This window comes from Thamnophis sirtalis, unplaced genomic scaffold (assembly GCF_051295495.1).
Source record: "Thamnophis sirtalis isolate CommonGarterSnake01/CBP01778 unplaced genomic scaffold, rThaSir2_p1.2 scaffold_1, whole genome shotgun sequence".
Lineage (NCBI taxonomy): Eukaryota > Metazoa > Chordata > Lepidosauria > Squamata > Natricidae > Thamnophis > Thamnophis sirtalis.
This window is the reverse complement of record NW_028261381.1, coordinates 121,066,709-121,210,887: the sequence shown is the minus strand read 5'-3', so window position 1 is coordinate 121,210,887 and position 144,179 is coordinate 121,066,709. Positions and strand designations below refer to the sequence as shown.

At 39.8% G+C, this 144,179-nt stretch overlaps 1 protein-coding gene and 2 long non-coding RNA genes across 6 annotated transcripts; 1 reads left to right on the top strand and 2 right to left on the bottom strand.

Moving 5' to 3' along the window:
- Nucleotides 1-58,174: 58,174 nt before the first annotated feature.
- On the bottom strand, nucleotides 58,175-128,358 carry LOC148049714 (uncharacterized). Of its 4 annotated transcripts, none has more exons than XR_015698049.1 (5): nucleotides 128,311-128,358; nucleotides 125,246-125,391; nucleotides 98,132-98,342; nucleotides 84,673-84,725; nucleotides 58,175-62,093 (listed from the first exon to the last, which is right to left on the bottom strand). It is a non-coding gene; the product is annotated as an uncharacterized LOC148049714 (long non-coding RNA). The 4 variants fall into 4 exon arrangements; XR_015698060.1 differs by lacking the exon at nucleotides 58,175-62,093 and adding an exon at nucleotides 86,391-86,516 and having other exon boundaries at nucleotides 84,533-84,725; XR_015698068.1 differs by lacking the exon at nucleotides 84,673-84,725.
- FOXG1 (forkhead box G1) lies at nucleotides 103,057-105,731 on the bottom strand. Its single transcript, XM_014059583.2, has one exon. The coding sequence runs from the start codon at nucleotides 105,601-105,603 to the stop codon at nucleotides 104,173-104,175; it is 1,431 nt and encodes a 476-aa protein (XP_013915058.1). The 5' UTR covers nucleotides 105,604-105,731; the 3' UTR covers nucleotides 103,057-104,172.
- Nucleotides 106,265-108,249, top strand: LOC106543540 (uncharacterized). The gene is made up of 2 exons (XR_001313157.2): nucleotides 106,265-106,318; nucleotides 106,993-108,249. It is a non-coding gene; the product is annotated as an uncharacterized LOC106543540 (long non-coding RNA).
- Nucleotides 128,359-144,179: the final 15,821 nt, after the last annotated feature.

Sequence of the window (144,179 nt, the reverse complement as noted above, 5' to 3'; positions counted from 1 at the left end):
ATGACAATTGAAACTCATAATTTCAGTAATTTTAATTGCTCCTGAGAATATGAGTTTACTGCTTTTAGGTGAATATATATATTGTTCTTCTTGAAGGGACTGGCCAAGCAATGAGAACTGAACATAAATGCATAATATTTTTCCAAGTCACGCAAGTAGTCTATACATTAATACATAAAATTAAAAATATACCAGCTGCTAGGTTTGTCATGGCAAAAGTGACTCCACACACCTCCACTCCATTATTTGGCTTGATTGCTCATGGAAAGCCTTCCAGACAAAGTTTTCAAAGTGTCCTGATATGAATTTCTCAATGTTTTGAATATGGCTCTTTCATTTTCAACTGCAGTTTCCAAGTAGTTTTTTTTTCAAGAAACCATTATGAATAATGGAGCCAAGGTGGCGCAGTGGTTAAATGCAGCACTGCAGGCTACTGCTAGATCAGCAGGTCAGCGGTTCAAATCTCACCGGCTCAGGGTTGACTCAGCCTTCCATCCTTCCGAGGTGGGTAAAATGAGGACCCAGATTGTTGGGGGCAATATGCTGACTCTCTGTAAAACCGCTTAGAGAGGCCTGGAAGGCCTATGAAGCGGTATATAAGTCTACTGCTATTGCTATTGCTATATAACAATTACATTGGCATCATCCACCACCATCTTTCCCTGTTGTGACCTGATATTGCCTTGACTGCTTCGGACAGGCAGAGGTCCCCAACTGCTCTTTGGACCAGCAGCAGTGTCATTGGGGGAATGTTTACATGTATGCAACTTAATAGCAATAGCACCTAGACTTATTTACCACTTCACAGTGTTTTACAGCCCTTAAGTGGTTTACAGAATCAGCATATTGTCCCCAACAGACTGGGTCCTCACTTTACCAACCTTGGAAACGTGGAAGGCAGAGTCAACCTTAAGTCTGCTGAGATTCAAACTGCCAAATTGCAGGCAGGCAGCAGGCAGCAAAAGTAGCCTGCAGTACTGCACTCTAATCACTGTGGCATGGAGTTTCATGTGCTCACTTGCACAGACCAGTTCACAATGGAGCATGGACCACTACCAGTCCACAGACCACAGGTTAGGAACCCATGGTTTAGGATTGTTTGATTGAAAGTGGAATAAAAAAGTTCATTGCATAAGTAAAGATGGGTACACAAATATTTCAGAATATTCAAGATGTTACATTTTATTTCACTCACTGTTTATTTTTTGAAGGCAGGCTGAATAAGAAAGATTCAACAACTGTTGAATCTCTGTCCAATGTAACTATAGGTTTAGAGCTAGAGCTTAAGGAAGAAATCATATCCCTAAAATTAGACAGAAAGGAAAGGCCAACCTCAGGAAAACCCACCTGTGTTTATTATTCCTGTGCCACCCGCTGAACTTTCTTTAAACAAAACAAAGCAAACCAAAACAACAGCGGACACTAATGTCTGTGCAATTTGAGGCTGGGTGATTTTATTTATTTATTAATTTTGGTGTTGTAGATTGTGCCAGCATGCCATAATTTCATAAATGATGTACTTTTCACAAATCCCAGTTATTGCTCTCAAAATCCTAAAGGGAAATGCCCTGCTTATTTTCTCTTTTCAATGACACGGGGAACCTATATTTGGGTAGTGTAAACTTTCCCTGTTTTCTCCAGTGTCAGCAGTAACAATCTAGGCTACATTACTGTACTTGTCGTTATTGTTACAACATCTACGTTGGCTTGCCTCAGGGATGTCTTTTTTCCTGTCAGTGTGGGACCTTTATGTTCTCGTTCGGCTGATTTCATTATCAGGTTCATTGCAGCTCAAAACACAATAACCTGCAATATACAACCTGTTGTAATGCCCTTTCCCACCCTTTGCCCTTTTTCTAGTTTGGAGGCCTATAATAAACCACCTGAAAATTGCTTTATAATAGTCTTTCACCTGCTGCTGCTACTGCACTCTGTCTCAGACTTTCTACCTTGGCTAGGATATAGTACACCAACTTCTCCAGCCTAAGACGCATTATCCATCCGAAACAGCTGTTCAGTTCTGCTTCCCTGAGCTTTAAGAGAATAATACCTGTAAGTTTCAGGAAAACCCCAGAAGTCATAAATTAAAGTGTTGCTGGGTAATTTAGGCAGTAAATATTGATTCACTGAGAACTTGTTTACTGTACTTAGCGCTCTTTGACCGTCAATTACATGTTTCACTTAAAAATTTAGGAGAAAGGCAACCAATGGGGAAAGGTAAATTTGAAGGGAGAACTACAAAGCAAATGGCAACAAGGAAAAGTCAGCAGCAGAAGCAAAGAGTGAGCAGGGCCGAACAGACGAGAATAAAGGACAAAAAGGGAGGAAGGTAATTTTGTAAACTGTGAGCCATACATTGGTTGCGCGTGTATGAGCAAAACCTAGACCTAGGGCGGGGGTGTCAAACTCAGTTTCATTGAAGGCTGCATCAGGGTTGTGTTTGACCTCGGGGGATAGGGTGGGCATGGCCAGCTTGACATCACTCATGTCATGGTCACCTGTGGTGGCCTGAGTGCTCTGCCAGTGAACATGGGCTACCGAGTTCGGTTTTCAGCTGGGATGGCCTCCTGCAACCCTCTACCAGCAAAAATGGAGCTTGCAACCCTCCCGAGCTCCATTTTTACTGACGGATGGTTGCAGGAGGCCATCCCAGCCGAAAACAGAACTCAGCAACCCGTTTTCTCTGGCAGAGACACAATCCACTCTTTCAAGGATGGTCCCGTGGGCTGGATCTAAGCACCCTGTGGGCCAGATCTGGCCCCTGGGCCTTGAGTTTGACACCCCTGTCCTAGGGTATAAATTCATCCTTTATGTATTTACTTACTGGAAATTTTGGATGTTGACCAGACATTTATTTATAAGCAAGTGTGTCTTGAGGTTACAGCCTCAGCAACAGAACCTTTGCTTTACACACACAGCTCTTATTCACATATTTCAGCCTCTGTGATATTTCTTTTGGATGTGAAGGACATATGTCCATTTTCTCCAGCTGCTTTGGAAGTAGAACCCAGGCTGTGCATCTAGACAAGAGGTTTACATACATATAACCCTGCATTAGATTGGAGCATTGATTTTTGAGTAAGTGGTTTGCATGTGGGAACGTTCCTTTTGGACCAGATGCGGCTTCATTCATACATTGGTTTTGCTTATTATGGGGGCATAACAGTGCTAAAGCACACCTTAACAAGAACATGGGTCCAGTTGTTAGCATCTTCCCTTTGAAGGATCTCTGATAACATAGCCAGTCAAAAAAATTATTTGAAAGACGATTTGCTTTTTAAATTTATTTCAACATAGAAGAAAATTAGAGAATTTCTAATATGATGAGGCCAACCTATGGGAATGTCTCAGTACTCTCAGTGGGATGAAAGTAAAATTGCCTTTACAGTGCTTTTCTGAGAAGAGTATGTTGGTGACATTTCTCTGGCTGGATTGTGATGTTTTTGCTCTGGACTGGACACACTTACACAGATACTGGTCTTTACTTTGCAATCCTTTCTTCAATGCTCCTCTAGTTTCCTACCCTTTCATTACCACCACCACCCCCTCACACACACATACTTCCAAAGTATCCATCAATTGCACCTTGTCAGATTAGGTGGTGTATGCATGCAGGACACCCCCAATGTTGTCCAAACAAAGACTGCCACCCCAAATACACAATCAGTTGAAAAAGATCTCAAAAAATGAGAGCTAAATTATCAGGCACATAAAAAAAACAGAAATACCTCCAATTGTGCCATCATGGCTGTCATTGAAATACACACTCTGTGGATCACGCTGGTAAAAGACAAAAAAAAACCAACCCACTCTTTTCACAGACAAAGATAGTATTTTAGAAAATGCAAAGCATGTTTAATCTCATTAACTGAGATTTGAAAAACTACTAGCAGTTGGCTGATGTTATTTGGGTAGGTGGAGTGATTATCGAGTCAATATAAGGCAGTTAACATTGCTGTTTGGCTTACCATCCTATGTCAACCTTAGTATGGTGAAATTTAATTGTTTAAAGTTTATGTTCTTTTCTCGGTATTCTTGGACACTGATAAAGCACAATTACAAAAAGATATTTGGGGAGGGTGGGGACTATTAAAGGCACGCAGCATTTTGGATGTGATTGTGGAAAGGTAGTTTGAAGTGGGTGGAGTGTGAATATAGCACCTCTCTAAAACACCTGAAACCAAACATAATTTTATCATAAGGTTGTTAGTCAGACACACAATCCTAAGGAAAGCCACGGATGATTTAAGGCAGAGGTGTCAAATTCACGGCCTGCTGGCCAGATGCATCACATGCTGGCCAAGCCCACGGCCAGTTTAGCAAAGGGGGGGAAAGTCACGATACATCACATGACAACACTATGATGATGAGAGTTTGACACCCCTGATTTAAGGAATTACAGCAATCTGTTCACTGCTGATATCATGTCCTACCATAGGACTTAAGTTTAGGACAGGAAATAAGAAAGGTGGACACTATATGGATTCTTAGAATATATAATATTTATTTTATGGGTCCAATATTGGTGCCAAATAACAATAAAAATCCTGTCTTCTATTTTTCAAATAAAAGTTTGCTGAGGCATGATTATAGTGATTTCATCTTTTTCCCCCCAATTATTTTGGTAGTATTTGGAGAGCTTCTCTGTTGCCCTAAGGTATGTGTCCCTTTTTTTCTTCACCACGTCTCTCCTTTCTTAATTCAAAAAGGCAATCCTACAGTAGTTAATTGAAGAATGGGAAGCCAAGAACATTGTAGGTTAAGAGGGGGAAGATAAGAGCCGAAGTGGCACAGTGGTTAGGGTGCAGTACTGCAGGCCACTTTAGCTGACTGTGATCTGCAGTTCAGTGGTTCAAATCTCACCGGCTCAAGGTCAACTCAGCCTTCCATCCTTCCGAGGTGGGTGAAATGAGGACCCGGACTGTGGGGGCAAGTTGCTGACTCAATTTGCTAAAAAAAAAAATGTAAACTGCTTAGAGAGGGCTGAAAGCCCTATGAAGCGGTATATAAGTCTAATAAATAAATAAATAAATAAATAAATAAATAAATAAATAAATAAATAAATAAATAAATAAATAAATAAATAAATAAATAAATAAATAAATAAAATTTACTGAAAGAAATTGTTTAGCCACCTATAATCTGAGAAAAATCTATATGTTACCAAGCTATTCTTTCAGGATTGAGGTGGAGGACTCCTTTTAAAAAAAGGAAGAAAAGATCACTACTATTCTTCCATCAGATTGAATGAGAATGTGTGAAATGAAATGCAGAAAATATTTTTGGCACAACACCAACTCAGCTGTTAGTATAAATTAACTGTCTTTGTAAAATGATTATGTTGCACATTGGGTTTTATGCATGCTTTCTATTTGTTACAGCATTTGGGATTGCACTCCTTAGTCAGTGAAATAGGCTGTACTAGCATAACAAAACTGCAATAATGAGATGAAAGTCAGAATAATTCTACCTAAACATGCCAATTCAGAAATAAGCTATTGCAGACCATGGCATGTAGCCATGATGGTGAACCTATGGCATGCGTGCCTCAGGTGGCACACGGAGCCATATTTGGTGCGCACCAGCCACCTGATTTTTGGCCTTCAGGAAAGCCTCTGGAGGCTGGGAAGGTGAAAAACAGGCCAACCAGAAGTTCGGAAATGATTCATTTCTGGCTTTTAGAGGACCTCCGGAAGCCCAGAGGAAGCCATTTTTGCCCTCCCCAGGCTTCAGGAAAGCCTCTGAAGTCTGGGGAGGAGTTGTGTGTGCATGCACAGGAGGGGTTGTCTGCACATGTGCAGGTGGGTGGGGAGGATTGAATGGGTGTGGGCATGCAGGTGTGCAAGCACACACAATAGCATGTGTGCACACAATTTTGGCACACCATAAGAAAAAGGTTCACTATCACTGGCATATAGGATTGCAGTTTAATAACACAGTATAAGGCAGACTTAGAATTTACTTAGAAGTAAATTCTGTAAATTCAAAGAATAACAGAGTAACAGCATTGGAAGGGACCTTGGAGCTCTTCTAGTCCAACCCCCTAGTCAAACAGGAACCCTATACAGTACCATTCCACTGGTTGTCCAGCCTGTTCATAAAAGCCTCCATTGATGGAGCACCTACAGCTTCTGAAGGTAAACCATTTTACTTGCTTTGTTGTTCCTCAAGGAGTTCAAGACACTACAGTAGTCATAGTCCTTTACTTACAACCGCAATTGAGCCCAAAATGTATGTGGCTGAGATATTTGTTAATTGAGTTTTGTCTCATTTTACAACCTTCCTTTGCCACAGTTGTTAAGTGAATCACTGCAGTTGATAAGTTAGTAAACTGGTTGTTAAGTGAATCTGGCTTTGCTTCTCCATTGTCGGAAGGTTGCAAAAGGAGATCACATGATCTTGCAACATAGCATCTATCATAAATCTGAACTACTTGCCAAGCATCTGAATTTTGAATCACATGCCACAAAGGTGAAACATGGCCATAAATCACTTTTTTCAGTGCTGTTGTAACTTTGAACAGTCACTAAATGAACTGTTATAAGTAGAGTACTACCTGTATACATAAGATTCATCACTCCAATTTGAGCCTAGCCTAGCATCTCTACCATACCTGCATTTTGTTACATTAGTAGTCAAAACGTCTCAAACAATGCACCAGGGGTGGGTTGTTGCTGGCATTACCGCCAGTTCAGTGTGCACAAAAATTTTGTGTGCACATGCTCACTTCGCTCGGGTTAATGCCTGACACCTACTCCACCTGTGTGCAGATTTGCACAAAAATAGGCCTGTGCATGCACAAAATATAAAAAAGAAGAAAAAGTACATTTGTGCAAAGGAAATTGTTCTGTGCATGTGCAGAACTGAAAATCAAGATGGCAGCGCTGTATAAGAACCCATTTGGGGGGCGTGGCAGGCCTGGGTCACTGCCAGTTCCAGTGACCCAGGCTGCCAAATCACTACCAATTCAGCCGAACCAGTCCGAACCGGTAGGAACCCACCTCTGACACAGACACACACACACACTCTGATATAATCAATGATATTGTGTGATCTCCATAAATAAAATTACAGACCTTCCTCTCTGCCAGTGACCTAGCTAGGCATATAGAGGCCAGTATACCCCAAGCTGGATCCTTATCGGAACCTCCTCCTGAGACTACTGTTGTCTTTCAATGGCTACTAATAATTGGTCTTACATTAATATTTCTGAATGTGGTGCATCTATTTGCCAGCCCTCCAAGATAAGCCAGGTCAAGAAATAGACATTGCAGGGAATGCTAATTGTTGTAGGGCAAAATAACATAATCTTGAAGACCTGTCAAAGTTCTCAAAGTTCTCATACTAAAGCAAGTAATCCTGACTTTCTTTCCCATGCTTCTTTTAGTCTCTGGGCTGCATAATCTCTTCTCCAAGTCGTCCTCCTTGTCCTTTCATATTTCCCCAAGGTCATCTTTAGGAACATATATGCAGGCTCAGGGTCAGGACCCAGCATAATATACCATCATCACGAAAAGAAGCACAGAAGAAGCCCCCTAGGAAGAGTAGGAAGGTAAGACTAGGTGAAAGTACCTTGATCCTGGCCAGCTTCTCTTGAATAAAAATCAGGAGTAAAATCAGCCTGTTGTACCAGTTGTTGCTGAAGGTACAAAGACTGATGAAGGAGAACAGGCTCCCTATCTTGATCTGGTGCCAACTTCTAGCGAAAGTGTCCAGGCAGAGAAGAACAAATTTGATCTCCTTTCCCTTCAAATATACCTGACTGATTTATTATTTTTTGTGTGTTCAATTTCACTTGATTTTCAAATTTCATTTCATTTCAAAAAAATACCTCACTTTACTACCCCACCACCCATACAAAAGAGTTCTACTATCTATACACCTGCACAAAAAGAAATATTTGTATGTAGTTTGTTATATGTTTCTCTTTTTATATGCTTTTTATCATATTTTCCCAATTTTGTAAGCATTGAAGATGCATTCTGCAATAGATTTTTCTCCAATACATGCCCACTAATGTTCCTTATTTTTCTAATGCTTGCACTTCCATACCTAGGAACATTATTGTAAAACTGAAATGTGCAGGTTTCATCAGATTATGTGCATTCTGATTATTATTTTTTTATTTTTGAAATATCAAAAATAAAATCAGCATGTTAGTCTACACATTCAAAAATACTGAATCACTTATGCATCCCTAGCTCAGGGCTATTAAGAACAATTTTTAAATATCAGTTCAATCAAAAATATACAGTTGAGTGAATTTGCATCCCTCTGAAATAAATAAGTTAGTCATGACTTCCTTCAAATCTTACTGGTTTGGGGAATGATTGTACGGGAAAGTAACTTGCTTTAAAGGCAACCCCAATGTAGAAATGTGTGTTTAATGCATTATATACAGCAACATATGAGTATCATTGATTTCCAATAAAACACTTCATATGTTCACTAGAATAACACTGTCTTCTATATTAACCTCGTAAAAAAGTAAATAGAAGAGGTCCAATTAAATGTCTCTAACAACAGACTAGACTGCAACTACTAAGTATGTCCTGATCCAGCAATTAATTTCAGTTGTTGGAAGTCAGAGCAGGAACCCATATGATAACCTAAGTGTGCAAAACAGACTATTCCAGCTCAAGTCATTTAAATCTTACTCACATTTCAGAAACATTTGGTGGGTTGGGGGGATCATCAGCTTCCCAGCATAAATACTGTCATGAATAAGCAATTGGCAGGTCATGGTTGGAAGCTATCTCAAATAATATACTTACATTTTCCTGGTGTAATATATTATTATTGCTCTTTTGGGGACAAGAATAGCTATGTCAATTGTTTATTTTTGGTCACTTTCATCACTAGCAAGGTTCTAAGAATCTTTGGAGCCTCTTCCAAAATTCAAAGATACAAATGTGTCTGAAAAAAGTTGCTATCGTGTTTTTATGGCCGGTTGAATTAGGGGTAGAATGTGATGGCCAAACAATCCAGTTGTTTATGGATTTTAATGAACTTCCTGCTATTGCCATGTTGCATTTTCACAAGGTAAACCCTAAGACATTCCAATATTTAATTGTAACAAAGTCAAAAAATCCAAATCATCATCATCATCATCATCATCATCATCATCATCATCATCATCCTCTTAATATGCTTCATGTTATATGATTTGGTTATAATTTACTGAGGACAACTTGTATTTAAATGATTCATTCTTCCTTCCTTGCACTTCTAGAACATTGTGATTATATATGTCATGATCAATTAATGCTTATGACCTTGTTGATCTGGACACACAAACACACACACTTGAATTATCACATTTTGCTTCATACAAAAAAGACCAGAAATCTGTTTGCCATAACAGCTAGGCAGATAAATCTGAGAAGGCATAAAATAAAGAATATGCTGCCAAATTTTGAAATATACCAGTGATTGTGTACCAGCCATTCTACTGTATAAGAATTTGATATTCTGAATTATCCTGTATAGTCATTAAAGTCAGTATGATTTAAACCCTAACACATTTGACTGATAACTTCTCTACTGAGAGCTGTTTCTAACATGACAATTTTTTTTTAATTAAGAGAAAAGAAACATAACTGTTAAGTGCTGTGATATCAGATTTGGGAAAAAAACATTTCCCAGGAAGGCTTATATGGATGTGTGCTTCTCAAACTTGAAGCATTTTGTTGAATGTACATCTTTGTTCGTGTTTCAGAAACTCATGTGACACAGGTATTTCCATTTTCTCTGTAAACTAGAGAAATTATTATATAATACTTACCTTAGATTCTAAATGATTCTCCTTAACTTATTTTAAGGGTAGACAATACTTGTATTTATGTCTTGTTTTAAACAAAGTATAAATGGAGAAACAAGATGGTTTTATCCAATTATTTTACTGTTTACAGATAGTCCTTGACTTACAACCACAATTGAGCTCAACATTTCTTTTGCTAAGTGAAACATTTGTTATGTGAGTTTTGTCCCAATGTACAACCTTTCTTGCAAAACTTGTTAAGTGAATCACTGCAATTGTTAAGTTAGTTAATGGTTGTTAAGTGAATTTGGCTTCCCTATTGACCTTCATCACATGACCTTGGGACACAGGAACCATAATAAATATGAGTCCTTTTCCAAATGTCTGAATTTTGATCACGTGACCATAGAGGGGCATGCTGAAACAGTTGTAAGTCACTTTTTTCGGTCCCATTGTAACTTTGAACAGTCACTAAATGAACTCTTGAAAGTTGAGAACTACTTTGCTAAAGGTAAAGATTCTCCTCAAACATATGTGCTAGTTGTTCCCAACTCTAGGGGGTAGTGCTCATCCCCATTTCTAAGCCAAGGAGCCAGTGCTGTCCAAAGACTTCTCTGTGGTCCTGTGGCCCGCATGACTAAATGCCAAAGGTGCACAGAACGCTGTTACCTTTTCACCAAAGATGGTTCCTATTTTTTATTTGCATTTTTACATGCTTTCAAATGGCTAGGTTGGCAGAAGCTGAGACAAGTAATGGGAGCTCACTCCTTTATGCAGCGCTAGGGATTCAAACTGCCGAACTGCTGACCTTTCTGATCGAAAAGCTCAGCATCTTAGGCACTGAGCCACCACATCCCTATGAGAACTACTTGTACTCATTTAAAAGGTTTGTATGGCAACCTATCTTACAACTCTGTGCAGCTGACAGAACAACAATCATTGTGGTGATAAAAGTCAGATTGCTAAAAAAAATTATTATTTCTCTCTTCATCTTCTATATGGATACATTAAGACAAATCTATCTAGTAGATTGTAGCAACAATTGAAATAAATTCAGAGAGTAGACAGAGGATTAGGGGAGAAGAGTGAAGGGAATTCCTGGCAAACATAATATACAACGTACTAGAGATATTTTGGACTCCCTTTCAAAATTCCCAGGAAGCCCAGGAAAGAGTAATAAAGAGAAGCGTATCATGAAGAAATCTAAGCTAGATATTTTTTTATGATGCCCCAACGTTTAGGGAAATCTTTCCTCTGGGTAAGTCCTATAGATTCCATGGACCTAAGAAATGTGTATTGCTACAAAGGACTGCATGTTTTCTCATTTGTTTTTAACCAGTCAAACTAATGCTGTAAATGTCAGCCCTGCATTTATATTCCTTTCAGAATTTTGGCCTGCCACACTTTCTCTTATTTCATTATGCTGTTTCTTTAAGTATAGTCAATGGGAGGGGGGATTAGAAGGAGTAGGATTTTGGAATGTATTATTTTTCATTCTTTGCTAGAAGCCAAGGTCATCCTTTGTCTCCACACCAGTACACCTGACCGGAAGAAGCTGGGCATGGACGCCAGCATGGAAGAAGGAGATTGGACCATGTGATGGATTGTGGGTATGGGGACAAGATCATGAACTTTTAACTGGGTGGGATTCTGATGTAACTTCCAAAGTTGGAATCCCCACAGCTATGTGCCAACATTCCTGCTTTATTAAATTGGAACTTTAAGCATAGTTTTGCCTTCGATTCTGATTTGATTCTACATGGTATTTGTAACGCTGACATCAAAATGGAAACCAACTTAGAAGCTGAAACAAGAAAAAAAGGCCCATATTTACTACTTCCAATAATCAATTTTTTTAAGCAAAAATGTATGACCACTATACCAACTTTACTGAAATTGAGTCTAATGATTTCCTTAAAATTGAAAAGTGTGAGAGAAAGAAAAAATAAAATTAATATTTTCATTTACTGAAGTTAGGGGAACTTTTTTTTTGTTCTGCTTCACTTTTTAATCCTAAAGGCATTACTTCAGTGTGTATACATTTATGCTAATGATATACTACAGCCACGGGTTCCTCTATCAATATGAAATGTTTTGTACTTGCTGTTTTTGTGCATCTTGTATTGTTATATGCAATATACAAAATAATGTGTCTAACTATGCCATTTATGCTTTTGAAAGAAAAAGCAAATTACTTACTGAAGAGAATGGCATTTACATGCATGTGTGTCAGCTTTCAAGCCATTTCCTTCTACAAAATATTGCTTTCCACACTTAGAAAATGCATCCATCCATCAGTTACAAACCATTTCAAAGCACTTTATGAATCTACCGAGCAAAATGTACTTATCTTACATTGGCAGTGTCCCAGCTGCTACAAAATTGCTATTGTCCTAATACTTACAAGGCAATTTTAGCATCAGTTAATAATTTTACAGGATAGATAACTTCTGAAGCATTATAAAATGACAGACATTAAACAATAGCAACTTAGCATTTTTTGAAACAGTTCATGACAGCTTAAAAAGTAAAGTGATTTTAATGTATAGTCTGTGCAGTTTAAGCTTCTCATTGACAATTCCTTGGAAGATAAAAATGTGAAAATCCTTTTAAATAGTGGTATGAAAGAATAAAACAAATTTATCTTTAAAAGATATTCAGTTAAAAAACGATTCAATTATGAATAATGTTTCAAATTTTCAAGTACTGGTAGTAGGTGACAAGAATATGAATTTATTTGGATAAAAAAATGTTTCTATCATTTAATGGTAGGATATCAACAAATCTATTCATTAAATCAAATGTAAAAAAGAAAAATATATCGAACAACCCTACATGACCTAGTATGTGTTATTTCATCAAAAACTCTTCTCATCACCAATCTAGCATTACTTAAAAAGTTACACCCCTGACAAATTGAGGTGAAGCCACTTCTCTTATCAATCTCAATCAAATAGTTTCCCCCTGAAACAAAATTTTGATGGTGTTCTTCGTATTTCTAATGCATACTCAATTTACAGTATATGGTATTTGGAGAAAATAATCTGGTGATGTGTAAAGCATAAAGCATGCCAAACAAATTAAATTAATTGATATTTTAGGCTTTACTTTTGTAATACCATAAGAGAACCTTTCCAGTGCAACTAATGTACACCACAGTGGCCTCTTTCATGAATGTACTTATTAAGTTAAACCAGTCGTACCACTTGCTGTCATATAGCACAGGTAATTGACCACCTCATCAAACTGTTCCAAAAAGAATCCCTCAGTGCCTAATTATTGCATTCTTCTGTACCACTGAACACATTAAAGTAATGTTAATGTATTGTGCTATATACATCATTAACTACACACATTAGAAGGTTTTTGCACGGCAGAAAAGTGTCCTGGTTACCACACTGCAGTTTCAAATGCTCTGTCAATCTATTTCTCCAAACACATCAAGATAAAAAAAATTGAGGCACTCAAAATGCCAAAATGCCCCCACCTATTTTCCCTTCATCCTTTGCAGCAATTGAGAACACTGTCAGATAATTTGGCAACATCCTTAGTTCCCATATCTCTAGTACATCTATTAACATGGCAGAAGCTGTAGCACCAGGATCTTACCTAAAATCGTATTTTTACACCACCCATTGCTAACTGGTGCCCTCTGCCCTCTGCCTATAGAGAATCACTTATTCCATAAATTCCCAGGAACAGGACCACTGACAGCTTGATGTTATGGCAGTCAGTATAGATGGCTATACGTGGTGTGAGAGAGGAAGAAACATAGATGAAAGCATGTATTCATGGTTGCTCACCTTTTTATTTTGGTGTGTAGTTTCTAGAAACATTCAGTACCACATTAGGTTTTATAGATATCCAATCTAATTGATTTCCATCTAAAGTCCATGGCTAATCTTGGCCACCATCTGGATCGAAGATTATCAAGAAGACTTGGGAATCACATACTGAACCAAGTGGAAGAGCATCGGAGATCAAATTATCTCTTCATTTGTTTCATAGAAAAGTTTGGATATGTTGAGTATGAAATTTACTCATATTTGCATAATCTCATCTAACTGTTGGATGATTCTTGATGCATATTCACTGTTGAAAGTTGTCAACATATTAAGGAGACAGAAGAGGAAGATATTCATAGGGAAAATCATATTAACAAGATTTAATAAATTAAAGATTTAATGCTAAAGTTTATGGATTGATGGATGAATAGATGGATGGATGTACAGAAAAATAGACAGGTGCATAGGCAGAATAGTTGGCCCACTGAGGCAATATTCCAAAATAACATTGAAATTGAGTCTACATAATATTGTTTCATAGACAAGAATATTTGTTTTCTATTTTTAAAAAACTTGTTTTCACCTTTTTCCTACTGTGTAGGATCTTTAAAATGCAACTGTTTTGTACAAGACGTGTGGCCCAATTAACTGACAATGTTTCTTGCCAAGATTAAATGTTGCTATATTAGACAAGACAAAGGTTAAATATTCTGAAATAGAGATTTGTAAATTGCCTGGTTATCTGTAAATAATTCATCATTTACTGACACCTGAAAATTTATGATTCATACATTATTGCTATAAAATATATATTTCTGATGTGTTAAGAAGTCAATCCGAGGGAAGAACCGGACTTCATTTGCATTTCAGTAAATGAAGTCTGGTTCTTCCTTTGGATTGACTTCTTAACAAGAAATATATATTCCATGTCTTCTGGATAGAACATGGTTCCATATCTGAATCTTTTGTACTCATAACAGAATTTTGGTAATATGATTCCTTCAATGCATTTCATGGAACTATAAAAAAGCCCCAGCATCTTCAAAGAACCCAACAGAACTAAGCCCTATCATAGTTACTTGGTTATTAATTAATGAATTTTATGAACTTAGGTACTGTACTTTCCCAGTTATACCAATGTGCTGCTTAGTTACACTACTCTTATTTTGCTGCATGCATTGGTTGGGCTGGCTTGATTCTATCTTAAGGTTAATATTTTTGGGGGTTAACGGATTTCATACTGCTTATTTTAGTCATTTAAATGATGGACTTCAATTGTAGTTTTGATTTATTGTAGCATTTAGAATAGAATAGCAGAGCTGGAGGGAGGTCTTCTAATTCAACCCCCTGCCTAGGCAGGAAACTCCACACCACTTCAGACAAATGGTTATCCAACATCTTCTTAAAAACTTCTAGTGTTGGAGCATTCACAACTTCTGGAGGCAAGTTGTTCCACTGATTAATTATTTTAACTGTCAGGAAATTTCTCCTCAGTTCTAAGTTGCTTCTCTCCTTGATTAGTTTCCATCCATTGCTTCTTGTTCTACCCTCAGGTGCTTTGAGAATAGTTTGACTCCCTCTTCTTTGTGGCAACCCCTGAGATATTGGAACACTGCTATCATGTCTCCCGTAGTCCTTCTTTTCAATTTAATTGAGATCATTGTTTCAGATACACTTTTTCATCCTTTATTGCCTTGTTCCAAGGCCTGTCATAAGAGGATGGGAAAATCTATAGGTAAGAATATTAGTTTCTCTGATAAGGCACAGGAACTTTAGCTCTATTTAAAAGAGTGTCATTCATACTCCAAGAGAAGGATTAGCAAAGAGAGGCCTTTAAGGATGACCTACAAGATCTATAGCTACCTCATTTCCATTACAGGGTATTCAATTTGGCACGTGGCCTGGATAGTTAAAAATGACTTTGTATGATTAATGTGGAAAAAATGAAAGTGTTTGGATTTCATTTAAAACTGTCATATGTTAAATCATTTTAATGACTGTGGGTGAATCAACTGTTTGTCACTTAATTATGTATTTATTCCAACAGACCCACTTTATGCAAAATTATTAACATTATGAAATTGTTAAATACCAACAGGATAAGATTATGAGTCACCTATCATCTGTATGCAGTTATTGGGTTGCATTGAAATAAAATTGAGAGTTTTCTTGGCAGCTTCTCCTAAGCAGTATTGCAATGATGAAGCATCATCAACTTCATATAGATGAAGAATATATAATTATTTATTTACATTATTTATATTACTCCCCCTTAACAATATCCTTGAGAGCTTAATAGAATGAAAAATAAAAGCCATAAGAACAATCACAAAAGTCTGAACAGCATTAATAGTTACTACATAGGACTAAATAAAGAAAATAAAGCAGCTGAGCTGAATACTAAAGGCCTGGATTAATTTAAAATGCATTCAAAAATATGTTTTTATGAGTTCTATGTGAAAAAGGTGGCAAAATTCCAGACAATGTTAGAGAAAATATCATATGACCTTGGGGAAATTTGCTCATTTAAAAAAAATGAGTGATTGTTAAAACTACTTGATGTAGCTAGATTTTAGGATGTGAATAGGTAAGAATGGGAGAATCTCTCTGAGAAGTTGTTCCATAATTATTTTAGATATTGAAAGTAAAATCCTGTCTTTTGAATGGGGTTTGGACACAGATTTCCACAGTATAGAAAGTATTAACACAATGGATCTAGACTGTCTACTTCCATTTAAAAAGGTATTGCTGTAAAACATATGTTTTACTATTCTACTACAGAAGGGTGAATTTCCTTGTGTTGGTAACCATAATACTCTCTTTTCATCAGGCAACACTTGGTAATGAGATTGGAAACATGAATGGGGCTAAATGATGAGAAATGGTGCAAGAGGCCTTTGAAAACCACTTTAAAATTCTCCTCCCAAACGTTCAAAAATAAGAGAAAGCCACATTATCAAATTTCTGTCATTCTGAATGTTAGCAATATTTTTTTGATTGTAAGATTTTCCCCCCAAGATGTTCCCTAGGAATGTTAATAGTTGGTATGAGAGAGGTTCCATTTCAATACTTATTTGGGTGGGGTGGGGGAATTTGCAAAAATTGTGCCACCAAAATTTCATCATGAATTTTATACATCCTTCTATCTGATCACTAGAATGATGAATAGTTATAGAAAAGCAATCTCTTTCCTGATAGAATCTCAATTGATATATCAACTCAAGCAGGGAAAGACGACAGCCAATGTCATCCTCAAATAATGGATCAGAATGGTGTAAAGGTGTGGAGCATTCTCTCCATCTCATATGCGTTTTGGACTACAATTAATCTTAGGTTGAAGGTAACATGCAAAAAGAGAATAGCCACCATCATATATCCTTTCCTATATTTGGGCTTATTTCCTTAGGGTTAGGCACAGCATGAACAACCTTTTGTAGATATCAGAATTTTCTGACTACAATTGTAGAAATTTTGCGGGGGGGGGATTATAAATTGTATGATACAACCTTTGCATCAGATCAAAGTCCTTTATTGAAGCCATCAGTGTATCCATAAATGTTTTGTAGAACTATGTACCAAAGAGTTCCCCAACTCTGTTTATCTGATGGATATCTAGCATCACATTTGTTGGTACTAAGAATCTTGATATTCTTTTCTTTAGTTGCTGTCAATCATCTCTGTTAATAGCCAGCTCTTATCTACAGTGTTTTATGTGCATATAATGAACATACAAAATGCAAATATACAGATACATAGAAGAAGGGGACAAGAAGCATTTACCTCCATGTACACATCAGTGGTGGAATTCAAATTTTTTTACTACCAGTTCTGTGGGCATGGATTGGTAAGTGTGGCAGGGGAAGGATACAGTAAAATGTCCATTCCCACCACAATCCAGGAGAAGGTTACTGCAAAATCCCCATTTCCTCCCCATCAGCTGGGACTTGGGAGGCCGAGAATAGATGGGGGCAGGGCCAGTTAGAGGTGGTATTTACTGTTCTCCAAACTATCTAACTTTGACTTGAAATATTCTACAAATTTCTAATTGCAGGATTAAAATTTTGGAAAAAATCAGTTTCCCCTGTTTTTAATATGAAAGTTGAACATTTTAACATTTGAAATTTAGTTGTTTGAGACAAGACTGTTTCTTACGCTTTCACTAGTCATCTCATGAAATAAATGTGAGCTGTCAAATATTAAACATATTAAGCACAATTCACTAATTCACAGATAAATAACACTTTGCCTAATAATTAAATGTCACTGAAATATTTTATTAGATATTTTGGGATGTGAAATATTGAGTTCAAATATTTACAAAATATTCAGTAAGTCTTTACATGTTGTTAAATGTCTGAAAATTATAAATATCTAAATTTTCAAAGGAAAATGGTGAAGAAAATTTTGTGGACCTTATTTGCTCTATATTAATTGGTTAAATACTCTTATATTTTATGTAATAGTTTGGACATTTTGGATATTTTGCACACTATCCAAGATTCTCTTATGCTTATCAGCAATGCCCAATTCCATGTCACCAGAGGGCAGTATTAATAGACTTAATCCAGCAATATGCCAGATCTACTTTGCCACTTTTGCATCTCTAGAACTGGACATATCAACCCTCTTCTCCTACTTCGCTTAACCACCAAACTAAAAACATGCCTTTGCTGATCTCCTAGTTTCTCAGAGATGAACAAAATAAAACTTCTTTGGATATTTTCTGGTTTATAGATTAGGTTCTGAACCATCAATTTTATTGCTAATATTGAATAAATTTAGGAAGGAAAAAGGGAGTGCTTCTCCTCCAACACCTTTGTAAAAATATTCTCTCTCTTTCTTTCTCTCTCTCTCTCTCTCTGTCTCCCTCCCTCCCTCCCTCCCCCCCCCGTGTGTGTGTGTGTGTATATATGGTATTAATGGCAGCAAAGCAAATTCAATTTCTGAACCTTTGAAAACACATCTCACAGCCAGTCATCACTCCATAACTCAAAAGGCAACCTATTTAAATATAGGGGAAGAAAGTCATAGTACTCCTCTGGTACCTCATCATTTAAGACATGGTGGTGTCTTTTGTCTCTTTTTTCCTTTCTTTTCTTTTAACCATACTCACCAGGATGTACCAACTCCAAATTGTCAGAACCTCTCCTTTCCACAGAGAAAACATACTCGTGTCCTCTATAGACAGGGTAGAAAAAAAGAGCTGGTCAGTGCTGCACAATATACAACAGGCAATTATGATTCAAGTGTCCAAATTATAATCAGTTTGACAAACGTCCACAAGCATCTTCATTCTATTTTATATTTTCAGTAAGACAAGGCAATCATACAAGCAGACAATTCCATCAGGGAAGCTTGTTAGCTGCTTAGTCTGTTAAACCCTGGTTGCCATAGCATCTAGAGTTGAAAAAGCGGCAGATTGGCATGAAAAAGCTTGTCGACAATTGCCCTGTCACAGCATGCAAGCCAGGTCTGCTCAGAGGCAGTACACTACAAGTTTTCTTTCCCAGTTTGTACTACCCCATGCTGTTTAATAATATCCATTTACTGGTATTGGGATTGATCTAGTGCAGTGTAAAATCGTCATCGAGTGACATTGCTTTTCACTCGGTGTGACATTTTTTTTTATTATTATTTTAACAAACTAGGACCTGGCAATTAATTCGTAAATGCAATTTAGTATATTTACCAGGAGAAGCTCACGTAAATAGGTTATGTCCACTGGGTGGATGAGGAGGGGGGAGAGAGAGTCTACTCTCTGCACATTTACTGAGATAATCAGGTTTTACTAAATAGGAAAGAAATCTTTTCAATGGCTTTTCAAACAAGTTCAGCCTAGTTAGCCCTTAAACACCACAAAGGAGTGCTTTGCATTGTGAATGCGGTATTATTTAAAACACATAGGTAGAGTATACCATCTTTTTTTGTCACATAATATAATGAAACCAATTACCAAGCAATACCAATTACCAGTTTGCCTGGTGATAATTCCCATTTGACAAGTGTGTGTGGGAAACTGAATGGATGGCAAAATATTTTTCATGGAAATCCTATTGCATGCCTGAGATTTGTTTAGATGATAAGGTATTCCCAAGAATGGCTCATCCTTCCATTAAAATTAATATCTTCACCTTGGCCAATGCCTTTCCATAAGCTACAGTTGCCATGAATATTACTTAATTATAATTTAAGCCTTGTTGTCATAGTCAAAAAGAAACCAAAGAAGTCTAGTTATAAAAATGCACTTTGTTTCATTATCTCCTCTTTATCTGTTCTGTCACTTTGCATTTTATTTCCTTCTTCAGTGCAGCAATTCTAGTAAATCTTGAAAACTATATAGTCAGGAACACAAACTGATAAACCCAGGAGAATCCACAGACGTGGATTCTTTCTCATTATAACCATTACACAGGTCTGCAAAAAAAAATTTCGAGAGCTGTTTTGGTTATTCCATGTAATCTTTATGTTTTTTGGTGCGCTGAATCCGAAAATGACCTCCATTTTGTCATAGGACATCACGTTTCCTGACAATTTAGGTAACTATGTTAAATAAGGCAATACCTCAAAATAAATGGAAATAGACTTATAAAATTAAAGTTTTATTACAATATTTTCATGAAAATCCTTTTTTGAACTGAAATGAGCTCACCTACACACACCAAACTTGATTCTTCTTCCTTGTGATGCTCCTCTTGGTGCATTTACGCTTGTGAGTAGCATCTGGAATGTCTCCCTGAAGCATCCAACAGTAGTCTGCCATCATTGTAATGCTCCATTTTCCCTGGTATCTCCTTTCCATCTCTTTAATGTCTTGGTGGAATTGTTCACCTTGTTCCTCACTCACAGCTCCCAAATTTTCAGGAAAGTAGTCAAGGTGGGACTGGAGGAAATTCACTTTCAAACTCATCAGGCAACCTAAAGCTTGAAATGCTTTCAGCATTCTTCCGATGATCTTTTTGTAGTGAGGATCTTTGTTATTGCCTAAAAATTTCTGTATGACTTCTTTAAATGCAATCCACCCTTCTTTTTGAGGATCCGTCATGGTATTGACAAACTCTTGATCAACTATAAGCCTTCTAAGGTCTGGTCCAACGAACACACCTTCCTTCAATTTTGCCTCTGACAGGCATGGAAACTTGGTGATCACATATTTGAAGCATTCTCCATCTCTTGGAAGTGATTTTACGAATTGCTTCATCAATCCCAATTTTATGTGGAGAGGTGGTAGAAGAACTTTATGGGAAGGTACCAAAGTTTCTCAGAGGACATTTTTTTCACTGACTGTTAGCACCCTTGGCTGCCAGCTCTTCTTGGTCCAGTGATTTTGTCGGCCTCAATTGTCCCATAGACACAGAAAACAAGGGTATTTGATATACCCAGCTTGTTGCCCGAGCAGCATGCACAAGACCTTCAAGGCCCACACACTGGCCAACCATGGTCTTCATATTTAAGTTTACAAAGAACCAATTCCAAATTCTCATAGGTTTCCTTCAAGTGTACGAAATGACCTACAGGTATGGAAGTGTAAAAACTGTTGTGGAGTAAAACTGCTTTGAGACTTCTTTTTGAAGAATCTATATAAAGACCCCATTGCTCTGAATCATATTGGATTTTAAATTGACCCCTCAGACCTTCAACACTGATGCAATAAACCAACTTGTCTTCCTCGGCAAAGTAAGGAATGAACCCCTTTTCACGATGTCTGAATCATGAAGATGACACTCCTGGCAACAATAAATTCCTGCTTTTCAACCTTGATCGGAGACATCTTTGGGAAGATTCAAGTCTCTTACCAAATCATTCATCTCCTCCTGAGAAAACAATTTTGGTCTTGTATCATCTTTAATCAGAACTTGATTCATCATCTGGTTCAGGTATGACTTCACCTTCATCGGAGCTAGGTATCTCTTCCAAGGTAGCAGGGGACTTGGGTACTGGTATATCTGTGCCATGGGGGATGGAGCGAATTGCTGAGTGAAGATTGGAGTATGAAATTGAATGCTTCCATTTGGAATTAAACCCTTTCACATCACATGAACAAAAGTATCAGTCATCAATATGGTTCTTTTGCTCTCGCCATACGATAGGAATCCCATAATGGAAAGATTTTTTCTTACCCTTGAACCAGTTTTGGAGGTCCTCAACAGACTGTTTGCACACTTTATGAGGCACCCAAACGTTATCTTGATCTCCAATTTTTAGTCCAAAGTATGCAAAGTATACTTTTTTCACAAAGTCTGTAATATTCTGCTGTTGCTTCAACACTGTATATTCACCACAGATGAAACAGAAACTGTCTGGTGAATTAATACATTTTCACAGAGCCATAACATAACTGTTGAAGAATGACAAGCTAACATGAATTGCGATGAAAAAGTGTGAACAGCCTAGAACCAAGAGCCTGATGATGATTTGTGCACAAGTGTGGCATGCAGGAGAGAGCAGCTCTGTCTCTGTACATGAGACATCACAGTGCTGGCCACGCCCCTTGCACTGACTGGAGATGCTGATATCTGCCCTATGTCTCCCTCCCACTGGATTCTTCAGGAAAGATTAACCCCTTCTACCATTAGAAGCACAAACTTAAAACTTGCTTAGCTTATGTATATATTGCTGACCATCAGATTTACAGTGCTATTTTTTTTTTACATAACTCGGACAAACCCTTTAAGGGTTTTTTTTTTTTTGGCATTGTATATCTTAAATGCACTTATGTGAATTAATTAATAGTAATTTGGACTTTAAATTTGGTTAAAAACCCATAATATAAAAAAATACATTTTTTAAAAAAAACACATTCAAATTAATTTGAAGACAATTTTGCATGTTGTGGCAAATCATGATGTCTAGGAGTTTTTTCAATATTTTATTTGTTTTCAGCACATCAAAATACATGGAAATTAGATGAAAATAATCAAACAGCTTTTTAGTCACAGACCTGTGAAAAAAACATGTGAATTTTTACATCAAAATTGCTTCAGTCTTTCTTGTATGTGTTACATGAAGATTGTGGCTTTTTCAAGCTAAAACTAATTTGTGTTTTACCAAATCCATCAATGCCCCCAATAGACATCGTAATTAAGAGAAAAAAGCAAGGAGCAGCAAGGCTCATGTAAATTGCATTAGAATTGTATTCAGAGTCTTTAAAAAGGGAATCTTTTAAATATGTTGTCTCTCTTTTGATGTTTTTTTTCAATCCACAGAGATTGCTTGAGAGGATTTTCATTTTTATTTTACTTCATTCATCTGACTTGCCATGCAGATTACAAAAAGTTCAGTCTTCTGGAGGTTAACAGTGTATATTTACTTTAAAAGGTTTTTTGTTATGTTCCATGTTTCAAACCTCTATAATTAAGGGTCTGTTAACATTTCCATTATACTTCCCCCACCCTGGTCTCCAGGAGTTTATAACTTACAGCAGTGATAAATATTAACCTGAAGCTGAAATTTGTCATATATACTCTTAGTCTGGAAATAGCTGATTTCCCCCTCCCTGAAATCTACATTTCCAATTTTATTTATTTCAGTTTGGAAAATGGATCATTCTTGCATCTAAAGGATGGATAGCCAAGAATGGAGAGATCAAGGGGTTTAGTGATGACCAAAGCAACACTTAGACACAAGTATTGAATACCTTATAATCATCCTTTATAACTCCAGACAAATAACAAGATATTCACCTGCAGTAACTTAACATACTTATAAATGCTGTTTAAAAATCTTAACAGTTCTGCAGTTCATGCACTAGCAAACTGTAAAGTTGACATGCTTAGGATATCTGATATGCCAATTGCTTATGGAATCTATAATTGCATAGCAAAGTGATTAAATCACAATTCCAAATGCTTTGGCTCACCAATCTAAAAGTGAATATTATGCATAGGTCAAAACATTTATTTTCTTGCTCTAAATGCAGAATTACAAAGTGCAAACATTACAAAAGTACCTTTAATTTTTTTCAAGAAGAACAACAACAACAACACGTGCACTCTTTCATAATACTGACTGTAGCTGGCAGGGACAAGGAAAGGCATATTTGTATGCTGTCAGGACAGGAATGAATTTTTCTACAGTTTAGGAAAGGAAGGAGAGAACTTAGCCCAAGGATAGAATGCCTAGAATACAAGAATTCTTGTATTTAAGTTACTGTTAAGTTATCCTTTGGTACAGCACAGTAGAACAACACTGCACTAGTTGGGCTCCTAAAGTGGCCACACATTTTCTAATTCATTCTCATTAAACCAATGAAGTCCAAGGTGCCTCTGTATCAATTTTATATTGTCTGTGGACTTTGAAGTATTGGTATGAGTGTCCCAAACAAGTCCCTTTCATGTGAATGGAAGCAGGGAAGGGAAGGGAATGGAAGCTGTATAGAAGCAGGTATTGGTTGTATCTTTCCATCGGATTCAAATAGAGACAAATCATGCAATAATTTTAATCTTATTGGCCTACTGCTAGAAATGGACCAAAGCCCAATTTCCAACTTCTGCTTAACTGATGGTGAATTATAATAGAACTCTCTGGACATGTACAACTCTATTCCTTCACCACTTGTTTTGACGCAATTAAGCATATCCTGGGCAATTAAAAAGGTAGTGTTTGTGTATGTCTTTAAAGGTTAAATAATGGTAAAATGCTGCAAATTTGTAATGCTATTATTTTTAAAAATGATATTTTATTTCCATTGCACAGCACAACAGTACATTCTTATCACCTGTTTAAATGCTGTGGGATTTGACCTAAATATTTTTAGTTCCGAGTGTGATATCTAGGAAACGTGTGTCAGTCGCTATTTGTCTTTAAATTAATGCTGGCAGCTTAGAGAAAACTGCCATACACCTGAGATTTACTAAGAAAAAAAATGTGTGTTTAAATATTTGTAAATAGGAGGCAGTAGTGAGGGAGACAGAATTACGTGTCAGAGTAAATAATAATTCAGTAACTCATAAAAGAAGCATCACATAACAATAATCCTTACCTGACTAAAAATAAACACTTTATTTCAATAGTTATAAATGGCAAGCATGATGTCAAATAGCAAAGTGAAGGTGAAATGTTTTATACGTGTCAGGGAGAGATGCCTTAGAATAGCTTGTTCCTTCCTGTTGTATTTCCTTCTTCTCAAATGTTCTACAACTGTCTGAAAGCACATTAGCTGCCAGGTGTCACACTGATGTCTTCATGCTGCAGCTTACGGACGTGAATTTACTACGATCTATTTAATCATCAGGGTATCGATTTTCCTCTGCTTTCCTCCATTTTAGCCCCATAGCAGGCTCCTGTAATTTCCTTTGGACAAGTGTAACCAAACTGTGCTAAGTGATGTTGATTTGCAGGCATAAGCAGAGGGGTAAATATAAATTAACAAGCGATAAACATTTTACAAGTAGCAAGTCAATAAAAACAGTTCTCCACACTTCTTGGTGGAATGATTTTGAAGCAGGCTCTGAACAAAGGTGTCCAAAAAAACTGATGAGAGTCTAAGAGCATTCTCTCTCTCTCTCCCTCCCTCCCTCCCTCCCTCCCTCCCTCTCTCTCTCTCCCCCCCCTTTTCCTGTGTGTGTATGTGTGTGTGTGTTGTGATTACGAATTGATCAGCTTAAAAGCCTCAGATGCAACTGAATCAGCCGTAAGCTGCTGATTGAAAGGGCTCAGTGGGAGCTGCTATTTGTTTGTTAAACTCCCATGATTCCAAGTAGATAATTGGTCTGTGAAGTTCAGGTCAGAATCCGAATTTGTTTTCTTACTTCTCAGCTGGCTGTGCACTGATGATTTCAAAACTTTGGTGTATATATTTAGCCAGCAGCAAACCTAACATCTTTAAACTAAAAAAAGATGCCCGCGGTGGTTTTTTTTTTTTCCCCTTCAGGTGCTGAATGGAAAGCACCCCACTCCAGAAGCTCATTAGTAGAGCCAAGTTATGAAACTGATTTATTTCTGTCACCTCGTTTCTGGAAAACAGTGATGAGGATTAATACATATTGTTGGTGATGAAAAAAACCTGACAACGCAACCCTTGTGAATTTGATTGTCTGTTTTATTGCCCATGTAAGAGTCAGTATCTTATTATACCCTCAGGTTGCAGCTGTAAATGGATAAGGGTTTAACATCAAGAGAATGTGAGCAAATTGTAGGATCAAACAAGGTTGTTGATTCCTTGCAACCTATTTGCTATGTCTGTATTTGTCAGTGTTTTTCTTTTAGCAATGACCAGCTCCCTTTATGTGCTTAGAAGAGAGATGGTCTCAAGGGCTATATGCCAAAGGAGCTGTTTATGAAAGCAGAATGGAGCAGTGTTTATATTCTCCCTCTAGTTTCTTCTATCAAAGTCTCCATAGTAAATGAATTGGCTGCTTCTTGTATCTGGACTGCAGCTTGTCTCATCAGCTGGAGAAACTACCATTATTGTGAAGATTATTTTACACATATTCTGAGAAGTAACACAAATGGATGTAGAAGAAAGAATTCTAGAAGAGAATTAAGTGAAAGTAGTTAGTTCTTTAAATAAAAAAGAATTGTGAATATACCGAATAGCAAAGGTGATGTAGATTATAATATTTTATTCTGAACCAGGAGAGGGAAACAATCTGAGGGCTGCATTATATTTTGTGTGACATCCAAAATACCACACTCAAAAACTGGCTCTGGACATGGTGACTAGAAAGGAAAAGCTATAAAAGGAAAAAGAAAGAAGATTGGGAAAACATGCAGAGCATGGTTTCTGGAATTCATTCAAACCCCTGGGCGGAAAAAAAACCTTATTCCAGGTGACTTAGAGGAAAGAGAAAAGGGAGTTTAAAATGAAATCATCAATGAAATTCTAAACTATTATCCCTTTCTATACTGTAAGAATATATTGGGTTTTTTTTTTTCCTGGATCTTTTTCCTCCACAGCCTCTGGTTGGATTTAGCCTATCTCCATCTTTTTTTGTTTGTTTTAAGTTTCTCCTGCCATAACAAATTTATTCCCACTCTATTCTTTCCAACATTCCACATTCCATTTAGTTGGAAAGAATAAATAACCCTAATCCTGGCAGAGGTGAGAAGCTGTTTTGGACAACCTTGCCAAAGCAACAAACTGTGGTCCTATTTCAGAATGACAGATTTAATCAAGATTCCACTAGTGACTCAAGCCATCTTCTAGAGCAGGGATGTCAAACTCTAGGCCCGCAGGCCAGATCTGACGTGCAGGGTGCTTAGATTTGGCCCATGGAACTGCCCTGGAAACAGTGAAGGACCAGCCTGTGGTGCCTCTGCCAGCAAAAATGGAGCTTGGCAGGGCCGTGTGCTTCATTTTTGGATGCTACAGCTTCATGCAGCTCTCTGCCAGTGAAAATGAAGCCCAGGGATGCCATCGTGATCAAAAATGGACCCTCAATGAGTGATGTCAAGTTGCCACCCCTACCCTGGCCATGTCCCCTGGCCCCCTGAGGTCAAACATAACTCTGATGTGGCCATCAATAAAATCGAGTTTGATACCCTTGTTCTAGAGTCATCCCAGAGTTGTTAGTATGTACAAGTTTATACTGCCTCATCGATGTCTGGGTGACATTGGAAGATTTTATAATTCTCTATTGGGGAAATGGCTTTGGAGACACTTAGAAGAATCTGGAAGCTATCAGACTTTCTGAGATGACACATGTCATACAAGTTGCCCAAAAGGTTGGTGCTATTTTTGTTATTAATAGATCCATTATTTTAAATGGGGGTTACCTGGTTCTAGACAGTGCTGGAATGTGAATGTACTAACTACATAATTACAGCAAGAACTATGAAGTGAATAAGAGTTTTGGGATGCTATTATGAAGGAATGAAGGAATGGAGATGTTACCAAATGCATTCCAAATCTATATTGGGATAGTGCTAGAGAGAATTTTAATTACTGTATATGAGAACCAATATTATAAATTGCCTGGAAAAGTTGTTTGCTTGCCAGAATCAAATAAAACTCAGGTACTGTTCAGCAGCATAAGGCCCTTTCTATATAAAGTAGCTAGACAGATAGTAATGTATAATAATGAATATTCAACAAAGTACTTTGAATCTGTCTTGCTGTTACTTTCATCTTGTTGTGGCTCTTGAAAAGCTATTTTGAAATGTTTGCAGAATCCCTTCCAAGGCTTTTCATAATTCTGTCAGTAAACCTGCATCTACAGATTGCCTAAAAAGTCATATCCATGAATATAGAGGCTGACAAAGTAATTGCTTTCTTGGCCTCAATTCAGAAGAACAGGCTATTTAGGAAAGTGCTGAAACAACTTGAAATGAATGGTCTTCAAAAATGTATCTTTAATTAAAGTGTACGGTATTTTGAACCGCATTTCCATAGCTTCCCAGTCTTCTTGAAAATATATTTTGTTCTGTTAGGACAAGGAATTAGACAATGGAATAAGTGTCTGTACTGAGCTATGAAATAAATCTGCAGAGACGGCAGTGTGCAAAATTCAAAGGAAGACTTCAGGCAGACTTTCACTGAACCACACTTTTAATGTCCAGATAACCATGGGGTTATATTTCATTCCTAAATTAAATAAGAAACTAATCATTGTCATCAGTTGCTGCAAATTACCATCATAACTGTAAGAAAGGGGACACAACCTCATGGTTGATGGGAACAGAAGTTATTGTCTGACATGTCAAGATCCGCACTTGAAAAATGGGCAGACACAGTTCCCCCTTTGGGAGATTTCAAGTTTTAAAGAACTAAATATGTGTCTTAAATGAGTGTCTTATCTGGGAGACTTGAGGCATCCATTTTGCCTCTTGCGCTGAAAATAAGAATGTTTATTGTGGAAAATAATTATGTGTTTGCTATGGAATCTACATGGGACAGATATATAGCCATAGCATTTAGACATATACCACTTTACAGTGCTTTACAGCCCTCTCTAAGCAGTTTACAGGATCAGCATATTGCCCCCAACAATTTGAGTCCTCATTTTACCCACCTCGGAAGAATGAAAGGCTGAGTCAACCGTGAGCCTGGTGGGATTTGAACTGCCAAATTGCAGGCAACCGGCAGTCAGCAGAATTAGCCTGCAGTACTGCACTCTAACCACTGCGCCACCGAGGCAAATAGATAGCAACACATGTTTAGAGACTCTAAGATGATGACGAACCTATGTCACATTTTCAAAGGTGACACGTCATGATGTTTTTGATGAAACACCAGTGTTTACCAACACTATTCTCAAAAATATACCCCCCCCTCACCATTGACTCATGATTTGTAGAGGCTGCAGGAGAATGGGTGGAGTGCCCATGCAGCCTCTAGACCACATGTACCAAACTCACAACGTCACATTGTCATCACATGATGTATCGTGACTTTTTTCCCCTTCTCTAAACTGGGGTTGGGAATGTCCATGTATCCAGTCCACAGGCCACGAGTTTGACACCTAGACTCTCTGGAAGTTGTGCAAAAGATCATGGTCTTGACATACCAAGCCAAATGTTCATCATCACTGCTCAGGGAAACATATGACAAATAATGCATTATAACAATGAGTCACTTGATTCACAATGTGCAAGATGATGGTTTTTATTTTTCCCCCTAGTTTTGCTCCACTTCAGCATTCAAGAACTACAGATACGGATATTTGGAAATCTGCAATAAGGCCATTCAAAATGAAGTTACCCAATATTATGGAAATATTGCTATAGCCCTTGAGGCAGTATTCTGTATTCAGTACATTTACTCAATATTCAATAAGTACATTTGTTCAACCCTATCTCTTTTTGTTTTACTACTCATGCAGTTTTTTCCTATGCAGTCAAATTCATTTTATGTTTTCCCTGACATATCTAATTCTCCCATCTATATAACATATTATATAGTATAACCAACCATTTTCATTTATGTTCAAGAGTCTTTTGGATTGGTGCAACTGTAAGTAGTAGTAGTAGTAGTAGTAGTAGTAGTAGTAGTAGTAGTAGTAGTGAAGAAGAAGAAGAAGAAGAAGAAGAAGAAGAAGAAGAAGAGGAGGAGGAGGAGGAGGAGGAGGAGGAGGAGGAGGAAGCAGCAATCCTTTCTCACAAAAACAATATTCTGTTCATTACCTATTTTAAAATTTCTGTATTGTCCCATCTTTAATAAACATTCTTCTGAAGTACACAAAATCATCTACTTCTTTTTATGCATAACTTACAATAAATTATTAATTTTAAATTGTCAATTTTAATTTAATCCTAAATTTAATCCTATTTAATCTTTTTTAACTTTTGTCATATGTGTTTTTATGTTGTACACCACCCTGAGTCCTTTGGGAGAAGGGTGGCATATAGGTTCAATAAAACCTATATGCCACCCAACCACACCAAACAATCATTCACTCCATTTTTTTTTGTCAAACACAAAACTGATTTTAATACATTGAGTTCCAAAACCATATTTCTCAATCCATTATTCAATCTGCTTAGTGTTCACTGCAAATCCTTTGAATTCTTATATGACAACATTGCATGATCTCCATGCAAAAATGTACATACTGTATGATCATATCAACAATCAACATGTCATCACAAGCGTTCATTATATATTGTCCAGAAGCTCATTAAACAAACAAGGGAAAGTGACATCTTCTTTTTTCCTTCCTGTCTAATTTTGAATTATGTGTTAAGTATTCTTGTTATTTTGAGGTATGCATTACTTTTATCACCATCTACTCTTATCTCATTTAGCAGTAAATGTTCAAGACCATATTCATATAAAATATTTCACAACTCGGGTCTATTCAGGCCTCAATTGTTCACTTTTTCTAAACCAACAACACTAAAATAAACTTTCTTCAACATTTTTCTCTCTCTCAGTAAGTTACTGAGGAGCAGATCTCTGATACAAATACTGCCATAGTTCCACCTTGTATCCACCAAATATTGCAGATTGTCACCACTTTTGTCCTCTCAGTTAAAAGCCCAAACACTTTCCCAGGCAAAATTAACCAGTCAAGTTCACTGTAGTTTTTGCAAGTAGTTTTTCTTCACTTTTATTTTTGTGAATGTATAAGGGATCAAATATAGCATACTCCCAATCCTCAACCATAGAAACAGAAATACATTAAACAGTTTGCTGAGGCATTCTAAAATCAAACCACATCCATATATAACTATTTCTTATCTACACCTGCAGTGTTACTATTTTTCAAAATTCTGATGGTATTTATGCAGGGGTGGGTTTCAGGCAGTTCGCGGCGGTCCCCGCGAACCGGTTGGTCGGCGAACCCAGAAGTAAGTAACTTCCGGGAACGCCGAAGGATCCACCCGCCCGCCCGCATTTCTTACCCGGTTTTGACGAGTTCTGCGCTTCCATGCATGCGCAAAACGCATACAGCGCCTGCGCGATCCTCCAGGAGCAGCTGGAGCATCGCAAAGGCGCTAGTATGCATGCGTGCACTGCGCGCGTGCACGAGGACGCCGCCAGCCCCGTTCCAACCGAACCGGTTGGAACGGGGCGAGAAACCCACCCCTGTATTTATGACTTCCTTTTCATCATGCTTTCTGGACGCTACTACTGTTAACATTTGTTTCGATTCCACTTATGGTATGCAGATTCATAAAGGCTGCATTCTTTCACCAATTTCATCCAAAATAATTTCATCTATTTTCTTTCCCATTTTATTTACTCTGTTGGAATCTCTCCACTGAATTCTTTTTTTTAATTTGTTTTTTCAAAACCTAACTGTCCTTGGATTTCTGGGTCTGCATTTTTTTGTTCTTTTCTCTTTTATTATTTAGTATCTTTCTCTCTCCTTGTTTCTTCATCAGTCAGTCTCCTATTCATTTTTCCCTCATCCTTAGACTCTTTCACTTCATCTTTCCAACAAGCAGTTCCATAGTTCCCACATATTACTATTACACTGAAACCTAATTCTTTCAATCTGTCCAAAGCAGCTTCCACATCCTATTTCCTCATATTAGCTTTATATTTACTCTGTTGGAACCAAAGCTGAACTTTTTGTCCTGCATTTTTACTTCTTTCATGTCAATTTTTCATCCTTATTGACTACTGATCTTCCAATCTATGTCCATTTTTTCATGATTTATTCTTTGTACTATCAAGAAATGTTTTGTCCCACATTCAGAGCCTATCATCACCCTTATATCATTATTTTTTATATATAATTGATCATAAGCAAGTAAATCAAACATGTTTTAAAAGGTATATTCATATTTATATTCACTCCTTTTTTTATAGGCATATGACTTACATTTAAGTCATACATTCAAAAAATAAATAATAAATGCATTCAAAACTCTGGCTTGTTACAGTCAGTTAAAGAAAGGTGATGTAAAACAACATAAAATGCTTAGAGAACACAAAAACATACAATTGGCTCATGCCAAATAGGGCAAGCAGAAATGTATTTACATATTTATTTAGTAAAATAATCCATGTGGTTACACATCTCAGCATGGTGACTTTGAGCAGCTAGCAAATAAATAGTAATACAATATTAACTGTATTAACAATGCAGACCAACCTAGCTTTCAGTAGCAGCAGCCAGAGACCATGGTCAAATAAATGGGAAAGGACTCATCCCTACTCCATGAGCAGCCCTGCTCTACATACCTGCCAATCTCTCTCTCTTCCATCACGGTCTTCCTCATTTTCCTCCACAACACCCACTCTCCTATCCCATGAAACCCCTCCGACAGGGACCCATCCAAACCTCCTTAACAAACAACCGATTTCTATGGATCGCTTCTGACCTGCATTACAGATGTTTTGATTCCAGTAAGCCAACTGCCATCACTCACTCATCCCATTATACTCACAGCCCACTACGTTCTCTTGTTGAGGACAAGGGACCAGAACAATGTCATATCTTTCACCATCAGGCAGTGTAACCCAGAAAGTCTCTACTTTTATGCCTCTCACACAGAAAAAGGTTAGATGATCAACTCCTGTATAACTCCTGTATATATAATCCAACAGTATTCATTCCCTGTTTTGATTAAAAGTCTTTTGCCATCCAATTCTAAGTACTTTTGGTACAGTACAGAAAAATCTTCAGGCACATATTGCTAAAAAATGGCATGAATGGAACAAGTTCTTCTCTCACATACTTTGCCATGAGGTAAAGGCAAATGGACCTTTTTCCCCCTGGATAACATTCACTTAGAATACTGTATTTTTTTTTCCTAGAACTCATGGGATTCATCTATTTTCTACTACATTTCTCCTTATCTTCAGTTTACAAACACAGAACATATCATTATTTTTATTTATTTCATATCTTCTGCTCATTCATTCTCTTCACTATTTATTTCTTGTACAGATACAGGTAGTCCTCAACTTACAACAGTTCATTTAGTGATCTTTCAAAGTTACACCAGCACTGAAAAAAAGTGACTTATGTCCATTTTTCACACTAGTAGCATCCTAATGCTCACACGATTTACAATCAGACACTTGACAGCTGGTTTCTATTTATGGCGGTTGCAGTGTCCTGGGGTCATATGATCCCCTTTTGTGACCTTCTGACAAGCCAAGTCAATGGGGAAGCCAGATTCACTTAACAACTGTTACTAATTTAACAACTGCAGTGATTCACTTAACAAATGCGGCAAGAAAAGTTGCAAAATGGGACAAAACTCACTTAACAAATGTCTCACTTAGCAAATAAATTCTGGGCTCAATTGTGGTTGTAAGCTGAGGACTACCTGAAATAATCTCTGCCAACCATCATGGTTTTTGTCAGTGGACGCTTTCCGATGATGCTTCTTAGTAAGATAAAGAAGTTCATAAGGTTCCTAGCAGATCCTGATTAAACAATATGCAGCATTTTGCCAGTCATTATGGTGTATTTTGACCAGTATGTCATAGACTCAACCAATTTCCTGTTTAACTCTATGCTGTTCATGTTATTCTATGCAAGCTAGAGTATGCAGACATACTTTTACCACAAAACACCAACTATAAAATTCACTGACACACAGAATACAAAATGCCAAATGTGCCAGCAAAATCAAACCTTATTATAAATATTCTCTTATACACACACACACACACACACACACACACACCAATTCTTCCTATGCTGCTTCATCAAAGCCAGAGAAATGTTACTAGGAAGGATGAGCAAAGGACACCATATCTCCATCAGGGTTTTCAATGCATGTATGTAAGTGGCCTTTAATCCAAGCAAGGTGAATTCACAATTTTGAAAACAATGAGACTTTGAAACCAAAATACTGTTTTCGAGAACGGTGCCTTCAGAATATTGCAAAAATAACAGTATCATGCTTGACATGGAGTTGTACATCTGCCATGTTCAGGGAAACGATATGCAAATTATGATAATTAAAAGCAACTTAAATGCACATATTAGCTGTGGCATTCTGACAGGGTAGCTTTCTGGTGCATGCCTTGCTTGGTGCTGAACGAATTGTGCAGTCCTGATCTATAGAATGTTGTCTGCAGCTGGGAATATGTTGCTTTTCCATTGCATTTCTCCCTCCCCTCACAAAATGCAGCCAAAGAGAAAGCTGCCAGTCAAAACATACTTGCTCCTTTACTCACACTGTTGCTTTCTATTGATGCACTCCATTTTACTTCTAACAACAAATTTCACTTTGGAATGGGAAAGGTTAAAGACAAAAAAAGGTGCTGCCAAAAATGGCAGATATACTGTTGGAAAGATCTGTTGCTGTTAATCGTGGCATGACAACAGCAATAATAAAAAGTAGAGCAATTAAAAATACCCATTACACTCACAACATAAAAATGGAACCTGAAACAGGAAAATAGCAATAGAAAATGACAATGCAATCCAATCAAAATATTTATTAGATTTATTAGATTTTATCCTGCAAAAAAGAGGCAGGATATGTCATCATTAAACATCAGTTCAGCATTCTATTAAATGTTGGAACTTAAGTATTAAGTAACAGCAATAGCAGTATTGTAAATAGAATATTGGAAGTAGAAGTTAACTCAAAGTGACTTGTTCTATCTCTTGTATGTGTGCAGAAAACAGACTTGGAAAAACCTTTCTCTGCTGCTGAAACAATATTCTGAGGGCCATAAAATGAACTATATCATAAAAACCCTCAAGATGTGCAATTATTTTGACTTTCTAAGTTTGATGAAGCATGTGGACATCTTATATTCCCAAGAAACATAATAAATTAAGTCATAATTGTTAAATCCACTAACTGGGGATGCTTATAAATAATAATAGAATAGCAAAAACTTATTAAATGAATGTAGGAGGGATAAACAATAACTGTGCAATTCAGCATGGAAAGGAAATCTGGATATGAGCCATCAAGTATACTTACCTTCCCATTTTAAGATAAGTAATATAATGCAGAGAGCAAAAAAGGAATAGGAAATAGAAGGCAAAGAAAGTAAATGAATGACATATTCTAACACCAACACCGAAAACAAAAAACAAAACAACTGAACTGTTGCCATTCATCCAACCTCTCCATTCTTGCAAACCATCATTAGTTTCAATCAATAAAATAAAGCTGGAAGGGACCTTGGAGGTCATCTAGTTCAACCCCCTGCTCAAGCAAAAGACCACAAAATATTTCAGACAGGCAGATGTCCAGTCTTTTCTTAAAAACCTCCAGTTGTGACGCACACACAACTTCTGAAGGCAAGTTGTTCCACTGGTTAATTGTTCTCCTAACAGTTAGGAAGTTTCTCCTTAATTCCAGGTTGCTTCTCTCCTTGATTAGTTTCCATCCATTGTTTCTTGTCTTGCCTTTTGGTACTTTGGAAAATAAATGACCCCTTTGTGGCAGCCTCTTAAATAGTGGAATACTACTATTGTGTCACGCCTAGTCCTTCTTTTCTCTAGACTGGCCATACCCAATTCCTGCAACCATTCTTCATACGTTTTTGTCTCCTGGCCCTTAATCATCTTATTTGATCTTCTTTGCACTTTTTTTTCAAAGTTTCAACATCTGTCATCATGTTCATTTACCAGCTAATGCTTTGCCTTCTCTTCATTAAATTTGTTATCAACTCTATCTAACCAGGGAGGCAGTTTTGGTCTTCTTTGTCAATCTAATTGCATTCACTGTTCCTTCATGTTTTTGTGTGTTTCAATCTTTATTTCTTAACTCTGTATTGTGAAACCATTTCAATGTATTTCTTTCATACTGAACCATTCACATTTGCTTCCAGACTGCATTCATTCATTCATTCTTGACCTCTATTTCTTCTGGTCTTACTAGTGATTGTAGATGTACAATCTACTTATCAAAACATTCCTATTATATTGAGTATAATATGATTATCTAGATTAAATCTAATATTCAACAATCTGGCAATTCTCAGATTTATTCAAACTGCAGCTCCCAGAATATATAATCAATATCAACATTGCTGAGAGCTGAATATGTATTTAAACAAAGGAATACAGAAACTGGGTGATAGAACTTCTTTCTGAGTTCCACAGTTGTTTTCCACATGGATAGTTTCTTCAAAAAGAATTACTTGGGAGGATTAGTTAGCCACATTAAGATTTTAAGATTAAGATTAAGATTTAAGATTTTAAGATTTTTCCCTAAAAACTATGGGAAAACAGAACTGTATTTTCTTGTATAAAACTTTAAAGATGGGCAAGTACTGGAAAAGGGGGTATACATTCTATTCAAAGCAGCTGTTGGCTATACAGCACTATCAGAAAACTAATATATCCCAATCAGATGGGATTTATTTATAGGCAACGCTCCTTTTGCAAAGTTGGATGCCTCATTAACTTTATTCAGCTTGCACACAGCAAAAATATCCCTTCCATGTTCAGATTTTTGATAGAGGGAATTATATATTTTTTGTTTTATTTTTTAAAATCCCTTAGTAGGGAGAACATGTTACTGAAATATGTTAACTATGTATCATCCTTGAATGGCTAAAGTGTCCTCAGGTCTTAACTTTCCTTGAACAGAGATATCAAAGAGCATTACATTTTTGTCTGATCCTGTAAATCATTGCTAACCAATCTTTATTCTTAGATAAAAGCACTGAGAACAAGTTTAGGGGGGAAAAGAATATAGTGTGTTGCTTCAAGATAATGTTTGTGAATGAAACTGAAGTTGAAGCTCACAAAGTGTGATTTCCCCTTTTTTTAAATGCTTCATTGGTTTAAATGTGATAGAAACATGAGATCTCAGAATTCAATCACAATTACATGAGCCCCCAGAATCTATCACAACCTTATTTATTTCTTTTTATCACAACATTTAGAATTGAAAAATATATTGACCTCATTTTTAGTGCCAGGGTAGTGGAAGGGGATATGAATCATAAGCAATAGCAATAGCAGTAGACTTATATACCACTTCATAGGCCTTTCAGGCCTCTCTAAGCGGTTTACAGAGAGTCAGCATATTGCCCCCAACAATCTGGGTCCTCATTTTACCCACCTCGGAAGGATGGAAGGCTGAGTCAACCCTGAGCCGGTGAGATTTGAACCGTTGACCTGCTGATCTAGCAGTAGCCTGCAGTGCTGCATTTAACCACTGCGCCACCTTGGCTCCTGCAAGGAAAATCACAATAAACGCTATTTTTCAGAAATGATGTACATTTCTGCCACATAATTATCAGGCTTAAAAAATACTTTTATCACTCAGACTAGTTGAATTTTCAGCATAGATATCTCATGAACCATTCTACCAGCATCAAGTCATTGCCTGTCATTTATGCGACAAAAGAGAATACATTTTAGAAGACTGACATTTCAGAAATCGGACAAATCAGAAGATATCTCTGACTTTTCATTATATAGCTAATGAAAATAGATAAAAACTGGCCCAAGCACAAGTTGTGCTTAACTTACACAATTAACTATTTATCCAGATTTGCCAATTGAACAAGAGTGATTTTCTCTTAATAGATAGCTTTGATTTTATTCATTGTTGCTCTTGTTTGATCCCATTGTTTGAAATGAAACTGGAGGGGAGACATATCTATTGTATGCTAATTCACATTATTGTTACTAATTGTGTTAAGTAGTTGTGGCACAGTGGTTAGAATGCAGTAGTGTAGACTAACTCTCTGCTCACTTCGAGAATTTGATTCAAGGTTGACTCAGTCTTCTATCTTTCTGAAGTTGGTAAAATGAGGACCCAAATTGTTGAGGGCAATATGTTGACTCCATAAACCACTTAGAAAGGGCTGTAAAGCACAATGAAGCAGTATATATGTCTAAATGCTATTGCTAACAAGTGCTATGCAAAGATATGAAATTATGTACTACATAAGAAGTTTGCCTCTAGAATCTATCTATTCTAGATTGCACACTGCAATAAATAAGATCAGAGAAAGGAAAAACACCACATCACATTCTTTCTACCTGGCACTCATTTATGAATACTCCAAACTGCCTTTTTTTAATTTAGTCTACCCTCATAGAGAAATGTGTACATGTCAGATACCTGTATACACAGGCATACACACATACGCAGACATACACAGAGACACTGAGACTGAATTGGGTTGTCAACAACTTCCTACAATGAATACTTTTTAATCTAATAACATCCAGTATTAATGGATGTTATTAGAAGGTGGTGTTGGTGAGGAATTGATTTAGGCATAAATTAATAGAGCAAGAATGTCTGGAAAAGTCTTATTTAGCCAAAGGACTTATAAGAGATCTAAGGAAACTTGTGAACTGTGCCACCTGACCTTGAAAAGCATTCTTTATACTTGTGTGCCTCCTAAAGCACAAGCTTAGTCTGTCTTGAAATGTCCAAAAAAAGTGCTGTGTCTGAGTTCTAATCAAAAGGAACATTTTTCTGTACAAAATAGTAATTCAGTCTCCATATTTATTCAGTCCTTGGCCTCTTTGTTGAGACAACTTACCAGGATTCCAATTAGAGCCATTTAAAAAAGCATATATTTCTTTGTGATAACTATGCTTGGAATTACAGATGTACAATACAAAATCATAATTAAATGGAAGCGAGACAAAACAGAATCTGTAATAAGATCTGACTACAAGAGAGTGTTGTGCTATGTACATGTCACTTTCTGTTAATGTTTCAGTAAATTCTGTCATCATGATTGGTGGGTGACTCTTCCTTGGCCAAATTAAACGCAATGAATTTCCCCAAACAAATCAAAGAAGAATTAAAAAGGGTTATCATAATATCATACATCAGGCATTAAATACAATTAAGCAAATTCTTGTCTACAATATAAAACTTCTTTTAAAAAAAATATGCACATGGTATTTCTTCAAACTTAATATTAAAAAAGAGAGTCTTTGATATATTTCTAAACAGATTACAATGTGGTTAATATTTTTTCAATATGAACATAAAATGATATGAGTTACTGATAATATATGCTTCAAGTGCAGGGAAACATTCATATGAAAATTATGTGTTAGAGATATAAAAGAAAGCTGAAAACATCTGCAAATATCTGCAAATATGTGATTATAAAAGAAAAATCTTGGAGACCTCTTTGACCAACAACATAAAATAATAATCCTGTTAGTGCCATAAAAGAAATCTGCCATATATTTCAATGCAATTGAATTTTCACAAAAAGAAGCCAGCAGTGCTTATTATTCTCTGATCAAAATATGCATATTTTGGAAGCTTGAGTTTCCTGGTCAGAAAAAAAAGTATGGAAATGTTGTGCAGAACAAACATATATTTATATAAAAAGGGTATATTAGTGAAAATTAATGCAAAGTTCCATATATTGGGAATGTGCATACAAATCTTATACACAAACAAATCCTCATTTTGCAATGGTATTTTTAATTTACCAAAAGGAATACCTACAACATTTGAAACCTGAAAGTAGAAGATATAGATTTTTGTTTTAAATCACAATGTGTGACTGAAGAAACAGAGGAACTCACATTACTCAGAAGACGTAAAATACAGCAAAACATGACAACCAGCAGATTAATCATAGGAAATATTCTCAGTAACCCTACAGGTAAACTTAGCTAGGAATATGACATGAATATCTGAATCGTAGGCTTTCTGTAGACCATGGGGATCTATGTTAGGCCTAGCATAGGCATAAGCATGCAACAAATGCTGCACTCCAAAAGAATATGAGACCAGTATGATTAAAATGAAACCAATTTCATTTCACTTCATTTACAGTTAATTGAAATCCAGTATTGTTCATATTATGACTCTCTTGAAATGTACTTAATATTTTTCACCTCCTATGACTGTCCCACTTTCTAGAGATTTCACGTGATCCTAAAACTTTGGAGGTGACATAAGCTATCACATCTGCTGTGCACCAGCAATCAAAGCTAGACTCTGACAAAATCTTGTTCAGATCTTGCCAGCCACAGAATTTACCTTGGAGTGATTCAGAGGTCCCCGTTTGAATTAAAGCCAGAATTTGATTCCCTGCCGCAAAATCTCAATCTCTATACTTCTTACTAACTATAATTAAACCAATTTCTATCACTGCTTTTCTTTTTAACAGATTGGATGAAAAAGATGCAAAAACAATGGATCCAAATATTGGGAGCATTTCTTACCAGGCCCATTCTTACCACAATAAGTAAGGTAGCACTTAGACTTATAAACTGCTTCACAGTGCTTTACAGCCTTCTCTAAGTAGTTTACAGAGTCAGCATCTTGCCCCCAACAATCTGGGTCGGCATTTTACCCACCTCAGAAGGATGGAAGGTTGAGTCAATTTTGAGCTGGTGAGATTCAAAATGCTGAACTGCTGGCAACTGGCAGTCCGCAAAATTAGTCTGTTTGTGAAAGGGCAACACATTGTTGATTATTTAATTTATTATTGCATTTGTATTTCCATGGAATGAGAGAAGTTCTCCTGGAGTTTCCCCACCTAGGCTATTGGTCTGGGATATTCTGCAGCTTTATCAGAGGTGGGCTGCAATTTGGTATACATCCAGGAGCAAAAGGTCATAGACCAATTCTATTAACATATTTTTTTAAAAAAATGTACATTCAAAAAACAAAATATAGTATTTTATATTATCAAATACAGCAGGTAATACAATCAGCATAAAATTTAGACATGTGGATAATATTTCTAAATATTTTTTTCTGAAGCTTCTTATTTTTTACATTTGATATTTTACCTTTGATATTGTTTTTACCTTTGATATTGTTACCTTTGATATTCTTCATATTGTTGATAACAAGCATCAAGATCAATATTTCCCTTAGGCCTGCATACAATAAAGCTATATTGAGCTTTTTGACTGTCTTATTTATTGTTGTTGGTTCAATTGATATGGGAAGCAACTTCCCAAAGGGCCTCTGTAGTGAAATAGACATACACATTGGCCCCACCAAACCACACTAATTCCCTAAATTCCTTATTGATGGTTCATAAGACTATTCCACTGTCTAATTTCAACAGTAATTCCCAACCAAAGAATTATGTGATTTCTCATTGTTTAGGACAATAAAACAAAGACATGTGTATCTTCTTTTAGATGTCCCACAGTGAAAGTACAATTATTTCAAAAAAATTAAACTCCCAGTCTCAGTCCTGTTTAGTTTGATGAAACCTCCTACAACCAGGCTGATTATTGCAGCCCTTGGCCAACCAAAATTCCCAGTCCCCAGTGGCAACTAATCACTCAATCTACTTAGACATTTGCCCTATCTTTAAATCCAATGTTAAATACACAATAACTTTAAAAGCACTTACAATAATTCCATGAAAAGTGACCAAAAACTTTTATTTTGTCTATTCTAAATTGGGTTAAATGTCAAGCAAGGACAACTGCCTCACATTCTAACTGTTGATCATGGTATTTTTTAATATCTAAATTTATACAGTAAAGGGGAAAAAAACCCCATGAGCTAAATATAAAATGTTACCAGATGCAAAGGAAGGAGGAGGATTGGGTTTACTGGATTTGAAATTGTATTTCATTGCTTGTTTTGTGGTCTGGATAAAAGAATGGATGTTACTGACATACAAGAGACAGTCAAAAGATTATGACCTGAAAGCTTGGGTATCATGGATATTTATGCAAATGACAAAGTTAATGTGGACTTTAAAAATCATTTTATTAGATATGCCATATTGAGAACATGGAACAAATATAACCTTGGGTTACGTCCGAAAACATCTGTATAGGTCTGTATCAATTATGCTCTTTTTTGCGCTCTTTTCTAGATAAGGGGGGGTCTTGACACAGTTTAATTATTACAATGCAGTCTACATGGAGCTAATCCAGACATACTCAGGTACCCCTGCGTCATGAACTGCACTGGTTGCCAGTTTTCTTCTGAATGTAATTGAAGATCAAGTGCCTGTGAAGTCATATATATCATAAGGCCTGGTCCTTTGAGGCCTTATGAGGCCTACCTGATCTAATATTATCCTGATTAATCCAAAGAGACAGAATGGGAGTGTGCTGGATTCAATTAAACAATGTCATCTTCTGGGATCCTAGAATCATGCCTTCTCTATAGCAGTCTCTTGATATTTATGTTGTTTTAATTTGTTTTTTAGGATTTTGTAAATTACTCAGGGATGCTGGGAGTTGGGCAGCATATAATATTTACCATTTGTTTGTTTGTTCTGTTTGAATGTAGATGGAATTGGAGGGAAATCCTATGAGAGAAAAGAATCAATCATTAAATTCTATTGATTGTACACACTGGTCTGATGATAGCTAAAGAAGATATCCTGGAACTAATTTCAAAATTATGCTAAAATCTTTTGAGGACTGGGGGGGAAAAGCTCTTTGGGTAAGTAATTCTTTGAATTCAATATCTCAGTTGTGATGATTCTTAAACTCATAATAAATATATGACAGATTATGGTGCCTCAGAGAAATTTTGCAGTCAGAAAAAGAAATGCAATTTTAAAATACATCTCTTTCAAGTATTTAAATAAGCAATACAATTAGCCAAGCACTTAGGGTTTATTAGCTACAGCAAGTAAAATTAATAAGTAAATTCAGCTAAAAATGATTATGTGTCACAGTATATGGTTTTTATACTGACATTTCACATAATCTGACTTTGCTCAAGGAGAAATCACTCATCTGTTAAAATTACTTCTAAAAGCTGTCAAAATTGGAAAACCGGCTGTCAAAAATATGATGAGAAAAGTTAAAAATGGGGAAGTATGTTGCTTTAGACAAAAAAATAATCTTGGGAATGGAAAACCTTCATATAGCTTCAGTACTCAAAAAATATCTTTTTCTAAACTATATTTGTTTGTGTGTGCATATTTGCTGGCGTCACAGGTGGGGTTTTTTTTAGACACTTAACATATAATGTACTATTACACAATGTAAGATCTTTTTAAAAAAAACTGCACAACTATTCTTTCTTTTTTGGGGATTCAGGAATTATTATAAATATTGGCCAGCATGAAGCATACTGAACTATCCACGTTCCTGTTTCTAATTTGGATGTGCTGGCAACTGCAAAGCAGTAACTCTCCTTGCCACATGACCCAAAATGTTGTCTGTGATTCACATCATCATCATCATTCTCGTATTTTTCCCACAAATGCAGAGTTTACTTTTTAGATCAACAAGTGCCATCTTGTGCAATCAAATGCAGCATCTAGGTCATTTTTCATGTCCACATTTATTACATCTTAGCACCTTTGCTTTGGCCTTCCATGTGGGCATTTTCCATCTCTATTAAAGTGGGAGGTGATGTGGACAACAGTGTGGGGTGCTGCTTGTAGAACATTATTGTAACACTATAGACATTTCTCGTGTGATATCTCTGTTATTGGTGTGGGGAAAAATGCAGGAGAAATGCCTACAGTGGTACGACCATGTTGCTAGTGTTTCACTTGCAAAAACCAAATACCATGTTGTACCTTTTTGGAGAATAGAATGGAATGGAATGGAATGGAATGGAATAGAATAGAATAGAATAGAATAGAATAGAATAGAATAGAATAGAATAGAATAGAATAGAATAGAATAGAATAGAATAGAATAGAATAGAATAGAATAGAATAGAATAGAATAACAGAGTTGGAAGGGAGTTGGAGGTCTTCTAGTCCAACCCCCTGCCTAGGCAGGATATCCTACACCACTTCAGACAAATGGTTATCCAACATCTTCTTAAAAACTTCCAGTGTTGGGGCATTCACAACTTCTGGAGGCAATTTGTTCCATTGAATTATTGTTCTAACTGTCAGGAAATTTATCCTTAGTTCTAAGTTGCTTCTCTCCTTGATTAGTTTCTACCCATTGCTTCTTGTCCTACCCTCGGGTGCTTTGGAGAATAGTTTGACTCCCTCTTCTTTGTGGCAGCCCCTGAGATATTGGAACACTGCTATCATGTCTCCCCTAGTCCTTCTTTTCATTAAACTAGACATACCCAGTTTCTGCAACCGTTCTTCATATGGTTTAACCTCCAGTCCCCTAATCAACTTTGTTGCGCTTCTCAGCACTCTTTCTAGAGTCTCAACATTTTTTTTACATCATGGTGATCAAAACTGAATTCCAAGTGTGGACTTACCAAGGCATTATAAAGTGGTATTAAAAGTTCACACGATCTTGATTCTATCCCTCTGTTTATGCAGCCTAGAACTTTGTTGGCTGTGTTGGATCATGTAACTACACCTATCAAGCTATGGAGGATATAATATTTCTTTGGTCTGGACATATAGTTGAATTGACAGACTTCTGGTTTTTCTGATATGTTTGTTCATAATGTCTATTTGTTTTAATTTTGCTTTGGTTCCCTCCTCTCCCCAACTTCCAGAGGATGGTTCTTCTGGGCATGCTCATACATGTTCATTGAAGATGGATAGCTGCCTGAACTTCTTTTTTGATTGATTTCTATTACTACATGATCTTTTTGTGGCTAATAAGGGCAAAATCCTTACCCTTGTAAGCCACCTGGAGTTGCCATGTACAAATAATCGACAATATAAATTTTCTAAATAAATAGATAGATAAAAATAGGCTAATATTTGTTAAACATAGAATCTTAAGACAGTCACCTCTCATCAATAAAAGGCTGGTTATTTCTTTTGTGCTGATATAAGCTAAGGAATTTTTTTTCTTCATTTATTTACTTCCTCAGTGGTGACTGCAGGGAGATTTGTGAGTAAATCTGACTACCTTTGGATACAGAAAACAGGCTTATATACTATTTTGTTGAAATGTTAATAGCCTATGATGATAAGATAGGAGGAAAAGATGCTGCTGGTAGAAGTCAGACACAATCAATGTGGTCTGCTATTACCTGCATTGAAGTCTGTTTCAGAAGACAATAGTCCTGCAGCATTGATTTGAAAATAAGAATGAAGATGTAATATGACCCATATCTGCATAGCCACTGCAATGGACAAGCAGTAAATTTTCTAAATATTTTAATGGAGAAAAGGGGATTTTCATAAATGGTTTTGAACTAATCAAGAAAAGGGGGTATAGAAGAAACTGCTTCTTATTTATTTAGGAAATGTTGCTTAAATGTTTCTTTAAGAAGGCTGCAATTTTATGCCTACAAACCTACTACCAAATTTGGTGAAATTCACTTCCAACAGAGATACAGTAGAACAGCTTTTTCAACTTATCCACTTCCTTAAGTCTGAGCAAGAAAAAAAATTCTTCTAATGCCCTTGTTATTTTTGCAAGTGGCCTTTCGTTTCCCTTTTTGCTTCTGCCTGCTTATCTTTGGTCTTTTCAAAAGCAGAAGCTGGTCTTCACTGCCAGAATTGGGCCTGTAAAAGATTTTCTTAAATTGAAATAAAGAGATTGCTCTCTGAATGTCTTGTTTGGATCAACCTGTATAAATATTCTTTGAGGTTGAAAGAGAATATATCACACAGTAAGGAAGAGAAGAAGATAAAGAAAAAGTTATTATGCTATACGAGGCACATTGTAATAATCATACTCCTGTTTGTTTGTTTTTCTTTTGGGTATGTGCTCTCTATTCCAAATTTCTATGCACCACTTAGAGACGATATGATGTTTGGAATACATGTGTTAGTACTGAGAAAAGAAGGACCTGGGGTAACATTATAGCAATATTCCAGTATTTGAGGGGCTTCACAAAGAAGAGGGGTCAACCTATTTTTCAAAGCACAGAAGGTAGGACAAGAAACAATTATTCTAATTGAGTTTCTATATATCAGAGGTGATATATAGGACCTCATATGCTTATGTATGGAGATTCTATGGGAATCCTCCCCACACAGTGTACACTACCTCTGTGATAGTAGAAACTTAATTATTTTGAATTCAAATGACTATGTAACAAAAAGGTCAGGCTCAATTCTACTTCAGTAACAATCCAATCCAATTTAGTGTCGATGAATCATGCTTAGTGCTGTTTCATTCATCCCTAATTCACTAGTCTTAGCATGTTTCACTGATTTGAATGATGAGCTTTGCCATGCAATAGAAACTATTCCTGTATAGCACCAAAGTAAAACTGTTTAAAATCAAGTCATATCAAATCATCACTGGATTTAGAGATGATTTAGTTATTTATTAACTGAATTGTTTTCCATCTCAAATGAAATGTGCTATATGCAAATTAAATTAATACCAAGTGTCAGCATTTGTGCAATGCTCATTTCGCTTTCAATTATCCCCCCCCCCTTTCCATTTCTTTCATTTGTTTTAAAAGAATACTGGTCACCCATCTCCCTCAGTCATTAACATGATAGAAAAAACACATATCTTCTCTCCTTCCTGTTGGCAAAAATGGAATAGCTATCAACAAATCAATAATACCTGGTGGTAAAATATTTATATTATACTGTACTGGGAAAGTGAATTTGGTTTTCTGTTTCACTTCAATGCTTTGTGCACATAGTGGCATACTTTTCTTTGAAAAATAAGAGGATAGAATTCTAAACGCTGTAGTAACTTATCTCCCAGTTATCAACGATTGGAAAAGAATTAATAAAAATAGAGGCCCTTTTACTTTTCCAGTGAAAGACATTTTAACCGAAGGCACACAGGGCAGTAATTAGTCGCATCTCACATTCACTGTCATTGGACACTAGTCCAATAGATCAAACACTTTTGAATGTGGCCTACTTATTTGGTTGCCGGGTCATAATTTTGAATAACAGCACCGTTCCTGCAATGTGAGAGAAGGGACTAGTTTTAAGCCACCAAAGCACTCTGAAGTCTAGCGATGTTCAAGTACAACCCTGTGTTTATGTAGTCCCCAAAGTGTATCAAAGCTCAGATCCACAGAAATAAAAGAAAAGTCAAACAAAACAAGCATTAGACTGCGTAAAATAAGGTATGGACAAGGCAAACAGGTGAGGCATTGTTTAGGTGGCTAAGGTAGATCAATATCTGTACTTGCAAGCCAGGAATTTTGCCCGCTTTCCTCTGGCACTATGCAGATCATCTTACGGGCTGCAGACAGAGTGTCGCCTAAGTCCAACTGACAGGCAACCTATTTCACCCCTGCAAAAGGGGGGGAAATCATAGCCATCTTCACTGGAAAAGAAGGCATGTATGCTGCTATTAAATCACTCCAGGGCATACATGTGAAATAATATACCTAAGAACCACTTTCTTCTGATGAAGTTAAATTCATGTTCAAAATAAGCCAGGCTTTCTTTCCTCAAGGCCACACTAGTATATCTATTATGGGACTTATTGCTCTAGTGAAAGATACACATTGTCAGGATGGGAAATTATTTCCATGACACACGCTCACCGGCTCCCCCCACTTACCCTCCATATACCATTCACACATAAATTCCCTTGAATTACCACAAATAGCATTGTGATAAGCAAGCTTCAAAACAGAGTGAACTCATTCATCAGGCAAAATGATCCATTTCATTGAAGTTCACCACAAAGCATTATTGATCTAAGAGATATAGTCTCAGTTTTTAAAATTAGCTATTTTATTTTATAAGCCTTTGATAAAACATTGGACTTAAAATATAGCTAAGATCAGTAATGCTTGTGTACTAAGATACCTTTAAAGAAACCCATTCTAGTATTTTGGCAATTGAGCTACAGTATCTTCAATTTCAGCAAATATGTGCCAGTTTCTGATAACTCAGTCAAGGAATGAGGAAAGCATTAAATTCATGCTTAAATTAATTTAATTTAATTAATCACATTGAAACAGAGGAATGTGTAGAATATAGTCCTACAAAACATAACTTTTGCCTTCCCATAATAGCCTACTTTCTTTCAATGTCTTCACAATAGAATCCCAGTTAGTAAATCTGTTTATGTTCATTTAAAATATAGACATTAGCTAGATGACAGTCCTACAAAAGAAGACATTCTTTTACTAAGAGCTTACTAAGAGTGATAATGTTTACTTACCTATTTAAAGTCAAGTCAAAATTGACCAGTCAATAGCAATGTTAAGAAATCTGTCAAATAGACTTGCTTAGATTACTGCCTGATCTGATGTCAACCTAGCAGTGTTATGTATGAAGTTTCAACAAAGCACAGCATAGTATGTGCTTATGTATCAACAATGGCATGCTGTAAGTTGCTGCATTTCTAAGTTGCTGCATTGCAATTAAATTACAATTCGTTAACACTTTACTATTAGAAGTAAGAATTAAATTCAGAGGATGTGTCTTTATCAATCTCAGTTCCTGCTACATGTACTAATGTGGTTGTCTCCTAAAGAAACTATATTTTTAATTTACCACACATATTTCTTCAGAACCTCTGTCCCACTCCATTCCAATTACTTTTAGATTTTCCCTGGCAAAGCCTACTTTCCTGTCCATATATCACAGTGAGAAGAACCACATACAGCTATTTTCACTTCTTACAACACCCTTACACTTTTGTAGCAGGCCATATATAACCCACTACCTTTCTTCTATCCAGTGGCGGATTAAGGCTCACTGGTGCCCTAAGCACTGAAAAATCTTGGTGCCCCCATCCTTTGTACATATTGTACAAATTTTCATTGTTTTTTTTCTTTCTCAACTTTGTGGTGCCCCTTTGGGCCTGGTGCCCTAAACACATGTTTAGTCTGCTTAATGGTTAACACACCACTGCTTCTATCATTTGCATATTATAATTTCTCCAGTTTTTCCTCATCTTTAATAAGCATTGTACTAAGGCACACAAATTAATTTATGGCTAAATAGTTTTTTCACTATTTATAACTTACAAACATACATTCCATTTCCTCTGTCAAGCACAAGTTCTTTGATGCTGCATACATTCATTTTCAGGTTGATATTGCTGAAGCCATTATAGAATCCATCTAATATTTGGATTCTCAGTCAACCATACCAATATCTATATATATACACCAATGTACCATTAATAATTATTACATACATATTTATCAATAAACACATTGTGAACAATACAATTTGTGTTCAATCCCCTGCCCAATGTTGAACCATTTGCTAAGTTTTTTTATTTATTTTCAAGCATTGCATAGTAACGTTTTTATTAAGTTCAACAACCAACCAAACATTCAACTTCACATTCATGCAAAACTTTCCATACTTTGGGCCCATTCATTTTACAATTCACTTTCTCTAAAGGAACAAAAAATATGTTTTCTAGCATTCCTAAATTTTCAGTGGCTCTTGTAGAGCAAACATCTGGTCTAAACATATACCCTTCCTACCATAAATTGGCATTATACCATCCAAATTCTGCACTTTGTAATATCTTGAATCTAATTGTTGCTTTTAATTGGGATTCATAATTTGTCTTGATTGATATTTCATCATATGTAGGTATTCTTTTAATATTTTATTCTTACACCATTTGAGATGTGTGGGTATGTATATATATTTAAAAGTATGTCTGTTTTAATTGCTTGTAAAAGTGTTACAAGCAACTTAATTAACCACAATTAAGATTGTCTGCCAACATAAATTGATTAAAAATAGATAAATAATTTAACATTTTTGCAATCATATTGTCCACACCTGCCACCATTTTCAACCTTCTATTTTCAAGTTATAATTTTCTTTTCACCTTTTTTCCCTTGAACAGTAACATCTGGAACATTCAAGAAATCATTCCTGTACAAATTTTTAAAATAATCTTTCCAACATTCTCTCAATTCAGTTTTACCCAAATGATTTTATCACTTTTTACTTTCACTGTGAAGCTCCTTGTTTAGCCCTTTTCATTCACTTCCATTGCATTTCATTACTGAAATCACTGTACATTTTATCTTTCATTTTAATCAGTCATCTTAAATAGTAGATCATATACTCAGCTCAAGCAAGAATATCATAGAAAGTGATTATAAACAACAACATAATGCAGTTGTCAAAATGATTCACTGGAACTTCTGTACAGCTTGGTGGGAGCTTAATGTAAAAAAAATAATCAAAAATGAGCAGGTTAGAATATTGCAGGATTTCCAAATACAGATTGATAAGACTCACAACATATCAGATAGGAAGGTGGTTGAAAAGAAGAAAGTGTGAATAGTTTATGCAGCAGTACTAGAGGACAGTAGAAGACACAGAATTGGAGAAGATCAGAAAGTATCAAGATCTGAAAATCAAAACTGAAAGTATATGTTATAAACCAGCCATGGTGGTCCCACTGGTAATTGGCACATTGGGTGCCATACCAAAAAATCTTGGACAACACTTGGAAAATGTGTGCATAGACAAAAATTTCCATCTGCCAATTGAAAAAGGCTTCACTGCTTGGAGCCATAAATATGCTATGCCACCAGTTACAACACCCTAGGTTGTAATACAAATATACTATGCCATTACAACATCCTAGGTTCTTGGGAAGAACTCAGCATCTATATAAAGGCCAACTCTGTCAGCTGTGTCTTCATATCACTGTGAACAGAGACCAATAATAATTCTAAAAATAGGACAAATTTAAAAATAATATTGTAAGAAAATAATTCCAAAATATTTTACCATATTGCTCAGAGACCTCCATGTCTCTATAGGGTAACATACATGAAATGCCCTGAAGGTTCTAGGATTATGCTTTATAATGTTCTGGATGAGATCTCAGATTTAGTTTGGAACATGCACATATTTTGTACAAATCAGAATAATACATTCCCTTTGTAGATTTACTTCAACACATTTAGCAATTTCTTGACATGTATGTGTTTGCTTGCCCTGAACTATTTAATCAGAAAGCAATGTTTGAATGTTGACATTTCAAGATCAAACTCAAGCTTTATTTTAAAGACAGAAAAGCATGTTGCTTTAGTCCCCAGAGAGTAAAGGTCACTTCTCTATGCTAATGCACATCACATCACTGAATGAGAACAAGTGCTTAGTTCCTCAAGGAATCATACAAGTTACTGATTTTGTAATCATTATTTTCTGCTTTCCCTTTCTTTATGGCTGAGGAAATATAATTTACTTGTCAGACTGCAGCGGTTGATATAAATCTTTATCTTTCCTTTCAAACAGGTTTTTCTGAAATATTATATTATAAACAACTGGCATATTTAATTAAACAACTAGCTTATTCTGAGAAGAACAAAAGAGTGTGATTATATTAATTCAGTGTGTGGACCTGTGACCTAATCTGAAAGAAAACATGTTCAGTTCCACAAGGTATGATTAGTTTAATTCCAAAGATAGATATGTGACAGAATTTAAACCAACTATCTCATATCTATTCCATATATTTGTGATTACTCAAAAGAGAAGCCCCCCACATAATGCCAGGTATGCATTGATGGTAAGATTGATAAACTGCAACTTTCTCATTTAATGTTTATTTCTAATCTTTGATTGGTCTACTCTGATACTGAGAAAAGAATCAGTCAAAACATCAAAGTACCTAATCAAAGTCCACCTACTATCTAATCAAAGTCTCACCCGTGTTAGCAAATTATATATATTCTCCTTTGTCTGATAGCACATATGTAATCTGTTGCATTTTATTTTGCATTGAAATAATGGGAAACATGTCTGCATTTGGAAATAAGAGGTTAATTATTCACTAATCTATGAGACAAGCATTTATCTTTCCATCTTTGGTCTGTTCTCTGCCTCTTGCTAAGCAAGGCCACAACAAGAATGAAAATGTTTTTACACCAATCCTATAATGTATGAAATGTAAAAGGCTGAGTTTTAATACTCATTCTGTTTATTTTTGTTTTTTTAACTGAACAGATGAAACATTTTGGATCCAGATGTGACAACGACACTATTGTCATTATCTCAGAAAAGCTACTGGATTGTCGCTGTTGTTGCTTTTATCACAGTCCCCTGAGTATATTCATATTTTCTCTTGAGAAAACACATCAGATGCAAAGCACTGAGTCCTCTCTGCATCTGTAGGATGGAAAATTGTCACAAATGTTTTAGAATGGAAACTTCTTTAACTATCTGGTAATCTTAAAGGATTTACTGTGGTGGAAAAAATTAAAAAGGCTAATTTGCTTAGATAGATGATAGATAGATAGATAGATAGATAGATAGATAGATAGATAGATAGATAGATAGATAGATAGATAGATAGATAGAATTAAAGTGGCACTATGACAATTTCAAAAAAAAAGTAAATATTTAATGACAGAATAAATATTAAATGCATTGATTAGCAGTCTATATAATATGTACTTTTATTTTTCAGTCCTAAATCAATTTACTTGAAAATAATATCTTCTGATTTCTGTTGAGTCAGCTATTTTATACCGGCAGAATTACTTACTGCAAGACAAATTGTGTCAATCAATTTGGGTGTGTTTTTGCTGTCCACAGAAAAAAAACAGGCAGATACTTCTTTTTGTTTTTCATTGCCTTTATGCAAATTAAAATGACTGCTTATCATATCTAAAATGTGCCTCCATTTTCTCTCTCAACTTCTATCGTGCGAGTACATGTGTACACACGTGCAGAGATAAATTCTAATAAATCTCTGAAGAGATATTTTCTCTAAGGAGCTCATGACACATTTCAGAATGTTATCCCCACCACAAATGTCTTAAGCAGAAAAATAGGAACTGACTTATACTTAAGTCACCCAATGACTGAACAATTTCATGGCTGAGAGGAGATTTGAATCCAATTTTCTCTTAGATCTTAGTCCAACATTTGACTGAATGACATTCTATATATGCGTCTAGCTTTTAAACATTCCTTCCTTTAGAAATTAATGGTTGAGCTAGGGGAATTATATACAATAGTCAATATTAAATATGATCTCAGATATTGTGACAATGTGTTTTCTTATACCACAAAAACAGCAATTTCTTGAAAAGCTGCTTATTTCGATTATAAAGATGGTAGCATTTATTCACATTAACCACAAAAAATGCATGTTTCATTAAACCAAAAACTGTGTACTCCAATAATATACTCTAAAAAAAGTAGACAACCAGTTGATTTTAAGAAGTCTTAGAAACAGATTTATAGTTCAGTAGCACCCTCTCATTTATGTTTTCCCCAAAGTGAAATCAAACACATACTGAATCAAATGTGAAGTTAACTAACCACCAGTAGCTTTTCCCGCCACAAATCTCCCTAACTCCCTTTTGAAGCTATTCTAAACTAGTAACCATTATTATATTTCCTAGTGTAAAATTTCATATTTATTCAGGGATCCTATAATAAAAACTCTTCCTTTTATTTTTCTCGAATCTTCCACTTCTCCTTCATTGGATGACACCAGATCCCTGTGTCATATAGTACAGAATCTCTGTACTGTATTTAACTGTATAGGCCTTTATCACTCCTTTCACTCTTCAGGCTTTCCGCAAAGCCCTTAAAACCTGGCTGTTCTGACAGGCCTGGGGCTGACGAGTTCCCCGTCCCCGCTCGAATTGTGTGGTTGTTGATTGTTTTTAAATTGTTGTAGTTGTTTGTCCATTGTTTTCCTCCTGTTTGTATCCCCCCCTTACTTTGGTTTGTGAACCGCCCTGAGTCCCTCTGGGAATAGGGCGGCATAGAAATGCAATAAATCAAATCAAATCAAATCAAATCTCTCCCTTTTTTCCTATAAATCCCAAAGTTCTCAAAGAGGACAAAAGTTGCAAGATGATTTCTCTGAACCATTTACCATTTTGGTTGTTTTCTGAACATTTTCATAAATTTCTCTTTAAAATGTTCAAGCAGATAAGAGGTCTGCCTAACCTAATTTCTATATGGTAATTTCAATTGACGCCTTAATGATTGCCACTATTTTTCATAGCAATCACATACTGATCCAGTTGATTCTCTACAACATCCCAAGAAACCTTTCCTGGTGCATTGCTACCTGCTTGTACCTTATCAATATATGCATGAAGTTTAGACATTGGCAGCTTGTATCCTTTTCTTTTTCAAAATTGTGAGGACACTATATAGTGCCTTAAAAGCACGTGTCACGTGGCTATTCTAAGATGTCCTAATTAACAGAAATATATGAAATAGGTATATTTAGACCTCTGTGAATATTTCATAACAGCGACATGTACTCAAACCTTGCATCTATTTAGAGCAGTAGGGATATTTGAAAGTAAGACAGACTGCACACATAACAAAATGTTCTTCTTTCTACACTTCTTCAGTTGAAATTGGGAAGAGTCCAATGGAAGCTTGGAACAGGTCTATGCAGTAGTGGGATTCAAATAATTTAACAACTGGTTCTCTGCCCTAATGATTTCTTCCAACAACCAGTTCACCAAACTGCTCAGAAAATTAACAACCAGTTCTCCCAAAGTGGTGAGATCTGGCTGAATCCCACCACTGGGTCTATGCTTTCAGAATATCAACTTTATTGTTGTTGTGTTCTGCTGGGTTGCAGCCAATTTCTAGTGAACTCATGCATAAGCAACCACTGTCTCTCATGTTATTATTCAATTCTTGCAGGTACATTCCTGAACTATGTAGCACTCTATTTAGCCACCTTCGTGCTGTTGGCCTGATCTATCAACCTTGACAAGGTGTATCATTTTCCCTATAGATACATCATTTGTATGATATATCCAAACTACAATCATTTTTTTAAATTTCATTATCATTGTTCTCAATAAGCATTCAGCCTTGAACATTTTCAAAAGTGAATGTCTGGTCCTCTTGGCTATGCAAGAAAAGTGAGACAACTTCCTCCAGCACCATAGTTCAGAGAAGTCAATCTTTTTCTTCTTACACTCATGCAGAGTCCATCCCTCAAATCTGTACATCATAACAGAGGAGATCAGTAAGTGGACTTTTTTGACTTTTTTCTTAATTGCAATATCACAAAATTTCATCTAGGCTCCCAATGATTTTTCCCCCTCTATGTACACTGAATCTCCTTTGTGCACCCAACTTCTAGAACCAAACATTCTGAGCTTAGAAAATTGACACTGTGGATCACTTCAATCACTACATAATTTATCTTACACTCCTCTAGTTTTTCAAGACATTCTTTTTGTTTTCTCAGGAAGAAAACTCAGCTTTTCCATTCTTCTGTTTCAATTTTAGAATGATCATTTTCATAAATATTTTTCAGTTTCTGCAAATAAAGTAATATCATTCAGATACTGAGGGTTACTGAAATTCCTTCCATTGATTTTGACACCAATGTCCAGTTCTTCCAGACTAGTGGCTTGTGTAATGTATTCCCTGTACAAATTGAACAGATATGGTGAAAATCTGTTGCTACATTTCAGCAAATTGACTGGTATCTTTTCAGAGGGTATAAATACCTTCCATCTCAATGTTTTGATAATACATTTTTTTTCCTCCTTGATGTTCATAACTAATTTATGATAGTCAAATATTTATCCCTTGGTATATTGACTAAGGATTAATAATCAGTTTGATCAAAAGATTTACATGTTTTAACTCATACTGAACCACAGCCATATATAAAGATTTTGTCTGCTTCCATAAAATATAAAATTGCTTAAATTGAATCTTTGTCAATCTCTCTATTCAGAACTCAAGATCATAGTAACAAAATAAAGTTAAGTTATTTTACCACTTCACAGTCCATAGCTAATATTAATGATCAACTCAGCTGTCTCCTCTTTCTTCTCATTTAATTCTACCCTCAATTCTTTGCATCAGCTTCCTGTGATTCCAATTCTACGGAAAGCACTATGAAGCCATGTTTGGCTTACCATTATCTTACTGACACAGGATACAAAATCTGCAGTTTGAAAACAATTTAGTGCAATGCCATAAATCCAAATACTTCATCATAAAAAAGATATCCAGCACAGGGGTTTGGTCCCTGCCAAATTTTTTTTTTAAAGTAAATGAAGCTCGTCTAAGACATATTATGCACTTAAACATATATCTTCCTTTCAATATATTGTACAAGAAAACAAATAATACATAAAAAACAAAGGACTCAAAGTACAATTCAGTATGTCCCACTATACCAAAGAATTACATGGCAGCCTACTTTTAATTATATTGAAAATAAAGATTTTAAGAGATCAAAATAATGTATTATGAAAAACATACAAAAATCTGTAACATTTGCATTTATTTTCATTGTGTTAGTAGATTAAGTGTGTGTACGAGATGTTATAAATCTGAATACATATCTCTAATGAGAGAGAGACAGAGACAGAGAGCGAGAGAGAGAGATTCCCCAAATAGAAATGTTATCAATAATGAAATAAATATATTACACACCCACAAACATGAACATATGTTTTGGCATTATTTTGAATAATGCAATTATTTATGCTTAATATATTGTATTTATTGAATATAAAAATATGGATTGCCAACAGTCATCAGTTATATTTAAATGTTAGATATTTTCAAAATTCTATAGGGTAAGTCCTCAACGTACTAGACTAGAATTTTCCTGGCCTAAGTGATATAGTCATTAAATGGTTTGTAGCTGATTTTATGGGGTTTCTTTTGTTGTGGTTGTTAATTTAAGCAATCATTAAGGGAATCATGCAATTATTAAATGAATCTAGCTTTCCCGATTGACTTTGCTTATTGGAAGCCCTCTGGGAAGTCACAAATTGTGATCACATGACCTGGGATGCTACAACCGTCGTAAATATATTGTAGTCGATAGGCATATATATACACTCAATTTTTGTGAGTCAAACACTAGCAGTATAATTTTTTTTAAATGTACTCTTTTAAATGTGTCAGGGTTGTTTCATACATTGTGATTTATCATTCTGAGACTGCATGGTGTCCAAATCTTTCATCCCTAAATGGAATCTTCCTATACCTATAACTTCTCCTACATATTCTCCAATCATCCCCAGAATACTGGAAGCTTTGTTTGAAACAGATATTAAATATGTATAAATCCAGGGATCCAGAGCAAATAGAAATCTCCTAGGATAAAGCTGAGTGCAGTCCCATGGGGAAAGTGGAGCAGCTCAGGAATTGAAGTGAATTAAAGGTATAGCATGGGAAGAAATTGGGCTTGAACTTAACTTGCGTTCTGAAGCTGCAGAAGGGAAAATACATTAAGATCATGAAAACTAAGTATACTTATTTTTCATGGTTGGAAGGAAAAAATGAAATTAAATAACTGGATGAATTTAAAACATCTAATGATATTTAATCAGTTACATTATTGTAAAACATAAAAATAATTTTCCCCATGTTTCCTCTAGATCCCATGTTTCTTGTAAACCTGTTCTAGAGTTCCCCAGTTATCTGTAACAAACACAATAAGGAAACAATTACAGTTGAGAGTAAGAGTGACTCCATCAGCCATTGGTGTATCTATTCAGGCATCTCCAAGTGTGGGGGAAAGAGGTCAGAAGCTAAATTGGCAAAATGGTGTATATCTGCACTGCTGATGTATTTGGGGGGAAAAATCTGGAAGGTATGTATACAAAAGCATAATTTTATGGGGCAAGGGAAACAAGGGAAAATAAATGATATCCAATATTTGCTATGAATTATTCATTCAGGAATGGTTAATATATTGAAGATATTTTCTATGAGCAACTCAATGATGTAAGATCCTCAGTATGGGAATGAAAGGGGTCATTTTCTAGCCATTTTTTTACACAAATGCAGAGAGCCAATGGATTAACTATGTTGTTTACTAGATGTCACATGTATTGCCAATCAAACATCTGTGGAACACAATATCTGCTAAATATTAGTCAAGGATCATTTACCTTCAAAGAGCTTATTGATTTAAAATCAAAGCAGCTTATAAAATTAACTTCTTAAGGAAAAGAATACTACACATTTTTGTATTATCGCTTATCCTCATTGTTTAAAATCATAATATCTTGTGCAACGGACACTGGTTACAGAGAATGATCACCATGCTAGCCTCATCTTTTAAAGCTTACAATATTAACTGCGCTGTTTGTAATTCGGGAAGCGAGGATGATGATGTCCAAGACTGGCTTTTAAAACTGTTAATGAGCACTGGCAATGTGAAAAAAGATGGATTAGGTAGATGTAATGAGATATGATTAAAGGGTGTAAGCACTGAAGGGTGTTGGAAAATTCTTTTCAGAAAGAATATAATTAGTGTCTTGTAAAAGTACTTAGTAGATAAGATTTTTTTTAAAAGAAAGGTTAAAATAAACACATACTATATGACAAACCTGCATAATTATTTCTCCCCTCTGGTGCTTTTATGTACTTAATAATCTACAGAATTTTTACAGATAAATAATGTTTATTGAATATTTGCTGAAACTTCAACACACAATTGAAGTGATTTTAATTGCAAAGCACGAAAAGGGCAAGTGCAGATATGTCCTGTTCCATTGCCAATGTAGAGTTCTTTGTTGATTTATGTAATGAAGCTAATAATATGCAATATACCTGAAATTTAAACAAACAATTTTGTCTCTTTAAAGCAAACCTCCTTTAGGTTGCTTAGTAAATTTTAATTCTTTATTAAAATGCAAGGAGCCGTTTTTCCAAGGTAATAATTTCAAAATACGCTCTCATCAACAAATACATAAGAAGTTTTTTTAAAAAAAGCTTTAAATTAAGCAACTTCTAAAAGCTAATATTGAAGTACATACACAATATATGTTTATGCAGACACACACAAAAGACTTAATGTGAATGTTTGAGAAAAAGCTACAAATGGCACTGTTGCAAAACTTCAGAAAAATGTCAATTGTACAATTAATCTTAATGTTAGAGCTTCAACTTTTCAAATAATCGGTTCTGAATGTAAATCTTGACTTTAAATATTGAGGTTAACTTGAAGTAGCTTTGATGAACAACAGTGGATTTATTTTATTACAATCAATTATATGGTTAACACCTGTGTTCCCTATTCCCCAAACTACAACCCCCTGGTGTGGAGCAATCCATGGGGAAGCAGTTAATGTTTGCCCAGAGAGAAATTAGTATGTAAATGACATGGTAACATTGCACATGATAAGTTTCTCCATGCTGGTGTTAGGAGGTTATCTAGGCCAGCATCTGTTTCTCTACCCTCCCCTTAATCTTTCCATTTTTGTTGACACCCACTTCACAAATCTTGAAACAGCTACATTATAGTTTTTGTATCAAACATACATTAAACATTTTCCACAAGATGTCAGATTTCCTTCTTTCCTGTCCTTCACTTTTGCCTATTCCATACTGTAATAACCATATGACATTTAAGCAGGATTTTATTCATGATATGGGTGGGAAGGCTAAAATGTACCTGATAACAATAAGAGCCAGGAGACACTTAAAGGGGAAGGTAGATATTTTATTCATGATGAGGTAGTGTCATGGGACTTGAAGGAAAACAGAAAACTCTTTGAAGCCTATGATATGCTTAATTTAATCGTGCATTTTTCTGGGGTCACAAAACCCTGAACTACAATATAATCCCACCACTTGCTCAATACAAAAAGCTAAAAAGTTGGGTTAAACCATCATCCAAACACACAAAGCTATGTCCAATGGTTGGTGGTACGAATAATACTGTAGCAATAGCAATAGCACTTGGACTTATATACCACTTCACAGCCCTCTCTAAGCAATTTACAGAGTCAGCATATTGCCCCAACAATCTGGATCCTCATTTTACCGACCTTGGAAGGATGGAAGGCTGAGTCTACCTTGAGCCAGTGAGACTTGAACTGTCAAACTGCTGGAAGGTAGCAGTCAGCAGCAGTAGCCTGCAGTATTGCATTCTACCACTGGAGCTCTGTAGATAATAACAGAATATATCAATCAGTTTCAGTATGTAGTTTTGTTTTTGTTTTGTTCTGCCTGTTTGACCAGATCTGAATTTAAGGTATTTTGAGATGCTTCCACATAAATGGGCTCTTATTCTTGTTTTTCATTTTAACATGTAACGTGACTTGCATTGTGACAAATATTATTTTTCATACTATTTAATTATTATGCATACAAATTCACACATATATTTATTTGTGAGTAAACTCATTAAATTTAACAAACTTATTTTTGAATAAAACATTCATAGATTGTAATTCACATGTATGCTCAGTAATTAATTCTGTTACATTAAGTACAACTTATTTCTATATACCGTAATGCCATATACATGGAATTGCAGCCTAAAAGCTTACATAGAGTCATGCGTATTCATGGGTGGAAAGGAGTTCTGATAGAATTTACTGGCAGGATGAAAGTAAAGGTAGAAAATATTTCTCATTTTTTTCATAGGTTTAAGCCATATAAGTGAAAATTTACTCTAAGATTTGGGGAAGTGTGTGATACTACAGTACACATAAGTTTTGAAAAAATCTTTGGGGAAAAATGTTTGTAAAATATTAAGAGGAAAGCCAGTTTGAAGTACTAATTAGGGTGCCAAGCTAAAAACTAGGAGACCATGAATTCTACTCCTGGATTAGGCATGAAATCAGTTGGGTAACTTTGAGCCAGTTACTCTGAATCTTAGAATGAGTTGCAGTGGCACAGTGGTTAGAGTGCAGTACTGCAGGCTACTTCTGCTGATCACCAGAATCAGCAGTTTGGCAGATTAAATCTTGCTAGGCTCACGGTTGACTCAGCCTTCCATCCTTCCAAGGTAAATGAGGACCCAGAGTGTTGGAGGCAATATGCTGACTCTGTAAACTGCTTAGAGAAGGCTGTAAAGGCTAATGAAGTGGTATATAAGTCTAAGTGTTATTACTAATGAAGACAATAGCATTATTCAATTCTGGCTTGATTTCACTGAGCAACCAAAATCAAGTCTTCAGTTTTGTTTTCTTTAATGTTGCAATTGTAAGCCATTGCCAGGTTTTATCTTTATCCATTTTCCCCTTGATCGTTTTCAAAATTGACCATGTACTTGCTTTTTTGACTATATTTGATATAATCTATATAGACTATTTTATTATTATTGTCTTCATGTTATATATAGTCTATATTAGAGTGGAGGCCATAGCCAACCAATCTGGGATATTTTTTTATGTCTTTGCTGAATCAGAAAGGCTAAATCAAGGATGAGGTAGCCAATACTGAACTAGTAAAGCAGTAGTGAAGAATTCAGTAAAGCTGCTAAGAGAATTAACAATGTCCTCTATTTGGGTTGTTTCTGCGGGAGGCAGCTCGGTTTGCTAAGTTTTTATCATTGATACAATAATGGGTATATGCTTCCAAAATTGCCCTAACATGTACTATTAACTGCAACACTCTTTGCATATTAGTTTGTGATGGGCATGTGACTGGTCCCTGTGGCAACAAAATGCCAAACTAGATGGAACTTGGATTTGGTCCAGTGAGTCTCTTATGTTCCCATCATTGTATAACTGCAATTCTAACTGAACAGTGCCAAGAAAAGGAGCCAGAATGTTGGAACTTGAAGTGCGGTGAAGGAGGATTAGTGCACAGTGTTTGCTAAGTATGCTTACTTAGAGGTTAGTCTCACCTTCTATGACAATCTAACATTACTTTTGCAGTCGTGTAGATTGGCACGGTTTATAAGCACTGTTGTTATAAACAAACAAACAAATAAAATATGTTCTTTAAGTTGTGAAACACAGAGAACCTACTGGTTCATTTCTGTGATTCTCACTGAGCTTGATTTTGTAAACCAAATGTGTGAGGGTAGAAAAGAATGCTCATAGCCACCCTCTCCCCTTGTAAGACAAGGATAGACGAGCAGCCCTTTTCATCTCCTTCTTGATTAGTGCTTGTCTGAGAAATGAGCTGGACCAGCACTTTCCATGGGGAGGTAAACTCATGTGGTTACTTAGAAGCTGCCCATAGAACTTTTTTAAAAAATTACACTTTGTGTCACTTTCTTTGTTTCTTTGTTTTATGTGGATATATTTATGCTCCTTTTGTGTTGTTAAACTTAAATAGTAGCCTTCCCATAAGAGAATATTCCAAAAAATCAATCTTTTGGAAATTTTTCTTTTGAAAATTTGATGACCCAAGTTCATTTGATGACCCAAGTTCATGAATTGGAGAGCTTTGCTATCATGGGAACAACAAGGTTTATTATTCTTATTCATTTCGTATATAAATGTGCATATGTACTGTGCATATATATGTATATGAATACTGTATATTCATTCCCGCATAAGTTAACACTCTGGGTTTTTTTTAGCAAAAAAAAAAAAAGGTTCAGGAAAGCAAGACAAAAAACTCTAAATTAACAAATTGTTAGAGAAAACATTCAAATGTTACATTAGATGGGGGGACATTCCAAATTACACTGTTGATCCCTACAATGTAGAGTTGGCTATATTGGCTGGCAGAGTAAGAGATTTACTATGGGAGTTCAGACACTAATATTATTTTTGCTCTGGCTTCTACAATGGTGACATGTGAAGTCCCATCTTCTTCTGCAACAAGCTGATGGAATCACCTGCAGATGGAGATAAGTGAGCAAAAAGAGAAATCAGAAGTTGGTTGGTACTGAAAATCTCCATCATCATCATTGTCCAGCAAAGGATAGTTTTTAGCTTAAAAAACAAAACAAAGCATAAAATGCAGTCGCTCCTTCAACTTTGTACACTCCATTGATATGTTGGAGCAAGAGTGGAGCTGCTCAATGTTTTGGACTCAGTTCTAAAAAGGTATTTGGGCTGGAGAAGGCTACAAAAGAGCACTAGTCTGCAACTCTTTAAAACAAACAATTTTATCCTTTTATCCATTTTTCAGAGCTGCAGAGAACGGTCATGTGAACTTCCCAAGAAAAGTTATAGTTATTTTATAAAATTGAAGGTGCTAGAGTTGCATCCCTATGCAATTTGAAGCATCTTTTGGGAAATGAATCTGAAAGGATACAGAAAAACATAGCTCCTAGCATCTCCAGCCTTTTATCTTCAAAGGAGAGCTGAAGGGCAGTAAATATGAATGTATGTGATTTTGAAATGACATAAAATCGATAACTAATTTTTAAAGAAAATTAATGAATAGGGTTTAAATAAGAGTTTTTTTCAACCAATAATGATACCCAGAAAGAGATCTCGGAAAATAAATGCAACATGTAAAGAGAAAAAGCACTTTTAAAATAGGCCTCCTTTGTGAATTAAAAAAATTTTTTGAGCAGATCCACATTTGCAAAATCATCATAATCTCTAGCGGGCAGAGAAATGCTCTCTAGCAACATTTCTAGCTATCTGCCATTTTTAGAGCTCTGTGCATTCATACTAAAATACTTATATTTTCTTTATTATTTATTCTACGTATTAATCAAATTTGTTTCGCTACCCATCTCACCGAAGGGGTCTCTGGGTAGCACACAGCTACCTCATATAAAAAAGAGATTAGATAGACGATGATAGAGATAGATAGATGGATAAATGGAGGGAGGGAGAGAGGGAGAGAGGGAAAAAGAGAGAGAGATGTCACATTAAAAGTAAATATTACAAAAGCAGTTATTATCTTTTTGCTTAGTAGATTTTTTAAAATATTTTTCCTAGGATCTCTAGTTTCCTTCCCCCCCCCCTTGTATTTCCTCACCATCACCCCCACTCCTGGAAAAATGAGATTATCTGCCATAATACAAGTTTAGGGTTGGAATAAGAAGCAGTTAACTGATCATCTCCTGTTTTCCATTTCTCTCCTCCTCAATACATCCTTATAAATTGTTTGGAAAAGACTTGGAAACTTTCACTTCTCATTTTTCTTTCATGAAACAAACTTTTAAGTAAACACAACACTGTTTTTTTTTTCTTCCAGTATGGTCAAAGAAATTTTGGTGTGACCTCTGCACTTTCCTTCAGCTGTATGGATAGAAGTATATAAATGGAAGGTGGTGCAATGGGAAAATCTTTGGAAAAACAGAACTGTAGACAGAAAACGTAAGAGGAGAAATCTATCACTGTAGAAATGTTTCTGGTTGTTTTGGCTGTAAGCCAGCTCTGAGAAAAATGAAAGCCATGAATTTAAGCTTCATACATGTATAGTAAGTATTCAAAGTTGTAATTGGTGGAAGTTCTACCCGGTACTTTCAGCTAAATTCCTTAAAGATTGGTTAGTGTTTTAATAGGTTGTTTGTTGTTTGAAAAGAGTAGATTTAGACAGCATCTCCTTAAAGTAAACTTATTTTCAGTCAAGTACTGTTTAGTAACACTGATCCCAAATGTGGAATAACTTATCTAAAACCATTGTTTTCCATCTACCTCAATGTACTTAATGTTGCCTAAAATCGGTAGGTAAGTGTGTGTGAAAGATAAATAGATAGATAGATAGATAGATAGATAGATAGATAGATAGATGGATGGATGGATGGATGGATGGATGGATGGATGGATGGATGGATGGATGGATGGATAGATAGATAGATAGATAGATAGATAGATAGATAGATAGATAGATAGATATCATGTTTTCCTGAAAATACAACCTACTCAGAAAATAAGTCCTAGCTAGATTTTTACACAAACACCCAATATAAGTCTTACCCCAAAATAAGGCCAGATAAAAATTAAGCTAGGGTGGGGAAGGGAGGTTGTGTTGCCCTACTACTAACCATCAGCAGCCAGGCCTTGCACATCTTGGCCCATTTCTTCTGCAGCTGACAAGGCTTTCCTGAAGGCCTCTGGAGCCAATAACAGGAAAGCCTTGCCAGCTGCAGAAGAAATGGGCCGAGGTGTGTGAGGCCTGGCTGTCACAATTTAAAGCCGAAGAAGTTCCTGAAGACCTCTGACAATGAAAAGGAGGCTGGGGCAATGCATGCAAGTGAGGTGAGTCAGTGGAGGAACAACCCTCCCAAAATAGGACCTGGTGCCTTTTTTGGTGGCAAAAAATATATATAAGATAGGGTCTTATTTTTAGGGAAACATGGCAAATAGATAGATACATGCACTCTGGCTGTCAATAACTGCAGATAACTAAAGTAATAGCTATCATATATTTCTGAAAACTCTTGCTTGGTTTATCTATGATTATGCAAATTTGGGGCTTGCCAAAATTGATTCTTGCCATCTGTAAGTTTTGTAAGTTCAAGTATTAAAAATAAAAACATTATTTTAAAAAAACTAAATTGGGACACATTTTTAGTCAAAAATATTTTAATTAAATTATGTAACATTTATGCGACAACACTAAATAAGATAGGGAAAGCATGCAGAGTGCGACTTCTGAAATTCTTTCCAATTCCTTTTACCAAGACGGACCATTAGAGGTCTCTATATTTTCTTCTGTGTTGATCAAGCAACACATTGTCTCTGAGTTTGTATGTATGTCTATGCATAGTTCTACTTCAACTTTTGTTTTATCTGCATGCACTGGCCTATATGTGTGCACAGAGTAGGCAGAGTATGATCTTCTCTAATTTATCTGTAGGACCAGGGTAAAAGCTAGAAAGAGATTTAAAAAGAGGTCTCATAAGGAAGCATTCTTTTTTAATGTATATATATTAAATTTGGGCATACCAAATTTATATTTGGGCGTACCAGGGGTTGTGACACCATGTGTGTGTGTGTGTGTGTACATATACCTATACCTATACCTATACCTATACCTATACCTATACCTATAGCTCTATCTATCTATCTACCTACCTACCTACCTACCTACCTACCTACATACATACATACATACATACATACATACATACATATGTATATGGGCCATTTTTTGCTCATCTTTCCCCCCCCCCAGCCCCCAAGAGCACTCTATAAGCCTCCTAAATGCTAAGCATGTATTTGCATTTTGTATTTGTATTTTATTATTTGTATGCCGCCCTTCTCCGGGAGGACTCAGGGCGGCGAACAATTCAAAGGGGATAAGGGGGAACATAAAAGACAAAATACAAATAATAAAAGTCGACAACAATCGCACAACCATACATGTCGAGAGGGGAGGGAACTCATCACCCCCAGGCCTGCTGGCAAAGCCAGGTTTTGACGGCTTTTCGGAAGGCCTGGAGAGAGGTGAGGGTCCGAATCCCTACGGGGAGTTCATTCCAGAGGGCCGGAGCTGCCACAGAGAAGGCCCTCCCCCTGGTAATAGCCAGGTGGCATTGGCTTGTAGATGGCACCCGGAGGAGGCCAACCCTGTGAGATCTAATGGGTCTGTGGGAGGTAATTGGCAGCAGGCGGTCTCTCAATGTCCTTTTTTGAGAAAAAATGGGCCCGTTTTTGCAAAAAACACAAAAGTGTAAAAACTTTTTTTTTCTAATTTGCCTCTTCAAAATCTTGGTGTGTCTTATAATCTGATGCGTCTTATACTCTGAAAAATACAGTAGCTGGTATTTGATTTATGCCAGGTTTCTAGAATTATTTTCTATTTGTTGTGGCCCACCGGTGCCAGTGGAGCAGAATCGGACAGTGAGGAGGTTGGGGAGGAACATGGGCCAGTCCTGGGGGCTGAGGAAAGCTCCAATGAGGGCTCTGCATCAGAGGCAGAGAGGGAGCTAGACAGCCGTGAGACAGAGGAACAGCTGAAGCCTGTTGCCAGTGTGCGCATATGCAGAGCTGCCAGAAGACAAGAACAACTAAGAAAGCAGGGGCAATTTAGGAGGTGATTGGCCCCTCCCATAGGAAACAAAAGATGAGAGAATGGGGAGTGGGCTTTTGCAGGAAACAATTCATTCATTTGATCATTTCAAGGGTGGAAAGTTCTGTTTGTGACTATAAGAGACTTTGTGCCAAGTTTTGCCTTGCCCTGCATTTGGAAACTAGTTATCTGGCAGCTCTCCAAACGAGATAAGGTTCATGTTGAGAAATATCTCTCAGAAAGATTGTTTGCTAAGCTTGTTGACTGTGAATAAAAGGAATTCACAGTCATGTAAATAAAAGGGATTTTTCTGGGACCAAGACTCTACTTTTTGCTTTTTAAGGAAGCCTGGGTCAGAACACTATTGAACTTTTGTAGAATTCAGTATATGTCCATCTTAATGACAAGAGGCCTACTTTAGATTAGACATTGTATTTATATCTTTCTTATTCTTCAGGGCAGTCAAGATGACTTTAAGCCAAACAATATTTCATTTCATTGTTAGGAATGAATGTTTGAAAGAATCTGAAAGAATCTTTCTGTGAAAAATTGGGAGCCCAGATGATTAATTTCTCCAGCAGAGAACTTTCCAAGAACGTTTATTTTCCTCCCAAATTTATGTTGAACTGGGTCTTTTTTTTTCCTCCCTCCACTGGCGGGGATTGCAAGTAGTCCTCGACTTACAACCACAATTGGAACCAGAAGTGTAAATCACTGTGGTCAAGAAACCACATGACAGAGGTGGGTTGCAAATACCAGTTTGCTCATGCTCACGATGCTCCTGCACATGCACAGAAGCATCCAGGTGGGTGGGCAGAGCCTTGCACCACTGCCACTACCAGTTCGCATGATCTGGGCCGAACCAGGAGCAAGCCACCTCTGCCACATGACGAATATTGTTCCTGATCCTCAGGCTTAACCTGACAATGGCCACAATCTTCCTTCTTGAGCTTCTTATTTGGACTGCTCATTAGAAGATTTGACTTTCAGTTTGACACTGAATAGAAGGTAGAAATGTGATTTCTTACTTAAGAAGCAATTACAAAAGTAATTATGAGTGGTTTATCACTAGTCTGTTTATATTCAGCTGGAGCTGTGTTTGTTTGTGAAACTCAAAATCATTAGACCATGCTGCCCTTGGTAATCAAGTCCTTGCTGTTAAGCCTGGAGTGCTTCTGCCTCTCTCTAGTGATCTGCTAAGTGCCCATTCCCACTTCCCTAACCGCAGACATACCTGCTCTGTTGATGACAACAGAACAGGAAATGCCTGGCAAGAGATATGTTTTATTTCCATTATTAAGCATACATGCATAGATACCCATCATGTTATTCCTTTTCAGAACAAGCAACATTATGCAGGGTACAGAAAGAGATAAACAATAATTCAAATGATAAACATTTAATTGAAGACAGATTAGAAAAGGGAAAAGAAATATGGCTAAAATAGGCACTAAAGGTAAAGGTTTCCCTGGCACATATGTGCTAGTCATTCCCGACTCAAGAAGGAGGTACCCATCTCTGTTTCAAAGCTGAAGAGCCAGCACTGTCTGAAAACATCTCCATGGTCATGTGGCTGACCTTCCCACCAAAGTGGTTCCTATTTTTCTACTTGCATTTTTACATGCTTTCGAACTGCTAGGTGGGCAGAAACTAGGACAATTACAGGAGTTCACTCTGTTACGCAGCGCTAGGGATTTGAACCACCAAACTGCCAACTTTTCTGATCGACAAGCTCAGCATCTTAGCCACTGAACCATCACATCCCTTAGAAAAAAGGCACTAGGAATTCTTAATTACACTCACAATCTGGTACAAAAATATACTGATATAAACTGCATTGCCTAGATAGCAGGTCTTGTTCTATCTTGGTGTCAAAATGCAGTCCCTACAATTTTAATATTTCTAGGAGTCTGGGGAGAGCAAAAATTGGCCCAACATGCAAACCAGAAGTCCTTTCCTGAACTTCCAGTTTGCATGTTGGGTGGTTTTTTGCCTTCCGAAAGCTTCAAGAGGCTTCCCTGAAGCCTCCAAAGAGCGAAAAACAGCCCAACATGGTTTGCGCTTTGGGAGATTTTTCGCCCTCCGGAGATTTCAGGGAAGCTTCTGGAAGGTGAAAAATGGCTGAAAATCAAGGCCAAAAATCAGAACTGACAGAGCAACGCCTCACGTGCCCTCAGAAATGGCGGCACGCGGGTCATAGATTCGCCATCATGGGAGTACATGATTTCTATAAACCTGCTACTAGCATTCTCCATCTACTTTACCATATTAAGTGAATGCAATACCTAGCAGGGCAAATGTAGCCATGTGGAACTGGTTTTTAGAAGAAAGTTGTGAAATCTATGTAAAATGGTAGAAAACATTTAAATGGATAATTAGCAATAATCCTACTATTTAATGTAAAGTAAGTTGTTGACAGTAGTTGAGAAAACAAAGGACAATGTTTTACTGGATAGCTTTCTATGTATGTATGTATGTATGTATGTATGTATGTATGTATGTATGCATGCATGCATGCATGCATGAATATAAGTGTGTTTTTCAAATTATATAGCTGCCCATTTCAAATTCATGACTTTGGCTAACTACAATTCAATATGTTTTTTTAAAAAAAAAACTATAAAGTGATTTTCAGAATTAATCTTGAATTCACTGCAAATTATCTAAAATTAGTTGATAACCTGGTGTTGCCTGGGTATTTATTTATAAGAGAAAAATGTCTGGACCAAATGTAATTTCCAATGTTGGATTTCCCCCTTATCAGAGGGAGCCCTCTTGTGGAGTACTGTGAAGCCGTTATCATGGCAACTCCACTGCGCTGTACAGTAGAATCTGTTTTAAGGCACAACAGGCTATATCTTAACAAAACACACACACACACACACACACACACACACACGAGGGGTGTTAGGGATGTCTTACTCCCACAGCATTTTTTTCCAGAGAGTAAGTCATCTATGTACAAGTTTGGTTGAAATTGCTCAAGGTGTTCCAGAGTTGTGCTGGAACATACACACACACAGAGCCATTTTTCTATACATAGATAGATATAGATTACATATTTGCACACCCAACCGGCACAGCTTTAACATGATTACAGGCATTCCTTATATATTTCACCATAAATAAATTAGAAAACCAAAAGGATACCACACATCCCTGTCTTATGTCCTAATTCATATTGAGCTATTAGTTAAGTGTTCTATTTATTCCCATGCATTCCTTATTTCCTTCCAATACCACATTTAACCAATTTTCAGCACTATAGTCACTTCAAATGTTCCATTGTTCAACGATTTGCTTTATCAGAAGCTTTTTCTAGATCTGCCAATAATACAATAATTTCTTTTTCTCATATATATTTATTTCCCAATGAAGAGCAAAAAAAAAAATCTGATCCCACCTTTCTACTCATGCATAAAACCACAGTAGACTTCACCAGATATTATTTATTGTCAACTCTTGTGCTCTTTCAGTTTGGATTTTGGCAAAGACCATCCCAGGCACATTTAGCAAAATAATCCCTCTCTAGAGATGTCCACTCTTGTTACCTTTTGCTTTGTATATGAGAACAATCATAGCATTCTTACAATTGTGTAGTACAAACAAAGTCTTTACTCACATGTCAAATAAGTTGCACAACTATTCCATAAGCAAACTATTTCAATAGTCCTACATCTACACTGTCTATACCCATAGCTCTATCATTTTTCAACATTATTTTAACATGTATGCGTTTATTTTCAATTTTTTTCCCTTAGGCACACACTGCAAATCCTCCTGGCAGCCTTCTCTCAATTCAGTTTTATCCAAAATAAATTCATCACATCTAGTTTTAATTCCTTTCACAATGCTAAAGGTTCTTCTTTATCCCTCTTCATCTATTTCTGTAACATTTTTCTTTATTTCTATCAAAATCATTCTGCACGTCCCCTGATACTTGCTCTTGTCATCACCATGCTGTGCTTTCTTTGAATGCATGCTTAGCAAGTATATTTTTCTCTATGTACACTTTCTTTCACTTTACTACTCTAAGTAGCATCATTTTTCATGCTTCCCATTAACTTAACTCAACATGCTTGTGACGCTCTTTTCATTCTGTTCCAAATAGCTTTCTAGTCCTCTTTCTTTATACCCATTTTCCATTTCTTCTATTGGGAGGTTAATTTGTCTTCAAGGACTTTTTCGTTTTGTAGTGCTTTCTCTTCTTGCAGTCTATCCACTTCTCATTCTATGCCAGGGATGGCGAACCTTTTCAGCACTGAGTGGCAAAAAGGGACATGTGTGCTTGCCTGGGCCACAAACAGGAAGAGGAGCTGTCCAGGGGGCATGCGTACGCCAGAAAATGAACTTCCGGTTCCTGGTGGGCGCATGTGCCGATCAGCTGGCACATGTGTCTGGTTACTGCCGCACAGGTGCATGTACCAATCAGCTGGCTGGCACATGTGCCATAAACACAGAAGAGGAATGTGCAGTGCTGCATGTGCCAGGCAACATGGCTCTGCGTGCAACTTTGGGCACGCATGCCAGGTTTGCCGTCCCAGCCTTATGCTGCTTTGTTTTTCTTCTATGTCCATTTTCTTCCATGTGCATTTTTTCCTCCATTTTACCACTCTTGAGACTTTTAAAAAAGGAATGTTCCACATCCAGAACTTTTCATTACTCTTGGATCCTTCACTAATTACTGTATTTCAATTTTTTCATCATAATCAATTACATCAATTATGGTTTTTGATATTTATTTATTTAGTCATTTTTCAATTTCTATAGCTGCCCAACACAATCAAGTGACTCTGAGTGTCTTAAAATTATATAATTATAAAACAATTAAAAACAATTATATCTATATCTATCTATATCTATATCTATATCTATATCTATATCTATATCTATATCTATATCTATATCTATATCTATATCTATATCTATATCTATATCTATATCTATATCTATATCTATATCTATATCTATATCTATATCTATATCTATATCTATATCTATATCTATCTATATCTATATCTATATCTATCTATATCTATATCTATCTATATCTATATATCTATATATCTATCTATCTATATCTATCTATCTAACTATCTATCTATCTATCTATCTATCTATCTATCTAACTATCTATCTATCTATCTATCTATCTATCTATCTATCTATCGATCTAACCCCCGGTAAGCCCCAATTATGGGAGGAAGCTAACTGCTTCCATCATCTGTCAATCGGCTCGTCACAAGAGTCCATCACGACAGAAACCCAATATTTTTTACTGTTGCCTTTGTTATATTTGTGTTTTTTTATTTGTGCTGATAAATAGTCTCCCTTTATTTATTTATCAGCACAAATAAAACACACACACACACACACACACACACACATATACATATACATACATACATACATACATACATACATACATACATACATACATACATACATACATATATATATATATATATATATATATATATATATATATATATATACTATTTAGCTCTCATAAGCTAGCCATACCCTTACTGGGATTAGAACCTGTGCTGTATTGCATCTTAGGCAGATGTGTTAACCATTAAGCCACAGAGTTCTTCTCCTTATCAGCTGAGCCAGGGAATAGGTATGTATTTAAAGTTACAACCCCTGGTATGCCCAAATATGGGAGGAAGTCCACTGCTTCAATTCCATATATATATTACATTGATTCCTTTTCCATGTGTATGTATGAATAGGCTTATGTTTAAGTCACATATTTATAATATGCCTCTTTCCAAACAGATATTCCCCACTCACCATACTTACTTCTGTTGTTCCAAACAGCCCATTTTTTTCATATTCTCTGATCCCAACCCCATTCATTATTCATGTCTCCTGGCAGAATTCTCCTCTCCTATCTTTTATACCATGCTATCTCTTTGTGTAGGAAATTTATATGGCTCAGCAACTCAAATGATTGCAATTCCAGGTGGCACACAATCTGCAAACAATAAACAGCAACAAACTTGCACCAATGGACTGGTACCTTGTGGAGTATGAAATTCTATATTTATACACCCAGAATACTGAAATACTTACAATGAGCAGCAGCAATTAATTGAGTCAATTATCATGCTGTTGCACAATGTGCAGTGACACACAGTCCATAGAAAATGTGATGGACAGATTTAAGAAGAATTGGTAAACATACTAAGGAAGATCTCATCAGAGTTGAATTTGAAAGAGATGCCGGTTCGGCAGTTTAGTCATTTCTTCAGCTAAATTACAGAGCATAGAGAGAAAAACTTAACCTTGGGAACTATGAGCTGGTAGTGAAGCTGGCTTTGTTTCGCATGACCTTTCTGGGAGGCTTTAATCTAGGCACAAAGAGTGCAAGCAAAGGCAATCATGGGGAACAGAAATATCAAGGTGGCCAGGGAAGTCATCAGAATGTGGGTTGATGCAATGGTATCATCCTCTTTGAGGAGGGGAATTGTCCCTCTGGCCTTAAGGGAGGAAGGGCATATGAAAACGTTCCCGTCATGAAAGGCAACTGTTGGACCCTTCCACCCTGAACAATTATCAACTGTTTTCAACTGTTGTGGGGAAGTTCATAAAGATTGGATAACCGCTAAGAGTATTGTGGGGCGGGAACAAAGGCAATTTATTATTTAGGCCTGTTTCAGCCAGGCTTTAGACCAGGGTACACCATGGACAGGGATGCAGTGGTTCAGTGGCAAAGACACTGAGCTTGTTGATCAGAAGGTCGGCAGTTCAATGGTTTGAATCCCTAGCGCCACGTAATGGAGTGAGCTCCCATTACTTATCCCAGCTTCTGCCAATCTAGCAGTTCGAAAGCACGTAAAAAATGGAAGTAGAAAAATAAAGACCCCTTTGATGGGAAGGTGACAGTTCTCTGTGTGCCTTAAGTGTTTGGTCATGTCAGCAACATGACCACGGAGACGTCTTCGGACAGTGCTGGCTCTTCAGCTTTGAAACAGAGATAAGCACTGCCCTAGACCCCGAAACGCATATACGGGGGAATCTTTATCATTACCTTACAGCATGGAGACAGCATTGTTCACACAATGATCTTTGGCATATGGTGGTAATCTATCCTTGTGCTCCTTGAATTCTTAGAGGCTTTTGAAATTGTTAACCATGGTACCCTTATGGCCTGCCGTAAGGGTTAGTAGTGTGGGGCATTGTTTTGCAATGGTTCATCTCCTTTCTCAGAGGTAGATTCCTGTCAGAGCTATCAGATAGGAGAGATATCACCTGTGGCTCCTCATATGTGGTTCCTTTGGGATTCAATGTTCTTCTGTTTAATATCTGCAGTGCATACCATGGAGTGAAACAGTGAGGTTTAGATCAGTGGTGGGTTTCCTTTTTTTTTTTACTACCAGTTCGCTCATGCATGCATGCAATCCTTCTACACATGCACAGAAGCATCTGGCCAGGTGGGCACCATCACTACTACCATTTCGCCCAATCCAGGCTGAACCAGGAACAACTCCCCTCTGGTTTGGATGCATCAGTTTGGGGTTAGCAATAGCACTTGGGGATACCACTTAAACTTATATACCATTTCATAGCAATTTACAGAGTCAGAAAATTGCTCCCAACCATCTGGGTCCTCATTTTACTGACCTCGGAAGGATGGAAGGCTGAGTCAATCCTGAGCTGGTCAGGATCGAACTGCTGGCAGTTGGCAGAATTAGTTTTCAATACTGCATTCTAACCACTGCACTCTTGATATATCAATCCATGGATGAGATTCAATTGTATATCCTAATCCTAGCTGTACAGGTGTTACAGAAATGACTGAAGTAAGGAGCACAACACTGAGGAGATAAATCAAGCTTTATTGAAACAATTGTTGGGTGTCTGCTTTAGAAGAAAAAGAGAATCCAAACAATAGAAAAGCAAATATTTTAGAGACGATGAGGCCTGCAAGACAAAAAAAAATGCTATGGATCTGATTTGCTGGCCAGTTGGGCCAAGTTAAGTAGGTTCTTGCATCTGTACTTGAGATAATGTCTATTGCTAATCAAAGTAGTCCTTTCAGGAGGACAGCAGGACAGGAAATGTTGCAGGTAAGAAGATGGAATGTTGAGGTCATCATCTGATGGAAAATAGAACACTGGAGTTTCTCTATGTTGCAATTTCCCTGTAAGGACTGTACTGTGTGCTGGTGGAGTTTTTAGTAAAATGGAACGTTTTAGTTCCATTCTTTGATCTGGATGGCTTTGCAGGGGGGCTTTATCTGGGGTCAGGTAGGGTCAATTTGGGTCTGATAGGATTAGGCAGACAACTCTTTCACTCTCAGAGAGCTGCCTGCTGGGAGGAAATCCTTAGAATGGAACTAAAATGTTCAGGATTTCTCACCCCCCACCCCTATTTTTGCCAGCTTCTCTGCCAGCTTCTCCAGAAAGTCAATGAGGAAGGCAGCAAGAAAGATTACAAGTGGAAGGACAGAGGAGAGTTGAAAAACCTGGTAGGGCAGCAGGAACAAAGCTAAAATCTTCAGGATTTCAATTCTGTTCCTACAGCTTGCTGAAGGGTTTACTCTCCCCTTCATGTGGAGAATAAATCCTTTGTGGGGCTACAAGAATAGAGCTTGTATCTCCTGCAGTCCCACCCAAGGATTTCAGCTCCCTCCCAACCCCACTGCCAACTTCCCAGTTGACTTTCTGGGGAAGCTGGCAGAGATTGCAAATGGTGATCAAATGAACATGGGGTACTTAGCAACTGTGATAAATGCATGTCAGCTGCCAAATGATGGAAATGTGGTCACAGGAGCATGTGGGGGGAGGGTTGTTACATTATACAATGGCCAGAATACTTTATGGGGTATAATATACCCTTTCCAAGGCTGTCATAACCATGAACGGTGATTAAATGATCAGCCATAAGTCGAGGATTACCAGAAGGTGAAGCTGCCAATGTATTGTTTTCTGGAGGCTATTTGGGTGTAAATGGAGAAGAACAGATTTCAGTTCAATCTTAACAAAATTGAATCGCTGGGATCAGGTCAAGGATGTTTTAATTGTTATATTTTCACTGTTGTTAAAAATTGTTATATTTGTTATAATATTCATGACTGGGAGAGACATGGTAACAAGGTCAGCCAATGAATAGGCATAGCAACTAAGTTAGCCAATAGGAGATTAAACAGATCTGAGTCTGTGTTGAGAATTGAAACTGAAACAAGACTGATCTCTGTCTGCTCTGAACTGAAACTCCTCTCTGCTATACTGTTGCCAGTGTTTGCTTGTAACTACTACTACATTGGAGAAAACATATATTAGTATTGTACATTTATCTTCGTATGTTAATATAAAGTAGTTAATGCTGAATCAGTTATATGAGTGTGCTTTCTGGAAGTGATTTCCTGCAACAAACTCTGACAATATTTTCACTTTTGAGGCTGGGGCCCAACTTGAGGGAGGGTCTTTCTGGATTCACAACTATTGGTGAGCAGAAAACAGCTGTGACGAAAAGAGACTTTGCATAGGTTCATCTTGTGTAACAGTTACAACCTTTCCTCAGCTGGGAGGCCCTTCAAAAAATTACTCACACCCTCACCTTGGCACTGATTATTGCAACACACTTTATATTTGGTTGCCATCCGGAAACTACATCTGGTTTAACATATAGAAAAGCAAGTAGTAATCATCCCAGCATTGGTTACAAGTTGGCTTCCAGGTATAATTCAAGGTGCTAGTCATTACCTATACAATGCTTCAGGGCATAAGCCTTGGTTATCTGTATTAATCCAATAGTTTCTGTCACTCAGTACATTCAGGCAAAGTGGATGTGCTCCTGATCTCCTCAGTTAAATGTCATTTTATGGATCCAAGGAAGTACACATTCTCTGTCACAGTTCCTGACATCTGGAATAGCATCCCCCAAGAAATATATATGGTACCCACTGTTTTAATGTTCTGCAAGGTTCTTAAGATCTGGCTTTCTTCCCAGGCCTGGAGTTAATGTGTCAGTGGAACTCCTGTCTTGTTTGTTGCTGTGATTGGTGGTTGTGGTGGTTTTTATCCTTGTTATTTACCTATTATGCCTATCATCATCATCATCATCATCATCATCATCATCATCATCATCATCTCTTTGACCTGACCATAGGAGAGCTTCACTACTGTGTGTCAGAGCAGTTCTGGAGCAGTATTTGTACAATGCCATTTTTATAGAAGACTGAAATAATGCAACACTGAAATTATGGAACTAGTGCCCATGTCCATCTTCAACATAGAGGAATATTGATGTTATCTCCATACTGGCAAATTCCATTTTCAATTCCATTTCAGAAAAAAATAATATTCTGCAGCCGGTCTATTTTAGTTCTTCACATATGTATATAGAATAGTGCCCTCTGGCCTTATCTATGTACTGGACCAGTTGGAGATGCAGTGTGATCACATATCTTTCCATTCTCCTCTGCCACTTACATAGCACTTACAAGAGGAAAAAGGGAGACTTCATGCATATGTGTATGTGGAAAAAGCAGACATTAACATGAGTCGAGAGAATGCAGGAGTTGGCACACACTGGGCAAGTTTGAATCAAACAGTACTCTTAGCAACACTAGCTGTCCAAATATAAAATAGGAAAGAGTGTGGGAGGAGAAGCCCTGCTGGCTGGTGACATGCTGAAGAGAGATGACAGCAAAGCTGAGGAGCAAACCAACTGCTTTGCCTATCACAGTTGACAAACACACAAATCAGGACAATACCATTGAGAAGACACAATAGAGGCACGAAGCAGATTGGCAATGAGGACAGCAAAAATTATGCTGCCGTTATTTTTTATCTAAAAGGTTAGATCGCATTTTAATTCAATTGTAAAGAAAGTCCCAAGAATACTGGGTGAAGCCAACATCCCATAATGAGAAACCAAGAAGAACCAGCAGCATTTTTCCCCTCTCTTCTCACCTCAGTCTCCTGACTCATCTTATTTCATGTTGCTGTATGTAGTCTATGGTAAAATCAGCTTCATTACTGGCGCAAACAAAAAGAGATGTACCTCTTTGTTGGGATTCTTTTTTATTTTCATTCAACACTTGCCACCTTGATTAATTCCACATTTCCAGGCAAACAAGGTAGTTTGTTTTGGGTTCATGTCCCTTTAATTAATATGGTGATTCTTGTTTATTTAGATGAAGCTTGCAAAATGGTAATTATCAGCAAAATATCTCAATGTGACTTAGGTTGTTTCTCCATGCCTAGGAGAAGTCAAGGGAAAGGAGGCCTCTTCTGAAGCCCAAACAAAAGGCCTGGTCCTCTTTCCCCTACTGACCTTCCACCCTTTGATAGGGACCAAAATAAATGGTCTGTCTCCAGTTCTTTAGGCTGCTCAGAAAGTAATCCTTTTAGGCTTGGAACATGAGATTGCCAAAGTTTGGGAACTAGATGCTAAATGACCCTTTGAACTATCTAAGGCTACAAGGAAGGAGGAACAAATGGCTAAAACACTTTTCCATAGCCTCCAATCTTCCAAGATAGATTAGATTTACGGTAGGTCCACGTTCAAATCCAAAGCCAAAACAACTATTTGATGCAAATTAGAGGTACTGAAGCTATTCGTGACTGGAGGACTTTAAGTTGAGACAGACTGGCATAGACTACTCAACTCTTTTATATCGTGGTGAATTAGTCAGTCAACTCCAATCCCTTCTCACCATCATTATGCAAAACCAGAGTTCCAACCTAAATTTGAAATCTTCAGTGAAGAAGAGTTTGACTTATTCCTCTTTCTTCCAACCACACTAAGTAGAAGCAGCTAGTGCAATTTCAGTGCTATGTATGTTTAAAGCAATTCACTATATTTCCTGGAAATCACTCCCAAACAAATATGGAGAGGGAGTATCACTATTATAACTGAACAGTACTCCTATGCATATTAACTTCAGAATGGTATAACAACTGAAGAGTTAGATTGGCACAGGGGATGCTCAGGTTTTAGTCCATACCGTAGTCAACCATGAAAAATCTCTGAAGGAATCTATCATCTATCTATCTATCTATCTATCTATCTATCTATCTATCTATCTATCTATCTATATCTATCTATCTATCTATCTATCTCTCTTTCTCTCTGTCTCTCTATCTATCTATCTATCTATCTATCTATCTATCTATCTATCTCTATCTCTATCTCTATCTCTATCTCTATCTCTATCTCTATCTCTATCTCTCTCTATCTCTATCTCTATCTCTATCTATCTATCTATCTATCTATCTATCTATCTATCTATATCTATATCTATATCTATATCTATATATCTATATATCTATATATCTATATATCTATATATCTATATATCTATATATCTATATATCTATATATCTATATATCTATATATCTATATATCTATATATCTATATATCTATATATCTATATATCTATATATCTATATATACCTCTCTCTCTCTCTCTCTATCTACCTATCTATCTATCTATCTCTGTTTCTCTATCTATCATCTATAATCTTGCCTTATGACATTGGGATGCTGCTTTCATCAGACTACCCAGCAGTGGAAGGGATGTCTTGTATCATTTTGTAGTCCCTTCTATCCCTATTGTGTGGAGAGAAATAAGTGACTCTAGATGGTATTTATGGCATTTATTTCTTTATGTATTTTTATGTATATTCTTGCATAACAAATAAAATCTTCTTAAGACTGTCTAGTCGGTGGAAATTGAATTAATCTGTTCAAACAAACAAATATAACATAGTTACTAACATCACTACTGTATATATGAAAGATAAACAATAAGGGTACTCCCCCAAGCAATACATTTTTAAAATGGGAGGGCCATCATAAATTCACTGAGAATCAAAAAAACAAAGGCAAATAAATTTGACATTATTATTCGCCATTGCCATAGTTAAGATGGGCTGTGGGTTGGCTTAAAATGCATGTCATTTCTTCCAGTAATACTCCTAGAAAACAGGGTCAGTCTCTAGCATGGTGCACCTGTTTGCTAAGAATGAAAGCTCATTAAAGTCAGTAGGGAAGAAAGGATAAAACAAAAGCCTGAAGTCCTTTGCAAAGAAAATCTTTCTCTTGCTGACAGTTTTGTGTCTCTTAGCTAAGAAGTACATTCTTCTATAGTCAGGAAGATGTGCAATGGAACCCTCCACAACACAGCAATGCAAGGAATACTTTCCACCAACTCCATCTCTATGCTAAGAATGCAACATTAAATCTATTGCAGGTTAAAAAAAAACCTGTCACAATTGAAGTGTGAAGGGAGAAGTTCAGTTAATGTATATATTCTCCAATTTCCATATTTCAAAACCCATTAAGCTACATCCCTTCAATTTAAGTAGAAGTAAATTACTTCTCATTTCAGAGAAGATGAGTCTATCCATAACTATTAAGGAAGCTGTTCTATGGGACTCCCATGTTCTGAGGCAGAATAGTGGGAAAGATGAGTGCAAAAGCTTCATTGTGGACTAGCTGGAAGGAGCGGCATATATAAAAAAAAGTTCAAGTGGGCACAATTGCAAGATCCTAACCCCACCCTTTTGGGGTGCTTCATGAAACCTTTAAAAATTAAACCCAGCAATTTATTTTGAAATGAAGTCAACCTAGATGCTAAATTGGATTGTATGAGCTGCATGAATTTAAGCTTTTTAGTAGTTGTCCTCAGTTATTAGCTTGTCTTATATTCTGATTGCAATAGCTGATCATCTCTATGCATGTCTACATATTTGTCTATGAGTGATGACACTTTGGATATCAGTGGACAACAGAATCTCCTTTCCTCTCTTCCTTAAAACAGTTCTTTATCAAATAAGCCTGGAAAAAATGTGCCACTGGTTTAAAAAGCCAACCCATTAAAGTTAACACACTTCTTAAAAGAGTAGCACTATTTTATTTTACGTGTGTTTTTCCCGGCTCATGGGAAAACTGAAAAAGAGAAGCCATTTTAATGAATAAAAGAATGGGGCTGTGGTTGCTTTTCAGCTTGCATAAGGTCCAATTCTTTTTTGAAATGTCCAGAATCCTAATATACTGTGAGCCTTGTAGAAAGTGTTCCTTTCACAATGCCAGCATCCTCTCTGCACATTTTAGCCTGGTTTGAGAACAAATTGCTTTATTTTGATTTAGGCCATTTCCTTACTTGCTTTTTACATTCACATCAGAATGCTCAAGCAATTTTGCCATTTAGCCTTGATTCACAATGCTGGCCTTGTCTTGTTCCCTGCCCACACTTTTAAAAGACTTAAACTGATCAACTGCTAGAAAATAAAGACTTTTTTTCCTCCCTGAAAGGCCAGAGTAAGTAAACTTCGCTTCATTTTCACTCCTCTTTGGGGGGAGTTAGCAATAGCAATAACACTTAGACTTACTGTACATACTGCTTTATAATGCTTTACAGCCCTCTATAAGCCGTTTACAGAGTCAGCATATTGCCACCAACAATCTGGATCCTCATTTTACTGACCTCGGAAGAATGGAAGGCTGAGTCAACCTTGAGTCTAGTGAGATTTGATCTGCCAAACTGCTTGCAGGCGGTGATCAGCAGGAGTAGCCTGCAGTACTGCACTCTAACCATTGTGTCACCATGACTCATGATCATATGACAAATCCTGCCTTGATCCATTGTTGATAGAAACCCAGGCACCCTGTATCTTATTATGTGATCTGGCAAATACACATTGTTGGTGGTATCTTCTCCTATGATCACCATCAAAGGAGACAGTACATTCTTCTCCCTATCCCAAATGTAAAGAAAAGACAGGACACCCTATTACTACCAGCATGTGTGTGCACATGCATGTGCACATGTGAGCATATATGTGTGCACCTTTAACTCAATCTTGATTCTTGGCAATTTATGGCAATCTTGGACAAGCCTCTACAGTTTTCTTGACAAGATTTAAGAAGCGGTTTGCCATTCCCTGCTTCTCAGAGCTAAGAGAGAATGACTGGAAGAAGGTTACCCAGTTGGCTTTGTGGCTAAGGTAGGCGTAGAACTTGATTTCTAGTGAGGTACCTTAACAACTACACCAAACTGTTTTTTATTACTATCACTGAAAAATATTATATTAATCTTGCGAGAACCAAAGAAATGTTGTCTTTTTAATCCTAATTAGTGACCAGTACTAAACTATAATGTTAAAAGTAGCCATTTTCAGACATTTTTACAGGCAAAATATCATCTTCCATTGCTCTTAACCCAACCTAACATTTTCTGCCCCAACGAGCCATTTCTAACCTACCTCTCTCAGTCCTGGGAAGTGGGTAATGCAACCAACAACTGATAATACTCTTAATGTGTACTTTTGGACTCCCTTGCCTAAGATAAACGAAAAGGTAAAGGTTCCCCTTGCACATATGTGCTAGTCATTCCCGACTCTAGGGGAAAGTGCTCATCTCCATTTCAAAGCCAAAGTGCTGTCCGAAGATGTGTCTGTGGTCATGACTAAATGCTGTACTGTTACCTTCCCACCAAAGGTGGTCCATATTTTTCTACTTGAATTTTTACATGCTTTTGAACTGCTAGGTTAGCAGAAGCTGGGGCAAGTAATGGGAGCTCACTCCATTACATGGTGCTAGGGATTTGAACCGCCGAACCGCCAACCTTTCTGATCGACAAGCTCAGCGACTTAGCCATTGAGCCACCGTGTCCTGTATTTCCTCTGCCTATTGGAAGGCAAAATGTTTTCCTAACATGGCCTGGGTGTTTGGGTGGGCTCTTGCAAATTCAGCTGCCTCCTCCATTAACAGGTTTCAGGCGCAGAAGTGTTCCATGCCTGTGGCTATAAACTGAGCTATTTCTGAACACAGCTTTAGCTTTTCTGAAAGAGCACTGAGGACTGTGTCCAAAGATAGCCCAGCTGAACCGACACAGAAGGGAAAGAGCAATCAAGAACAAGTCAGCTCAGTCCTCAGCTAGCATTACAAAGGAATGACAGTGCTGGCAACAAGTCCAGGTCTGTCTTTGCAAATGGCAGCAACCAGAAATAAATAGCCCATAGATGGCCATGGAATCAAACTGAAGTAGGCAAAATGATACTGCCTCCTCCTCCTCCCCGTAATAAAAACAGTAAACAGTATGGCTATGTTGACAGAAGCAGAAAATCTGTAAGACACCTGAAAGTGACAGAATCAGAAAACACCAATGCCCCTTTTCCTGGTTTCAATCAACCAGCACAAAAGCATAGCATATTTTTAATGATCACTAAACCTTTTTTTATAGAAATCTGCAAATGTTATGAGAAGTACTTCAACATTACATGCACTTTCTCTCCCTCCCTCCCTCCCTCCCTCTCTCCTTCTCTTCCTCCCTCCCTCCCTCCTCTCCCTGTTATCTTGCTTCTCCTACAAAAGAGCCAAAACTGATAAGGAAAGAGCATCTCCAACAACCACCAGGAGAAGGTATACCCATGGCTGCCTCATGTGACCCATAGGATCTCAAGTGCTTTATCCCAAATTAGCAACCATATATAAGCAATGAAGCATGTTAGATTGTGGCCAGGACAAAAATCATACAGGGAAAACACTGTTTGGAGCCCAGACTTGGAACCTAGAAAAGTTACTTCAGCTGCCAGCTGCAGATATACATACACACACACAAACACACACACACACACACACACACTTGAAGGATGATGAAGACTGGAGCAACATTTTGCAATTTCTGTGCAGGCATGTTAGCAATGCATAGAGGCTTTATATTGCTCCAGCACTGACTGGGTAACTTGGTAGGATTCAAGGAATTGCCCTAAATAGATACGTTAATGTTCTTAAATTATTGTACTGGTTTTCTATTGGAATCATTTTGGACAATCATTTTGGAGCAGTTTCTTTAAGGGATTTTTTGTATGGAAGATGAAGCTGTGATGAATCTTTAAAGAACCCTTGGAAATGATTTAAACCCAGGAAAATGTGACTAGAATTTGCAACTTTAGAATCAGAGACAGAAAAGTGTTGTATAAATCAAATCCATCTTCAAGTAAGAATGACCAAAGATGAGGATGGAAGGAACTGCACAGAGGAATTTCCTATAACATTCCAAAGCTTTTTAAAAAATAAATAAATGAATGAGATATACGGGGATCAGTAACTGGAAGCTTGATTTAGAGATGCAGCTGCTGGCTGAATTTATTATCTATTCTGATTCTAAAATGGCTTTCCCAAGAGATCAAGAAGGTAACTGGGCTGGTCTGGAGATTTTTCTTACAGCAAAATGAGATAATATATTTCTGGAGTGTAAGAATAGTTTGTGACACTTGGTGCTACAGATGGAGAAAGGAGTTTGACTGTTGAAGATTTCTGATCTAACCACTGCTGTGCTAATTTAAGAGAAGATTTATTTTATCATCACCACAATGGTTCAATGGCATGTTAACATACTGTAAAAATAAAGTTGTGTTCAGATCAAATAGTCAAAGGAGTTTTGGCTTATTCTCACCTTCTGTTTCCAGGGTGAACAGGAGCAAGAGGAAATACCTGAATGAACTTTTTCTTTTCTACCTGAAGCCTATCCCCTACTTGGGAATCCACTCACATCTTTTCTTTGCCTATCTTATCCTGTCACTTGTGCTTGAACAGGTAAGGGAAATTATGATTCTGGAAACAAATCCAAAGTTGCTTAACTTATGGATCCATCAGTCTGAGCTTTCTACCCCAAGGCCTTTTTTCAAAAAGAGACCACTTAGTCTGCAAAGAGTGTGGAGATGATACTATGAAGGGGAAATGGCACATGTAAGTAATGTAAAATATTGTCTTGTTCATCTTCCTTTCCTGTGGACAGATCTGGATTCTTCCCCTGAGGTCCTACTCTGGAAGCTTTTGTGAAACATGGTCTTGCAAGCTGTCGGATCAATAAAGGACTTGAGTGTCATTGTAGACATGAGAACAATGGACTGAGAGAACAACACACGCCCTTTCAGATGGCAAGATATCTGACTACCGTGATTTCCACCTACAGGATATCAGCTCTGCCATGTCCTCCTGTTTCATCTGATGAATGGGACCCTGGGCTACTGAGCTGAAGTTCTGCCTGAATGAATGAAGCAAGCAGACACTCCAGAAGCTTGTCTGAAGTGACCTCCAATGTGAACTGGAAAAGGCAGCCAGGAATGGTTGGCTCCTGGAAGAGTAGATGTCGAGGCTCTGTGGAAAATAAGAAAGTTGAATGAATAGAGTAGTGGCATAGATCTTGTGCAGGCTGTTCTAGGCAGAGGGCCTCAGGGATAGTTTCTGGGTAACAGACAAATAACTTAGGCCATTTTTTGGTCTGTTCAGTCACAAAATGTACTCAACATTCTTTATCCACTGTTCCTCTGTAACCTTAACAATGAGCACAGAAAAAGACATGACACACCATCCAAAGGCCAGATTACTATTTCATTTACACTGTTTCAGTTTATTCCACCCCATCCCCAAAGCCAACAGTGTCCCCTTGCATGTGTGGCTCTTATCTCAATCTCCCACCCCTTTCAAGCCACTTTTCTCTGAAGGATTTTTATCTCCTCGTGAGGCCACCTCAGATTGTGGGTCTCTGCCCTGCAGCACTGGTGCTCCATCCTTCGAATTATCTGAAAGAAAAGCGAAAAGGAGATGTTGGTAATCCATGCATACGACTTTCCTCTGCACCTGCTTTGGAAGAACAAGTAAGTGTGTTTGTGCATGTAGGAGAGAGGAAGGGGACCTGCTTAGTCCCACAAATGAAAACATGATGTGTAGCCATCATAATAACAGCAACAAGAGCAGCAGCAGCAACAGATTTTTAAAAATCTCAAGGAAAAGAGACACCACCCAGGGATCTGTCAGCAAATTCACACCCCCAATCTTCCGTATTATGTTCTTCTCCCTCAAATGTCTTGACTTCACTTATTTAAAGGTTTTTGGGCTACCACTGAAGACTTCATTTTTCCTGTTCAGGAAAGGCAAGGGTAGATTGCACATACTTAGCTGGGCGCCTGCAAGCGAGGAGATCAAAGCAGATTTCAACTCATAGATGCTCAGAACATCTTGTGCGGAATCTGAGTAGCAGTGGGAGGAAACCAATAAATGAGCCAACTGCTAGGTTTAAATCCAAAATCCATAGCTGGCAATGCTTTTATTGGAATCAACCAAAGGGGCATACCCAGGTGAGTTTTTAGAGGAAACTTCTGTCTACACATCTTAAAGCCATTAGGACCAGTAGTTCCAATGAGTTTATATTTTCCATCTTTGTTACTGTGATGCTGATGTACCAAGGTTATATTTCACTAAGTTCTGCAAGCTTACATTAAGGAGAAGGAGCCTTAGCAAGGTATTTTCTTCCTCCAGGAGTATGGGTGGAAATATTAACCCATTAACAGAAGCTCAACCATGCATCCAGAAGTAGAAAGGGCCAAAGAGCATGGTCAGGATATCCTCCATGTCCCTTCCCCTACTCTGGCTGCCACCAGCCATTTGCCACAGGAACGCACTGAATGGTGGTGATAGCAAAAGTGTTGGAGTACAAATAGGGACAGCTATATTCTAGTCCACCAACAACTAAGGTAAGCCTCCTGGGTATCTCTGGGTCAACCTTTCTCTCTCAGTCCAACCAAGTTCACAAGATATTTATTTGCTGTGGGGAGCAATTGGAGGTGGAGGAAGCTTGTCTTGAATTTTTAAATGAAAGGGAGGACAGATGGCTAAACAAATATTCTTCCCCAATGAAGAATTCTGGATAACTCAAAAGCTTGCATAATTTTTGTCTTTATCAGTTATAGAACTATTACGGTAGGTCTAAGGAATGATGTTGGTTTTTCTTTCTTCCTCGGAAAGTCTCAATTTTTCCCAAGACAAAGTGAGGACAGGACCTTAAATACATCTTTGCAAGTGAACCTACAAATTCCTGGAGAGCTTTTAAAAAGTGGCAGGCACAGCATTCAATCTGCCTTCCCCCATGCCTATTTTTTTTTTTTTTGGTCCTGTGAACAGTGTTAATGAAGCTCCATTTAATAGTCTTAAGCGGGGCGCCTCAAACATGGCAACTTTAAGACTTGTGGACTTCAACTCCCAGAATTCTCCATCCAACATAGCTGAGAGTTGAAGTCCAAAAGTCTTGAAGTTGCCAAGTTTGGAGACCTCTGGTCTTGAGCCTTGTTTGTCTTTGTGAGAAATCGCTCCCCTCACATTTCTAGCCGGTTCAAACTGAAGGTGGTTTAAGTCTCAGGCAGCAAAATATTGCTGCTGAAGCATCGCAGAAACTGAAATCCTATACTTACCCAGCCAAAGTAAGCACAATGTGGCACTTTTGGGGAAAGGAGCGTCTAGACTCTAGATATTTGTGCTGAGAGAATTGCCTCCTGGTCCTCGCACTGCTGCGCTATGCACAGATGATTTTTCACCGCCTGTTCAAGAAATTGTTTGTTTTTTAGATTGATCTTCAACTGGGTTTGAAGATAATTAAAATGTCACCTGATCAAAGCTTTTTTAGCGTTACTTTTTAAATAAAAGTAACTTTTGGCCAATGGGACCTTTGCTGTGGGAATACAGAATTTGCAAATATGTGGTACCCTATTTATTTGAAGTACTTCTGTTACACATATCCTTTACATACTGCTGAGATGCTCAGCTATTGATAAAATGTAGATCCAAACGAAATGTCTCTCTGTCTCCCTCCCTCTCCTTTTCTCTCTCTCTCTATCCTCCACTCTCTCACCCCTGTCTGTCTGTCTGTTCCCGCCCTTATATAAATTTTATTTAAAGTTTTTCAAATGAGTGATTTCTACAAGGTACAATTAGGACTACAGCACTACCTATTACTGCTCCAGAAAACATCAAAAAATGTACCATGTGTTTTTTTTCGTTATAAAAAACTCAATTTCATTCATATCCATCCAAAGTTAAAACCTGAATATGTATGGAGATTCTCAGTCATCCAGGTCACGGCTGTCCAAAAGATACTTTTTCAAGGGGCAGCTGGACTTTCTTGTTCTCCTTTGAAGAGGTTTCGCTTCTCATCCAAGAAACTGAAGACCTGGGATGAGAAGCGAAACGTCTTCAAAGAAAAACAAGGAAGTTCAGCTGCCTCTTGAAAAAGCACCTTTAGGATAAAATCTGAATAGTTTATCGCCTTTTGGGGTAGCCATTCTCCCTCTCTCTGCCTTAGACTGGAAGAGGGAAAGAGCGAGCCGGGTCTACAATCTTGCCAAAACAAAACAAAATAAACCAACCTGGACCAATTTATGAAGCGCACTCCCCAACAACATAAATCAAGACTGGGTCCAAAATACTACCTACACACACACACACACACACACACACACACACACACACACACTCCATTGAATTGGATAGAGGAGGAGAGCAGTCTTAGTTTTGACCAGTAAATATTGGGTTCGGGTTTCTAATACACTCATCCACCCACACAGCGCTCTGGACCGAAACGCGGCCGCCCGCGAAATTTTCGCTGAGATCCTGTGTTCTATTTCAATAGAGATCGATTAGGCAGAATGTCCCAGCTCCCGGCCGCGCCTCGTTCTGTTCCAAAAAGCAGAGCGCGCTCAGCAGCCTTGCCTCTGCTAGCCGTGCCGAGATCGCATTACCTTGCCTTGCAAGGCAGTTTGCAAACCGGGCGCGCCGTATTTCTCCTCCCCCCCCCCTCCCTCTCTCACACACACGCAAACACCGTGCAGACTAAATTAGCCCAGTGCTCCCTCGTTCAATGTGTAAACCTTGCTAAATCACCAATCGTGGCACGAAATATTTTCAAGCCCTGAAAGGAAAGTTTATGAAACGGGAGGAGAGTGGCAGATTTATCGGTTACTGACCAGAGTTTGGGAATGGGCCGCAGGCTGCTGGCTCCACTCGCTTGGCATGGCCAAACCCTAGGAAAGGCGGTGGCTCTAAGATTTGAGGGACAGGGTCACTGGTGGACAAGTGGGGGCCGGGGAGAAGCCATAGGTGGGAGGCACTTGAAAATTTTCTTGTCTGTAAACGTCGAAATTCTACTTTCCTTCTCGTCCGTGTTTTTTCTTCCTTTCGAGGTTTTTCAATCCTATTTCAGAAGTGTCTGCGGACACTTCGTGGGTAATAGGCTTAGAATGAGTAGGAATCGCACCGAATAGGGCGGAAGAAACCTGGGAAGTGCTTCTTAACTAAATACAAATTATCTTTGGAGGAATAAAGTTTGGAGCCTGTATTTCTGCTAAGGAAAAATCTATCGCGATTTAGGCACCCCATTCAGGGACACATCTGGCGCACTGGGTGGAGATGGGACGAATTTGGTTTCTTAAAATATGTACCTTGAATGACTTCCGACTTACTTCCGACTTACTACCACATTCACTAAGTTTTTGAAACTAGAACCATAGATGTCCACTAAACCTGCTTGTCAACCAGCCCAAAAAAATCAAAAATGACCCCCGTCCACCCAACGCAAAGGGTGATTCTTCCGTGGCGCAAGGCGCCACCTGTAAGGAAGGAGGACTGCTCTTTCCCATTATGCCTTGGGTAAAAGGAACAGAATTGGGGTGGAAGAGAAATACAACCTGGAGTAGTGGTGGTAGTAATCCACCATTAACTTAGAGTTCGGGGTGTCCTCCCCCCCCCCCGCCAGAGAAATTCTCTGCAATCCCCGGAAACACCCCAGAAGTGCGGCTGAGTTGGGAGGGGGGAACCCGAGAAAAGGCTGGTTTGTTTGGTTGTGTTGCGTCCTTTGATAGGGTACAACAGTCTGGACTCGCGGTTTTGTTTTTGCAGCGCACCAAACGCCCTGCTTTCCCCCCTAACACGACCTCAGCTAAAATACATTGGCAGTCAACTAAACTGAATGCCCTCTTGAGAGCTGGCAAGGAACTCGGGAACTGTTGGAGGCCTGGTATACTGCTGTTGATGGCCTTGCTGCCTTATTTTATCCCACGGACTTGAGGATGAAGTGTTGGGCGGTAAGGAGACGACTCTCTCAACAAGGATGGAGACCTAAAGCCACCTCTTTCTTACAGCTCAGGCTACCCCTCCCCTTTTCCAGTTCCCCGCCTGAACATTTTTACACCTTTTGGGGGGAAAGGGGGAGTAGCGGCACGGGACAATCCTTCCCTTTCTTTTTCAAAGTTTTCTCCCCCTCCCCCCAACTTCTGAAATCAAGACTTTCGGCCTGATGGCCAAGAACATTTTGTGCTTAGGAGACACTTAGGGATATCTACCATCTTTGACCCTTAACGAAAATAACAACAAAAAAAGATACTACCCACCCGCGATGTTAAAGAGAATCCTGACACAATGTGCCATTCAGCCCACATGTAGGGAAGGGGAACTGTTCTATCCCATTATGAATGTGGGTAAAATAAAAAGATTTGGGGGGGGGGGAGTTAGGGGTGCCCTGTCCCCCAAACTCCCCCCTGGAATTTGTCTGTTTGGTAGGGTTTTCCAGACACTGTTGGGTTGATATTGTAGCCATGAAGTCACACTTCATATAAATGAGGCTAGATCTCTAGAATGAATGTGGCTCATTGGATCCTGGTACCAATGATAAGCAGCCCATCATAGGCAAAGTTGCCATCATCATCCTCACTCTTACTTTCACCGTCTTTTTATATTTGTTTCATCTTCATCTACCAGAAAACGTTGGGTTCATTGCATAGTACTTTTTCTTCCGCATTTTGTCCAGTAAGGGCTGAAATATGATGAATGACCCTGATTCATCCACCCCATGAGTTGCAGAGTAAGAAGGGCTTCCCTTTGAGAGTTTCCTGGACAGGTCATCTTATAATGCACACATTGGGGAAGAGGTCCTGGTTATGCCCATGAACCCCAGTTGTATATTGCATGTTCTGGTCTGCGGATTTCATTTGGGACTAGGAACTTATTTCTGTCTTATTTTCTACCTTTCCTATAAATCATTGTGGATGATGGCGCTGAGATGATGATGATGATAGAAAATGAGAGCAAATAACATTTCTTTTCCACCCCACACCGTTAATACATCAGTAGACCTGAGAAACCATTCTTCTCTTCTTTTACCAATCGCAAATTCTCGCATAGCTTCTTAACCAGTGAATAAAGTGAAATGCCACATCCTGGCTATTCAAAATCAACAGATAAAACTTGAAGAGATGCTAGGAATGCTGTGTGATCTCAAGGCCATTTTCCCACCAGCCCTTTTTCTTACTGAAACATTTAAGAACACTACCTTTTAAAATGCATTTCCTTCTGGGGTGGGGGGAGCCCTCTTTTAAAGGACTTTTAAATATATATTTTTTAACCTTATATTTTCATCTTGACGATTTCAAAAAATAAAAGCCAGCCAGTTCAATTATTGATTTAGATTGTGGGGGGGGGGGGGAGAGTGGAGGGAGAGGATCAAGGAGTAGCACAAACACTGCAAGTTCAACTTTACCTCCACTATTTAATCCCCTTTTCAAAAATACAACGTGCAAATGATATTCTCTGCTGGAAAGCAGGACATGAAAATAAATGCATTCCAAAATAACAGCAACAATTCTATTCGTCTGTGCGATCCAGTCCTTCACGGCAGCGTCTTAAATTATCTCCCAGTTTTCTTCCTACAAAACTTAGCTGGGTGATGTTTTGCTTTCCATAAGGAACAGATTTATATTTCTGGCAACAGATGGAAACAATTTTGATTTTTTAACTGCTGAACCTGAAAGTTACGAAAACAGGAGAACACTTACTGGCTGCTTCTTTCTTCTTTACAGAAAGGGGAGAAGGGGGGCTTGAGGGGAGGCATGAGATCCTGGCTGCAACCTGACATCACTTCTGCCCTTGATAAGGCTGAACTGTTTGTCGGCAAATCTTTTAAACATCCATCTAAGACTGCAACTTGATAAAGACCTGAGCTGAATACTAGTCACATTTTTTCCCTTCCCCTCCCATCTCCCCCCCCCCATTTTAAATTCTCTTCGCTGATGGAAGTTCTGAGAATCTCAAAGTCTGCGACAATTTTCTAAACCTTTGGGTTGATATAATCAGCGCATTGCCTCACATTCAGCATACCTATGGTGGCTTCAAGTATACCCCTACCTAAGTAAGGAACCTCTTGCTCCCCGGCTGACAATTATTTGGGGTGTTTAGAATTCCAGATTAAAAATGTCAAGTACACCAACACCCCCCCCCAACTGTGCACAAATTCGCTGCAAAGTCACATGACTACATCTTCCCATATACAAAATAATCACAATGTTATTACTATTTTTATTTATTTATATTCCTCCTTTTATTCAGGGCTAAGGCACATTTTCAGTAGGATCAACTACGTGTTGATTTGAAAATAAAACCCACCGTGCTCAATAATTTCCAAGTAAAGGGTCCATAAACCTTCAGTTTGGCGCTCGTGTCCATAAGATTAATACAAACCTCGCTACGAGGCAGGTTTGGGGATCGGGTTTAAACATATACAGACGGTCAAGAAAACGTGCCAATAAGTAACGCTGAGAAACCTACATCCTTTCCAAGGCTTTTTTTTTTTAATTTTAGTTTGGTTTGGTTTCTGTATGTTCCTCAACATTAAAGAAGATCACACTTAACGTTCAGAAAATATTGTTATTTTCTATAATGGAGAAAATTGGACTCCTGTGAGTTAGATCTGTGGTTTTTAAGGATAGGATGCAAATTGGACTGACACCACTTTGCACTTTAACAATCGGATTTCGTCAGGATACAAGTTGTTTGTTTAACCCGACAGCTCCGTGCACCCCGTCGCATGCTTTACACACTCATTAAAACGATTATTCACGACCTGTCGAATGTTTTCGAGTTCATTCATAGAAAAGAGAGCCAGATAGGATCCAAGCAGACGCCGCCCTCTACTCTTCCCGCGATGTGCTACCATCTTTTTTCTTTTTCTTTTTTTTTTACGATTTAAAAATAAATAAATTATTAACTCGTATTAAATAGCGTTATTAAGTTGTGGTCATCGTCTGGCTTTATTTCCAGTACTCTGGGATTGTTGTTGTTGTGTTTCTCTCTCTCTCTCTAACTCAGATCCTTAAACTTTAGAAGTTGCATTCAGGGCTAAGAGCGAACATTTCAGGTTTACTCCTAAGGAAACCCTCCAGAACTTCTAGGGAATTTATTTCCAAAGAATGTGCCCCAAACTGATTTCCTATTTCCCCTGGGAGAATCCTACCAATAGCAATGACTTAGGGGGTTCAAGACTTTTCAGAAACAGGTTTTTGACAGTTCTTGGCTGGACCCCAAACAAACTTTCCTTTTCTCAACTTCTACAACCTTGGGCTGATGAGGTCAATACAAGAACATTGGGGAACTTACGCCAATAATAAACTCATCTATAGATCCACTGGTTTAAACTATTACACAAGAGCACAACGGGTGAGGGAGGGTGGGACTACCTGTCGTTCTGCCCTCCCCTCCAATCTCAGCTCCTCAATACGGAGGATTCCGATAATCCACATGCGAAACAGCTGTGCTGTTGGGCCACATTTATTTCCTCAATGCAAATCTTTGCTAAGGTAGTTGCAAAGGAACCCCCAAAAGAGACGTTAAGGCAGGGAAACTCTGCAAACCCCTAGTGTATACCGTTTCCCAACGTCGCAACCCCCCATCGAAGCCAGGGGGATTTATTCAGAGAGAGCCTGTTGTAAGATCGAGAGGCTCCGTGCACTAAGCGTTTGTGGTGCTTTTTCCAGCCCCTACTCCCCGCCTTTCTTCAAAAGAACCCTAGGAACAAAAGGACTGTTAGAAGCCGGTAAATCTGGGATTCTCCCTCTCTCCCTCCCCCCTCCTCTAGACGCCTGTTCTAACTGGGAAAGGAGTACAGAAAGATCGCCCGGGGGGCGGGGGGGACAACCGTACCATTCAAGAAAGTTTGTGATCCCGACGCTTTCCTTCCCCTTTCTGAAGGGAAGCGGTGTAACCGAAAGCCTTCGACTACAGGGTTGTCTTGCTGGAGACTCGCGCATGTCTGAAAACAGAGCGAGCGAGCGAGCAAGTACGTACTATACATGGTTTTCTGGCTTAAATCGTGGTTCCCCACCCCTTCCTGGATTATAAGGTTACCCAGCCATCGCTGTGTCAAAGTCACGGTAATAAAAGTAGGCTTTATATGTCCTCAAGATAACGATAAAGCGGAACTGACTTGGTCGCTGCGCTACAGCGGAAGCTTGATCTTCTGATATCTAGGATGGGGATTGGGCAGAGAAATAAAAGACTCAGGAACTCTTAGCGTCCCTGCTTGGATTGGGAAGGTGGGATGAGGTGGGGGCTTTTCTTGTCGGTGTGTTTGTTAAAAGTTCTCTTCAATTTTAATTTAAACCTTAATTAAGGTTATCTTAGATTTGAAGGAAAATATAAACAAATGCAAAAGTGCCGTGAGGAGGGGGTTTTCTTCTTCCTTCCTTCCTCCCTCCCTCCCTTCCTTCCTTCCCTCATTCAGATGAAATGCTGGAAGTCCACAGTCAGCAGGGGCTGCTTGAAAGGCCCATCCGCTGAGCTGCGAAGAACAGCTGGGCCAGGCCTATTTTTCGAGGCGCAGGCTCATCCCAGGTTCGTTGCAACCATTGAAATCAGTACACAAACCCAGCACGTGAACAGTCCGGATCGATCAGAAGGTAGCCAAATTCTTATTCTATTGTGGGCGATCGATTTTTGTCTCCCTGTCCAACCTATCGGGCCGACTGATCTGTAATTATTAGGATGGGGGCAGCCACGGGAGCGGGGCGGGGGGGGGGCGGGAGAAGAGAGAGAAAGGCAAGATGCTTTTTCTTTTCACCTGCCTGGAAATCCGGTTTACTGGCAAACGCAAAACGCAAACAGATCGAGAGATTTCCCTTCCGTTCCCACAACAGGAAGGTGAATTTCTGTCGCAATAAACGAAACAACGTGGAATAAACCGAAAAGATTTTTTTAAAACCCTTTTGCAAGAAAAGATATGCGGCTTTCTTTCTTTCTCTTTTTCTTCCGTTCCTAAAACCTAAATTATGCAATGGGAAAAACATACAGGTTTTGGTGGAAACTAGTTTCCTTCCTCCCCACACCCCCTTCCTTGCGGTATTAATTCAAAACCATCGAGGACGCTACTTTCAGCAACCCTAATCATTCCCATTTAAAGCCAAACAGATTTTTTTTCAATTCCCTTTCCCCGTTTCAATTCTCATTTCCACCCCCACGCGCAACCCTACCCGTTCGATCAACTTTTAAATAAAGTAAGTACAGCTAACTTTAAAGAGAGGTTGTTCTGATCTTTGTCCTCCCCGCAGCAGGTTGTTTAGAAAAAACAACCAATGCTGTAATGCTGAGAGAAAGGGGAACATAATTTTCTACTTTTCACAAACTCCACTTTCTACTTCATCGTCCAAAACATTGCTATTTATCTCCTTTTCCCAGCATTGTTTTTTCTACAAACTTCACGATGGAAACTGATTTGAATGATCACTCAAATGGCATCTTGGGGCCCTTTTTGCTTATATCTTATCCCGAATTCCGGAAAAACATCGAATTCCGGAAAAAGTTGAGAGAATCACTGGAGGCTTTTTTCTTTGATCTGAGTACAGATCGGGGGAAAAAGGGAAGAGGCCAACAAAGCAAGACAAATATTTTTTTTTCCTTCCCATCATCCAAGTACCTATGTATTTAAACCTGCCAAATTCTCACTAGATTCAAGTAATCAATTTCATTTGGCAGAAAAAATACTGCATTGGAGAGAGAGAGAGAGAGAGAGAGAGAGAGAGAGAGAGAGAGAGAGAGAGGAGGGAGGGAGGGAGGGAGGGAGGGAGGGAGGGAGGGAGGGAGAGAGAGAATGAATTATGCTAACATCTTTAAATTAAACATAACTTAGTTTAACATTGAACTAGGAGGGAGAGAGAGAGAAAGAAAGAGAGAAGAAAAGAAGCAAATAAAGAAAGAGAGAAAGAGAGAGAGAGAAAGAAAGAAAGAAAGAAAGAAAAAAGAAAGGAAAAAAAGAAAGAAAGAAAGAAAGAAAGAAAGAAAGAAAGAAAGAAAGAAAGAAAGAAAGAAAGAAAGAAAGAAGAGAGCTCTTTGCGTTGGTCCCCTAAATTAAGCCTCTCTGTTATCTTTCTGAGCAACGGGCATCATCCCGCCAAAGCATTCGAACAACTATTGATTGCTGGACTATTTGATTGATGGAATTCGTGTGGAAGTGAGATTGCAACCTATCAGGTGATAACTCTCAAAAGCTGAAATCCCCCAGAATCAAGTGAAGCATCCTAATAACTGAGCTGAAAATGTATTTGTCAGCTAAATTTATAAAGAGAGGAAGAGATGGAATTTCAAAAAGCTTTCCAAACTCCTGCTGAGTTAGCAAAAGGACGTTAGGGTGACAGGAAGAGGGTTGACGTGACTTGGGTGAACTCTTTGGGTCTCTGCCTTATACGCTAACCACTCAATTTTATTACTACTTTCTTTGCTTCTCTCCGTTTCTCTGCCCTTCTTGGAGCTTGTGCCCTGCTCCCTCGGGCCTGCCTTCCATTATTGTCCCTCTTTCGGCCTGCCGGAAGCTGGGCAGTTGCGGCGCCTGAGTTTATGCAACCTGTTCTCCCGTTGCTGCCATGGCAACGCAACACAAACCTCCCACCATGCTTTTTAAGGTCGCCTTTGCTTGTGGGAGGGCGCGGAAGTCGGCACCGTCTTACGGAGGGATCTCCGGGGAGACCAGGCTTTCTATGGGTCTGACTCCCTGAGAGCAGGGGGTTGGATCCAGGCGTCGTCCTGCTTAAAGAGAAGCCCCCGACAATGACACCTGTTTAACTTGTGCAATTCCTGCCGATGGGTTTCTTCTAAGAAATATTACTTCTGGGGCAACCCCTTGAATTTTCCTGTGGGAAGCATTTTAAGGGAGGGGAGGGGAAATACCTGCGACTAGATTTTGGATCCCGGTAAAGGAAGCGCTGGTAAATTTGCAACGCGCAATGCGTAAACGTAAAAAACGAGGGAGAAGGGAATTTTATATATTCATGCCTATATAGTATTCAAACTGTCTGCACCTCAAAAATTGAGGTTTACTGGTTTGGATATTAGGGAATACCTAATATCCAAGGAAGGGGTGGGTGGGATGGAGCCGTGGTCTCTTGCGCTTGACAAGAGCGCCCTCGCCTTGCGATTTATAAAACGGCAGCACCGCGTCGCTGGTCGGCGGAAACACAGGCGCGCACGGCGTGGCGGCACAGCGCTCCTTAGAAAGCAGAGACCCATTGAGTTCAACCACGTCTATTTCCAGGCAAATGCACAGAGGACCGCGGCTGGCTGAAGAGAGAAACCTGCGAATCACGACAGGCTGCCGTTCATTATAAGAAGCAGTGCGAACAATTGTTATTGTAAAAATGGAAGGAATAACTGTTATCTTAAATGCAAAGAGAGACTAAAGGAACGGGGGGGGGAAACCACCCCCGTGCATTTATTTCTTCCATCCTTTCTAGATTTTTTTTTCACGCTAAAGGTTCAGCCTCTGTCTATTCCCTGCAAGGGCCGATGAATCTCTCAGCACCTCATTACCGCCGGCTCTGATTGCATTTAGCAGACGTGTTACCTTTACTGCATTTGACTAACTCAAATTGGGATATTAACGATTAATTATTTTCCTGAGATTTCGAATTTGCAAGAGCAAGGGACATTTTAAACTCAAGGATGCAGAACAATTTGCAGAGCGGACTACAGTTAGATTTGCTTTTTCCTTATTCCCCCGTACTGACTAACTGGGGAAGGGGGATAGCAGTGGTTAATAAAACAAAAAATAAAGCATATATATAGGATAATCATTGGTCGGTATTTTGCTTTTTTTATATAGCCGTACATGATTGTAAATGTAGATGGATAGTGCTTCACAACCCACAATGCAAATATAGTCCTTCCTTGACTTTTATCTCTTTCAACATAATCCCGAATATTGTATCACAAATAGCGTTCAGTCTTTTAAAATAATATTCATGAAAAAAAATATGCAGGGTTGCAGTCTAAACCCCAGTCCCAAGTAGAAACAATAAATATCAGAGAACTCACCATTAAGCATAGATACATCTACATGCGGAAGAACTACTAATGCATTCACTATTCAAAAGTCAAATCCAAGTAATGGAGTTCAGGGTATATTAGAACAAGCAGTATATCAGTTCCTGGAACTTTCCAGTAAATAATTCGGTGCCTTTACTATGAAATGTTTTCTACTAAAACCAAGGGATTTTGCTGAAGAAAATACAGGTTGCTATCTAATCAATGGGATGCTTCTGTTCCCTCATTAAATATATCTACTCAAGTAAGCATGAATAAGTTTGCGACCTCATCTGATTTTTTAAGGGTTAAAACATAGATTAATTTTTTTTAAAAAAAAATCAAAATTCTGTTGATTTGCTGGCTAGTTTGCTATTCTTGAAATAAGATTCTACCTTTCTCCACCTTTCCTGCATTTTCTTAAGTAAATGCACTCCGGTCTGAAATCAGACGCATTTCGTGGGATTTTAGAACAATTATTCAACCCTCAAAACATGTACATAATATCTCAAAATGAGTTCCTTTTCATTTTGCATTCTAACACTTCTGAAGACAAAAAGGGAGGTTCTAAAGTATTTAAAGAGTGCTGAGCAGTGCAGAATTCGTTCAAATAACAAAAGGAGAAATATAGATGTACAACCCTTATTACAGCAAGGATTCCCCCTATAGAATCCTCCCCCCCCCTATTTGTGACCTTGGCCAATACATTAAACTGGCTTGAAAGTGCTTCTTTTGGACAAATCCAGATTTCTTCGATACATTTATCTAAACAAATTTGACAGAATAGAAATTGAAAGTCCCATGTCCCTTTTTAAAAAAAACCAAAACAAAACAAAAAACCAACAACTAGATTTTAGAAAAATGTTTTCTTCAGTTCTGTATCTCCCCCCCCCCCCGGTGTGCATCCAGCAAGACAACAGGAGAGGAAAGGAGATTTACTACCGACGGAAGAACCCATAAGTTAGCTTTGTGTAAAATTCTGGAAAGCAGGGCTAAAAAACAAAAACAAACAAAAACAAAAAAAAAACCAACGATCAACACTCACCCGGCTTGGAAAGAGGTGAAAAAGCGGAACGCTTGAAGCCGGCTGGTGTCTTCTGGTCCAGGTTGTTTCTTTGCGCCACAGGTCATTCTTCCCAGCCGTTTCACAAGGCAAACAAAAGATGTCTCGGCTTTTGGGTCCCCTTGGCTCTCTTGCCTGTTTGGCATGCTCAAATTCCTTCAAGCCTCCCGTTTCCTTGGGAGTTGGGATAGCGCTAGGTTAAGGGGGGAAACAGGGTAAGCATTAGCCCGACTCCTTAAGCAAGAAAGAGAAAAGAACTATTAAAAGAGGGAAAGGATAATAATAGCAATAATAATAACAACAATAATAATAATAGGAGGAGGAGGAGGAGAGGATGAAGAATTGCAAACGCTCCGAGGGCAGGTCCCCGCCAAGTTTGCGGATCGAAGGCAGGTTTTAACCTTTCCCTGGCAGGGGAGGAGGGCGCAGCAAGAGTTGATTTGGGAGTCTGTGTGAGCGTTGGGGGGGGAGGGGGCGATAAGACCTGTAAGGCGGAAGCCACCCACTGATCATTTCCCCCTTTGCCCTGGGGAGGAGAGGGTAGTGCGGTGTCTAATTTAAAGTTCACCTACCCCAGCCACTGGCTTGCTGCGATCTTCCGGCAGGATTTGGTTTCGCCTTCCTGGAGGGTCCCCTTCCTTTGCAGACAGGTTTGGTGTTTTCTCCCCCCCCCCCTCGGTTGAGGTAGAAAATCGCAGGAACGCCGCCCTCCGGACAGGGTCACCCCCAAGCCAGCCAAAAAGAGCTGTAAGGCGCAGTCAGGAGGACCTACGAAACCTCTCCTGATCTTCACCTTCACCTTCACCTTTCACTAACTCAGAGCCACTTTCCGACGCGGAGATCTAGATCACAAAGCGACCGCCACGCCATCCTGCGCAAGTCCTGAGCTCCCTCCCCCCACCAAGGACCTGGACTGAGTGGGCCTCCTTGCGGGAGCATAGCTGGCGGGAATCAGCTTTGTCATTTCTCCGCCTCGCTCCTTTTCTTTCCTCCAAGTTACCTTGCCCAAGGCCGATCTGTCTTCAAGGGCGGAAGAGAGAGGTTTGCCCAGGACCATCGACTGCAAAAGTATGCGGGGTGAGGTGGGGGGGGGGGAGAAAGAAAGAGCATACATTCATATGCAAATAGGTCTATGAAGATGGGAAGTTCATTAAAAAAAAAAGAAGAACCCGGGGGTGAGGTGAGGTGGGAGAGAGAATGCCAGGTGTTCTGGTCTGGTTCATATAATAAAACGGATGAGGCTGGGGATAGAACTGAAGGCCCAAAACGACTTCGGGATTTAGAGGACAAGGCCAGGTAAATCCCACTGGATGGAGAAGTGGGCTCAATTCATCCAGACCTAGCAATAAAAATCACGGGAAGAAAAAATATATAAAAAAAGGAAGACCTAGACAGCCTGGAAACAGTACCCTCGGGATTGAACAAAGGCACCCAGTTCTCATTTTAAAATAAAGCATGGGGGGGGGGGTCTTTGGACGGGTTAAATTGTTTGATAGCTTAAGGTTCCCAGATTTAACTAAGCACTTTTATTATTTCAAAGGATACCAAAAGATCAAGTCCCAGACAAGCACCCCACTTTAAGACTGCAAAGGCCAAACCACCCAGCCTTTCTACCAGTTGAGCTCAACAGCATCCCACCCTCTAAAAAAGAATTCCTCTTTTTCTAAAGCACCATTTCTCCCCCTCTTAGTACTCATTTACCAGAGAGTAAGCTCTGTTAAGTCTAATAGCCTTACTCTGAGAATCATGTTGACTTATACTCTAATCAGGCTCTTCAAAGTCAACTTCTTAATGGGCCGCTCTTTCAAAATATCTGCACATCGTTTATGATAGAGAGAACCTGCAAATGTACTATTTCTTGGGACAGGCTGACTAGTTACTGACTGGTAACTTCCGAACAGTTTTAAATTTAACCCAAACAATTAATTTAAATATTCGAATGGTGGGGGGGGAAGAGGGAGAGAACAAGGAGATCATTTTAAAAAGCTACATCTATTAGGTTATCTGCATGACACGGCCATAGTAGTAACAAATTATGGTGGAAGTAATTACATGGGGAGATATTCAAGGGATATATTGGTAGCATTTATTCAGAGTCATCTCTAGAGGAAAAACAAAAGGTTTAGTAGTTTGGTTGAGAGTTGAAGGTAGATAGGTGTAAAAGAAAGTTTGTGAAAAGAGTTTGAGGAGAGAAAGCTGATTGTTTTCACAACCAATACAGAAAAGACACAGCCTAACTCCTTCCTTCCTTCCTTCCTTCCTTCCTTCTTTCCTTCATTCCTGCCCTCCCTCCCTCGATGGCATTTGAAAAAGTACTTTGCAACTACAATAGAAATAATAATGAGATAGGTAGATGCAACAGTTACGATTCCTTCTTGTCGGCTGGGACAACCGCCCGCATCCTATGAGAATGTTTTAAAAAAGGAAGAAGAAAAAGAAATGACACCTGAATGATTTAATCCACAGCAACCCGTTTCACAAAGCGGCATCTGAACAACAAGCGCCTGTTTACACCTTCAAGATGAAATGCGTGCGGAGAAACACACCATCGCCCCACCTTTTTTCTCAGCCATGATTATCCACCAAGTTTACCTAATTAATGCTTATTAACCAACGGGGGGATTCCCCCCTCCCATGTCTTTGATTAGGCTTGCAATTATTGAACCAATCTGGCTTCTACATACCAAGTCCCCCCACCCTTTCCAGACCTATGTCTATACTCACATATTTACACATACGATTTGGAGCTCACCCATTATAATTCTAACCCCCACCCCCAAAAAACACCTATGAACTAGCAGGATTAACCCATGCTGTTGGATTTCCCACAATATACAATTCAGGACAAGAGTTAGATAACAACACACCAGGTACTTTGTCAACTGGACCACCAGACCCTTCTGTTGATTCCTCTCGCTTCAGCAAGTGATGTCAGTCTAAGACTTTATCCTGGAATATAGATTCAGATATAGACCAGATAATTCTATAGATATTCGATATAAAATCTGTAGGCTATGAAGTCTATAGGGGAAAAAATACCAATAGAACTTTATGTTTTTAGTTTTGTTTGTTTGTTTGTTTGTTTGGTAGATTCTTTAACTTTTTTCCTTAAAAATAAATAAATAAAAAATTACCAGGTGCGCATTAGATTGTCCAGCTTTGCAAAATTAACCTAATCTAGTTCTAACAGCGGTTGCAGGAGACCTGGATATTGGCTTTTACAATTGTTGCTATTGTGTAGTCGGCTCATCTTCTTGAGAAAGTTAAGAAAACTTTGGATCTTCTCAGTTGCCTCCATCTCTCTTTTCTTCCCGATTTATTATGATAAGAACTTCGAATTCTCAACCTCCCTCAACGCCACCTTTTCGCTTCTTAATGATGATATCCATCTTCTTGCATTTGCTCTTATCACTCGCCTAGCCAAACTTCTGTCCCTTTTGTGCCCTTCTCACTCCTTCCTTTTTTCCTGGGCGGGTGGAAGTCTCCTTTTTAAAGCATTTGGCGATAGCATCTCCAGGAAAGAGACTATTTTTCTTCCCCCGCAGTGAGAAGGGAGCCCGTTTATTGCTTTAGCCCGGGACATTTTGCGGACTACACAATTGCAACAAATGAAGAACTTGTTCTCCGCGGACTCTCTGCGGGATGCAATTAGCCGGGGGTTGGGGCGGGGGGGGGGGGGGACTTGAGTCCTTGCACAAATTCTGCAGTGGTTTGCAAGAACGAGTGCCCTCCTTCCCGAAATTGTCCTTAAAACCGGATGTTTCTTTTCCCCTCTCCGCTCGTGTGGCCACAAAACAAACTCTCAAAAGCAGCATTTCCCCCCAGTCTTTTCCAACCAGCAATTGCGTTTGGGTTTTAAGATCTCCGAAGAAGCTGAAGTCTGTCTCTTTCATCGCAGAAATTGGTGCCATTCGTAAGGACTAAAACGTTCAATTCTGCAGAGTCTGTGACATCATTTCAATATTGCTTTCCTCCCCTTCCCCCTTCCTTCTAACAAATCTTTGTACACATCGTTACATCGAGAGAGGGGGGGGAGGAATGAAAAAAGGAAAGAAAAAAAGAAAGAACGAAAGAAAGAAAGAAAGAAAGAAGAAAGAAAGAAAGAAAGAAAGAAAGAAAGAAAGAAAGAAAGAAAGAAGAAAGAAAGAAACCAAATATCCCCTTTAAAAAAGCATATATCTAGGAGACTTTTAAAAAAAATAGCATCAAGTATACAGTCGTTTGGAATTTAGAAACGGAATAACAAGAACTGCTTATGTCTATAACTGTACAGACACAACATTCATACAGTTCACACCTCTACACTCACAAAGGGCCAGAAGGTTTGCTTCGCATCCAAAAGCTCAAGAGAGAACCCAGACCTAAGCAGCTAGGCCCTGCCGAGTTCAGATGGCTTTATTTATGGGCAAGGCTAGGATTGCAAGGTCTCGATAAAGTCACCGAGGTTTGCTTTCGCAGTAAAGTGCGGCTCAAATGCGTGAGGCTTTGAACGACAGCAGCTAGGTTGGCGTTCAAATGGTCCTTAATAACACCTCGATGCGGCTAGCCCATGCGCGGAAAACTGCTTGTAGTTAAAACCAGGAGCTTTGCCAAGCAGCCCAACGAAAACGCCAACCTCATGATAGCACAAAAACGCCGCGGTTTTGTGGCTGCCCCTGCAAACTGGTTTTATTGAAAACTTAGCAGCATTTTACTGATTCATAACTTGCAAACAGAAAGAGAAGAGGCATGCTGTATTTCTTTCCTGCCTGGAAATTCTGCCTGGAGCCATTGGTTCTTTGGCCAATACTACAAAAGCAGCAGGGGCTGGAGGGAAATTCGGCCCTAAGGTTTCAGCTTTAGCTTTTTTACAGTTTGAAGAACCTTTTGGGTATTAAAACGCCTGGATAAAAGAGACAAAAGCATTATGGAATATATATGAATTTAGCCTATTTTTTTATTTCTGTGTGTTCATAGTAAACATTTTTTTTGTAAGTGACAAACACGGGCATATGACCACAGTATCACAATCAAGTTTTTTTTTAAGACGACATTAACAATCACTCAAATTTATGCGGCATTTGCGCAACACAAGTTACATATTTGCAAGGTTTACCTATAAGTACAATAGGTATTAACATTTCACTACATTTAAAAAAAATAAAGGTGACCTGTTAGTGACCACATACATCTAAATATACACAACACAAACTGAAGGCAATTCATGATTTTCTGTCCCCTCGGATTCACTGAAATGGGCAGTGCTGCAAAACTGAAATTATATCATTCTGATGTATGATATTCCATATTTTAAAGAAAAGAAAACATTTCGCATACTGAGTGCATTTTCTAAAAACCCAATCTTTGGTCTAAAAGTAAACAAAAAGGAGGAAAAAATAAAGAGAGGGGAAATAGCTCTTTTTTTAAAAAAAAAGTGGAGGACAAAAGAATCCATGGTTAAAACGCAATTCTTGAACTTCTCTGCCAAATTGCTTTGCATCTTATACAAATGACCATTTGCATCATGGGATTTATCCATTTTGTATTTTTATTCCCACGATCTGCATCCACCAACATATTCATGGTAACTTATAATACTGCAAACATGGAAAATCTAGCAGCCCGGCATTTCTTACCGGAATCAAAATGGCCAAAAGCATTTCAGATATACATCCTTATGAGATTTTAATATTAATACTCCCTTCCTTTTCCCCAAATGCATTGTCTACGAGGTATTCTTCCCATCTTGCTGACTCGCCTCCCTGGTCTGGAATCATAAACAACCCTTTAAAAAAAATGAACAAACGTACAGAAAATGGGGGAGAGGGGAAAACTTAATAAAAAATACCTGGACTCTTTTTTTTTCCTGGGTGAGTTTTTGTTTTTATTTTGTTTTCCTTTCTGTTTTGTTCTTTTTATAGTCTCGCTCTCGTGCTCTTTCTCGCTCGCGCTCTCTCTCGCTCGCTCGCTCGCTCTCCTTTCACTATCATTTACAACGCAAAGGTGTGTAAAATGTTCACTTACAGTCTTGGCTCCCCTGGAGGTTAATGTATTAACGGGTTGGAGGAAGACCCCTGATTTTGATGTGTGAAATAATCAGAAAGTCCCCCCGACAATCCTGTGGTGAAACTCGGCAAGGAGGGTCTTAAGGACTCGCACGGGAGCGTGGAGGGTGCCTGAGGCGAAGTGGAGGAAGAGGCGGCCCGGCCCGTCATGGAAGAGCTGCTCTGCGAAGTCATGGAAGGGTGAGGGACGTGGGGGAAAAAGTAACTGGTCTGGCCGGCCGCCAGGAGGTTGACGGAGCAGGGGTTGAGGGAATAGGTGCCCGAACACGGCACTGACAAGCCGCAGGGCACCGAGGCGGCCAGGGCCGCCGCCGTGAGATGGTGAGTGGCGTAGGGCAGCTCGCCGTTGACCAGCCTGTCTACGCTCAGGCCGTTGGAGGCGGAGAAGGAGTGGTTGTTCCCCAAGGAGTTCTGGGTCAGGACTGAGCTGTAGGGCATGGGGTGGCTGGGGTAAGCCGACGTGCTCCCGTTGTAGCTCAGCGTACTGCTGGCCCGCGGATGATGCAGCGACAGGAAGGGAGACATGGGCCAGTACAAGGAGCCCGCCCGGTCCATGAAGGTCAGGCCGGTGGAGGTCAGGCGGGCGCCCCGCTTAAAGGCCAGCTTGGCCCGGGAAGTGGTGGAGCGTCGCCGGAGCTTGCCGGTGGTGCCCCCGATGAAGACGTCGTCGCTGGACGGGTCCAACATCCAGTAGTTGCCTTTGCCCGGGTCGTCGTAGTGCCGCGGCACTTTAACGAAGCACTTATTGAGCGACAGGTTGTGGCGGATGGAGTTCTGCCAGCCCTGCTTGTTCTCCCGGTAGTAGGGAAAGTTTTTCATGATGAACTCGTAGATGCCGTTGAGGGTGAGGCGCTTCTCGGGGCTCTGACGGATGGCCATCATGATCAGCGCGTTGTAGCTGAAGGGCGGCTTCTCGTACTTGCCGTTCTTCTTCTCGCCCTCCTTTCCGCCGCCGCCATCGGCCCCTTCCTTGGCCCCTTCCGACACCCCTTTCTTTTCCTCGGACGGCCCTTTCTCCTTGTCGTCCAGCTCGGCGGCTGAGCCGGCTTCCCCTTTGCCGGCCAAGAGGTCCCCTTTGGCTATCTCCAGGGGGGCCGAGGGGGCCGGCGCCCCGGCGGCCGCGGCCGCCCCCACCCCGGGGGGCTGCAGTAGAAGCTGGCTCTTTTCTTCCTCCTCGTCGTCCTCCGCTGGGGTGGCTCTCTGAGGCTGCGGCGTCTGTGCTGGGTGGTGGTGGTGATGGTGGTGGTGGTGATGGTGGTGGTGTGGGTGATGGTTATTGTGGTGGTGAGGATGGTGCTGCTGGTGGCTGTGGTTGTTGTCGCTCTGGACGGCTTCGGGCACCAGGCTATTGATGCTGAAGGACGACTTGGGCAGCATTTTCACTTCCTTCCTATCGCCCATGTCCAACATCACACTCTAGGCAGGAGGGGAAAGTCGCAGAGCCGGGAGGAAGGCGAGGCAACGGGCGCGGCGAGGTCCGTCCTGGAGGGCGAAGCGCCGGGCGGCAGTGAGGCGGCGGGAGCGGCTGGACACTTGCACACCCACCAGGTCCAGAGCTTTGCAAGGCATGTAGCAAGGACCGGGAGAGCCCGTACAGGGGATGGAAAAGACCAACTGGCTCCTAGCAAGGGAGCCGGAGCCAAAGCCACGGGAGGGGGGGGGGTGAGGAAAGGGGGGGGTGGCAAATGGTTCAAAAAGGGTTTTTCCCCCCAAAGGGCACGAAAATATGACTGCGCCCCTCCTTCCAAAAAAAAAGAGGCTCCCCAAGTCCTTCTGTCCAAACTACTTCATGGTGACTGGAACCCCCCTATTCCACCCGAGCAAGGGAGGGGGGGAAAATCAGCTGCCGGGCTGAGCCTGAGAAGCAGCAGAGACGGCTTTAGCTACAATTAATTCCCGAGCTACAGACACACATTAGGGCTGTAAAAAAATTTTTGGTTTAACCTTTCTCACCAGCCGTCCAATCAAATAGCCCGGCGTGCAGGGACGTCTCGCTTCCGGACGCCCAATCAGCGCGGGCTTTTCTCCGCCTCTTCCCCTTCGCTTTTTCCTAGACCTCCTTTCTTTCGACAGCCCTACCGGAGGGCGCAAGGATACCAATGGGAGAGGCGCATCACCGCGGCAGGTTACCTTATACCCGCCTCTTCCTTCTTTTCTCTTTCCTGGCGACACCCCTCCCCCACCCCCCGTCATGCCACTCTCCAGTGAAAACCATATATCTATATCTATATATGTATATAGGGTATGGCTGGAGGCACGGATGTATGCCTTGCAACGCCCATAGACACGTCTCCTGTTTCTGCTTGTGGGTGTAACCCCCGTTTTTTTGCTGCCCGGGGGGGGGGGAATGTGAGGAGGATTGAGGAAATGGAGGTTGAAGGAGGGGGGGGGGGGAGAGGCACTACTTTGCGGAACCAGTCGCGCCGCGCCGTCCCGCCGAGGCCCAACTTCCGCGGCCTCTCCCGCCTCGGCTCCCGTGGCCCCTCGTGGGCTGACTTCTTGAAAGGAAAGCGGCCGAGGGGGAATCGACCAGCCTTCCTTGGGATGCGACGCACCTCACCTCAAGAGAGAGGGAGGGTGCCTGTCCCGGGTCGGCGGGCGTGGACTCGAGGCTGGCGGGCTTTTGGCAATGGAGCTTAACAGCAAGGCCGGGGAGCTTCCGGACGCTTCTCTCGAGTGCGGCCTGGGGGATCGGGCTCGTCCCTTTGGCCCCCGGGGTGGGGAGGGGCTGGGGGAGAAGGCCGTAAATAAAACAATAAACGATTTGCAGGTAAATCTTTCTTCGCCCGCTTCCCTCAGGTCTGTAATCGGGTCCCTCGTGGTGCGGCGAGGCCCTTCCTCCCGTCTGGCAGAGCGACGCCGGGCGGGCCCGCTTGATTCCAAAGGAAAGACCGGCGAGGCTCCATCCGGACGAATCGTGACTTCCCTTTGCAAAGGCTCGCTTGGACTTTCCCTTTTCGCGGGGAAAAGGGCTTTCGGCGCAGGCGGAGGCTTCCCGTCGACTGGGAAGCGGGACTCGTTTCAAGAGAGAAAACGGGCGGAGTAGCTGCTAGCGGGCTTCAGGCGTTTGTTTTTATTCTAAATGCCGAAAGATAGAAGGCTGCTTCCTTTTTATTTTTCCCTTTTTAGGAGAACCGACTCTTATTTATTTCAATCTTGTTCGTAAACATTCGCCTAGATTTACACTATTATTCATACATCGGTGCTTAAATGTTCTGAGAGCCTCTCTTTTGCCTCTTTTACGCTCGGAATTGACTGGTTTGCTTTTGCTTGTAGGTTTATTCTCCCTGTGGGAGGATGCCGGGAGGCGGTAAAAGGTCGGTTGGATAAAAGAACCAACTGCTTTTGTCGTCCAGTCCCTCGCCGTGTTTTTGTTTTGTTTTGTTTTAAGTTAATGCGGATGGAAAAACGCGGGCTTGCCACGGCGAGGGGTTTCCTTGAGAAGGGAATTAATCATCCGGATCAAATCCTCTCCCTTCCACCTGAGCGAGAGGCGCAGCCTTTTGCCAGAGAAAGGAAGCCCAAATCCAGAGAGCAAAGTGTCCCCGGGGGTGGGCGTGGGTGGGTGTGTATTGCTGGGGAAGGGGGAGGAGGGCAGTGGAATATCCGGATCAAAGTTAAAGCGAAGCTGTCATCACTTTATCCATATCAGCACATCAATACGTTCAGAGCGTAGAAAGCATCGAGTTTGAGCTGCAGAAGGATGCCGGTTTTCAGGACAGAACAGAGACCTGTTTTATTATTTATTAACGCTAAAGGTTCACCAAAGAAAAATAAAAACTATCGGGGAATAACCTGAACCTTGTGAGATAATCTGTGCAGGAGGAAGGGATGAACTAAAAAAGAAGGATGTGTAACTACAACCATTCCCTTTAAAGTAAGCAGTAAGAAACTGCATTTAAAAAGGATGCTTTAAAGTGATTTAATGCACGAACAAATATTATCTCTCCCCTCCCATCTGAGATTTCATCATTCTTCAAGGACTTGCTGCTTGCCTGTATTAAAATGGTGTAAAGTTTGGAAGTGTGAAAGATAAATCGCATATTGTCATTGTTATTTTTGTTTTTGGTATTATTGGAAGTTGGGACATGTGAGATTTTTTTTAAAGAAAGCTTCCCCTAAATCTCTTTTTCTCCTCAAAATTCTGGGGGAAGAAGATAGCTTAGGTAAACATTTACTGATGTGGAGCAACCATACTATATGATATGCAGGAAGGAAAGTGTTGATTAACACAGAAGGGGGAAAAAGCGAAATTAGCTGATTGCATGCTCATAAGTGCAAGCTGTCATTGAACTGCTTTTAAAATAGACACAGCTGGGTGTTTGTGTTGCAAAAATTCTTGTGTTTTTGCTAATACTGAAATAAGCATGATTTTGTATACCAAACATTTTCGGATCATTAAAATTTGTAATCTGCTCTGGTTGTGAAACACAAAGAGAAGCAACCGATTCCTTTGGCTGCCACATTTGCTGATATGATATTAACTCAATCAGGTCTTGACAATTGGGTCCATTGTAAACCGTCTCAGGTTTTTTTAAAAAAAAATCTATTTAATATATACAAGGTCCAATATGAGTGTAGTATGTTAACATGGAATTTACCTCCCTCTAAAAATGTTTTATTCTGCAACAAACTGAAGAAGATTTGCATTTACTATTATCATTGATATCCTTTGTTGAAAATGAAAATCTTATGAAGTGTTCTTTTACATTTTTGGGGGATCTGGTATGAAAATGAAAAAAGGATAGATCTTCGGTGGCAAATAATAGGAATAAGTAAATTAATATTCTACTCCCAGGATCCTGTGATCAAAGCTGGGAAAGCTATACTTCCTTCCTCCTAAACTTAGATATTAAATTGATATATTGCACATTTGAAATTGCCTGAGTCTTAGCCCAGTGTGAAACAAAGACTAAAATGTTGCCGATCTCAACCATTGAGACAGAATTGCAGAATGGCACTCTAGATCCAGCACCAAACTCAATGAAAAGTTCATCTACATACAGGAAGAATACAGCTTGGAAAGAAATTTGCATTAGAAGCAGTTCAGAAGATCGTCGTCTCTCTGCCATCCCATGCCCACCTCCCATGAAGGCTGAGATTGCCATTTCCAGACTGTTTATTTTTTCAAGGGCAGCGTCTGGTCACTCAAGGATGTCTCCCCCCTCCCTAAAGGCTCACTTAAAAATAACAAAACAAACCCGATGGGAAAGTTCTGGTCACAGGTGCACTGTTAATCACTCACATTTAGAGTCTTTGGTTTGCACGCCTTCTCCCCCCCACCACACACACACATTTCATTCATTTTCATGAACCCAAGTGGCCCAGCCACTCTTCTTCAACCAATTCAGACCAGTTTGGAGGACAGAATGGTTAAAACCAGGAGTAATTACCACGGTATTAGGATGCTGCAGGCCGGGGGAGGGGACACTTTTGGGCAAAATCAAACTTGAGCACTTTCAGTTCACATTAGTTTTCCTGCAAACATTAATTTCTCCTGCAATTTTTTGTTATTAAGATCAACGGACTTCTGGAGAATTTTGTCAATTCCCATGCTATGCCAGAGAACACAAAAATTGAGATGATGTGCAAGTTTTTCTTTTCTTTTTGGTCCTACAGCAAAGATGAGCAAGTATAAATATTTGTCTGAAACGTTTAGACAATGTAAACCATTCCACACCCCAATCATTTTAGAAGGGGGAGTCTTAGGATAATTAGAATGAACACTTGATTTGGGCTTCCTTAAAGCAGTAGTTTTCCACCAACCTAAGAATCAGCTTCCGAAAGATTTTGGAGTAACTCCAAAAGGTGAATTTTGGAGGTGAATAATCTGGAGAAGATGAATCTAGCAGGCAAAGAAAACATGAAAGAGGAAAAAGCCCTGTTGTCTGCTTGGGAGACTTCAATTCTTGGGAGACTTTAATTCACCAATTGTCCACTTTTGTTCTGAGTAATATGTGGCCTGGAAAACAATTTGTTGCTCCCATTTTAGGCTTGTGAAGGTGGGAAGAGAAGCCCATTTTCCCATTCAGGAGCCATGGATACTTGAAAATATCATGCCATGATCTCAACGCCTTCTGGAGATGCCCAGAATGGCCTGGGTACCAACCTGAAATTAGCCTTCAATAGTCATCTTTCCACAAACAAAACTACTTAGTCCAAGCCAAGCTCCTGCTCTTCTGGTGCTCAAGGTGAGGGGTAGGTGAGCCACAAGGCTGATGAAGACTCCAAAACTGAGGAGAAGGCCACTTTGTAACTTGTGAGGAAAGAGGGTGCCTTTTGTCTACTGTAGCAGCAGTGGATAGTCTCAGCTGTGGGTTAGCAGAATCACTTTTGCCGGGGACTGGACTGCCCCATGGAAGCACATCCATTTGGAAAATCTTGCCTGCTTTCCTTCTAGATAGTGGCCAGCTGCGTAGAGGAAATAATCTGGCTGTGAGTATTAACCATGACAGATCAAATTTAAAAAGTGGAGAAGAGGAAGAGAAAAAATGTAACCTTTTCCCTAACTTAATGCTGCCCATACAAGGGCTACAAATCCCATCAGTCTCAACTAATGGGCCCATATTGGCTGAAGCTGGTACCAGTTGTTCTTCAACACAACTGGATGGCACCAAGTGGACAAAGACCACAGGGGATGTTTCTAATTTGCAAAGAAAGGCTGGGGACCAATAAAAGTAGGGAGGGGGAGAGAAGGCAGACCTCCCTCACCCCCAGTTTTCAAAGGGGTCTCCTGACAACTCTAGCCAACCCCGGTGTCATCCTGAGCAGCTGGGAATGGCGATAACATTTAGCGATTAGAAGTTTCTCTCTTTAGCGTGTTGTAGCTTTCTTCTCCGGGTTTTGGTTACAGGTTCTACCATTAGGTTGGCGAGAACAGTAGTGAACTAAACTTCCCAGTAAGAGGTCTTCACACCAGGGAAGTGTGACTTTGCCGCAGCAGCCCTGCCTCGTCACTCATTAGGAAGCCGCAGGTTGTCAGCGGCTTCTCCTCTTGGCGCGCACACGGGTGCGCGCGTTCACACACACAAACTGAAACTAAACGAAGGAGCACATGATTAAAAGACAAGCGTCTACGGGGCCTGTCATTTCAGCATCTTTCCATCATAACATTGTGGCACAGGGAAATTTGCTTGAAACCCTTGGAAAAAAAAAATCGATGGAAGCGGGGGCCTGAGGGGGGGAGGGCTTTCCATTTGAGCGAATTGCTGGCTCCGGATTGCCTTCTGCTGAAGAGGAAGAAGAGATGCTGGCAAAAACCAGGGGTCTCCAGGGGACTTCTTGGAAACCCCTGGAGGCATCACGGACTTCTCTTGGAGCAGGTAGGTGGGCATGGAGAAGAGACTGGGAAGAGGGGGCTTAATACGTCCTGAATTGAACCACTTAGGGTAGAGGATAGAACAACCTACCGAGCCCAATCTCCCTCCAGCAGGTGTCGGAGAACTATCCCCCCCACCCCAAGCTGTAACTGTCTGGGACACTCCGTTCCCCGTGACTAATGTTTGTTGGCAAGACTAAGGAAGAGGAGGAGGCGACGCTGGAAGCGTCCGGACTCTTACGATCAAAACATTCTTTTGGGGTGCAAACCTTCAAACAAGTCAAGGCTAGATCAGCGTTCTGTGTTTTCTGGGCTATGCAGTCCCACATCACGCACACACACACCCTCCCGCCCAAGAGTTAAATGCTCAGTTCCGCGAGAAACGCACGGGGTTGCCGTAGAGGAGGCGCAATTCTCTGAGGCCCGCTTGGGAATCTTTGGAGAAGTTGGGCAGAGTTATCTCAAGGGTGGTACGACGGTCTGCTTCGGACGCCCGTCTTGTATGCTGTGAGCTTGGAAGGAAAACCCCACTGGGCTTCTCGCCAAGAAACAGCAGCCTTCTCCCTTGGCCGAGCTCGCCCGTTTGGCCTCTCGAAACAGGTTGCAAGCTTTCCACTTACACAAGTCTCTTTTCAGAGGGAGAGAAAGAGAGAGAAAAGAAGTGCAAGTGGGATGCGTTGAAGAGAGACTGAGCAACAGCCCTGGGTTCGCACTGAAGCTTTCAAGGCACTGAACTGAAAAGTGTGTGAATCGTGAATTATTGGCCGCGGGGTGGGGGGTGGGGGGCTACTAATCGGGAAAAAAGTAGAAGATCTGAAAGCTCGTTTCTTTCTTGCCTTTGGGTGAATTAGGGGAAGGGGATACAGTGAGGGAGGGGGAGGAGGAGAAAAGGAGACAGACGGCCGCAGACAGCTTGTTTCCAGCCACGAAACTAAGAGGGACGCATCCCATAAACTCTTCCGACTTTTAGCTACCCTCGAAGGGCTGCGAGTTAAGTTTTAGCGCTCTAAAAATAACGGGAAGCGTCACAGTGTTACTACTTCGCCCCCAGGGCTGCGCTGCGAAGTCGCAGCGTTTGCCGTGCAAGGGAGAGAGGTTGGCGTCCAGGGATTTGGTGGTTGTTGAAATCGGAAAGCCACAACTACCAGTTTAAGAAACAAATGCCCAGCATTGTAGCCTTGTTGGAAAACAATCTTCTAGATAAAATGAGGTTGGGACGGAAGGGCAGCGAAAGTGCCTATAAGAGGGGTGGTGTGTCTGTCTGTCTGTGTGTGTGTCTGTGTGTGTCTCTCTCTCTCTGTGTGTGTGTGTTTAAGATAAGAAAGAAAAGCCCTGTGTGAATCTCCCCCCCCCCCCATATTTCAACATAACAAAAAAAGAACTTTTCCCTACTACCATCTTGGTGGATGATAGAAAAAACCTTGCTTAAGGTATCGCTTTGGTTTGTTTGACGGGCTTTAAGGCAGGTGCTGGGATTAAGTCAGGAAATAAAACTATCTCTCTCCTGTTGCCGGCGCCTATTGCCAAAGATTGCCCAAAAAGGATGCCAACGTTTGCCAGCAGATGTGCTAGGTTGAATCCTTCACACAATTGATCCGTGTGCCATGGAAAGGCAGCTCCTGGCAAAAATTAACTATTCCAGTGGATGAAAAGAGGCAACTTTTAAAAATAGAAATCACCCTGGACTGGAAGGGAGGGAAAGGTGTAGTAACCTGAAAGTAAATTCCACTGGGGCGACTTGCAGAGTCTACACAGCCTACATAGAGTGACCAGTAGAGTGGGTTTATTTCTCCGTAGTAGACTATAAAAAACGTGGTAAAACGTGTCTAAGTAGTTATTTCTGCACAAGGGAAAGTTTTTAAAGTTCATGTTTAACTCATGGGTGTTTATAATGGTTGAAATAGGAAATGGCTAATCTGGGTTATTTTTCTCTTAATACAATTTAGACAATCAAGATAGATTTCTTTGGGCTCCACAATACTTCAACTGAGCATAGCCCTGAACATAGATTTTTAGGGCAAATAACAGTACGCGTTTTTCTTCACCTTTCCTATCTCTTGTCTATGGATGTTCTCAGTCATCCAGGTCATGGTTGTCCCAAAGGTGCTTTTTTCAAGAGGCAGCTGGACTTTCTTGTTTTTTCTTTGAAGACGTTTTGCTTTTCATCCAAGAAACTGAAGAACTAGGATGAGAAGCGAAACGTCTTCAAAGAAAAAAAAAAGCAAGACCAGTTACCTCTTGAAAAAAACACTTTGGAGTTTCCTATCTCTTCTTCATAGATGATAGAGAAAATTAACCCAAAGCCAAGGTCTCCTGGATTTATTGGGAAACGCCTCACTCTTTTTCTCAATCACTGAGGCTATAATTAATTTTTTATGGCTGGGTTTGGTGGAGAGATAGTAAATTCTCCCGATTCGCGCATCCAAATCAAACAGCACAGAGAGCTTCACTACTCGCCTAAAATCCGCCCGGATTTCAATCAAGGAATGGCAAGCGTCCCATTTCTCTCCCTCCTTTTTTCTCCTGCAAAACATTTGCAAAAACCGGTGGCTGCAGACCCCGCTTTATCCCAGGACCTCCCTTGTCTCCGCAGGCCAAAAAGTAAGGTGCTCAGACGCGTGAACGCTCGTCTTGATTTACTTCCCAGCGCTGTTCTCTAGCGTCACCAAGATTGTTGCTTTTGCTTTACCAAAGAGAAACCGAATCCCCTTTTTGTGGGACGTGAAACCGAAGTTTTGAAGCCACCAAATTCTGCCCTTCTCCCCCCCATCAAAAGGCGAAGTGAAGGCCAACAACAGGCCGCCTTAGTCTTCTTTGCTTCATTTCTGCCTTTAATTCTAGGGCAGCAGTATGAATTTAGTTCAAAAAGACCAAGCTGGAATCGCGGGGACCGAGGGGAAAGGAGGCTTAACTTTACAACAGGGCGGGTTCCCCCCCCCCCCACTCTCTCCGGGCCTGGTTGCGTGACTCTGGCTTTCACTTGGTTGGGTCTCCGTCGGGTGGGAAAAAAGATTCTGGGGAGGTACAGACGTCAAGGAGTTCAAAGAGTTGGAATGGCCCTTCAGAGCCTGGAAAGACCTCCTGGGAAGGTTGGGGTTTGCTTTCGGCTTAGCCGTCCTCCCTAGGACATCCGTTGGACCTCTCCGTTCTCATTGACTTCAATGGAGGAATCTGCGTTGGTTGCCTTTTAGAACCGTAAACAATACAACAAAAATTGGTAAAGAGGGAGGAGGGGGGCAAGCGAGCGAAAGAAAAGACCGCTCTGCCCCCCCACTCCAGGGTTCCCTTCTTGTTTAGCCCTCCCGCTGGTGAGAAGGGGTGTCTAAACTTTTTTTTTTTTTGCAGGCCTCACCCCCCCCCCCATCCCTCCCGCCTCTCTTTTCTCTTATCCCACCTGCTACCCAGCGTTGGATCGTTATGGGTCGCTCTTTCGGGCAACCAAGGCTAACGTTAACTCGAGAGTGTTCCAGAGCCCTTTTGTGTATTTGGATTTCTTTTAGCACGGCAATTATAGTAACAGATTTTTCTCCTCTGTAAACACAAACGGGGGCTGGGGGTGGAGGAGGAGGAAACTCCTCCATCATGTTTTTGATTACTATTTTTGAAATCACGGTACAAAACAGCGAACTGAGCCATTGCATTATTTTGTAACCCGAGGAACACTAAGCAAATCAAAGTATCCTCCCGGGGGCTTCTCTCTCTCTCTCTTTCTCTCCCCCTCCCTCCCTCCCTCCCTCGTGCGCGCGTCTTGTGTTGATAAATCGCCGGGATCCTTCGCACTTCGGCTCTCCCCCCCTCCCTTTTCGGTCTTCAACTTTGGCTTCGGAGCGGTTTCCTGCGGAACTTTTAGATTAAGGGCCTTGTGGTGGCTTTTTTAAACCCTCCCGTACAATGTTTTAGCCAACCCGCAAATCACAGGCCTCTTGGAAAGCTTGCTGAAGTTAGAACCACTTTGCTCCACGGGCGCGAAATCTAACCCTATATATATAGAAATATCTGACTTCTTCTGCCGAAATAAATCGTTTACCAAAAAAAATAAAAATCTTTTCTCACTCGGGCGCATTTTGGTCCTCCTGTTTTGAGAGCTGGAGTCACAACAGGCAGAGCTGTCAAACCTTTGATATGGGCCAAACATTTCTAAAGGCGGGAACCCGATCCCCAGGCCTGGCATCTGCTTCTTAAGCGGCATTTTGGGGGTTAGCTGTGGCTTCTCTTACCTGACCGGCAGCTCAGACTTTTTATCGATCTGTTTCTTTACTAGAGGGTCGCTGGGTGTGCCCGCTCCGCCCCGCATCCCGCCTGCGACCAGAATGCTTTCACTTACGAGTGGTTCCAGTTACAACAAACGGAGGGGGGCAATTTAAAGCCCCTGAAAAAGTTAGAGACACACGGTTTGCAAAGAGCGTTGGCACTACTTTTCAAATATCTTCCCGCTAGCTCAGAAAGCTCTCAGGAGGACTAGGACCACCCCAGCTTTCTTTCTTTCTTTCTTTCTTTCTTTCTTTCTTTCTTTCTTTCTTTCTTTCTTTCTTTCTTTCTTTCTTTCTTTCTTTCTTTCTTTCTTTCTTTCTTTCTTTCTTTCATTTCCTTCCTTCCTTCCTTCCTTCCTTCCTTCCTTCCTTCCTTCCTTCCTTCCTTCCTTCCTTCCCTCCCTCCCTCCCTCCCTCCCTGAACTTGACATTGGACACCAAGAGATTTCTTTCTTTCTTTCTTTCTTTCTTTCTTTCTTTCTTTCTTTCTTTCTTTCTTTCTTTCTTTCTTTCTTTCTTTCTTTCTTTCTTTCTTTCTCTCTTTCCTTCTTTCCTTCCTTCTTTCTTTCTTTTTCCCTCTCCCTTCCCCCCCTCTCCCTTTCTCCCTCCCCAGGACATTGGGAACCAAGAGGCCTCTTTCTTTCTTTCTTTCTTTCTTTCTTTCTTTCTTTCTTTCTTTTTTTCTTTCTTTCTTCTTTCTTTCTTCTTTCTTCTTCCTTCCTTCCTTCCTTTCCTTCCTTCTTTTTTTTAAAAAACCTTCCTGCTTGCTGCTTAGAAATAATTCTTCCCATTTTTAAAAGCTACATTAAACAAAGAGTATTGTCCAAGTAGCCCACAAAGAGTAGGACTAAACGAAACTTCCAGTCAGAAGCAGTGAGTGTACCTCTAAGTATGTAATCCTTCTCCCCAGTATGCTGTTTCTTTAGAGAACTTGGGTCTGGCTGCTTTGTGACTTAATATCAGCCAAAACCAGCAGAATTTTGGCTTTTACTTTTCAATCTCTTAGACGCGTGTGTGTAAGAGAGTGCGCCCGGGGGAGGGGGAGAGGGATATTCCCCTCCCCGAAACCTGCAAAGGTGGGAAGGAAAGCTATCCCCTCCAGTCACCCGTCTACGAGAGATCCCACTCACAGTACCAAGCACCTTTATTAGCCAAGGGGCTGACGAAGGAGGCTTATTTATGAACAAAATGGGGATAAATAAGCCCATTGGGGAGGCTCAGGTTCAATGTCTTCCTCGTTCCACACACAAACATTAACCTTCCCCCAGTAACGTGTGTTAAATCCGGAAACCGGACCTTAACCGTCTTGGGGGTCTGACCGGCTTGTTTCCCAGTCACAGACCCCAAAGTCTCAGACTTTCTCGGCAAACGAAGGGCCGGCCGGAATCCCTTGGGTGATGTTACTGCTTCCTAGCCATTTAGGGTCTTGGGGTGGTGGTCCTCCACTCGCTTCCCTGGAAGTAAGCCCTATTGCCTTCAAAGGGATTTGCCTCGCCGGCCGTATAGGATCGCCCTGTAAGCCACCGATGGCTTTGTTTGTGTAATTGAGTCCAAAAAAGCACATAGGAACAGTATGTAGATAGTTAGTCTAATTGCTCAGAGGAATGTAATTGGCGTTATATTTTTCCTGTAGCAGTGTGTGTGTATACCTCTTCTCCCTTGATAAATATATATTTAAAACGAAGTCCTCCCCTGCTTGTCTCGACATGTTCTTATGTTTTGAAGAATGGGAGAGGAACAACAAACCTATTACAATAGTCACCCCATCTGATTAGGCGTGTAATATTTTCTGTTTGCGCCTTTTACCCTTGAAAACAAATGACTCCCCGGCTTCCCCCCACCCTCCAACCCCAATCTTTCTTTCGCATTTCGAAAACCTTTGGCTGTAAGGAGGTGGGCTTTTTTTAACCCCCCCCCCTTCTGCTCAACCGCCCCCCCCCAATCCCCAGCACCACCGTTGCCAAAAGAACCGAATTCTATTTATAAATGTTAGGGAAGTGTAAATTACTTCCCACCCAACAAAATAGAAACGGAGCGGCAATTTCCCAGCGAATACGATTCGAAAATATAGATTAAAAAAAGAAAAGAAAAGAAAAAAGCGACGAAGTATAATTCAATCAAATTATAGAAAATTGCTTTAAAAATCCAGAGCAGGAGCGATCCATTATGTCTGTTTTATTAGTGACAAGTACAATTACACCAAACTAAAAGAAAACTAGTGAATATATAATTGGCCGTAATCATGTTAGTGTTTGAATAAAAATGACGGGGACGTTTAACACTTTGACAATAAAATCTTCAAGAGAAAAAAAGGGGGGGGCTTTGAGCTTATTTATTCAAGCGGGTGTTTTTTAAAATATTTGTCACCACGTGAGGAGGAGAACCTCACTTTTGTTCTGGAGCGCACATTCATTACCTTCACCCAGGTTTTTTTTTTGCGCCCCCCCCCAGAAAAGAGTACCTGGGGTGGAGGTCGTGGGACGCGCCTGGGGCGCTGACACTTGGACTGCGACCCGCTCCCTATTGTTTAAAGGCGGGGGGGGGGGGCTTCCCAAAGGATGCCACCTACAGGGAAAGGTTGCTATCCGCTTCCCCCCCTCCCGCAGCCAATCGCGGAAGAGAAGACGGTACCCGTGTTGCTATTCCTCCTTACACTGCATCCCCCCCCGCCCCCCATCACAATATTTGCTTTGGAATTGCCTCGATTTGTTAACACCCGGCGCAATCGACGGAGGGGTCTCGGAAGAAGCTCCTCCCGTTTCAGTGGCACTGAGCTGCGGAGTTTAGCAACAAGGGAGGCAACGCAACAAGGCTGCTGGTAGACTGAGGAGACCCACACACGCACCAGACACAAACCAGAGCGCCTTTGTGTTGAGTTCAAGCTCTTCTGACGATATCGGTAAAACTATAGGGAGTGAAAGAAAGATTTCCCGTAGGTCGATATTCTCAGCACACAAAGACATTGGACATGAACTGCGACAAGGCCTTATAAACCCTTCCTTCCTTCCTTCCTTCCTTCCTTCCTTCCTTCCTTCCTTCCTTCCTTCCTTCCTTCTTTCTTCCTCCCTCCCTCCCTCCCTATTTCCCACCTTCCTTCCCTTTTCCTTTCCTTCCTTCCTTTTCTCCCTCCCTTCCTTTTTCCTCCCTCCCTCCTTCTTTCCCTCCCTCCTTCCCTTTTCTTTTCCTTTCTTCCTTTCCTTCTTTCCTTTTTACTCCCTCCTACCTTCCCTCCTTCCTTTGAATCGGAACACGTCCTTCAACTCAGCCAGGCGCTGGCTGACAATGATTTTTAGTTCCGGATAGGCATCTAAACTTAGAGCGTCTTCAAAACTGTCGTAGCTTTTAGTTGAGGAATACGCGAAGCTGGGGAACTTTCGGCAAAGGGAGAGGAATAGCGTTTCTTTTTCAGTATTTAACAGAACGAAACTTTCCACGATCCTCCCCCTGCCCCGAACCGTTGGCCGTTCAGCAAAATAAAAAAATAAATAAATCTCATAATTCTAATAATAAAATTCTCAAGCAATATTATGTAACAACAGCGATAATAGCAACAGCATTTTTAATACATTAAATATACAAATATGGATTGATTAGGAAACTTCATTCTAAGACTAATGCACAGATTTATTTCCACTCAAGAAAGAAGATAAAATATATTTTAGCCATAAGCAAAAATAGCATCCTACCTATTTTTGGTATTTCTAAGGGTGGAGGTGGGGTGGGGTGGTGGGGAAGAGGGAGAATCTATCGACATGTGGAGGGGAAAAAATCTAAATTCACAAGAATTATAAAACAGAAACAAGAGAAAAGATGATTTGTTGCACAGCAATTTTTTACCGGAACAATTATGGGATATAAACATATTTTTCTTTTCTTTTTTAAAATAAAGCTTCTGCTTATTATTTTCCAGGTTACTATAAATAGAGTAGAAGTTCTGCCCCTTTGGAAGTTAATTGGGAACACCGTTCGAAGATAGCAGCATTGAGATTTTGATGTTGGATTTATGATTTTTTCTTTAAAAAAATCCCACCCAGGAAAGTAAATATTAAAGTCACATTTGACCAGAGAAAGGAGATAATTTTTAAAAATCACAACCGTCTCTCGCTGTGTCCTGTTTATCCTAAGTGGCTGAAAAGAAACTTAGGGAGCCATCTTGAAAGAACGAATGTGCTTTATTTCTGTAACCGTCCTAAAAAACATTTCTCCCTGGGATTTTACACTTTAGCTTTTTTTTCACGGGAAGAGGATCGGGACATTCTAATGAGAGGGCCTAGAATTTCTTCATTAGAATTATATTCAAGGCAGATGTTCATCCTTTGTTACACTTTCCTGGTTGCTTAACCCAAGGGGTCCACAGGATATGGTCAAAAAAGTCAACATGGCGTCTTGGACAGTGGGGGATCAAAGCTCACCCCCCCCCCGCACATCAAAAACCACTGGAGCTTTGACTTCAACCCACTTGGGCTGACCAAAGCGAGGCAGTGGGCCTGACTGCCCACTCTTTGTGGCTTTGTGGCTTACACTACCATAGGCAGCTTCCAGTCCCAGGACAGAATTAAAAAAAACACCTGGGGGAGGGGGGGCAGGACATTTGTGAGACAGGAGACGGTGGACGAGGCGAACTCGGAAACCTATTCGAATTCGGACATTTTTCTGGGCCCCCGTAAGAGCCCCCCGTTCGTCTCCCGAGGAGGAAGCCAGCATCAGCTCCCAAGAAACCTGGCCAGGAATTACTTTCCCAGTCAGGAAGACATGACAAGATCGTTCGCCATTGACCTCGTTTAACTAAGCCTTGGTCTTCAGGCGAGAAGTTGGCGCAAATCTTTTTTCTGGACCTGAATGCCTGTGTGTGTGTCTCTCTCTGTGTGTGTGTGCGCGTCCATTTTAGCGGCAAAGAGGCATTTTAGGAGATTATGGGAATGTTTTCTTTACTTCCACCTCCATTCTCGGGATGGGGGGGGGATTGCTTTTCGGCGCAGCCGGCGGGCCTGAATTTGGCTAGAAGAGAACAAAGCTGCAGCCATAAAGCAAAGCCGCCCAAGAAAATAAAAGCCGCCGAGCCGTGACGCAAGAAACCTGTACTTTCCTTACCCTCGAAAAGCCACCGCTTCCTCCTCCTCTTTTTACATTACGGAAAGTTCTCTCCCCCCCCTTTTCCAGGAGGATGATAAGGCGATCTATTACAAATCAAATGTTTATGTTCTGCAAAGGTTTTTTGGGGAAAGAAAGTTTCCCCACAAAGTGGCTGGGTTGAGTCGGGAAGAGAAGTTATTTAAATTGCACCAGCGCCATCTAGTGGCGGACAAGGGATCTGCCAAGCTTTGTGATTCGAAACGGCGAGGCAAGAAAACTACCGTCATCAAACAGCCCGACAGCTTTCTTGGGAGCTCAGCCACTGAATTTCGCGATAAATCGGAATAAAAATGCACGGTTAGTCTCGCCTCATTTGGAGACAACTTTACTATGACATCTTAGATATTACAGATCATAGAATAAGGCTGGGGAGTTTCTATCTCTCCCTCCAAGAGGGATTGTTTCAAAAATACAGCTTTGTTAAAATCCACATCTCCTTATCCGCTAGGATCAGCAGAAAAGTTCAAGATATATTAGGCAAGAATTCCAATGACTCTAAGGCAGAGGGCTTTATAGATTTGCCTACCTGACACATTCAGAGGGAGCTAAGTTGAGACACCTTTACTTTTAATTCTACTAATTTAAGAGGGATGTTCTAGGTGAATTATGATCACTGCTTGTTAAAGCAATTCACTCTATCGTAGCGGCTGTATCCATTCTACACCCAACTCGATATTTTTTCCTGCTGTGCCCTCAGCCCAAAAGCATTACTTGTTCTTAGTTCCACCTTGATTAAAAGTACTATTTTCCCCTTAAACCGACAATTTCCAATAGAGGAGCAGGGACCACAAGGGGTATAAAATAAGTTTGGCTCTGTCATCCATTCCCCTTGCAAGATAAATCAGTTCTCTGACTGTGGAAGGGAACAAAGACAATAGAGGCAGAATGGGGATCGTCAACCATGAGAACAAGTTTCATACCAGCATATCTTTCTGCCAAATCAAGGATGGAGAGACAGCAATATATCAGCAGTGAAGAAAGGAGATCATGAAACTGACTATAAATGAATATTATTCACTGAAGGAATCAGCCAGTATGTGTCCAGCAAAAAAGTTATGCTTTCAATGACTGAACCAGAGTCTCATACTGTTGGTCATTCCTTTGGAAGCATTTATAGAAATTGAACTTAACATACTTACAAGGGATTAAGTCACCTACTTCTAGATCATTCAGACATCCAGTAAAAATCTGTGTCTACAGTCTGAATGCAGTGCATTTAAAGTTAAATTAAAAAAAAACTCACCAAAGGTTAAAGACCCCTATAGTTTAATTACCAGTAGCAATCCAATATCCCTGAGGGTGGAATATCACCCAGTTGCCTATCAGGAGAAACAATACTGTGTGCTCACAGATCAGAAGCCACCAACAAAGCATTCTGGCCATAATACCAGCACCAGCACCACCACAAATTCGTATATGGCTGCTTTGAAATCAAGCCAATTAAATCCATTGGCTTCTATAGTTCTACAACCAGTAAAACATATGACAAATGACTGCAGGATTTGGGGTTGGCTAGTCTAAAGATAAGAAGAATTAGGGGTGACATGATAGCAGTATTCCAGGACTTGAGGGGCTGCCACAAATTACCCTCCAAAGCACAAGGAGGGCAGGACAAGAAACAATGGTTGGAAACTAATCAAAAAGAGAAGCAACCATGAATTAAGGAGAAGCTTCATAACAGTGAGGACAATTAATCAGTGGAACAGTTTGCATTCAGAAATTGTGGGTGCTCCATCACTGGATGTTTTTAAGAAGAGTCTAGTCAGTCATTATCTAAATTGGTGTAGGGTGGACTAGAAGACCCCCAAGGTACTTTCCAGCTTATTCTATTCTACTTCATTTATCTTTTTGTCTTATTAAAATCAATGGGGGTAATTTCTGACTAGATAATAAAAAAAACCTGCAGGGAAATTCTCTTGATGCTTATGCTGAAATAAAAATATAAGGTAAACATCAATATGCATATGAAGGGCAGGATCACATAGGAAGTGTGCCTGTGGATAATAGGCAGATCTGCAAACAGTCTTTTTTAGCTAGCCCACCTCTAAGCAACATCAAGTTGTTTATCTGATAACAAGTATGAAACATAACACTAATCTGGAATGGAAGAGTTAATAAAAAAAGTAAAACCAGTTCATTGAGTATCTTTGCAAAAGAAAAAATAGAGGGCAGGGAGTCATTTCAACAGTTCCAGAACCACAAAGCCAAATGCTTTCATTAAGAAAGAGAACTATGAAATCTAGTCCCTAAGTGAAGCAGAGAGTAGGGCAGTGAAATGGTTTCTGGTCTTTGGGACCAAAAAAAAGAAAAGGTGAAAGACAGAGGGCTGCTTATTATCTAGAATTTGGTCATCAGGATTTGAAAGATCCTTGTGAACAGTAGTTTCCCTGCGGTGGTTTTCATTCAGCTTGACTGAAAAGTATCAATATGTATGTCAAAGGAGCCAATCCCCCATGAGAGAGGAGAAACTTTAACCTTAAATGTGTGAATGCTTTGTCCTCTCTGCCTTTAATTCCCAGCAGTCCAGTTTCCATGCTATTAGTGGCCTGCAATACCCAAAATTTAAGATTTCCAGAACTTAGACTTTGCACTTGCATGGTGAAGGGAAAAAATGGAATTGTGCTCCATAGAAAATTGCATTCTTTCTTTTTTCCAAAAGGAACTTCTTTATAGTTGCTGGTACAAATCACCATTGTTCCTGAGCTGCTATGTTCCTTTGAGCTGGGCGAGTCTTGTCTTAAACCTTCTTGCTTGCTTCCTTAAAGGCATGAAATATTAAAAACACTTACCTTGAACAATACCGTCATAATGAACTCCCCATCAATATTCTTTAGCAGAGAACATTGGTCGTTCTAGAAATTGACTAAAAGGTGAATAGCAGCATCAGCAACCCAGTGACGGTTAGGAGCCCTTCAGACTCCTATAGAAGACTTTGGTAGGATCTCAAAGTTGCCAACCTGTAAGAGAGCCAGGCATTTCTTGGCTAGATAGGAGGATGAAGTCTCAACTTTTTAAACCCCTTAACTAACATAACTTGCTGGTCTGTTAATTTGACATCTTACCAGTTCTCCAGGAACAAAAAACAACTTACAGAGAAATCATTTTATTTGCACAAGAAGAACCTTGTGAAGTTCTAAGGTTTATCGGACAGGAAGGGAGGGGGGGAGAGAGAGACAGACAGGCAGAGAGAGACAGAGAGACAGACACACACAGAGAGACAGAGAATGTGTCTGGTCCAACATTGCCAAATAGATTTCTACTACTAAAAGTGGACTTGATCCTGGATCTATCCCAATCTCTCGGGTAAGGTTTTTCAGAAGAGATTTGCAATTTCTTCCATTCTAGGGCTGAGAGAAAGTAACTGGTTCAAAGTCACCAGCTGGCTTTGTGTCTTAGGCAGGAGGAGACTCATAGTCTCATGGTTTCTAGGATGATTCCTTAATCACTACATCAAATAAGCTCTTTCTTTTTTATTTTTTTAAAAAAATCTATACTAATACTAATAATGGAATCTTAGAACCGCATTAAAATGGCTTTGTGTACTACATAAAATCTTCACATTTGTGTGGTCATATAATTCGTGTATGAGCAGAATCAACTGCCTGTCTATTGACAAGACCTTAACATTTCTCCACAGGGTTTCCATGAGAGTGAATCAAAAGGAGTCCTGAAATGAACAAAGTTGCTAGCCGTGGCCTTGTGACTGAAAGCCCACTCATTTTATGAGCATCACATGCCCCGTGCACACAAACAAGAGAATGTCGCTTGGATTATGCAGTTGTGGCTGCCATTTTGACTTTTTTTTTTAAATCCTTCCTTCCTGGCTGTGGACATACTTTCATGGGATATATTGCCCTTAAAAACAAAACAAAACAAACTTCCATGTTTATATCTCACTTGTTAAAATTATAACAAAAAATAATAATTATCCCAAATGCATAGATAAATGTCTATGGAGATTCTCAGTCATCTGGGTCATGGTTGTCTCAAAATTTGGGATAACCAGACCTGGATGATTGAGGCTCTCCGTAGACATAAAGAATAACACTTTTTAAAAAAATCACCTTCTGCATTAAACCTCCCAGATCTAAGCAATAGCTTCAGTTAGTCTCCAAACTAGGAAAACTGTGAATGGAGTTCACAGCATCTCTAGTGCTTTGCCTCAAAAGAGAACCACAGATGGTTCAGAAAGACATTGTATCCCCCCCCCCCGTTTCTTTGGAAAAGTGTGGAATTGAGAAGTTCAGGGGCCCACATGAAGTGGTGTGTTGCTCCACGCAAACCTAACTTGCTTCCCCCATTTTCTCCAGAAAGTAGTTGATCTATCCACAGGCCTACGTAGGTTTCTTACCACTGCCTTCTTCCTGGACATGGTTTCATATTTCCAGATTTGCATTCAGCGGTGACATTTCCTGATGATGTCCTGGTGAAGTCTTATCTTGCTTAGCTTTTTCAAAATCAGCCATCGACTCAGTGGGTGAGACAGGCTGGTGTGACCTGAATAGTTGTTGGAAGAAGTACCTACTTTTTTAAAAAAATGTCCAGTCCTTCACTTTAGCCTCTAGTGCTTGCTCTCAGAGTTGCTGTCAAGATGTAAAAGCATGGCAGAGACAGGACCTTTTGATAGGGTCTTACCCCACCCTGCCCAAGTTCTCCTTAAAACATATTTGTGGTTATTGGTTAACTTTCCAAAGGGCACCAGTCTCTTTTCTAATTCATTCTACCTTGGATTTTGGTGACACACTGAGTGAAACCTTGTTCAAGCCAGTTTGAAATTCAAATTTTAATTTGAATGGGCTAAATGACCGAATGAAGGGTGTCTGCATTATTAACTGTAGCTTGTTAGTGTTGTATTTATACTAAGGCATCACTGATGTTGAGATCAGCACCAGTTTTAAAAGATTTCTCAGTTGCACTTGCAGTATTGCAAGGTACTTTGTGAAGGTGTGTGTGCTAGACAAATGAGACACCATGATTAGAATGTAGGAATTTCTCTCTCTCTCTCTCTCTCTCCCTCCCCCTCCCTCCCTCTCTCTCTCTCTTGGCAAAAGGCAGACTGGAATGCATGAAGAGCATCAACCAAAATTTAGCCCTGTCACTTTCATGAAGTCTGATTTGTTTCCAGCCTTCCTAAAAAGAGCCAAGGTGGCGCAGTGGTTAAATGCAGCACTGCAGGCTACTGCTAGATTAGCAGGTCAGCGGTTCAAATCTCACCCGCTCAGGGTTGACTCAGCCTTCCATCCTTCCGAGGTGGGTAAAATGAGGACCCAGATTGTTGGGGGCAATATGCTGACTCTCTGTAAACCGCTTAGAGAGGCCTGAAAGGCCTATGAAGTGGTATATAAGTCTACTGCTATTGCTATTGCTGCTATTGCTTTTTAAACAAATAAACTCTGATCCCAAACCATGATAGGGATAAATGTCTTGTGTGATAGGAAAAATGGTTGCAGTCTTTTCCTCCAAGTCATGAGATCTAGAAACTTAGTTTTTGTTTTAAATGCAAATGGTCTTCATTTTTTAACAAGGGAATTTTTCCCTCCCTGTACCTGAAAATATTTAAAAAGAGAATTCTTCAACTTCTACTCCAATTAGCTAAATTTCCTTTCTAAACAGATGCCAAATTGTTGAAGGAGGCTCTCAAAATGCAAGGAATGAAAGGGAAGTGACTCTCTGCATATGTTCAAAGGCAGCATATTATTTACTCCTCTAGTTTTTAAGAGATTTTAGCAAGGTAAACTATTCATAAACTCAAACCATTCCAAAACCTGTTCAAAGCCACCCTTCCTTTCCCTCCCCTCCCTTCCCTCCCCTTTTTTCTTTTTCTTTTCTTTTTCTGACAATAACCTCTTTCCCTCTTCCAGATCCCCCCTTCCTTTTCTTGCATTCTTATATATTAATTGGAACAGCAGAATTTCCAGGAGGGGCAGAAACCCCATAAGGAGTCAAAGCTGGGTCTTCTTTTTGGTGGGGCAGGTCAAAGAGAAGCGGGCCCTCGCTGATCACCAGCCTACCTGCTTCCAACTGACACAAGAAAAGTGAGACGCAGTGGTTGGGATCTGCCATTTATCCCATTTCCTAGCCGCGCTGGGAATCAATGCTGCTGACTTTTAAAGCCTCGTTCGTGCCCCCCTGTCCCCTTCCGCTTCCAAAGTCCACTCAGAAGTCCTAAAAGCAAACGAGTCCTCCTCCACCCAGTTGAGATATGAACTATTCTATTGGGGAACCAGGACAACCCAGGGAGGCGTCAGACCCGACTGTGCTTTGCCCCCAAGAGCAGGGGTGAATTCCAGCAGGTTCTGACAGATTCAGGTGAAACGGTAGTGGAAATTTTGAATAGTTCGGAGAACCGGCAAATGCCACCTCTGGCTGGCCCCAGAGTGGGGCGGGAATGGAGACTTTGCAATATCCTTTCCCTGCCATGCTCACCAAGCCACACCCACCAGGCCACGCCCACAGAACCGGTAATAATAAAAAAATGAATTTCACCGCTGCCCAAGAGGCTTCCTGCTTTCTGGAGGGCGCCTGTCCCCCACGCGTACATTTGGCTCCAGGGAGAACCTGCAATTAGGGAGGGGGGGTCTCTCTTGTACCCCCCTTCCTTTGCCTTCTCCTGCTTTGCGCGAAGTGTTTTGGAACGGGGCGAGGGGGGGGGGAGCAGAGGACGGGAAGAGGAAGGGGAGGAAAAAAGCTGGAGAGCTACCCACTCCCACTCCCATCCCTACCCCCACCCCCTTCAACCAGGACTCCGAGCTTGATCTCCAATTGACGGAGCTCGTTATCATGCTGGGCTCACACGCAGCCGGGGCGCGTGGAGGAGGAGGAGGGGGAGAAAAAGAAGCGGGGGGGGGAGGCAAACGCGCCCACCCTAAACAAAGCCCGCGCAGCTGTATTGGAGCTGGCCCCAGCACTAGCAAGACGTGCCGCCGTCTCGTTGGGCTGGCCGGTGTCCCTGTTTCCGTGACGGGGAGAGTTAGCGATCGGAGAGGCAAGGGAGGGGGGTGGCCTCCAGAAAGACCCGGAGGGAAGGGCGGAGGGTTGGGGGGGGGAGAGGAAAGCTTTGGCTGCCACCCAACCCGGCTGAGCCCCGAGAGAGGGACGCTGGCTGTGAGAATAGGATGGTGGCTGAAGGTTGTCATACGCCGAATGTAACGGGGAGATACGGAGATTCCGACGTTGGAGTGGGAACGTGTTTAGAAGTTCCCAACACGGCTTAGGAAACAGAACGCGAAGATGGGACTTTTTTTTGGGGGGGGGGGGAGGTCTTCCTGAGCGCCGGGAGACGCGCTCTTTCTTCCTGCCTGCCCCACTCCCGCTCCATCGCACAGATGCACCAAACGATTTCCCCCACCCCATCCCCGATCCCTGCCAATCGAAGGGGTCGCTAGTCATTAGGGCTGAGAAAACAGCTCCCCTCACCCCAACTCTCTGCTCCGCGTTGTTTGCAGCCAAACTCGGGAGGGGGGGGGTTGGGTCTCTTCTCCCTGCTTTGTCCCCCAGGCAGTCCTTTCTGCTTGAAGAGAGGAAGAGACTCGCGGCTCTGGGTCGCCCACGAGAGCAGCCCATGTCCGGCCGTTGAGCTTTCTTTGCTTTTTTGTTTCCTCAAAGGGCAGAAAGAGAAACGTGTAGATGCTGGGTGCTCATTGGTGTAGTTCCAAGCGACCTTATTGTTCCAGAAGGACCAGGGTTGGATCTCTGCGGCCCAGCATCTCAGCTGGTTCATTTCAGCTCACCACAGTGAAAGCTGTAAAAGCAATTAAAGCTGATTTAATTATTGGCCTAAACTCCCAACAATCAAAGGGAATGGTTCGTATGTGTGGTGCATGCACACACAGGGGCATCATGAGCCAAACCTTGCACTGTACTGTGTAGCTGCAGCCATTGCATGTTTAAGACGACTGGGACATTTTTAGATAAGTGTGTTTTAGGTTTCATATTTGCTGAGGCTGATAGGAATCTCATTCTCTTTCCTCTTCACTGTTGGAAAGTTTGATGTGTTTGCATTACAATGTACACATTTTGTTGGTAATGTTCAGAAATAACCTCTAAGTCCTTCAGGATTCAAGGGACAATTATTTGTTACATAGAAATCTCTTTGCATGAAGCTGTCCAGACCTATACACACCAGGGTGTTTGTGTGTGGGAGGGGGGGGGGGAGAAGAACAATCTCCAAAGTACATTTTGTAACAAAAAGCTGGTATCTCTGCTCAAAAGGTTTAAGAAAGAAGACATTTGGAATGGTTTGGAATTTCTCTTCTTTTCATTTGGACAGTTGCATGAATAATTATAAACAGTGAATCTTTCCTAGTACAGAACTTCAGATTGGAAGGCAAAAAGAAATGCAAAAGCTTAATAAAGCAGGAATCTAGACTTCTGTGCAATGCTTGAAACCCACTCTTTCTAGAATCCCTCTGTGACAGACCCATGATTCTAGGAATCGGAGTGCTGCATAATCTTCTACTGCAGGGGTATCAAACTCGATTTCACTGAGGGGCCACATCAGGGTTGTGTTTGATCTCAGGGTGGGCGTGGCCATGGTGGGCATGGTCAGCTTGACATCACTTGTGTTGGAGGGGGATGGATGCCTGTGGTGGCCCGAGTGCTCTGCCAGCGAAAACGGGCTCCCGAGCTCCATTTTTTCTGGCAGAAGCACCATAGGCTGGTCCTTTGCTGTTTCCAGAGTGGACCTGCAGACCAGACTTAAGTACCTCCCCCCACAGCCCCGGGGTGGATCTAACCCCTGGGCCTTGAGTTTGATACTCCTCTTTTACTGGATTCACTGTCTCCACCTCAATTCTGAATCCAAAGCAGAGTGTCATTTCCATTAGTATAGGATCAATTCCCTGACCCAGGAATTGCCATGTCAGAGAAAACCTTTCCCCTGTTAAATTGCAGAGTTCTGCACCCATCACCTGAGTCAGCAGAAAGCTAAAGCAAAATGTATTTGGGGGGTGGTCTTCATTGCTGACTCCTATCCTGTCTCTATATAGCTTTTGTTCTCAGTCTTCAAGATAACAAATTTAACAGCTTATACACTCAATGTAGCTGCTATTGGGTAATGCAGCTTAACATAGTAATAGAGCTGGAAGGGACCTTCCAGTCAGAAGCTCTCCTAGTCAGAAGCTTAAGAGACAAACTTCTATTTTAACACGTGCAATTAAGGATGATTTAAGCCTGCATCATCACTTATAGGCAGGAGACTGATAAAGGCCAAGTTATGAGGCCATGGTAGAAAAAAAAATGTTAGCGCAATATGTTTGTGCCATGGTTAAATGAACCTGACCTTAAAAGATCTTAAAAACTCTGCCTTTAGGTCAGTGTTTCCTGCACCTTAGCAGCTTTAAGACGTGTGGACTTCAACTCCCAGAATTCCCCAGCTAGCCATCTTTCATGCTTCCCCAGCTTACCCATAATGGCCGGGGAAATCTGGGAATTGAAGTCCACACATTTAAAAGTTGCCAAAGTTAAACTAAAGTCAATGCAAGATAGCAAGGAGACGGGAGGTTTAGCATTACCAAATTGGGAATTATACACATTAGCAGTAACAATAACATGGGTGAAAGATTGGATAGAGCTAAAGAATAAAAGAATTTTGACCTTAGAAGGCAAGCAGGTTGGCATACATTCCTATGGGATGATAAAAATAAAACGCACAAATACTTTCAAAAACATTTAATTAGAAGAGCGTTATTGCAAAACTGGCTCAAAATAAAAAAAAATCCACTATGTGAAAATCCCGAATTAGCTATCACTGACAGAAAGGACGATCTATCAAGCTGAGATCAATGTAGAGATATTCTAGACTGTGATTGTCAAAAAGTTATACCATGTATGGTCTCTGGGAAGTCGGGGGGGGGGAGGGAAGGGAGGTGGGGATCTAGGGGGAGGGGGGAGGGGGGAAACATAATATGTGTTAAACTTTAAGGTACATGATTGCACTTGTATACTGTGGCTTTTTAATGTTAGTGTTAAAACAGAACAAACCGAATATATTGGAAGGTAATAGAAGTATACCGAAGGGAGGAGCTGAGTGAAAGAAGAAGGAGGGTGGAGAGAGTGAGAGAGAGGAGGAGGAGAAGGAAGGGAGGGAATGGATTAAGAGAGGGAGTGATAGGGTCAGGGTTAGATAGAGGGGGAGGGGAAGTAGGTGTAGAGGGATATGTGAGAAGGAAGAATGAAAGTTGGAGGGGGTTGAAAGAGGGTGTATGGTGGGTCAAGGTGGTATATTCGGTTTGTATTGTAGGGGACACTTTCTATATAAGTGAGTGTTGTGGTTATTACTCAATGTTATATGCCCTGGTTATGCACAGTAAACATGTGATTGTATAGAATGAAACGGAAATAAAATATTATGCATTATAAAAAAAAAATCAGAACAAAGAAGAGACTGGATTGCCATCTGTCAGAAGTGGTGCAGGGTCTCCTGCTTGGGCGGAGGGTTGGACTAGATCAGTGTTTTTCAACCACTGTGCCGCGGCACACTAGTGTGCCGTGACATAGTGTAAGGTGTGCCGTGGGAAAAACACTTTATATATAGTCAATATAGGCACAGAGTTAAAATTTTTTAACATTTTCTAATGGTGGTGTGCCTCGTGATATTTTTCATGAAAAAAGTGTGCCTTTGCACAAAAAAGGTTGAAAAACACTGGACTAGATGACCTACAAGGTCCCTTCCAACTCTGTTAATCTGTTAATTTGTTAAAGCTTTAAAAGCCATTGTGGCAGGTGGGCTATTCTTATGGTGTGGAATAAATATAAACACAAATCCTGAAAAAAAGAAAGGACGATCTATCCAAATTTTATAGATATGAATGAAATGCTAAGATACAGAGACATAATTGACGGACAGGGAAATTTAAAAACAATTGAAGAATTGGCAGAACAAAACATGAAAGTTGACTGGCTAACTTACCTTCAAATCAAAACTAAATACAATAATGATACTAAATTATATGACATCGAAACAGAACCACACGAATTGGATAAAATTATTCAAAGCTCAGATAGAAAGATGATAGGGAGAATATATAAATTTCTCCTGAAGCATAAAATGAAAGAGGAAATCGTGAAAGAACGAATGATAAAATGGGCACAGAATTTTGGCTATAATATTGAATTGGATAAATGGGAAAAATTGGGGGAAACAAACTTAAAAATGACACTATCAGTTGCATACAAGGAAAATCAGTACAAAATGTTTTACAGATGGCACCTGGCACCAACAAGGTTAGCTAAAATCTCAACAAATACCTCCCCCAAATGCTGGAAACGTGAAGCAATATATGAAACATACTACCACTTATGGTGGACCTGTGAGGAAGCTAAATTTTTTTGGAAAAGGATCAAAAAGTGGCTAGAGGTAATAACAGGTGTTAAAATAGAATGGAAACCTGAAGTTTTTTTATTAGGAATAATGACTGTGAAATATAAAAAAGAAATTCAGTATTTGATATTACATATAATTACGGCGTCAAGGATTGCCTTTGCCCAGAAATGGAAAAACAAATTAATTCCAGGTGAAGATGAAATAATAAGAAAGGTTACGGACTGTGCTGAAATCGACAAATTAACAAAAGAAATCCAGGGAAAAGAAGAATCAGAATACTACTAGATATGGGATAAATGGTATAGGTGGATGGAGGAAAGAAACAAGGATCAATGAAGGAAGACAACAAAGCCCCAAAATAGTAGTTAAGGAGAATTAACACATATATATGTATCCAAGTGGTTTAAATTTATTGCCCTGTTTTCCCAAAATAAGCACTCCCTGAAAATATTGCAACACAGCAGGAGCCATGAGGTGATCACCCTCGCCGCCTCCTGCACCTCAAAAATAATAAAACCTCCCTGAAAATAAGGTCAAGTGCTTATTTCAGCAGTCAAAAGAAAATAAGACCCTGTCTTATTTGGGGGAAAACACAGTAGAGGTAATCAGCCAATGTAGCAGATAGAGGAGTAAGATAAGAGGGTTAAGAATGGTGAAATACAAATGAAATATAATAGAAGGGGAAACAATATAAGATGAGCGATATCGATTGGCAATTGCTATTAGAAAGAACAGGAAGCTCCTGTTCGTATTGTATTGTGAAAATGTGGTGTACGTCTAAGTTTTATGTGCATGTATTTTACATGTTTGTAAATAAAATTTAAAACTATTTTTTTATAAAAAAGTTGCCAAGGTTGAGAAACACTTCTTTAAGCTGTTTTGGCCAAAGTATTTCCATGGATGTGGAAAGATGACATTATAATAGTCCAGTTAAAAAGCCAAAGGAACCACTTGCTTCTAAAGGAAGGAGGCAGAAAAAGTTAAATCAACATCCCTTACCATGTGAATCCTGTCATGAAGCCAACTAAAAAGGTAATCCAAAAACCTGCCCATGATTTCAAGTTCTCTATTTTTGTTTACCCGTCAGACGATAAGAAGATAAAGCAAACCAATCAATGGAAGGGGCAAGAGAAGAAGGACTGGTATCAGAGGTGGGCTTCAAAAATTTTATCAAGGGGTTCCCTGCCCAGTTGCTGAATGGGTGTGGCCATGGTGGGCATGGCCTAGTTGGCCTCCTGCACCATGGTCTATGTGGGGGCTGTTTTTGCCCTCCCCGGGCTCTGGAGGCCTTCCTCGAGCCTTCCGGAGGGCGAAAACGGCCTCCCCAGTCTCTGGAGGCCCTCTGGAGGCCAGAAACAGGCCTATTTCCAGCCTTCCCGAATTTCTGGGAGGTCCATTTTTCACCCTCCCCAAGCCTCCGCATGTGCCCTGCACTTACCTGCCAAAATGGGTCACGTGGTGACTCCTGGGAGGGGTGGGGTAGGTGGGGCCAGCCAGGAGTGGGATTTGGGGGTTATCCAAACTGCACAGAATCTTAGCTAGAGGTTTTCCCAACCCCCTGCGAAACCCCAGCAGCCCACCCCTGGCTATGGCTGCCAGGGTATTTTGCAATTGGACTGTGTGAGGCTCAATTGAGAGGATAGTTTCCAAAAGGGCTCTAGAAAGGTCTTACAATGACCTCAAGCTACACTACCACTTTCTCTAGACTGTGGGGTGGGAGGAAGCCAACACAGCATTGGCCCCACCCCTGATTATTGCAAATATGATGTGGAAGGCTAATTGAAAAGTTGTGGTTGGCTGTGATCCCGGACAAATTGATTCCAGGGAGTGAAGGGAGTTAGGCAAAAGGCGGGCAGTTTGTAAGCTACTTCTTGTCTTCCAAGTGGGCCCTGAGCAAGCAAGTGACTTTGTGGCTTGAGGGTTTGTTCCTGCTGATTTTGCCTCACTCATATGTCGCTTGCAGTTTTGTCCCTTCATTCACGTGGTCTTCATTTGCTAACCCTGCAGTGTAGCTTCAGTCCCCTGTCCGGCTCTTCTTCCAGCAAAATGGTGCGGTTTCTTATACCCAAATCCTGCAGGGGTGAAGAAGGACTGAATAACCAGACCCTACAGTTCCTATGGGTCTTGCATGGGATATTGCTTCGAGGCTTATCCACTTCCAATAAAAGCTGACATCAGTTTCACTATTTCCTGTGGCCCAAGTCTCTCATCAAGAAGAGCAAAGAAGCTTTTTGTCAATCTGCTCCTGGGCAGCATCTGGTCCAGGGAGTTTGTGGTTTCTTTTCTTTGAGATGGTTCCAAACTTTGATGTCAATTCCAAAAGAACCAGGGATTGAAAGTGATCACAGTCCTGAATGAGAGATGTGATCAACGATTAACGCCTTGGTGGCGGAGTGGTTAGAGTGCAGTACTGCAGGCCACTTCTGCTGACTGCCGGTTGCCTGCAATTTGGCAGTTCAGATCCCACCAGGCTCAAGGTTGACTCAGCCTTCCATCCTTCTGAGGTGGGTAAAATGAGGACCCTGATTGTTGGGAGCAATATGCTGACTCTGTAAAACCGCTTAGAGAGGGTTGTAAAGCACTATAAAGCAGTATATACCGGTAAGTCTAAGTGCTATTGCTATTGCTATGTCTGCAACAACATTTGGTGGCTAATACCGTAATAACAGCAATTTGTTTCATTTTTGTCGTGGTTGTTGAACTTCTTTCATTGCTTTAAGTCACATCACCATTTTGTTTTTTTTCTCTTTCAAACACAAAAGTCAGAAAATGAGTATGATGAAGACGTCCTCATATGCCAAAATGGACCAAGTTCTTTTCAAAAATATATATTCTTTGAATACCATCTTCTAGGACTGAACAACCTCGGAGGGCAGTTCCTGTTTTGCCCATTCTTTATAAACGTATCAGAAGCATCTGGCTTCTTGAATTGGGCTACATGGCTCCTTGGACTGATTTATCCTTTACTGTCTCACTGGCCATATGTTTGGAGTCAGTATCCCTGTTGCTGGAGGCAAACAATGTGGCAGGACTATTTGACTTCATGCCAAGCTTGCTAATTTACAAAAGCAGCTGGCCGGTCATTCCTGTCCACAGAACATTGGACTTTAAGCCAGCAAGGCTGTTCTTATGGTTGGAGGCTACAGCTCCTCACCCTGTTTCATCTTTAAAACATTTCCAATTCTTTCTTAAGCATGCTTTCCTAGGCCTTTACTTCTCTCTACTTGAGACCTTGACAAAAGCCTTATTGGCTTCTACCTACCTAATGACAACTGCAAGATTTAAATCCATTTTGCCAGCTTTGCATGGTAAGCTTCTTTCATTCCAGCTTTGCAATAAACCTGGGAGGGAGGTTGCACTGAGAGAAAGAGACTCAACAATGAGCTCTATGGCTGAGAATGGGCTAGAACTGAGTTTTCCACATGCTAGTTCAACATCAACTACTTCACCATTCCAGCATTAAGATTTATATGGGGAGCATACTTTGCAAGTTCAATCTGTTAACATCAAGGGAGCTTAAATTTGTATAACAATGGTCCCAATAATTGCATTTTCTTCTTTATTTATTAGATTTTTATCCCACCTTTATTACTTTATAAGTAACTTAAGGCAGCAAACATACATAATATTCCTTTTTTTCCTCCTGTTTTCCCTACAAGAAACAACTCTATGTTGGGCAGGCTGAGAGAGAAAGTGATTGGCCCAATAGTTGAGTTCGTAGGTCAGAAGGCTGAAGGTCTCTATCAGAAGCTTTCTGGTCCTTTATACAAGAAGTCAATCCCCTGTTTCTTTGAGGGGGGGGGGGTTCCTGCTAGTTTTTGCTGCCATGGCCTGTCTTCCAGGGGTACCTCACCTGTATATAGAAGGACTGTGATAATCTGTACTGTCTTTCTGATGATAAAAAATATGTAAAAAGTAATGGAAATAATTTAAATAGTGCTTCTCCCTGTCCACACAGTAGTAGGGATTCAACTTTTCATTCTTTAGAAGGAAAGATATTTTAAAAAGAGAGATTTAAAAGAGATTTTAAAAATACACTTTACTTTTTTTAAATGAATGTTTCCTTCCTTTTTTTTTAAAAAAAAAGATATAAACATCAAGTATTGGAGAAAATAAAATTGGAGCTGCCCAGATCATGGTCATCATTTCCTCTTAAAAGTAAATGTAAAAAAGAATATAAGGCACTGGACAAAATAGATAGTTCTGGACTGCTAGAGATAGAGCAGCTCCTACTAGACTCTCAGAAGAGTCAGAAATGCCAAATTGTATTAGAAACTGCAAGGGGATTCTATCTAGATAATATAGGCAAGCTAATACTTAGTGACTGCTAAAGGCTCTGCCCTTGAGGAATCAAGACTTTAGCATATCTTAGTGACTTTGTCAGCAAAATGCTATGCAAATTGATCACAGAATAGGTCATGGGTTATTACGGGATATTTATTTCTGCAGTGCCAACATGTTTGATATGGAATGAAGATCCTGAAATTGATTGAAATAGGATGGGTAACCTGGGGGATTCCAGGTGTGTACATGTGTGTGCCTAGATATGTATGTATGTACTGTATGCATGCATGCATGCATGCATGTATGTTCTGGGATTATAACAATTAGAAATTGGCAATAACAAGAGAGATGCCAATCGTGAAATTCTGTTTAATAATAATAATACAGGCATTCCAAAGCTTTATTTCTATGCATTATACCTTTTTTTTTTGTTAGAAAACTGGAACGCTAATTTCATAAACTAATCATGCAGATGAACTGATAGTAATGGGAGAAAGAATAGCTTAATCAAATGCGAATGGAATCCAGTGGTGCTTAGGCAGAACAAGGGAAATCCATCATATAGGTAGTCAAGATACTCTGACCTTAACTAAATATAGGTCTAGCTTAGTGTTTATCAAATTATTTTCAAATTATTTTTCTTCATTACTCCTGGATATCCTACAGGATAAAGGAAAGCTATATCCTTTAATATCTAGGTTTCTGTATACATCGCTCTATATTTGTATTTATATCATCTATCATGAAACCGGTTGGAGTAAAGATATGGGAAGTGCCTCTGTTTCCACATGACACATGGCAGCTTTCATAACAGAAATATTGTTGTGTTTCTCAGGGCTTTGTTTTGGATGGTGCAGTCCAATTGCTTCCACCTTTCTGTTTCCTGAAGTATTGTGGCAAGGTCAGTCCAGTTGATGGAAGCCTCATCTTTTTTTTTTTAACAAAGCATATGCACAATCCATATACAGCAACATGTTCTACACGCAAAGCTTAGCTTCCATGATTAAAATACTTTTCTATTGTTTTAATGGAGGGGTTCATTCAAAACTTTAGCAAAGCAACATATTCCTGCATACTCAGTGGTGGGATTCAAATTCTGTGGGTGTGGCTTGGTGGGCGTGGCTTGGTGGGCATGGCAGGGGAAGGATACTGTAAAATCCCCATTTCCTCCCAATCAGCTGGGACTTAGGAGGCAAAGAATAGAGTGGGGCCAGTCAGAGGTGGTATTTACTGGTTCTCCGAACTACTCAAAATGTCCACTACCGGTTCTCCAGAACTGGTCAGAATCTGCTGAATACCACCTGTGTGCATACTCCTGAAGGATGTCTCGGTGTTCCATGTCCACAACAGGTTTGCCCCAGCCCTTTCACAATGTAATCCTCAAGCATATCTTTAGTTTTTCAGCTGCACAATTCCATGACAGTGGATTACTTGTACAGGACAAACAAAGTACTAAAATAGCACTTGAATCAGTCCTGTTTGGCAATGGAAACACAATGGTTTTGTTTCTCTGTTCCACTTCTCAATGGCTACTGATATGTGAAGGTCTGTCAAAGGTAGTGTTTTTAAGAGCTTTTCCATACTGCCTCCTTAAGCTACCAGACACCTATGTTTATACCTGCAGTAATGAAGTCAGCTTGACAAGTCCCTTTTCAGATTTCTAATTTGGCCAAGGGAATGGCCCAGTGTTCTGTGTCAGCTATGCTTAATATGATCCTTGACGATGGATTTGTAGGATTTCTAGGTCAGGAAAGCTAGCACCAATTCAGGGATGTCTATAGAAAATACACACAGGAAAGCCTCCGGAGCCCGGTTAGGGTGAAAATGCTCCCCTCTCACCATGGTGCAGGAGGCAACTAAGCCCCGCCCACCATGGCCCCGCCCAGCCACAAACTGAGCAGAGAACCCATTGCTAAAATTTTTGAAGCCCAATGCTGGCTCTTAGGATATTTCATAGGTTTTACTTGTGGCTCTCAAGCATGACAAGTTTGCACATTCTTTCTTTCTTTTTTCTCTTATTCCTGATCATTCCCCCCCCTTCTTTTTATTCTGAAGAACAGAATAAAAGTTTCTGGGAAGGAAAGAGGGGCATGAAGTGGTTCTTTTGTTTTTGCTTTTTCTGTCCTGCCTACAGCAGAATACTGACATGCTATGGGAAGAAATGATGGCATTGTGACCCATGATAGACCATACACTCAGAGCTAACAAGGGTTACTTATTTATGATGATCCCTAAACTTTGAGCTATTGAATTTTGAGGTATAGCCCAGGGGTGAAATCTACTTAGCTTTGCTACTGGTTCACAAATGTGAGTGTAGGACCTTCCACGCAAGTGCAGAATGTCAAAAACAGATGTGATGACATCTGGGAAGGTGGGCGGAGCTTGCTACCAACACCTACAAAGGTAAACAAACAGCGAGGTGGGGGAATCTGCTGTGCCACACAATTTAGATTAGCTAGAACATAGGAAATCCCGCTTTCTAACTAATATAAATCGTGTGTCACGGCTAATCATCAAAAACACCAGTTTGCCTGAACTGGTAGCATTTTTTTTTACTACCGGTTCAGGCAAACCAGTCCGAACCGGTAGCAATTTACCCCTGATGTAGCCTCACTTCCTTATTTCTATGGGTTGGGGCTCTTAGACCCAGCCTGAGGATATCATTCCTTTGCATCCTGATTTTCACTGAAGAAAGCATTTTGAAAAAAATGAAAATCTGATCCTCAGAATTTAGTTGTAATCTAAGCATAATTATTTATACTTTACAGTTTGTTTTTCCATCACAAACAAGGGTCAATCAACATTTCAAAATATCTCACAACTGTACTCATTTTAATTTGAATGTATCCCTCTAACATTTGTGTGACTGTCCAAGAAAATCTGCGCCAGATAATAACAGGAATAAATTGTCCAAAGAATAGCAATTTCTTTAATCAAGGGAACATGATGATTAAATCAAAAGCTTTAGACAGGTCTTTTGATATCATCAATGTTCTTTTGTCTACTAATAATGACATATCGTTGATGAATTTTAAAAAGGCATTTACCATGGAGCACAATGTCTAAATCTAGACTGGAAAAAGGTCAGAACTGTATTTTTTGCAATTAAACCCATTAACTGTAGCGTAGATAGATTTTTCAAGTGATTTGGATTAAAATATATTAGTGGAATGTGAAAATACCTACCAAGAAAGATGCCATTTTTCAAAATATAGAAATACAGGGACCCTGCAATTTCACAATATCCCCCCATTCTGAGCCTCTAATATTGTAAGTGGAATAATTATAGCATAAATGAAATCATAAAAAGCAAAATAAGGTCATTCCATTCTACCCTCTTCTTTAAGCTAGTTATAAAGGACCGCAATGGGCTCAGCTGAAGAAGCTAGACAAGAATGGTATATTTCTCATAGCTCTTCAAAGGAACCTTGCTTGTTATATTAACCCTATACTCAAACTGTGAGATGGGTGACATATCATCATCATCATCATCGCTCTGGGACTTCAGAATCCAGACAGACAGGCACCTGCCACATAACACCCCAGACTTAACAGTTGTCGATAAGAAAGACAAAAAAGTCTGGATAGTGGATGTAGCAGTGCCTGGAGACAGCAGAATAGAAGAGAAAGAACTGGAGAAGATAACAAAATACAAAGACATAGAAATAGAAGGACTATGGCAAAGGCAAGCAAGGGTAGTACTAATAGTAATAGGTGCCTTGGGTGCAGTCCCAAAACAACTGTAGCACCACTTGAACACCATAGGCATTGACAAATTTGTCATCAGTCAATTGCAGAAGGCAGCTTTACTTGGAGCTGCTTCCATTCTGTGACAATATCTGTAACACCATCAAACATCCAGATTTGCCTAACTCAGGTCTTTGGTAAAGATTCGATAGGTAGACAAAAATGCCAAATCCAGACTGAATTTCTGGCTGACTGGGCAATGAATAATAGTAATAATAATGTGCTACGCATTCCATGTTTGCTGACAGTTATCAAAAGAAGAATCACCTGCTGAAGTATTTTGGGAAAGTAGTTTGAAATGGGACCTCTGTAGCCAAACATCAGAAGCTGCTTGGTACCATCCATCCATCATCCATCCATCCATCCATCCATCCATCCATCCATCCATCTATCTCTCTCTCTCTCTATTTATACGCCTATTCGTACATGGAGTCTCAAGGCGGCTTACAGAATATAAAACCTCATATAAAACAATAAAGCTAATAAGAGTCATATAATACATTCACATAATAAAATTACCTCCCCCCCCACACACACACCTACCACCCTGGCGACAGCACCTCACACAAGCCATTTAATGGTCTCCATCCTGCATCCTTTTTTAAAAAGCCAATTTTGTTTAAAAGGTATTTGGCTTTGCAACTGCCATTCACTTCATCAGATGTATAAAGTGGCTAAAGTGATGTGGGATCTGAATTGAGGTGGAGGGAGGGGAAAGGGAGGAGAAGACAGATTGATTATGCAGGAGCAGGTGACATATGAGACAGATTACCAGTGCCTTCTCAATTAAGTGCTATACTCTGTTAAAAAGCTATTTGCATATTGAGACCTTCCAAGATTGCCTGAAACCTTTTGATTTATACTAGTTCAATAACCTCTCATTCTGGAGTGGAGTTTAAGGTCCGTTGTTCTAAAATGCTGTAGTCACTTTGAGGTCTGCCCTGGAGTGTCTTAGGAAAGTTTAAATATTCTCATACTTGGTCCATGTTTGAATCCTAATGTCAGATTTATGTCCATTAATTCTTTTATGCCAAGTTTGTCCTACTTACCTTCTTGACCTGAAAGCAACAGTTTTGGAAAAGGAATGGAGAGACTGAAGAGCAGGAAGGGAAATACAAAATAGGGAAGGGAGTAAAGTAGAGGCTATGGCTGGTGAAATAGAGCGTATTGGCTAGAGAGGGACATTATGTAAAGACATGTTAACCACTTCCTAAGGATGTGGTGGCTCAGTGGCTAAGACGCTGAGCTTGTTGATCAGAAAGGTCGGCGGTTTGAATGCCTAGCACCACGTAATGGAGTGAGCTCCCATTACTTGTCCCAGCTTCTGCCAACCTAGCAGTTTGAAAGCACGTAAAAATGCAAGTAGAAAAATAGGAACCACCTTTGGTGGGAAGGTAACAGTGTTCCATATGGCTTTGGCATTTAGTCATGCCAGCCACATGACCACTGAGACATCTTTGGACAGTGCTGGCTCTTCAGCTTTGAAACAGAGATGAGCACCACCCCCTAGAGTCAGGAACAACTAGCACATATGTGTGAGGGGAACCTTTACCTTTACCTTTAAGGGCACCAAATACTGTAGTTCATTAAGTAGTGGTTGTTGGAAAGGTGGGAGGAAGACTCTTAGAACTTCAAACCTGCTGTGTATCAAGTCCTCGATTTACAACAGTTCATTTAATAACTGTTCAAAATTACAACAACACTGAAAAAAGTGACATTTAACCGCTTTTCACACTTACAACCATTGCAGCACCCCCCCTGGTCATGTGATCAAAATTCAGATATTTGACAACTGTCTCATATTTATGATGGTTGCAGTGTCCCAAGGTCATGCGATCACATTTTGCTCCCTTCTGACAAGCAGAGTCAATGGGGAAGCCAGATCTACGTAACAATCATGTTACTAACTTACCACTGCAGTGATTCACTTAACAACTGTGGCAAAATGGGGCAAAACTCAATAAATGTCTCACTTAGCAACAGAAAGTTTGGGCACAATTGTGATCATAAGTCGAGAACTACCTGTGCAATTCGAATCAATTACAGTGCTTGAGGCTTCCTTCTTGCTGGCAATAAAGATTCTAATCCAGCCAAATTATGACTTCAGGGTTGAATTAAAGTTAAATGTCTGGAGACCTGCCAAGAGTGAGTATGATTCCTGATGCACTATAATGGTTCTTCTGCTGAACAGAAGGGGTCTACCTGGCTCTAAATCGAGTTCAATGGAATAAGTGCTGAAAATGATGTCATTGACATCTGTCATCTTTTTTTTTTATGGCCAGGAATAAATAGTGGCATCATTTGAGATAAAAGAACTGCAGTACTTGATTAAATCAGTCTTACTATAGCAGCAATGACGAGAAAGAATCTTACTTAACTTAGTTAACTATCACCCCAAAATTTGAGATATGATCGCATGTTGATGTATCTTGTTTAAGAATGGAATATTGGAGGCTTGTTGGATATATCAAGTATGCTGATGTTTATTTTTAAAGCAAAGCCCATCTGAGAACTTCTTTTAGACTGTAATCGTTGTGGCCCGCCAGCAGCCAGCGGAGCTGGTGGCAGACTCAGACAGTGAGGAGGTTGGGGAGGAACATAGGCCAGTCCTGGAGTCTGGGGAAGGCTCTGATAAGTAATCTGCGTCAGAGGCAGAGATGGGCCTGGGCCGTCTGACAATTATCAGATACTTTCGGAATCAGACATCAGTGGAGCAGAAGAACAACTGGAGCCTGTGCGCATGTGCAGAGCTGCTGGGAGAAGGGAACAGCTAAGGAACAAGGTCCAACTCAAGAGTAAAGCCACAGGTGGACAGTGAATTGCCCATCCCATAGGGAATAAAGAGGAGCGAAAGGAAAGTGAAGTTTTCAGGAGACAATTAGTTCAAGTCATTAGGGTGAAGATCTATTCCTGACTTCTTGCCAAATATTGTCTGGTATAGAAGATATCGGCCTGGCAGTTCTCCAAGCTTGATAAAGGTCTGTAGTTGTGAAATCTCTTGAAAGACCATTGGGTGAGACTTTGCTGGAGAGGAATTCACTTTAAAAGGGGTTTTATCGGGATGAGGAGTTGGCTTTGGGATTTTGGGAAGCCTAGGTCAGAACAGTAATAAATAACAAAAATGACCTTGGAGGACAAACAAAAGGTCCATTAGCAAAGCAACCAGATCAAGATAATTGTTTACAAAGACACCTCAGATAGCTTCCCGCTCTCCCCCCCAACTTGCAAGTCTTACAAAGAGAAAAGAGGGAGTAAACATACCATAATCAGACTTGCAGGTTTCTGCGACTATAGCTGTTACAAAAACAACTTTAGATCATCATGGTGTTTGTTTCTTGGTCTAGTCTACCCGATAGGGTTGAAATAGACTCATTACATCAGTGGTGTCAAACTGGCAGCCCGTGGGCCGGATGTGTCATGTACAGGCCACACCCATCCCAGCTCCACAGAAGGGAAAAACATCAAGATATGTCACAATGCAGTAACGTGATGCCCCAAGTTTGACATCCATGCACCACACTTATCCAACAAATGATTCTTTTCTAACAACTGTTATATACAATATGAGACACAAGAAAAAATGAAACATACATGCTAAGCCTCTACTTGTGGAGGCTCTACAAGTAGAAAAGAATCATAATAACTAGTCAAGCAGCTACTGAAACTATAAAATTGAATCTGCAATAATTAAATCATAATGGATCTGAAAATTCAATCTAAGTCGTGAAGACTGGCAGATGATTTAATCTACCATGAAAGACCAGCAAATTGCTAATTATTTAGTCTACCATTACAATGCCAGGGCAGAGAAGATGTGCTTGTAGGAGGATTGCAAAATCACACTAGATTGGAAGAGAACAAAAATGAACCCTCGCTTGAAAAAAAGAAAGGAGAATGTACTAGAAAATTAGACACCTACAAGCTTGATTTC

Excerpts from the sequence above, each read along its gene's own strand:
- FOXG1 (XM_014059583.2), bottom strand. The coding sequence starts at position 105,603 with ATGTTGGACATGGGCGATAGGAAGGAAGTGAAAATGCTGCCCAAGTCG.